General features: G+C 29.2%; 1 protein-coding gene across 1 annotated transcript; it reads left to right on the top strand.

Moving 5' to 3' along the window:
- The first annotated feature begins 72832 nt into the window (after positions 1-72832).
- LOC107446858 (patched domain-containing protein 3) lies at positions 72833-133563 on the top strand. Its single transcript, XM_016061632.4, has 3 exons — positions 72833-74169; positions 119624-119956; positions 130663-133563. The coding sequence occupies exons 1-3, from the start codon at positions 73158-73160 to the stop codon at positions 132696-132698; spliced, it is 3381 nt and encodes a 1126-aa protein (XP_015917118.1). The 5' UTR covers positions 72833-73157; the 3' UTR covers positions 132699-133563.
- The last annotated feature ends 864 nt before the right edge of the window (positions 133564-134427 follow it).

Genomic DNA, 134427 nt, shown 5'->3' with positions numbered 1-134427 from the left:
TATCAACTTTAAATCAAAATAAAATGTGCTTGAACAAACTTTGAATAAAATTTTAAACCAAACTCTACTCTTTAAGGTGTCTCTGGTCTCAGGTTTTTAAGGTTAGTTTAATTTTGATGAAATTTAGTTTAATTTAACAGTAAAAAAACATCGCTTCAATATATAGTACTAAAGCTAGATAACTCAATGTTTTCGAAACTAGTGTTTTAGAGTTATCTAATTTTAGAACTACACTCATTACATGGGGCGCTTTGAAATAAATTTTTATTTAAATCAAAACGGATTGTACTTTGTATAACATTTCTATTTATGTGTAAAAACATAATCTCTTAAAACTAACATAATGTTTAAAATTATAAAAAAAAATGTTGGGGGTGAAATGTCATTGTAAAAATCATTGTCTAAACCAACACTGACAAAAATGTTTAAAATTTATACACATGAAATAATTTAAGTGACAAATTTTTAAAAAAAATCGGGGTGATTTGATGTTAAATAAAGTATTCTGAAATACTAAGATGAATTTAAAAAAAAAATTACCGCATTCACATTATTATTAACATTTTTAAAAAAAAAACAAACTATTTTTCGCAATTTTTATTTGAAAAATAGTAATAAAAATTTTTAAAGCATACATTTAATAAACTAAAGGGTCAAGGTTTTTTTTCACTTCTTTTTTTTACTGAAAAATTAAAAACTATCCTCGGATTGCAAAATTTAAGAAAGGATAAAAAAAGTTTTTGGGCCTCTGATTAATCTAGAGCTACATATTTTTACATCTGTACTATATAAATTGATGACTTTTGGCCCCTTTTTTTAAAGAAATTTATCTTTTTGACTAATAATTAACCTGACTTTAAGATTTTCGAACATAAATTAATTGGTAGCAGAGTTAGAGGACGTTCGAAACTTCAATGGTTGAATTCTATTAATGTGAATTTTAAGACAATCGTGAACTAGCAGGGCCTGATGACAAGGAGAATCGCATGTAAAAATCTTCTAGAGAAAGCCAAGGCCCACCCAGAACTGTCGTAATAGTGATGATACTGATGAATCCTTTTGAGAGACTAATCCTAAAATTTAAAATTAAACAACATAAATTTAAAATCATCACCATTATTAATAATTGAAATTATTATTAATAATTAAAATTAATTGCCTAAAGGTTAAAATTAAAATTTACAACTTTGCATTGTATTTTAGACTATAGATGTGGCGGTAATGAACAGTAAAATAAAAAGTTAATTATATTTATAGTGGATTTGAAGATACATCACAATTAAATTGTTTCACTTTAATAAAGTGCAATAAAAAAAACTCAAATTTAAGCAAAATTGCTTTACTGGTTTTAATCCTTTGCCTGCTTTAATCAAGTTCTTAGCGAAAGTGAATGAGTCCAAGTACCCTTCATCTTTTTCTCTTTTTCGCAGCATTGATGTCAGAAATAAATTTAAAGAAAATTATTATTCGAGGTAAAATTTATTATTTAATAAAAAAACTGTTATTTCTTAAAATATAATAAAATATCTGTTGTTATCAAAAGAAAAACTGAGAATGAATTTATACAAAACAGCAAGAGTTAGAGAGAAGAAAATTCCAAAATGAAATATTGCCTCATAAATAAATCTGTAAGTGTTCTATAGCTATGGCCATAGTTCTTTTAAATTTGCTTCAAATGTAAATTTAGGGTATCAATAGTTTTTTGTCTTTTACGAAATTGTTTAAAAAAACACTTTTTGGCTGTTTTTGTTCTAATTATAATAAAATGCATGTTGCTTTTCTAAGAACCGAGAAATTTCTTTAGTGAGATACAGATGAATTTAACAACTAGGGCAAAAATATTCTGAAACGAAACCTTGCATCATAAATGAATCCTTAACTGTTCTGCCTGATTTCACGCTATGCTTCCTAATTCTTAACTCTGACTTAAGCATTCTGAGTTAAGAAATTAACTATAAAAGTAAATTTAAGTTATCAGTATTTTATTTCAAAGGAAAAATATTATTATTATTATTTTAATTTATTTCTTTTAATAAAATGACTGTGTTATTCTTTAAAATTTAATAAAACAAACGTTGTTCTAGGATGAACTGAGGAGAAATCTATCAATGCAACAGGATAATTTAGCAATTAGTGAAAAAAAAGAACATTTTCAAGCAAAATATTGCTTCGTAAATAAATCTATAACTGTTCTGACAGGCGTAAGCGTCTAATTTTATTTATGACAATATGAATAAAAATCTAAGATTAAAAAAAAAAGAACAAAAGAAAAGAATAAAAACATTACTGCATCGTTTTCTTTTTCATAAAAAAGACAAAAACATGCAAAAAAAAAATTTTTTTCTTGCAAACGATAATTAATTTTTCCAATACTTCGTTTTTGGCATCTTTGGTGAGCTTGTTTTTTTCTCCCTTTCAGAAAAAAAACAATGTTTTCCTCCCATTTATTTGTATTAGTTGACACCGAATGTGATAAAGCAATAACTTTCCCTAGGCAGATATGTAGGAAGAATTTAATTATTTATTTTCTTTCCAAAGGAGAAAGGAAAGAATCGTTGCTAATTAAGCCATTTTGTATCTCAATCACTTAAAGTAGATGAACCATTAAGTAATGTTTTCTTTTATCGAAATTTAAGCAGCGCGATGGCAATATATTTGACTTTCACTTTTTTGAAAAAAAGATGGAGTAGTTGTAAAGAATTGTCGTTAAAACGTTATGAGTTTAAGAATATATTTAGCATTTTCTTTTTAACTAAGTATTTTTATAACATTTAATATTAAAGATTAATTATTAAAAAAATTTTTTTTTATTTGTGATTACTTGTTAGATAAATTTTCAAAACTATTAATCAAGTCCAAGTAAAAAGTACTTAAATTTAAATAAAAAAGAATGAAAGCTCAATTGCTGTTAATGTTTAGTTATAGTTAATTACATTAGTCATCAGAATGTTAGTTGCTGAAATTCTGATTGTGTTTATTAGAAATTTGATGTTGTCTTAAGAATATCATAGTCTGTATATGTTGTTTTAAAGTTTTCATAGAGTTTTTATACGTTGTTTTATAGGTATCATAGAAACATAGTAGGAAACATAGATATCAAAGAAACATAGTAGAAAACATAGAAGTGAAATCTAAAGAGAGTGTGCGCTTCACAATAATTTTTGTCCTCAGAATGAAACCACGTGATTAGATGGCGAATCAGGAGAAAAAAAATTTCTACCTATGCTTCTCCTTGTTATTTCAATAGAAGAAAATCGTACAGGAATTCTTAAGTGGCAAAGCTTAAAAAATGATTATTTACTGCTCTGGATTGTATTTGGTTGTGCATGAAAATTTGTTAAAAGAAAACCTTATTCATTTCACAGGTAAGTTAGTTTATCACTTTTATGAAGTATATTTGTTTTATTTATTTTATAAATGAACTTTTAGAATATTGTTCTTTTCCTTAAAACACATGATATTAATATACTAATTATTTCATTTTATCCATTCTAAAATCCAAATTTATAGTTTTCAAATTATCTTGCAAGTAAATATAAATGAATAAGATCACAACTTAACTATAAGGTAATGATTATAAGCAATCGTTTAATATTAATATGTCATTTTTTAACTTTGGCGCCAAAATGTAGTAAGCGAAGTTTTGGTGGCATTGTTGTTTCTTTCTTTCATTGTTTATTTGCGTTGTGTAAAAATACTCTCTATAATGCTTTTGAAAAAATAAATTCTTCAATATTTGCTAACTGTGTCTTCAATATTTTTTGAGACGTGGTGGCCAAGGGGATAGAGTGCTCGCTTCCCAATGTGGGGTCTTGGGTTTGCATCTCAGCAATGGCTGGTCGATACGAATTCCGCACCCGGCTCGCGGCGACCATAGAGATGACTTAAAATATTCAAAGTGGTAGACGGAACATGGGTTAGAGTCAGCTTGCCATCGGACTAACCGTAGGATGTTTTCGCGGTTTTACTCTCCATATAACGTAAATGCGGGTTAGTTCCATCAAAGAGTCCTCCACGGAAGCAAATTTCTCCCATTACTTGATACAGGGGTTCTCTTGTCTTCTGGATTGGGTTCAAAATTACAAGGCTACGGAGTTGAATATTGGTGGTTGTAAACTCAAAAATTGGGTCGACTGTTCAATGAAGGTTATAAAATAAAGTAAAAAAAAAAAAAATTTTTTTTTCATTACAATTTTTTATTTTTCATTTTTTATTTTTCATTTTTTAGTATCTAATTTAGTATACAATTTCTTCGGTGTAAATGTCATTTAATTGATAATCTTTTTTACCCTTTCCTTTCCTTTTCCTTTTTGTTTTTTTAACCTTTATTGTAAGCACTTATTAAATAGTTTATTTTTGCTGATATTCATACAAATTATATGGGATAGAGGGAGGCTAGTGTGGACATTTTTTTACATAATTATCAAAACACCATAATTAATATAATTTTTAAATCATGATGAATTTGATAAACTTGATTATTTATCAAGAGTTGGTTTTTATACATCACAAAAGCCAAAATGAAAATAATTTCAATCTAAGCCTTATTGAAGAATAAGTATGAGATATATTTTCAATAAAATAATAACTTGTTAAGAGCAATTCGTCACTCTAAGAAAGACATTTTGAAAACAAATCAATACATTTTAAAACCTTTATTTAGTTTGGTTTATTTAGAAGCATAGGACCAATTTCATGTTGAATCTATTTTAATAACCGTAGTTCAACTTGTTGACGAGATTGTCCGAATGGGCAGCTCACGAAGCGTATAGTTTGTCTATGTAAAGAACTCCTCTTGCCATTCTTCTAGAGTGGTGGCCGTTACTATGGTTACGAGGTTCAATTATTTCAAGTGAGGATGTCATTATTTAAGACAGGTTTTGACTCAGGTGAGCGAGGGAAAGGGTATAAGGGCTGAAAGAAGCTCCCCTCTTTGAAATGCACTATTTCTTGTTTCCATAGCAACAGACAGTATTACATTTCATGGAGAGGGGAGCTTTCTCTTTCATTCACTGGAGAATTGTAAACAACATCGTAAAAAAAAGGACGAGACTGATTTTAGATGTTTTGTTATAATTTAATGTGATGGCAAAAATTAAATATGTATTAATTTTTTTTCTTCTTCTTTATTCTTCTATATTGAAAATTATTACTTTAACAAACTGTTCAAACAGCTCCTTTAAATCTTCTTAATACCTTTAAAAATAGGATTAATTTAAAAAATTTGTGCAAAACTTTTTACTGGATATTGAAACCATAATTGTATACATACTCTTATAAACAAATACAAACTCTTTCTAATTTAGAAAATAAATAACATCAACTGTGTTACATTTGTAACCGATACCTTTTTCTCTTATTCGAAGTTGAATCGGGTCAGTGCAGGCATGTCCACACTAGCCCAATCGCCATGTGTTTACAGTTGCTCCGCAGTATTGCCATGCAATTGAAAAAATCAAGGTACTCGATAAAAAATTCAAAATTGAGATTTTTATATTATTGGCATCATTTTAAGGTAAACTACTATTGAAAAAAAATTTCAAAACTAAATGTTGTTTCATATGTTTTTTTTTTTTTTAATTCTATTTTAGCGTTTTTAGCATTAGCAATGGAAGGAAAATAGCTGTCGAGCCAATTTCCTCAGAATCATGAAGCCTTTACGTTGTTTTTTGAGTTGCACTACAGAATAAACATCTGTTAGTTTATGCTTAATGCTGGTGGTTAATTTAAACTAAGCAGAACGAATGTTAATATCGAAATAGGTAAAAAGTCATATAATTAATATTTATTTAAGCCATATTTTACGTTATCTCACAGAGGACATTTGTTCAATGAAAAAGCTATTAAATATGTCCAGTCTTGCCCCATGTCCATACTAGCCTACCTCTTCCATATTTGAAGAAAAAAAAGTTAATATCAAATAAACTAATATCCTAAGCAGGCATTAAACTAGCTGCAATCAAGAGTTTTATTTAATTTAACATAAAATGAAATTATATAAAAATCAAAAATTTAAAGCAAAAAAATAAAAATGAAAAAATAAATAAATGAATAATAATAATAGCATTATAGAATTAGAAAAGTTGTTACGCATTTAAATTGTTTCACAGAGAAACACTGCAGGCTAAAAATTTAGAATAGTTTTATTATAAACTTTTCTACTAACATAAAAAACCATTTTATCACTTTTCTGGGAACTGTTTTTTTAATAAGAAATAAAAGCTGAAACAGATAAGTTTCAGTACTAAAAATCTTTTGGATGTTAAGCAATATCGATTTGCAAGCGATAAATCGTTTCGTAAATCAGCTAAAATTATTTTTCTTCGAACTTGGAAAATCATTTTTTACAGACGTTAGTGAATATAAAATGTTATTAAGGGTTTTGTATAGAGGGCAGTAAGAAAACTTAATTTTTAGTGCTTGAACTCATGAAAGTTGGATAAATTGTTACTAATTAACAACTCAAATTAATAAAAGTTAAATATATTTTGTTTAAGTTTAATAGCCAATATTAATTTAATATGAATGTAATTAAAATAATTATTTTTTTAACCTACTTTTTTCCATTTCCGTTATTTTATTAGTCAGCAATATATTCCAAAATTTATTTTATTTCATATTTGTATGAATCATGTATTTTATGAAATCACAGGAATAGCAACTAAACTGATACACTATAAGCCAAAATTGATGATTAGTTTGCAGTCGTAATTAATTCTGCATTAAAAAGAACATTTTAAAATTAAAAAAATTTAAAAGAAAAGACAAGCGTAAAAAGTTTATTGAAAAGTTATTATAAGTTATGTATTTTATGAAATCACAGGAATAGCAACTAAACTGATACACTATAAGCCAAAATTGGTGATTAGTTTGCAGTTGTAATTAATTCTGCATTAAAAAGAACAATTTAAAATTTAAAAAAATTAAAAGAAAAGACAAGCGTAAAAAGTTTATTGAAAAGTTATTATAAGTTTGTTAAATTCTTTCATAACAGTAAAACTATTTTTTAAATATTTAATTTTTTAGAAAAAAACTGTAACTCCATTCTAAACAATTACTTCTTTATTTTTTCTGTGCATTGTTTACTAAAATAAATAATGATTATAACATACATAACAAACACAATAAATACATTTTAGAGCTAAACGTCTAATGAATGAGAAAAGAAATAAATATCTATCTGCAAACGATAATTTGTCTTGTGAATCGTTTCGCAAATTTGTTAAAATATTTTTTTTTTCCGAACTTGAAAATCGTTTTCTACACATGTTAGTAGACATAAAACGTTATTAACGTTATGAGTTTTTGGGAGAGAACACTAAGAAAATTTAATTATAGTGACTGAACTCACGAGAGTTGGATAAATCGTTACTAATTATGCCATTTTGTATCCCAATCACTTAAAGTAAATGAAGCGTTAAGTGATATATTCTTTTAATCTAATTATACCGTTGATGGCAACGGCATTTGAGATTTAATTCAATGTAAGAGAATAGCGCTGTAGATTTGAATTGAGTTTCAAAGATTTAAATCATTTGTTAAAGTTAGAGTTTTCTACAGAAAATTATCATTTATATTCATTAAGGAATTGACAGTAATTATTTTCTCGACGGAGTTTCGTTATTTTGTTTGTTTGGAAATTATTTTTGAAAGTTTGCTCTTTTTCGTTATCAAAGTTTCAGTAAAGAATGATAGGATTGAAAAAATACCCATGAGCATTTTATTTCAAATAATGAATTTGAGGATAAAAATTTTTCCTTTTAGTTTGAGATTTATGAAAAAAGGGCATGCCTGAATTGCTTGTTAAAAATTTAGAGCTATTGAATAAATTTGTAAAATTTAACAATTGCATATATTTAAAAAATATATCTAATAAAGACCGAAAGTTAATGCAATATAATGGCTTAAACTTTAAATAATTGAAATAGAATTAAAGTGTGACTAAAATTTTAAATAAATTGGAACAAATTATTTCCAAAAAATAAATTAAGTTTAAGATTATAAGAGAAGAAATTCTTACAATTTAAATACATTTTACACTAGAAACAAAACACTTGTCATAACAAAATATTGTAATTATTTTTATTGCAATGGAACAGGAAGATACAAGTTTTTAATTAGCCATTTTGAGTTATAATTATTTTTTCGCTAATAGTTTTTTTTTATTTCAATAAGAATTTCAAATTTAAATGGTAGAATGCAATTTTTTAGAGAATATATTGCACACTTTTAGATGTTTCGAATGATAATCAGTAAACACTAGAATGAAAATATCAATCGAAAATGAATGTCGGAGACAATAATGAATGCGAGCTAGGATATGTGAATAAATAAAACTTAAATGCCACGTTACTATCACTCGATTCGCCTTAAATATAAACTCGATCGATATTAAATTTTTTATTATAGATAATGTAAGAAATTCGTTGAATTTAATAAATTAGAATTTATGGTATTAATTGGTTAATGTCATAAATTCAAATTAAGAATATAAATAAAAAATTCATACTATTTTTTTCTTTATATTGTTAATTTTTCATTTTCTCTTCTTTCGCCTTCTAGAAGTTTAAGTAAAATTTCTGATTTTTGTTTGCTTGATGTTTTTTTAGTCCTTCATACATTCTTGATTTTTGATGATAGATTCAGTTGCAGTATACAGGGGATTGCTTTAGTAGGATAAAAAAAAAAAAAAAAAAAAAAAAAAAAAAAAAACGTTAATGTTTTAGAACTTCTGTGGATTTTTTCTCTAAAGTAATAAATTTACAGGTAATAAAAACTGTACAGTTGCGAGTTTTTAATTTTTTTTTTTAAAAAATTACCTTTATTATAATTTAAACTGATGAAAACTGATTTAAATTATACTAAAAAAAATTATTTTATCTTAAGTTATTAAAAATCTAAAAAATTCTAAATGCATAATACTTAACTATTACCTAACTATCTTTAAGAAATAATAAACGCAGAATTGCATCGGTATATTTTTGAGCGAAAATAGTTGTTACAATTCAAGAGCAACGCTACCTATATTTTCTCCATTCTAATTCGACGAAGACCTTGTATTGTACTTGTTTCGAACGATATTACTGAGAAAAGTAAGTACCCAGTATTAAATTATTTGTGAGAATTTGATGAAAATGTCTAGAAGCATATTTAGAACGCGCCCCTCCATTGTCTACTCCACCTTTGAAGGCTCCATTGTAATATGAAATGATGCTTATTTGTAAACAATATGCTATTTTTATAACTGCTGTGAGTTTAAAACTGTTACTCACGACTGTTGGGTCAAGTTTAGCCTATCTAAAGCAAGCACTGTCTCTGCTTATTTTGAAAATGATGCAAAACGTCAATATGGAGATAAGCTACAGTTTTGTGAAAATGAAAAGCGTTAGCGGTTTAATTTTTTCATGTTTAAAACTTACTCCTATGCTGCATTACTTGGAATCAAAAAAATTTGCAAAAATTGAGAGTGAGGCAGTGATTTTGATAATTTTTACCCAAATGGAAAAAATGTCGCTAAATTTGCGATTTTTTTAAAATTTTTATCTTTTTTTATAACTTTTAAAATATTCAAGTTATTTATCCGTTCTAGACCCCGGTAAATTTTTCACGGCAAGATTATATGTATAGTTTAAAATTCTAGCATTGCTTCAAGTGTAAGGCATTTAAACTACGGCTTTTTTTATTTTTCTTGGCTACAGAGCTTCGAAAAACAACAGCACAACTGTTGAATTTGGTTAGGAGGAAAAAGGCCTCTTAATAAATTTGACTTTAACTTTGTGTGGATAAAATTCACATAAGTATAAAATTTGAAATGCTTTTGTTTATAACTCATTTCTAACTTAACTTCTACATCTTCATTTAAAATCTCTACTTAAATAAATAACAATTAATCGAAATTAATAACTCAAGCAATAAAACCATGAGAATACAGAATGTCTTGAAATGATATTCGAACTGGTTTCATGTTTTTGCCAGTTTATGATATCTGTTAGAGATGGCACTTGTGTTTTATATTTCTTTTTAAAATCAATCTGTATAAGTCACTACTTAATTTCAAGCATATTGGATTATATTTGCTGTTTGGTTATTGATTTGCTTTAAATCTTTACATTAACTTTTTATAATCGATTCGGTAGAATTCGTTTTATTTTATTAAATTAACTACTTCGCAAATTTTTTTTTTCATGATTTGTAATTTATTTCGGTTTTCCTCCTTACAGCTCATCGAACTCTTGCGTGCTACCTGATTATGTACCACCTAGTTGCACTTGCACCATGGTTTCGCCATCTCTGATCTAATAATCTGAGGCGCGAGATAGTCAATCCCATTTTATCCAAAATTAGTATAATGCTATTTTTCTCAATCCTTCAATGTCAGCCATAATCATAATTCACCAGTAGGCACATTTAAATGTCAAATCATTCTGTTACCAGAGGCGGTTGATTTTAAATAAAGCAATGAATATTTAAATTCTTACTTAACAAAAACTATCATTTTTCCTTCATTATTTGGCATTAAAAAGTCCAAAAATAGTATTGTAAAACTTTTTGTATTGAAAAATAAATAAAACAATTATTGCTGCATTCATCATGTTTTATAATAACAAAAAAAGGTCTTATTTCTTATTTGATCTTTCTTTTTCTATTTTTTCGTCAGTATTTAGTATTTTGGAAAAATTATTGGAAAAAAAAATTAGTTGTGGTCTATCGCTTTGCAAATAAAAGATTTTGAATTTGTTACTAATTTTAGTGAACTAGAACATTTCGTTTTGCGATTAATATCTTAACCTAAAACATCAGCTTACGTTTAATAATTATTTGATATAATCTTCTCTTAATTCATATAAGCTCTGTGTAAAAGAAATAATCCAAACTAGTAAATTAAACCTTAAATTATTTAACAAAAACAACAAATTATTTAGGGTGATTATTTTTTAAAAAATTAGATAATATTTTTTTTAATTATTTTTAAAATGAGAATTAATAATAATAATTTGATCCAGTAATCTAATTTTGACATTTTGTTTATTGCATAGTAATTTGGTTGGATGCCTGTTTTACATAAATTGCAGACTCAGCATGAATTACGGGTCTTCGTGCTGTCACATTTAAATGCATCATACTAATTACTAAGATTTTCTGCATTTTCTATTTACGCCGATATTTTTCCGTTTTACAATTCATTTATAGTCCTTTAAGCTAAGAGCTATAAGAAAATTCACGAAAAAAAAATTATTAAATCAACCTGAAATTACTTAGGAATTACTGTGAAATTACTTTCACAGTTCATCCATTTATTTGTTTTCCACATGTTGAATTTTGTTTCCTGCTTAGTTGATAGATGGCGCCATAAACCTAGTTTTTGATTCGTTTCTAAGTTTTGACAAGGCTGACTTTGTTTAGGGCATGAAAAAGGAAAGAAATGCTAAATTTCCTTATCGTTCAAATTATTAATTAAAAGTAACTAATATAATGGATTTCTGTAAAAATTTACTCTAAGTGTTTGATGATAGAATCATTTATGAATTTACAAATACGAATTCGTTTTTTAAATTAATAACAACCAATGTATATTCAGAAATTAGATAGAAACGGATTTTCATTTAACTTCGAAAAAGAATGGAGAAAAAATGTATTTAAAACTTTATTCCAACTTTTAAATTATGCATTGGAATATATATTGGTATATTTATATGATTTGCATAGATATAACATATTGATGAAGAAAAGAGAAATAAATTTCATCGTTTTAAAAAGTTTAAAAGAAAAATTTCATTAATTTTCGCTGGTTTCATTAATTAAATATAAAAAAAATAAATGAATGAAAAAACTTTATTCCAGTAACTTCAAATTATTTTCAACGTGGCTTTTTTAACACCACTTGATAAAGAAAGATAAAGAAAAAATAAATTTTATTGCTTTTTCTTCTGCTTTTTTAAGATTAAATATGATTTTTAGTTTTTGTTGGTTGATATATTTTTTATATGTTTATTACATAGAACAAAATAGTTCTACGTTTCATCAGACATATTTTATTTAAATTGAGGCAGTATTATAAAGTTTCACTAATTTTCGTTAATTTCAATTATTTTAACGAAGACAAGGGGAAAATTTACAATAATTTGAACATACAAAACCACGTTTATTCAAATGTTTTTTATCATGTCTATTTTGACACCATTTGATTAAAAAGTAAAATTAAGATAAATTTAATTTTCTACCTTTTATGATAAAATATGATTTTGATTATAGAATGTTGGTGAAAAAATTCAATAGATGACAGCACCAAAGCCTTACATATTCGTAGACGCATTTTATAAAATTTTGGCCCTAATTTTTACTAATGTTATTTATATGAATGTAAATGATTTAACAGCATAAAATCACGTTTATCCTTTGCCATAGCGAATACATTATACCAAATTTGTTAAACAATGCCTCACTTTAGGGGTGCAATCCACTCAATTTAAAAAAAATATATTTTCATTCCTGTAATTCCTATCATAGAAGTTATAGCAAGAAGCAGAAGTATGTATATTGAATATTTTTTTTATGTTATAATATTTAATGTGACTTGCATGTTCACCGAAATGGAAACAATGAAACTTAAAAACCAAGGAAATTCTGTACCAAAGCGAATTTTAATGTTCCATAATGAGCTCTGGTGCTGCCATCTATACTCATTTTTGTAAAAGAATCTAGATAATTTTTATAGCAAATTTACTTTTTCGTTTTTTACCAAATACTGAAAATAAATGAATATATGAATAAATGATGCAATACTTTTAGTCAAGAATCCTTTTCAGATTACAAATTACTCATTCTTTTTTTGAGTATTTTGTTTGTGTTAATTTTTTTTCTTTATTATTTCAAAATTTAAATGTTATTTCTTCCTAGTCCATTTCAAATTTATTTCCAATCAATTAATTCTTCCTTTTTAATTTTTAACTTAAGTAAATGGTTTTTATTTTCAGTCATGACAATCTCTCACTGTTGTCATCAAAAATTAAAAAAAAGAAAAACTCATATACCTAACACTAAGCCCTCTCTGAACGACATTTGTCCGGAAAATGATATATTAACTCATAAATGCAAAAACTATAATGAAATCCATAGCTTAAAATGAATTTGTCTCCATGTTTTGAAAAAAACTAAAGAAATTTCTATAGAATTAAACTTTGACTAAGTTTTTTTTTCTCATAGATAAATTTAGCACTAAATCTTTTTAATACATAAATAATAAATTCAAAGTACCGAAACCTCTCGTACTATATTCCCGAATGAACAGTTCTTAAATTATAAATTATTATTATTTTTCTTTCCCCCCTTTTTTCATATGTCTGTAATTTTCCTTTGTTTTATCTTCATTTTGAACTTATATATATAGATAAATAGATAGCTGGTCGTTACGAATTCAGCATCCGACTTGCACCGACCACAGTGTTGACGTGAAATATCCTCATTTGTAGACGGATCGTGGATTTGAGTCCCCTTGCCGTCAGGCTAACCGTGGGAGATTCTCGTGATCTTCTTCTCCATGTAACGCAAATGCCGGTTAGTTCCATTAGAAAGTCCTCCACGAATGCTAATTTCTCCCAATACTTGATCCAGGAGTTCCCTTGTCATCTGGATTGGGTTCAAAATTACAAGGCTATGGAATTGAACATTGGTAGTCGAAAACCCAAAAATTGGGTCGGCTGTTCAACGACGGTTATAAAATAAAATAAAACATACACATGCGAGCCATGATGGCCTTCCAATGAGGAGACCAGAGTTCGAATCTCAGCGATGGCTGGTCGATACAAATTCCGCACCCGGCTTGCACCGACTACAGTGCTGACGTAAAATATCCTCAGTGGTAGGTGGATCATGTGTTAAGTCCCCTTGTCGTCGGGATAATCGTGGGAGGTTTTCTTGGTTTTCCTCTCCACGTAATGCAAATGCGGGTTAGTTCCATCAAGAAGTCCTCCACGAAAGCAATTTTCTCCCGAAACTTGATCCAGAAGTATTCTTGTCTTCTGGATTGAGTTCAAAATTACAAGGCTGCAGAGTTGAACATTAGTAGTCGGCTGTTCAACGACGGGTATAAAATAAAATTAAACATACAAACAATAAAAGTAATCATGTTTTGATAACAATAATTGAATGATAACATTAACCGCGAACACATTAAGTGGAGACTAGTATATTCTTTTGTTATCCTTCGAAATTTTTCTTCTTTTTCTGAAAAAAAATAAACTTTTCAAATAAGAAAACATGCTACTATTTTTAATAATAATGATTAAAAAGGTTAATTAATTCGAAATTCGTATTTGACATTCGAAAAAAAAATTTCAGTCCTTTTTCTCAAGTCGAAACAGCCAGATGCAATAAATCATCGGATTGGTATTCTGACACAAGCTTCTTAAAGGAAAATGTGTTTCTGGGACTGGTAGAAATATCATATTCAATAAATTTTTTTTTTTGTCTAAAGATTCGCCAACCTAAAAGAAGACCGTGGGAAAATACCTACTTAGGGTTTTATGAAGGAAAAAAAATGTCTTCTCGATTTTATCAGATTGTTGCATTAAACAGAGTAATTTAATCATCACTCAGCCATTTAAGAGGTTTAAGATAACACAAGACATTAATCCTGAGATCAGCGGTTGTAATGTCTGTTCGTTGTTGATTTTCTACTTGTTTGATTACAAAAATGAATCAAAATGATACTAAGTAAAATTCTAAATTCGATTTTCAATTTGCTCTATTTAAGAAGAAGAAAAAAAAATAATAGAAACACCTGTTTTATTTTACAATCAGCGTTGAACAGTCAACCCATTTTTGGGTTGGTGACTTCCAACGTTCTTTTCCAAAGCTTAGTAATTTTGAGCTTAATCCAAAAGACAAGAGAACTCTTGGATCGAGATTTGGGGCAAACTAGCCCACGTGGAGGATTGAACATTTGTGCTTCATGAAGAGGAAAACCACGAAAACATTAATGTTGAGCGAGATAGCAAAAGGATTCTAATTCAGAATCCGTCTATCACTGAGTATATTTTCAGTCAGTACTGTGGCCAGAGAGAGTAGGGAGCAGAATTCGTATCAACCAGTTGTCACCTGAATTGAAACCAGAGTTATCTCATTGGGAGCCGAGTGCTTTATCCTTTGAGTCATCGTGGTTCCGAAAAACCAATTAAATCTGCCTGTTTTACTGATTCAACATTGCCCCCTCTTTTAAAAAATGAACTGAAACTGTTCTCTCTTGTTCTAAATCTCGTAGTGGACTGATCGTAAAGACATAGCTCGCAGTAAAACACCGACGTCAAATACATATCACTGACTACGGTCAGTAAGCGGGTGGGTGACCACTTTGATCAGACTGCGATCGAGGGTGCGCAATATCGGTCCTCGGTAAACTGTTCTACCCCAAAGTGTTCAACTTCGAGCGCAGGTCGTCGGGATACCAAGGCAGGTGAGCCTCAAGGATATTTCCCAGACCGTCACCAATAGCCCATTGTGCAGCTCTTGCGCGACGTAAATAAAGTACCTACATACCTGTTGTTCTAAAATTCTTGAGCTCTGCCTATTCTTTGCAGACTATGATTGAGCCTGTCCGTTTATAACGCTGTATCGGTCAAAAGAAAACTGAACAACAGTTTGAACAGGGTAAGTTTAGATAAGCACACATCAAAATTATCCATAAAAGTACCAGATTGCGTTATTTAAACGAAAACAATGTATCTTGGCGATAAGTTGAAATGCTGTGCTGGTTTTATTTCATGTAACATGAGAGCTTATTATAGTGAGTTCGAGTACCAGTCAAAAGATCATGGGTTCCAGAGTTTTTGAGTAGCTATCGTTTTGAGCTTGGTTGTTTGTTGGCTTATGGAATGTTCTAACTGGGACAGTGTGCGCTCTTGTCGCAACCAGAGGGTTAAATGTAAATACTTTCGTACTGTTCGGGCAGCTTTGCGGCCCAGATGCCTAATGAAATCAAAACACTAGGACTAGGACTGTAGCTTAGTATTTTTCCTTTGCACACTTTTCCATTGCGCACTTTTCCTGTTTCTTTCATCGTCTAGAGTAGAGACGGCAAACCCTCTTCAATTAGTGTGCCAGTTAAATTACGATTTGTTGTTGTTGTTCATTTACGTCGCACTAGAGCTGCACAATGGGCTATTGGCGACAGTCTGGGAAACATCAAGAGGGATGATCCGAAGACATGCCATCACAATTTTGATCCTCTGCGGAGGGGATGGCACCCCCGCTTCGGTAGCCCGACGACCTGGGCGCGAAGTCGAGCACTTTACGGTAGCACAGTTTAACGAGGACCAACACCGCACACCCTCGGTCCCTACGCAGACTGATCCAAGTGGTCACCCACCCGCACACTGACCGTAGCCAGTGATGCTTGACTTCGGTGATCTGCTGGGAACCGTGTCTTAACAATCAGTCCATCAAAACACTAGGACTAGGACTGTAGCTTACTATTTTTCTTTTGCACACTTTTCCATTGAGCACTTTTCCTGTTTCTTTCATCGTCTAGAGCAGTGACGGCAAAACTTCTTCAATTAGTGTGCCAGTTAAATTACGATTTGCAAATGTCTAATGTGCCACTTCTTTATTTTTTCCTGGAAAATAATTTTTAAACCGCTGTACTGTGATTTTGAACTGCAGAATTATTTTGTACAAGACTGCTTAGTAATTTGCGTACATTAAGTTAAAAAGTAATTAAGTAAGTATTTTAGTAAATTCGTATTAACCACGTTACTTAATATTTTTAAATAAATAAATCTGTATACAAAATCTTTGGATTCATTAATAATTTTTATTTTGTTTCATTTTGTTTCGGAATATTAAAATGAAAACTAGTAAAAATAAAACCTTAATTTTTTTTTTTTTTAAATATTGAAACAAATTTTTTATTTTTTAAGAACCTTATTGTTGTTGTTGTTCATTTACGTCACACTAGAGCTGCACAATGGGCTATTGGCGACGGTCTGGGAAACATCCCGGAGGATGATCCGAAGACATGCCATCGCAATTTTGATCCTCTGCAGAGGGGATGGCACCCCCACTTCGGTAGCCCGACGACCTGCACGCGAAGTCGAGCACTTTACGGTAGAACAGTTTAACGAGGACCCATACCGCCCACCCTCGGTCCCTACGCAGGCTGATCAAAGTGGTCACCCACCCGCACACTGACCGCAGCCAGTGATGCTTGACTTCGGTGATCTGCTGGGAACCGTGTCTTAACGATCAGTCCACTGCGGGACTTAAGAACCTTATAAAAAGATACTTATTACATTCCGATTCTACAAACGTAACATATCCTATTTTATAACCGTCGTTATGCAGCCAATCCAATTCACGACTACTGAGCTCAACTAACTATTTTCCAGGATCAAATTCATTATTTACAACGTTTCGTGAATGTTTAATGGTTAACCGTATGAAATGTGATATTTTACATATCACATTTAATATTACTACTTCACTTTCCATTTGCTGTATTGAATGGCAAACTCACTTCATTAAGAAAAGATGATCACTTATGATTTTTTGTTTTATTTTAATTTTCATATTTTTTTCTCAATATTTCTTTATTTTTTGCTCGAAATATGTTGAGTTCATATATAAGAATTTAAGAAAATACATAAACATTTCTTGTATCTCTGCTCTTAGTACATTTGTTTCGATCAGAAAAAACTATGTCCATCTATACTAGACTTACCATATATATTAATATTTAAGTTTTGGGGAGTTTGGTTAATGTTCGAAATTTGAAGAAATGCACTAAAATAAGTAACCTCTAACTATGTATCTTAATTCTACGACGAAATTATTTAATGGATTGTAAATGATTGCACCTTAGAATTAAGAGTGTTTGAAGCAAGGAGTATCCTAATTCCCTTAGTTTTACAATGTTTAATATCTGAGTCATGGTGGCTCGGATAGTGCACTCGCCTCTCAATGAAGTGACCCCGGTTCAAATCCCATCGATTGGTAATCGATACGAATCTCACACCCGGCTTACTCCGAGCACAGTGTTGACGAAAAATATCCTCAGCGGTAGACAATTCACTGGGGGGATCCTGCGTGGGAGGTTTTCGTGATTTTCTCCTCTATGCAACTCAAATTCGGGTTCGTTCCATCAAAAAGTCCTCCACGAAAGCAAATTTCTTCCAATACTTGATTCAGGAGTTCCCTTGTCTTCTGTATTGGGTTCAAAATTACAAGGTTACGGAGTTGAACATTGGCACTCGTAAGCTTAAAATTGGGTCAACTGTTCAACGACGGCGATAAATAAAATATTTATTATAATAAAAATCATATTATCTTATTAAAAGTCATAAGTGCAAAATTTAAAAATCTTATCATCCTGAGTTCCGAGTTTTAAATAATAGCTGAAAATGAGACGTTTGCTGAAAAATGCGTTGCTTAGAAGAATAATAATGAATTACAAATAATTAAAGTCTTTCTAATTGTTTTCAATAATATTTTTTTACCTTTTCTATATGATGTAGTATATTTTTATCGTGTATTTCTTCTCATTTTGATCATGAAACAAACTCCACGAGACTGAAATAATAAGATATTAATGTGTCACAAAACTTTCTGACTAGTTACTTAAATTAGTTAATTTCTTATAAATATTTATTTCTTATAATTATATCGAGTATATTTTCATATTTTGTTCTTATAATAAAAGACGCAATATAATTAAAAATCTCGAAAAATTTTATTATTTATAGAAATATATCAATTAATTATTGTTCAAATGGTGAAAAAGTTTTGCTTTTATATTAATAGGTAAAGCTTGGTTTCAGTTTTTTTTCATCTTATTGTATCTTTTCTTCATAATCATACTTTTATGTTTTACCAAACTTCCGAACGATTATCCTAAACTTCATAAAGGCAACTGTAAGAAATTTTTTTAAAAAGTTTCTTTACTTTAATCTGTTTTCTGGAAATTCGTAAAACTTTTTTATACTTCATTCCATGCATTTATTTTTTAAAAAAAGGACAAATGTAAAAAAAGAAATACATGAAATTTAATTTTAAGAAAGCTGCAAATTAAAACTTTATATATGTAATAATTATGATCTCTTAAACGTGTAGTAGAAATACGATTCTACAAACCATAGAAATGCAACAAGAGAGTTGAAATTCGTCATGCTGAAAAAGTCATGCTTGTTTATGAACGTCACACGAGTTTTTTAGATGTTGCCAGATATAAATCTTAATATTTATCTAAGTTTTTTTTTTAAATAAATAAATTAATACAGAAATAAAAACCGCCTATAATTCTCGTTAATGAGTAAAATTATTCTCATTTTTTTTTTCTTGTTGAAAACTATATTATGATTTTTTTTTTCAAGTACAGATAATCATTTCTCAAATCCAGGTTATCATTCGTTTCGTTATAATTAATCTACCGAGAATATGCACTTACATAAAATTGTAATAATTGTATATCTCATAAAAAAATGTTCTTTATTTTTGTGGAAATCTCATTGTATATCTCATAAACAAAATGTTGGTTATTTTGTGGACTTTCAGGGGAAACGAATGGTGAATGAGAAATAATTACGCGTGTTGGTTCTTTATACAAATTGGGAACGGAAACTTCCATTTTGTAAAAATAATCAGATCATACTGAAAAATAACACTTCTTTAAAGTTGTAATAAAAAAAATTAAAAGCGTTGTCGGATTTAAAAATTCAGTGATTCGTTTTAATAAAAGTAACAATATGTTTTCGATTTAAAAAAATTCTTACAAACTTGGGCGTAAAGCGTCACTAAATACTGCTAACAAGTGTGATGCATTTGTTATGTCACAATCAATAGTTGCGAAACGTTCATGTCAGTATCTGTCACAGTTTCCTGTAATTCTGTAGTCAAAGAAATATTTGAGTGAAAGTTTTCTGGGAAGTACAATGTAAACAATTATCGCCTATTTAACAGCTTGTCTTATAATAATAGTTCTCATTTGTCATATTTTTTGGAACACTTTCATTTTATTTATTTCTTGATTGTCACAGAAGTCTGTAAGAAAGGATGCCATCAATTAGTCATACTTTATTCCCATTTATGCTCTTCATATTTTTTTCCAGAGAACGTGTTGTTTAGCGAAAATAGAAAAGGATAATCAATCAAATATTTTGGACTCATGGCATCATTCTTTTATGAGCGTAAAATTACAAGAATTCGAAAGTTCATTGTGAAACAGTCATTTAAATAAATTAAAATAAAAAGCAATGGAACACAAAATTAATAATGATATGATTCACAATAATCCCACTAATTGCTAAGTTTAAAAAATTTGTTTAAATTGCATCAGTTGTAAATCAATCTTAATGCGAACGTTTTTTAATCTTCAGTTGCATACCATCTTAATTTTACAAAAAAAGCTCGTCAGTATACTTGAAAAAATTTATTTACTTACTTTTATGTATTAAATTTTGACCGGCATTAATGTGAAAGTACTTGTAAAGTACTCAATAGAGAATTAATTAAATATTATAAAAATAAAAACTAGTTAGTATGCTTAACAAGAAAAAATAACTGAGTAAATTACACCAATGTATTAAAATTATGACCAGTTTTATTACGAGTTTGTATCAATTGGTAAGTAGTGTATCAATTAATTCTTATAAAAGTAAAAGCTATAGTGATTATTCTTCAAAAAAATTGGGTTATTTTTACTAATGTATTAAAGTTTGACCGGCTTTAATGCGAAAATACTAGCAAAGTTTTCAATAACGTATCAATTAATTTTTATAAAAGTAAAAGTTAGTCAGTATGTTTCAAACAAATTTGAGTAAATTTCACCTATGTATTAAATTTTGACCGGATTTAATGAAAAAATACTTGTAAAGTTTTCAATAACGCATCAATTAATTTTTTATAAAAGTAAAAGTTAGTCAGTATGTTTCAAACAAATTTGAGTAAATTTCACCTATGTATTAAATTTTGACCGGATTTAATGAGAAAATACTTGTAAAGTTTTCAATAACGCATCAATTAATTTTTTATAAAAGTAAAAGTTAGTCAGTATGTTTCAAACAAATTTGAGTAAATTTCACCTATGTATTAAATTTTGACCGGATTTAATGAGAAAATACTTGTAAAGTTTTCAATAACGCATCAATTAATTTTTTATAAAAGTAAAAGTTAGTCAGTATGTTTCAAACAAATTTGAGTAAATTTCACCTATGTATTAAATTTTGACCGGATTTAATGAGAAAATACTTGTAAAGTTTTCAATAACGTATCAATTAATTTTTTATAAAAGTAAAAGTTAGTCAGTATGTTTCAAACAAATTTGAGTAAATTTCACCTATGTATTAAATTTTGACCGGATTTAATGAGAAAATGCTTGTAAAGTTTTCAATAACGCATCAATTAATTTTTTATAAAAGTAAAAGTTAGTCAGTATGTTTCAAACAAATTTGAGTAAATTTCACCTATGTATTAAATTTTGACCGGATTTAATGAGAAAATACTTGTAAAGTTTTCAATAACGCATCAATTAATTTTTTATAAAAGTAAAAGTTAGTCAGTATGTTTCAAACAAATTTGAGTAAATTTCACCTATGTATTAAATTTTGACCGGATTTAATGAGAAAATACTTGTAAAGTTTTCAATAACGCATCAATTAATTTTTTATAAAAGTAAAAGTTAGTCAGTATGTTTCAAACAAATTTGAGTAAATTTCACCTATGTATTAAATTTTGACCGGATTTAATGAGAAAATACTTGTAAAGTTTTCAATAACGCATCAATTAATTTTTTATAAAAGTAAAAGTTAGTCAGTATGTTTCAAACAAATTTGAGTAAATTTCACCTATGTATTAAATTTTGACCGGATTTAATGAGAAAATACTTGTAAAGTTTTCAATAACGCATCAATTAATTTTTTATAAAAGTAAAAGTTAGTCAGTATGTTTCAAACAAATTTGAGTAAATTTCACCTATGTATTAAATTTTGACCGGATTTAATGAGAAAATACTTGTAAAGTTTTCAATAACGCATCAATTAATTTTTTATAAAAGTTAAAGTTAGTCAGTATGTTTCAAACAAATTTGAGTAAATTTCACCTATGTATTAAATTTTGACCGGATTTAATGAGAAAATACTTGTAAAGTTTTCAATAACGCATCAATTAATTTTTTATAAAAGTAAAAGTTAGTCAGTATGTTTCAAACAAATTTGAGTAAATTTCACCTATGTATTAAATTTTGACCGGATTTAATGAGAAAATACTAGCAAAGTTTTCAATAACGCATCAATTAATTTTTTATAAAAGTAAAAGTTAGTCAGTATGTTTCAAACGTATTTGAGTAAATTTCACCTATGTATTAAAGTTTGACCGGATTTAATGAGAAAATACTAGCGAAGTTTTCACTAACGTATCAATTAATTTTTATAAAAGTCAAAGCTAGTCAGTATGTTTCAAACAAATTTGAGTAAATTTCACCAATGTATTAAATTTCGACCGGATTTAATGAGAAAATACTTGTAAAGTATTCTATAGCGTATCAATTAATTATTATAAAAATAAAAACTAGTCAGTATGCTTAGGTAAAGAGTGGATTTAAACTGAACATACATGTAAAGTTTTAAATAGAGTACCAATTAATTCCTATAACTGAAAAAGCTACTCAGTATGCTTCACAAAAGAAAGGAAAACTGAAATAATTACACTATTGTATTAAATTTTGATCATTTTTAATACGAACGGACACATTGAGTATTAAGTAGTGTACTATTTCATTTTTTTATAAGAATAGTCAGTATGCTTCAGATATATTACTTACATCACTGTATTAAATTTTGGAAAAAAAGGAGAAAATTTTTCCTAAATTTTTTTTTCCTCTATGGAATAACCGGTAAGCGAATTATATAATTGTGTGTTAACGATTTTCCAATCTTCTTCAAAAATTCTCGTGAAATAGAGGACGATGCAAGTACCAAAATAAAACATTAAAGGGTTCAAATTTCCGACCACTTTTCTGACCTATCTATTGACCATTGTATCGATTGCGCCTTAATATTGCGCCTATTGCGGCTACACCCTTGATTTTGAGGACAAGAAATCCTAATACGCCTTAAAAAAAGTTATGTTTATTCAAAGAAAGTACACTTTTGCGGCGCCTGATCTCGTAATTCAAGATATCGTCTGCACGAATTTATTTAGCATATCTTAGGTCATACCTTCTTGCCATTAAGATTAAGTACCAGTACGTGAAAATCACTAATAGATCAAAATTAACTAAATTTTTCGCTTCTTTTTTTTATACACATAGCACATTTTCTTTAATATTTTTTTTATTGATAGTAAAGACATCGTTTCACAATACTTTATCATTCGATGCAATTTATTTTCATCCTCCATCCTATTTCACAAACACATTTTGCACCACTTTTACCCTTTAGAACATTTACCGGCCTTTATTTAGTCTCAAGTAAATTACATCGTTTTTACTTTTAAAAAAAAGATGCAAAAAAAAAAAAGACTAATCAATTGATCCAATTTTAGGCATTGCAGCAGTTAATAAAAAGCACTTTAGTTAGTTTCCTTATCTAATTCATCATAGTTATTACGAAAGGTCAAATTAGAACTACTCAAAAGAGCTTTTCCTGTAAGCAATCATAGAACTACTTTAAACAATTCCGCGAAATATCTTTTAATAATGTATTATCTTCAATGTTTCTTCTCAGTTTCAAAAGAAAATTGAGCAGCTTACGAGTAATCCAGGACATATATCCATTATTCATTAACGGGCAATCTGTGTATATCAGCAGTTTCCATTTTTTTTGTGTCTTTTTTTAGCTATGGAACCCTAAATAACCTAGCTTCTTTCGGTGGAAATACTAGCACTATTAAAAATAAATCATTAGCAGTTCCAAATATACTAACTAAAAGAAGACTACTAATTTATAAATAATTAAGATAATAATAATTTATAAATAAAAATAAAAATTATAATACATTTTATGAATAACAATAAACATAAAATTATAATTAGCCATAAACATTAAATTATAAATAAAAACAATAATAATTTGTAAATAATTATTTTGAAACTATTTAATAAGTAGAACGAAATAAATAATATTATTAATTTCTTCTTAGTGTATGCAGACATTGAGAGAAAAAATTATAAGGTGAATTTTTTTAAAACTGTTATAGACGATAAGAATAGTTATCAGGTAACGTAATTCTTTAAGCTTGAATTTAGTTATTTTTTTGGCAATGGAACACTAAATAGCCGAACTTCTCTTGGTGGAAACTCTAGCATTACGAAAAATAAATCATTAGCAGTTCCAAATATACTAACTGAAAGAAGACTACTAATTTATAAATTATTAGAATAATATTAGTTTATAAATAAAAATAAAAAAGTATAAGTAATTTTATAAATAACAATAAACATAAAATTATAATTAACTTTAAATATTAGATTATAAATAAAACAATAATAATTTATAAATAATTATTTTGAAACTATTTAATAAGTCGAATGAAATAACTAATATTATGAATTTTTTCTTAGTGTATGCATAAGCTAGAAAAAAAAACTGAATTTCTTTTCAAATGTTATAGACGATAAGAATAGTTATCAGGAAAAGTAATTCTTCATGCTTGAATTTAGTTATTTTATTTTGAATTGAAAAGTTCTATTCGAAAAGCTTTTGAATTGAAAGCATACAGAAATTCATATAAACAAGCGAAATATTTACAATGACTTATTTTTATCTATTAATAATATCTTATATAATAATTAACGAAAAAATTTTGAATTTTTAGGTATACAAGTTTTATATCATTTTAAAAAATATAGTTTCTTAAGGTAAAATACAAAATTTAAGTGAAATTCGTCGAATAGTTCCGGATTTCGTTGAAATTTTAAAGTATTATCAATTTTAATTGTAAATAAGGTACTTTTTAATAAACTAAATTCATTTTTTTGAAGTATTAATTGAATATTACAGTAGGAAGAAAGTACATAAGTTGGGGAGGATAAAAAAAATAGCGGCTTGACTTTTTCGCAATTTTGTAGTGTTACAGATGCTATTTGTGATTTCGCAAGAAAGGTGAATACATATTTCTATTTTTAAACCCATTTCGATGCTTTTTCTCTCATCTTACTTCATGGATGCATGTAACTTATAATTGGAATGATTATTGGAGTCAAACATAATTATGAGTGTTGATTGTAAGAGTTTTAAAATGGTCTCAGATCAAACAACGTTTATTAGAAAACTTTTAGGATATAACTTTTCAAGATATAACTTTTGTTACAAAACCTAATTGTATCCCAAAAACATTCTAAATTAAAATAAAATGTTAAAATAATTGTTAGTTATAATATTTTTGAAATAATGCCGTATCAAACCTTTACGATTTTTAGTTTCGCTTACGTTTTCCCAATAGTAATATAATTATAAATTATAGATAAATGAAAATTTTATTAATTTATAAATAGAATAAACTAATCAGTTAATTAATAAACAGGATTACGAAATGTTTTAAACAATCACAAATTTCGCTTAACATAAGGACACAGGCATTATTTAATAATGAGGTTTGTAAAATGATGCGATTGAACTTGCGATCATAAATGATTTCGACTCAAATATGAAGTTTATTGTTTTGGTATTGAATCTAATATTTCTGGCATAAAGGAAAATAATTATTTAATTCCTAAAGTCATAATTAATGTTCAAATATGAAGTTTACAAAAAAAAACCTTTGCAGTTTATAACATTTATAACATATCTGAAAAAAAAATTAACTAAAGAAAGAAACAAAATAGATATTAACATCCTTAATTCCTTAATTAATACACCAATAGGGAAATCTATTAACTTATAAATAAACGGAAATTTTATTAATTATTAAATAATGTAAACCAATTAGTTAATAAATAAACAGGTTATTACTAATTCAAGCACTTACGGCTGTAGGAAATGTTATAAATAAATAGTAACTAATTTAGACAAACATGACAGAAGCATTAATTATTCTATAGTTCGAACAGAACAGGTCTTCCTTGAGAAGGGGTTCACTTTCAACTCGATGAAAGTGAAGTTGACCTAGTCTGCGGATAGTGAACCCCTTTAAAAACTTTCCAATCGAGACTATTTTTAGAAACAGGCCTATTGCGTAATAGTATTCACTGTCACTACTTACGCTCGATTAATATCCCTTTCCCCCCAACCCCCCTTTTTTTTTCTATAACTTTCTCATTTTGTCCTTCCTTCTGATAAAAGATGTAGAAACAATTTTTTTTTCTTCTTCTGTCGCTCTGGATTCAAAACGTGATAATGCATATGGCGAAACAATAAATGATTATTATGTTTTATATTTCCGGGTTCAGCCACGTCGTTGACGTTTCTATAAAATGCAATTTTAAACGTTTTTTATTTGAAGGTAGAGGGAGAAAATAGATATATTAACGGTTAAAGGAGAAATTTAATTATATAAAGAATTAATGCTGATTAATTAGTAAACTTCAACGTTCAATTATTTTATATTTGAAAGCGTTTAGGATTTTTTTTAATGGTAAATCTAAATCTGTATTCTATTTTTGGCCAGGAAATTGTTAATTAAATAATATTTGCATTTGGTGTCAATTTTTTTTAATATTTTATTTTATCTCAGGGGTTTCCAACTTACATGAGGTCGAAGGCCACAATTAAAAACACAAATCAAATGGCGGGCCGCAACTTTATCAAAATTTCATGTAGGACTCTTTTATGTATGAAGGAACATTAAATATTACTGTCAGATTTTTACCAAGTTGTACAAAACAAGAGCATTGAATTACAGATTAAAATAAGAAGTAGATTTTTAAAAATATTTAATTGCATATTAAAAAATTCGGAATACAATAACTTTAGTGTGCACCTTTGTATTAAACAATTAATGTGCAACAGATATCTAATTGTTAAGATATAAAATTTTAAAAAGGTTGGTATTAAAACTTACATAGTAGCACACAAAATGTTCATTGAGAAAATTGAGGTTTGTCTGCTGCAACCACCAGAGAATAGATATTTACATTTTAAATTTAAAATTTACAAATGTGTGTGTAAATATTTTCGTCTAAAATGAGTGGTTTCAAAAAGTTAAATCGGTGAATTTCTTCGATGAAATTTCTGATACACAGATGCTAAGTTATATTCACAAAAAATAAAAAATAAATAAAAAAGAGCAGCATACGCGATTATTTTTGTATTTGAATAAATATTTTCTTGGATGCAAAACCTGAGAAATAATTTTTTTTGCACCGTTGGTATGATACAATTCACAGAAACGAAGAAATTAGGTTTTTTTTAACGAGAAAAGTATTTTAAACCCATATAGATTTTTTACGAAAATTGTCCGCAAAAAAATGACAACTAATATATTTTAGTTCGCGGGCCGCAAAAAAAGGTTTCGCGGTTCGGATGCGACCCCCGGGCCGCCAGTTGAAAACCACTGTTTTATCTTTTTCAAAGAAGTACTGAACCAGACGTTAGGTGTACGGTTGTGTACAACATTTTCATTCATCATCAGATGTACTTTAAAACCTAACTCAAAGGACCAAGGCATTCATATTTTCATCATATTCTCTTGGAATTATGTTGACTTTTCTGAGAGATTTTTTTATTGCAACTAAATAAAAGATGATTACAGAAGCCTCCATTGTTGTTCCCGAGCACAATGAGATTTTTATTTTATTTTATAACCGCTGACCCAGATTTGGAGTTTAAAACTACCTATATTTAGTCCATAACCTTGTAATTTTGAGCCCAATCCAGAAGACAAGAGGACTCCTGGATCAAGAATTGGGAGAAATTTGCCTTCGTGGAGGACTTTTTGATGGAACTAACCTGTATTTGTGTTACATGGGAACCCCAAAAACTTCTCACGGTTAGCTTGACAACTAGGGGAATCTAATCTATGATCCATCTACCACTGAGGATACTTCACGTCAACATTGTGGTCAGCGCAAACCGGATGCGGATTTCATATCGAACAGCCATCGCTGGGATTCGAACCCGGTTCATCTCTTTGGAAGAAGAACGCTCTATCTTTTTAAACATTTAAAATATTTGTTCGTTTTCTAGTTCATTTTCTTCAGGTAGATGTCATAGATAGTAAAAAAAAAAAAAGAAGAAATTTTTACTTGGTTTACGGGATTCAAAAGCTTTATTATTTTCCTCGGTAAAATAGCCTCAAAAAGTTGCTAAATATATTTTGCGTCAGGTGGTGCGAGCCGGGTGCAAAATTCACATCAACCAGCAATCGCTGGGATTCGAACCCGGCTCACTTCATACAATGGAAGCTTCCGATTACTTTAATCCTAGAACCGTTGACGTCTTCCTTACTAATCAGTATATTTGAGACAATTTTATTCGCATGCAATTATAAAACCAACTCAGAAGACAAAAAAAAAGTTGTGAGTAAAGTTTTGGAGCAAACTTGCTCTTGTATGAAGTAAACATTTAGATTGAACTGATTTGTTTGCTACAGTTAGCATGACTAATTGAGATCATTATGCAAAAAACTCGTCAAACACTATAAATGACCAATGTTAGCACAGTTATCTGATTAAGATGATGGTACCGTGTCCGGGATTTGAACCTGAATTTCTAGTCATGCGTGGGTCACTAAGAACTTACCTGAGGTATTGTGGTTCATCCTCAAAGATTTTATTTCATTTCATTTTCTACTTCAGCCCTAAAAAATTTCAACTTTTGTGAAATTATTGTTTCTGAACTAAAACTTAAAAGTTAATACTACTAATATTTAAAGTTCAGTTAAATATTAGGAGATAATGCATAGAAAGCATGCTACTTTTTTCTTTAAATAAATAAATAAAAATATAGGAAATTTTGATTTTTAAAAAGTCTCGAAAATTAAGTACTATAATGATCAAAGCGAAAACACTAGGGTAACACGGGAAAAAATTCTTCAATAAAATAGCAATAAATAATTAAATAATAGTAAGTTTCTGATTTCGAAATAAGACTAAAAAGTTCCAATTTTGAAACATACCCAAATGAAATAAAAATTGAGTGACAATGCAAACGTTGATGTTCGGGAACAAACCATTTAAATCCAGTTCTGAATCATTAAATCAAGTGAATTAAGCCTTTGCGTGAATAGATGGACATTAAGCACCATAAGATATTTGTTTTGGTTCAGAAACATATGAATAACCGTTCAGTTAAGGATAAACATGTGAGCTTGAATTTACGTAATTGCGCTACCTAGCTGCCCGGTACCGGAATTCACGAAGTCAATCTGCAACAATCTGCGACCTCAAAGCAGTGAGACACTATTATTGTTAAAATTCAGCTTAATCTAACATACAGGTAGCGAAATTTGCAAATATTACGTCCTTTAAAAATAAAATATGTTGTTTAAATTTAAGTTATATTTAATACAATGATACTAAAAAGATGGAAAAAGTTAAACCGTAATGCAGTTAAAAGTTAAGTCTGCCATCAAACATCAGAAAAAAAAAAGAATTTTTTTTTTCGCTGTAAATAATCTGCTAATGCTGTAATAATCTGCGGGGCCCATTGCCGTGCTGGAGGGTTTCTGTTACCGGTCTTAGCTGAAGCATTTATTGTCCAAATACTTATCTTTGTCATAGTTGATAAACGGCCAATTTGTGTGGCCGATTTGAGACGTCATTATTTATTTTTGTATCATAGTAATATAGAAGGCAAGCAAACTAATATATGAAACAATGTCCCGTAATGATTTAATGAGTAAAAAAACAACGCTTAAACGAGGAGATTCGATGAAATACGAAGATGGTTAATACATGGTTATCTTGATTATGGTTTCAAGATACATGGTTAACTCGAAAACTATGGGTCTCTCCAATGATTCATTTACTACGCAGGTCAATACTTTATGTGAGTAATGCAATCAGAACAAGTCGGTAGCAATATACGATCTAATCAATCATAAGCTAGTCTTCGAAAATCCATATTTTTTGTCAGAAACAAGCGGTAGATTCCATGCTGCTGTTTTACCCCATTTTTACTCTCAACAAAATCTGTATGCCGTGAATCAAATGACTTTCCACTGGGGTGGTTTTTGCTTCTGAATTTATATACGTACTTTTACGTCTGACAAGAAAACTTTCTATGCTGCTTACGGAAAATTATACTAAATAAACCACTGCTCAAGAAATATGTCATTAAATAATACAATGTTCACGGAAAAATTTACAAAATTCTTCTTCTCTTCATTGCAATAGAGGAGAGTTGGATAAAATTCTTTTGGGTTTTTCTTGTCAATGTCAGATTTTCCCATATGGCTGTTAAATATAAGACTTGATAGACAAAACCTGCGATATTTAGGAGAAATTTTATAAAATAATTCATTATTTAAGGGAAATTTAATTAAATTTCCCTTGTTGCTTTGCAACCGAGAAAAAAAATGAAACTCTTCGATTCACCCGAAGAAATCTTATTTTCTCCAGTACTTGTTAAGCAACAGACTCGATTGACAAGAGGGCAATCTACAGTGTTTAAGAGAAATTTCATCAATTTATCCTCCTTTTTTTTTTTAAAGAAATTTAATTAAAATCCTCTTCGTCTCTTAATTACTGTTAAAATTTTGAAAAAATTCTTTGATTCAGGCGAGGTGATCTTATTTAACTCCGTACTAAATCAGACATTCAACAAATTTTACTCAGAATTTCATCAATCCACTATTTATGAGAAATTTAATGAAATTCCTCTTTTTTGCTAGGCTACAGGGAAAAGTTTGATAAAATTCTTAAATTCTCCCAAGACGATCTAGTTTCGCCTCCGTATTTGCTAGGCAACGGACTTCATCGAAAAGAAGACACTCAGCAATGTTTAGGAGGAATTTCGTCAAATAATCCATTATTTAACAATACTTTTCTCAAATTTATTAAATTCCTCTTTTTTGCTAAACTATCGAAAAAAATTTAATGAAGATCTTCATTTCCCCAATGCAGATTGTATTTACTTTCATAATTTTTAGCTTCGAAGAAAAAGAAAGAGAGAGAAAAAATTATCCTTAAACATCTTAGAGAGTTTATTTGTGAGACGGGCAATCATTAATTATTAAGATAATTATCATTCAAAATTATTTGGCTAAGCTTTAAATGATAAGAGCAGATAGTTTCCACTGTAAATGATAAATGAAAAAAAGGAAACTTTTGGATAAATATTAATCAAGATGAAAACAAGATTCTCAATAATATTTAACGATGCACCGTTTTCCCTTTCATACCTCATTATAGCTTTTTTATCTTCTTTTTTTTTCGGTTTAAAAAATTACTATAATGGACCCAAAACGTTTGGATGTGAAAGTGATGAAGAAAAGTCTCATCACTTTCCAAATAATAAGTTCGTTGCCCCACGAGCTGCAGGCTAAATTTCCTTCTTCTAAAGTCACTTTCCTTAACCCCAATTTTCTTGGCAACCGGGACGCTCCAAATTCAACAATCGCATCGGCCTGTTCACCTCTTTCTACATTAAAAGCACTCCTCGAGCACCTGCATGGCGAAAGTATTGGGGAGATTCCTACAAGTTTGCTCAAGACAAAAATATCTGGACATGTGCTCCCCTGCCACCTTACGCAATCGAACGTTTTTTTTGGTTAACCTAGTTTTGGCGATGAAATTTCATATTTTTGCAACACTCACTCTTTTGTCGCCTGATTTGAAGGAATTTCTTTATTGATTTAATGTGAGAAACGTGAGATATTCGGGGAATAAAAAAAATGAAAGCTTTGAATGAAAGGTGTACAGCGAAAATAATTTAAGTTGACAACTGAACGAGAAAGAGAAAGTTTCTGTTTTGTTAACCCTTTGACGGATAATTTTCATTAAACATATTTTTCATATTTGTTTTCATTACTTTGTATTAATTTGTGTTGAAATAAGTGAAAAATATTATATTTGGTACTCTAAAAATATACCGTTATGAAATACAGCATGGAAACACCGGTATTCCTAAGTTTTAAAGCCTTGTTTTCGAACGTATTTGCACCAAATTTGGCGTGAATCGGTTCAGAATTGCGGATTTATATAAGGTACATACATGCACATAAATATAAATATTTATATAGTGATGTAAGTAAAAAAAAGTTACTGTTTTATTAAAGCAAATAAAAATGCTTTTGTAAATTAAGTATTTTTATTGCAGAGATAATTACGCGAGGTAGAGAAAGTTTCTGTCTCAAAAAGAAGTAATTATTTATTATAAATAAAGTATTTTTGGTTGCTAAGATAAGTATACGAAGAAGTGTATATTACTTGGTTTTAAGATAACTTTACAAGGAGGTTGGTGGTTTTACCTTTATTGGTCGAACTTTTTAATTGCAATTAAAAAGAATAAAAAGAGTTAAGTAATTTGATTCACGTAACATTTTGGATAATTTTATGGCGTACATATTTATCTAGTGGCTTACATATTTATCTTATTATTTAGTCTAGTGGATCTGGTTTCATTACCAAAATCTGACGAAGTACTCCATAAAAATATCCTTCAATATACAAAAGTCGCCAAACATTAAACTGTATCCTTTTTTAAGAAAGGATTAAAAATAACTAAAAAACTGAATTAAATTTAATTAATAGAATTTTATTTTTAAAAGTCACTTTAATGAGTTTACTTTTTTCTGAACTACATATTGCCAGGTTAAAATCTCCGTTTTTGCTATAGAGATATCCAAGTCAGTGGCTGAACTAGATCAGTGTTCCACTATCATTGAATCAATTTCCGTTTGCACTATTTCCATTAGGCGATTCGTATTCTTATCCCAAAAGAAGCGTATATTCCTATTGGCTGCATCTGTAACCAATTGATGATTGATGGATTTCCAGCGGACAGGAAAGTGAAGTAACGTCAACTTAGACATCTCTATTATTTAAAGTTCTTATCAGAGGAAATATAAAGATGTCCAAACAAGTGAAACAAATAAATCATTTGCCTTAATTTTGTGGTTGGGAATGGCAACTAGCTGTTTGCACTATTCCTATAGGATGATGCATATTCCCATCCCAATAGAAACGTATTCCTATTGGTTTCTATCTAACGAATTGATCATTGATGGATTTCCAATGGACAGGTAAATGAAATGACGTCAGCTTAGATACTTTTATTCAAGTAATGCAAGCACATCATGCATAATGTAAAACGAATAATAGGAAAAACATGATCATAAACATGTGTTCCAAATTTGCTCAATAGTTTAACACCCCACGCAAAGATTTTCTTTTTCGCCGATTGAATTTGTAAAAGCGGCAATTACTCGGTAATTATTAATTTTTTTTTTGTCAAAATTTAAATTTTTAGAAAATTTATATAAGCTATAGTTTATTAACAAGAAAAAAAATGTACAGAGCTAACTTCATATATGAATTGCTATCTTGAAATGTATTCTGTACATAATTTCACATCAAATAATTCAGTAGTCGGAAGTAGCGAGCTACAAGTAGCGGAACTACTGCAGACATTTCTTTTTTTGGGTGTCTGTAGCCTGTGTAGTGAGCTCTGTTTCTTTTTCTTTTTTTTTTAAAGAAAAGTATTGTAATAAGTAGTGAATGTGATGACATTATGGGCACTACATATTTCCTAGTTTTTAAATTTTCTGTAATTTCATAAATTTAATTTTTAAATCATTCTTTATCCTATAAAAAAAGCAAATATAAACACTATTATTCTTTCCTTACCATCCCATACAGCACATTGACTTCGTTATGACATCCTAAAGTTGTCATCTTTAGGATTCTGTGACTTCCAGAGGAAGTCTTATATTTACCGCTAAATGTCCTACGGATGTCATCTGCGTGTTTGAATGTCCCACCTGCAGATATCTTAATGATGTCATAACTAGGACAGTTTCAGGATACCTTTAGAACGCTTTAGGATGGCATTAGGACATAATAAGACCTGTTTAGTAAGGATTTAGGTAACTTGTGGGATGCATGTTGGAAATGGTATGATAGTAATAGGAGGGTGTCTTATTTTGGAAATAAATTTCATCTTTGAAATTTTTATTAATTTTAGCAACTTAAATAAGGTTTTTCTTTTAAATTTACTGAATTAGAGGTCAGAAAAATGTTTTCTAAATGAAAAAAAGGTGATAGTTTTTAATTTGTATACCACTCTATTTTTCCAGAAAAATGGGCTATTCCTCTACTATTTTTTTTAGGAAAATTAGTAAAGGAAAAGGGAGTAAAACAGTTAATAAACAAACGTATCTAAGGAAAAGAATAATGTATCATTTTAATACAAAAATATGCAAGATAATTGGATTTCACATTTCTATTGCTTGGAATAAAAACTTGGCCATTATTAAAAAGTCTAATTGAATGTACCCTTTGAACACCGAGGAAGGTTACAAGTCTCCTAATTAGCGTTAGTTTTCTGTAAAGAATATTTCTTATTAAATTAAATTATGAGACTTATTGAATCTTTTATGTACATTGTAATTTATGATTGCTTCATTATTGCTCATATTGTTTAATGTAGTAGATATATTAAATATCTTATAATAAAATAATGAATAATTTTTATTTTAATGTTGCTCTAATACTGAGAACTTCGCATTAATATTTAAATTTCTCGTATGATCAGTTGAAACTAGTTAATTGGCAAAATAATTCTCATTACATTCTTCTGCAAAATTTACTAAAAAACATTTTATATTATAAATAGTTTAAATGAAGTTGTGACTGTTTTATCAAAAACTCAAAATAGATGTTTATGGATCACATACTTTATTGTTTAGTTATTGTGTCAATGATGCAATTTAAAAAAACAAATAAAATTAGAAAATTATCTGTTTTTATATACAAACTAAAACAGCTGTTGCCATGTTTTGCTGAAGAATTGTTAGCTGAAGGCATACTTAAATCAGTATCTTGAAAATATTAAAAATAACTTGTTTTAAGGATTTATCTATTTTTTGCAGCATAAATTTAGTGTATGCAAATAAATATGAGAATAGAAAAAAATAAACAATATTAGAATTACATAAGTGAAACTTTTATTTACACTATTATTTCCTTAATTTTTTTACAGAATAAACTCTTCTTTCTTTAGCATGGCGCAACCAGCCTCTAATAATGCTTCCAACTTCATTTACTTTAGTGTATATGAAAACACTGCAAACAGCTTCTAAAACATAACAAAAAGAAAATATAAACAAACCAGTAGGTATTTTCATGAATAAACATAAAATTATTTCAGAACCTATTTAAAAGGTACCTCAAACTAAATTAGTAGAAGCCCAGATTTCTGTTACTCTCAGGGAAAATATTGTGGGGTAACCTTGTTAAGCTGCTTTTTCAATTGCCCATCATACGTAACTTAATACTAGTTCACAAAAAATAAAATGATTTGATACATGTTTGATTCATTGTTATAAGAATAATCTAGTAACAACAACTGTAATAATGATAAAGCTATTAGTACACACAAGTGCAAGTCAAAAAAAGTGTTGCATAACTGAAGTATCGTATGATTACCATTCTACTATGACTGGAAAAGAAGATGGTGATACTAATAACAATATTATTTCAAACAACACACTCATAAATTATTCCAATGTTTGAAATTTATAAACTCATTGAAAATTCATGGAATACTAAATTTATAGTGCAACACAAATTTTAACTATATACTGTCAAACTACAAATGGAATAATATATATATATATATATAAACAGGGATTAAATATTACCAATAATTGCACCTGACACTCTGTAACCAAAAAAACTTTTTTTTTCATTACTGCCCATCCAGCTTTAGAGTTCAACAACATCATCAGGCATGATGTGACGAATAGCTTGTCTTGTACGTTCTTTAAAATCAGTTCCATCAAGACTTTGCAATCTATCAGACTATGAGAAAGAAAAAAAATTATACAAATAAAAATATTTTAAAAAAGCAAATTGACATGTAAATGATATAATTACTAAAAATTTATTTTAAAGAAAACAAAATTTCATTCTGAAAATAGTTTATCGTAAATCTGTCCTTGTAAAAGAACGAGCTGTTGGAGAATCAAGAAAAAGACAATAAAAATTATAATACAATTTTTTTTTGTAAAAATACAAATATGTAAATACTAATTAAATGTTTCAACCACAATTATCAGTTAAAAATGTTAACAAAAATTTAATAATTGAGAAAATATGCAGATCAACTACAAGTAAGTTTTATATGCCTTTTAAAGCACTAAATATTTTATCTTAAGAGATCATTGAATATTTTTTAACCCCGTCAAAAAATACATATTATGAAACACAAGATACCTACCTAAAATATATCTATAAAAGTAAACTAAGAATTAAAATGAAAACACATATATTTAAACCAGCTTCACAATGCAAGAGGTGAATAATGACAAATATATTTACAAGAACTTTTTAAAAGAAAATAAACTCCTTACAGATTCAATAACTTTTTTCAATACTTTTATTAACTTTTCAATATTTTTTTTAAAAAAAGTATTTCTTGAAATACTAAGTAGTGAGCATGAAACTAAGCATTAAGCAGGAGAAATTCTAATAACTGCTTTTGAAACAATGACATTAAAATGAGAAAATGTAGACACTATTCTGTATAAAATTAGTTACACATATAGACATTTTGATCGCGTCCATATGATTCTTTTTTAAATAATAAACTTAACTAATATTAATATAAATATAATTTAAGAACTATTTTTAAAAAGATATGAATTACTGAGATAGTGAAAATAATGTAATTATCTTCAGCAGTTAAAATTGATAGCCTGATTAAATTTAATATAATAGTTAGATAACTTTGCAACTTTTTATTAATTTTAAGACAGATTGATTATGAACAATCATATAAGGAGAAAAATTGAATTCATTGCAGCAAATGCTGCAATTTACTCAGACTAGGACGGAAAAAAAAACCTGCAGCCCTTTTGCCTGGTTATTTACTTGGCTAAGTATCTCTAATTTTAAAAATCCCTATGGACCGTATTTTTTACACAAGGGAACGCTGCAAGCTCTATACGCCTATACTTCCAGGTTACTGTTTCGGGTGTATTTTAAAGCCATTTGGCTCACAACGCGATCATTGTGTTTTGAGAACTTGCAAGAGAACATTGTGATTCTTGTAAACGTGGTATTTGATTACTTATTACTTGTGTTTACAATGCTAAAGGTGCTAACACTAACGTAAGATGATGCACAGCTTGCAACAAGAACAAACAATAATAAACAAATTGAAAGAGGCCAAATCAGGATTGCCAAAAAAGGGAGTTATTCAAAATCTAGCAACCATGTCACCTTTTTCGCAATGCATCTCTAAAGAAATAAAACAAATTTTCACTTCTTACTCACCAGAATTACTTATCGTTACTATCTTATGAAATACAACAGATTTGAGCTTAAAAATTATATAATTTATTTCTTTTGTTAAAAACAAAATTATCAGTTTGAAAATATAGCCTAGCAGAATAAGCAGTAGCAAGTATTGAGTTGGAGATTGTTATTGTTTACATTTATATTGAAAACACCATTCATAGACAATTTATTGACAAAACTTTGTAAAAAATGGTAAAATAACAATATACTAAATAATGAAGATGAATAGCAACATTGAAATAATTTAAATGTCATTTCATTTGTAATTAGAAGAAATGATTAATTTAGGGTTACCAAAAAAACATGCCAAATAACAAGTTGAACTTAAAGGAAGAAAACAAAAATAATAGAAAGAATGAGTTATCAGAACAGATAAAAATTTGCCTCACGAAATAATAAAAGTAAAACTTCCTCAATAATTATGAAAAAATTAAATAAACCACGCATTTAAACATTTAGTAATGTATGTAAACATTGCAAACATGCATGTAAACATTGCAATTGAGATATTAAAGATAATGACGGGGTTCAAGTACACTTATAAATCAAATATATAAATAGATTATAAAAAAAAGAAAGATAAACAAAAAAGAAACTAATAAGATATTTGAGCTTATAAATACCTTATTGTTTAGATTTCACTAGCAGAATTGCTCTTGTCACTGGATAAAAGAAATAACATTAACGGCGAAGTTGAAGTTAACACGCATGCGCTGAATGATGATCCTACAAGACTCCTAAAACACTCCTTTGAAAGGCCTGTCATATTGCTGTCTATTTGTGACATCCTACGAAATTCTTTCTTCTGACACTTTACGGATATGACTGTTCCAGGAGTGTTCGGAATGTTTTAGGATGTCTTTAGGACGAAATTTGCTGTATGGGATTGTAAGAGATAACTTTTTTATTTAAAACAAATGTATGACTGATTAATTCAGTGACTCGGCTAATTGAATATCATAATCTATTTCTAGTTTTATTTTTCCTTAAGCCCGTGGTCCTCAACCCCCGATCCGCGGACCGGTCCATGGATCAAATGGTACCAGGCCGCCCACAGAACATTCAATTATTTCAATTTTATTTACTGTGGTGTATTTCTCTAGGATTGGTACGACTTTCCAAAGACGAGAGGTTAACCTTAAACTGAGAGACGTCACCTAAAGCTGCACCAATATGTCTATGAAAGGAACTCCCCTCGCCATTTGTCTGAAGCAGTGGCGGTGATTGTGGATTCGAGGCTTAACTATTTCGAGTAAGTGTGTTGAGTTATTATTTGAAACAGCTTTAGCTCGAGACAGCTTTAGCGAGAGAAAGAGAAGGGGGAATGAGACAAAAGCTCCCTCTTTGAAATGTGATATTTCTCGTTTCCAGAGCAGCAAACTGCCTTAGACTTTGTGGCGAGGTAAGTTCTATCTATAGACAAACTATAATTGCATTTTATTTAGAAGGCACGTTTAAATAAAATTAAATTAAAATTATTAAATCAAAACAATTTAAAATATAAGCAATCAACGTTTCGTTCTCCCCTTAGCGAGCGCAGTGTAACGCAACAATCTAAAATATAAGCAATCAACGTCTCTTTCTCCCCTTAGCGAGCGCAGTGTAGCGCAACAATCTAAAATATAAGCAATCAACGTCTCTTTCTCCCCTTAGCGAGCGCAGTGTAACGCAGCAATCTAACATATAAGCAATCAACGTCTCTTTCTCCCCTTATCGAGCGCAGTGTAACGCAACAATTTAAAATATAAGCAATCAACGTCTCTTTCTCCCCTTAGCGAGCGCAGTGTAACGCACAAGTTTGTTATAATATAAGATAGATTGCGTAATTTTTGTAATCTAAATGTAATTAAAAAAGAGTCAATCAGGGTCAAATAAATAGCTGGCTCATGTCATAATGACGAAGCTTTGCTATGATCTCCAAATTTGGTCAGGTACCCAGCTGATAAACAATATACCCAACTAATCGATAATAAGTACTAATATTTTTCTATAATTTCCACTTTTTTAAGAAATATTAAATTTATTTATTATTATATACAAAAATATTAATATAAGAGCCAGGATAGTCTGGTCGGCAGGGCGCTGGGCCCATGTCCGAGAGTTCGTGGGTTCGAACCCCTCCTGCCGAAGACTCCCCGTGTAGTAGAGTGACTGATGCACGTTAAGTCTGTCGAGTCGCAAAAGTCCTCCATGTTCCCGTAACAAATCAATACCTCTGGAGGTACTGGATTGGAGATCGATCGTTCTCTGATTCAGATCAAAATTACAATCTGTGGATGAATGAATGGGTCCGCCCTAAAAACGGGTATGACGTATGGTGTGGCAGAAGTCGAATTCTTGGCAATAGATGCCGCCGCTGAAAAACAAGAACCAATCGCACCCCCTCTGTCTAAACAGGCATACGTCAATAACAACAGCAACATGTTAATATGAAACTCGATGAAGGCTTTTTCTCTCTCGCAGATAATGTGGTTTTTTTAGTTTTGTTCCTCACCTTTATTTTTCTATTTAAATGGCAACTTAGCGTTTTATGTTTCAAATCACATTTGTTTCTTCGCATTCACTTCTGGCAAGTCTTGAAAATGGGCGTCTATTTTTGAACGCCTGGAACATGTGAACTGCTATTTAAAATTTATATAATTTTGAAGCAAGGGAAGTTTTAAATCAAATTATAATTAAAACGATAAATCTGGAAATATTAGTTGTTATTACGTGTTAAAATAATAAAATAAAATAAGAAACTAAAATGAAAAACTAATTAAAATACTTTCATAGCAGAAGAGTTTATCAACTTTGTATTTGCTCTCGTTAGATTTAGTTCTTCTGTTAGCCTATTAACTTATGAAGTTTCTCGTGAGTAAAATTTCTTTTAGATACAATTATTTCATTAAATAAAGAGCTTTAAGTTAAATCCAGAAGCAAAAACAAATTAAACCATTTAAACTTGTCCATTAGTCATTGAATTATAGTTTATTAAATTCTGACAAGTCTGTTTGCGTGATTAAGTTTTAATTTTAATTGGCTGCACTTAAGTTTAAACAATGGGAAAAATCAATTATTTCCGTTATTTCATTAAAACTTGAAATTCCTGTCGAAGACTAAACGGAATTCTTCCTTTTTGCACGAGAAAATAATAATAAAAATTAAAGAAAAGAATACTTTTACGATAAAATACTGCATGAGTAAACCAAATAATTACTTAAACTGGCAGGATTTCCAAAAGAAAAACGCGAGAGGGAAAAAAACGCTTTAAGTCCTATTGATTTAAAAACTAAACAATAATGTGAAATATTGTTTTTTTTCTCAAACTTGAAACTAAGTGATCGTGCATATTTTTCCTGCCTAAAATCAGATTGTTTCCTTACGCGCATTTTCTGGCAATAGTTCCTCTAGCAGTTGAAGGGTGGTCGGGAGTTGTAATCGTCTGCGTTGAATCCAAGATCCCAAGTCTTAACCTCCATGTGGAATGAAGCATACGCTAATTCTGATTTTGTACTTTTTTTATACCTTTCAGAACTTTCTCCATCGATGATGCTAATTTAGGAAGAAAACCGTTCGTAAACTTAGATTCATATAGCCCGGGGACGCAATATAATTTTAATTCAATTAATGTAAATTTTTAACATTTTGAGTTATTTTAGTTTCTTTTTTTATTTTCTGGTCGTAGACCTCGCTTTTTAAAACAACTTGGTTATGAAAGTTCGATAAGTGAATAGATTGCTATTGATTGCTTTATGGTTGAAGACGTTAACATTTGGAAAATTAAATTTTCTGCAGACAGTCATAACTCGTTAAAATTGTTTCATTTTCGTTAAAGTATGGTACCTGATTTAATACATTATAATGTTTTTTTTTCTTACGGTCATTCATCTGCTTTTTACTTCAGGTCAAAGACCCAAACACTTTTATCATTAAGTCAAAAGCAATTTTGATTGAATGATATTTGGTTTACTGAAATTTTATCAAATATTTTTATAAGATTTGAGCAGGAAAAACATTTCCGGATGTAATCGATAACAATAGTTTCTATGTAGACTTATTATATTATTTGAACTACCGAAATAAAGGAAGCAAAACAATAACGTTCCTAATAACTTTTAATCTAATGATCGTATTTTCCACGGACAGAGATCAATTTTGATGATTTGTGCGATCTGTCTTAAAGCTAATTGATTTGTGCAGATGATATATTATACTGATTTTGATCTTTATATACTGAATTTCAATTTATTGATGCTTGATATATTGAAATTTTATCAAATATTTTTACAGGATTTGAGCAGGAAAACCATTTCCGGGTGCAATCGATAATAATAGTTTCTATGTAGGCTTATTATATTATTTGAACTACCGAAATAAAGAAAGCAAAACAATAACGCTCCTAATAACTTTTAATCCAATGATAGTATTTTCCACGGACAGAGATCAATTTTGATGATTTGTGCGATGTATCTTAAAGCTAATTGATTTATGCAGATGATATATTATACTGATTTTGATCTTTATATACTGAATTTCAATTGATTGATGCTTGATATATTGAAATTTTATCAAATATTTTTACAGGATTTGAGCAGGAAAATCATTTCCGGGTGCAATCGATAATAATAGTTTCTATGTAGGCTTATTATATAATTTGAACTACCGAAATAAAGAAAGCAAAACAATAACGCTCCTAATAACTTTTAATCCAATGATCGTATTTTCCACGGACAGAGATCAATTTTGATGATTTGTGCGATGTATCTTAAAGCTAATTGATTTGTGCAGATGATATATTATACTGATTTTGATCTTTATATACTGAATTTCAATTGATTGATGCTTGATATATTGAAATTTTATCAAATATTTTTACAGGATTTGAGCAGGAAAAACATTTCCGGATGAAATCGATAATAATAGTTTCTATGTAGACTTATTATATTATTTGAACTACCGAAATAAAGGAAGCAAAACAATAACGTTCCTAATAACTTTTAATCTAATGATCGTATTTTCCACGGACAGAGATCAATTTTGATGATTTGTGCGATCTGTCTTAAAGCTAATTGATTTGTGCAGATGATATATTATACTGATTTTAATCTTTATATACTGAATTTCAATTGATTGATGTTTGATATATTGAAATTTTATCAAATATTTTTACAGGATTTGAGCAGGAAAACCATTTCCGGGTGTAATCGATAATAATAGTTTCTATGTAGACTTATTATATTATTTGAACTACCGAAATAAAGGAAGCAAAACAATAACGCTCCTAATAATTTTTAATCTAATCATCGTATTTTCCACGGACAGAGATCAATTTTGATGATTTGTGCGATCTGTCTTAAAGCTAATTAATTTGTACAGATGATATTTTATACTGATTTTGATCTCTATATACGGAATTTCGATTGATTGATGTTTGATATATTGAAATTTTATCAAATGTTTTTATAAGATTCGAGCAGGAAAACTATTTCCACATTTAACCTTCAAACATGGGAGGGTGTACCTGCAAATTTAAAAAGTATGTTAGTAATAATTCAGGCACGAGAGCGGTTGAAAGTTAGAACACATAGCGTTTTTTACGTCATTTTAAGTTTTATGCGCTTCGTCATTCTTCTTTAACTAGTTATGCGAATCCTAATAATTCATATTTGCTGTTATAAAATTAATATATAAAATATGTTCTTGCGAAAAGAATTTTTAATATTTATTTATGATTTATTATTTAATTTAGTAATGTTCGATCAAATTTTAAATTTTAAAGTATAAAATTTTTATATAGTCTTAATTAAATTTTAAGTTCTGAAATCCAAAATTTATATGTATTTTTTTATAAATATAAATTTTTAATTTATATTGAAAAATCTGCCATTTAAAAAGCAAAACTAATTTAAAACTTGAAAACCCCATTTCGAAAGATCAAGTATTTGAATAAATGCAACGAAAAATGTGTTTTCAGTGTAATTTAGTATAAATTATTTTTCACGTAAATCGTCTTTGGATAAATAAATTTTTTAATCACTTGTAAATTGTTATCATTAATGTAAATAGTTTCACGGATACGGTACAATTCGCAACAATAAAAAAGAAAAGCAAAAAAACGTAGGGTACACACATTTGACAACTGCTTGGAAATAATATTGGGACCATATTGTCTAGATTCAAACCTTACCAACGGAAGAATATTTCAACCTTGGCAAATTTAACATGCATTTTGCTGCATATTTACTTTGGTTCTTTTCGAGACGTTAGCTGCCCACAAATTGACTATGGCACATTTATCCCTGTTATTGGAAAGCCACGAACCTGGCGTGTGCGCAACGAAAAACAATTTTAAATCTTGTAAAAGAGTCTTGAAAAAGTTTGAGAAATCTTGTAAGAGTACCGTAACTTGAAAAAGTTTAGGAAATCTTGTAAGAACACCATAACTTGAAAAAGTTTGAGAAATCTTGTAAGAGTACCGTAACTTGAAAAAGTTGAGGAAATCTTGTAAGAGTACAGTAACCTGAAAAAGTTTGGGGAATCTCGTAAGAGTACCGTAAGTTGAAAAAATTTGGGAAATCTTGCAAGAGTACCGTAACTTGAAAAGTTCGGGAAATCTTGCAAGAGTACCGTAACTTGAAAAAGTTGAGGAAATCTTGTAAGAGTACAGTAATCTGAAAAAGTTTGGGAAATCTCGTAAGAGTACCGTAAGTTGAAAAAATTTGGGAAATCTTGCAAGAGTACCGAACCTTGAAAAGTTCGGGAAATCTTGCAAGAGTACCGTAACTTGAAAAAGTTTGGGAAATCATGTAAGAGAACCGTAACTTGTAAAAGTTAAGAAATCTTGTAAGAGTACCGTAACTTGAAAAATTTTGGGAAATCGTGTAAGAGTACCGTAGCTTGTAAAAGTATGGGAAATCTTATAAGAGAACCGTAACTTGATAAAGTTTGGGAAATCTTGTAAGAGTACCCCGTAGCTTGAAAAAGTTTGGGAAATCTTGTAAGAGTACCGTAACTTGTAAAAATTTGGGATATCGTGAAAAAGTACCGTAACTTGAAAAGTTTGGAAACCCACATTATTGTTGACTCTTCTACGTGGGTGTGATGATCATCTAAATGAATAACCACGTGAGACATTTTTGTTTTTCTTTTCTGTTGCAGGAGATTTATTTCAGTCAGATATTTTCGTGTCGCTGATTTCAAATCTGCAATCGGTTTCTTTCTCCAAGCAAAATTTTTTTAATGATAGTCTTAGTCCATTTCTTGTCGAAATGTACAAGTTTAAAAACGTTATATCTCATCTGATCAAACGGATCACATAAATATTGCAAAAAATGTTTTGGGGAGATCCAGATACGCGACGTCATACGTCTCTAGGGGAGCTTTCTTAATATAAAGTGTTCGTGTACTCGATGTGCTTCTGTTTCTTTGTGTGCTTCTGAACAGATCATAATAGGGAAGAGCCCCTAGACACGTACGACGACATTTGCAGACATGTGCTTTTATGCAATTTTAGTCCTGATGTGTCTTAACACCCTGTTGCAACATTTAAGCGACCCTTTATTAATTATAACATTTTTAAGCTTGTACATTTCGGTAAAAAATTGAGTAAAATTATCTTTTTTAATAAAAATCTAATCTGTAGCTTGAGGAGAAAAACTAATTTCAGATTTGAAATTCCCTCACCCGAATCAGGCAAAATCAAGTATTCGCATAAATGTAACTAAAATTTTGTTCTCCAGTGAATTTTCAAAGTTGTACTTATTAAGGCCGACAGAATATATCAAACGATTAGGCACGACAGAATCAAAACGAGAAATAGAAAGAAAAAAGAAACTAATTATCAAAACATAAATTTCTATAGGACTTTCAGTTTTTTTTTAAAAAAAAACATTCTCGTTCAGTAAGCCTTAGGCTTTAAACATACTAAGAACAAAAATAGCTATTTGAAGATACGACACATAAATAATAATACTAAAAAAAAAAACGTTACTTCCTCAAACGATTAATTGTAGAACGTTTTCGCAACGTAAACCCAGGTGGGTGCACATGTGCGCTGAATTTAACAGGAAACCGATACTCAAGTATTTATTGTTTGAATCCAAAAACAAACGAGTTGTTTCATCGTTGAGTTTAATTTTGGTAACTATTTCATTACGATGGCAACGAGACTGGAATTGATAATGTGTTAATGACTTTCCCTTTCCTGCAATTTCACTTTTACTCAATCGTTGTTACTAATATGCTTTTAACCTCATTTGAGGGAGTGGAAAAAATTTCTTTAATGAAAGGCTATCTCTTTTTTGATGTTTCAGAACTATTATTAATAACATCGATGGAGCTGAAATTATGAAACTTCATGTTACCCCTTTAGGAAAAATACCACCCCACTTAAATTAATTGTACAAAACCGTTCCGTTCTAAATTTTATGTACCATTAGAAATCGAGTACATATTGTCGACTTCAGATCAATTATGTTAGATCCGAATTATTATATTAAATACTCGGCGTCTTTTTTATATGAATGGTTCCATTACTGAGTTTGATGTGATTCGCGGATCTTCATTTAAATAAACTAGTTCAAATAAATTGAAAGTGAAGTCTTTATTGTATTAGTTTTTTTGGAACTATTATTAACGGAGATGATGTTGAAATTATAAAGCTTCATATAGTTTCTTAAAAAAAATATAGCATAAATGAATTGTATGAAGCAGTTCATTTCTGAGATTTATGTTCTATTAGAAACTGAGCTTTGATTGAGTGCTTCAGATAATGCTTTTATCTGAATATCCTATTGAAACTGCTCAGTATTTTGTTAATTTGAATGATGAATGATTTTAACGGGTGCTTTTAGAGCAAATTAGTTCGAATTAATAGTTATGAATATAGGTCCTTAAATGTGTAGAAGTATATATATATATATATATATATATATATATATATATATATATATATATATATATATATATATATATATATATATATATATATATATATATATATATATATATATATATATATATATATATATATATATATATATGAACAAAATGAAGAATAAAAACAAAGAAAAATTATAGACATATTAAAAAAAGGGGGTGGGAAATAATAAGTAAAAAAAATAAACAACATTTTATTAAAAAAAAAAAAAAAAAAAAAAATTAAATGTTAATTAAAAAACCGGAAGAAAAAAAAGATATAATCTTTTCTTCAGCCCACACGATTATATCCGCAAAACAGAGTGCTTTCTGATATTGTATCAATAAAGCCAGAGCAAAATATATTAATATAATAGTGTGAGGAGCACTCAAAAAATTTTTTTTATAAAATAACTACATAAAAATAGATCATAAAAAGTAAAAATAACATGTAAAAACAGATGTTATTATATAGATGAAAGATTATATGTTTTATTTTCCGGACTTTTATGATATTTTCCCTTCTTTCGGAATTTTTTTTCCGGATTTTTATTATATTTATTATTTTTTTCCATTTTTTCATTCTTCTGTAATGTTTCCATGTTTTCTCTGCATTTTGAATTGGTCGCTATATCTTACAACCTACATTTACCAATTTTGTTGTAAAACTTTTAAAATTGTTGATTCAATTAGAGATTAGATACACCTATAAACACGTTCCAATTTATAAATATTAAATATATCTGTTATAAAAATAATACATGCATTAATCATATCATGCTATTTTGTACATCATGTATTTCAATAAGTCATGGTTTTCGTTTGACCGATCACGGATCAAATATTCAACCGTGATCCTACGGACACAACGTATTATAACATGCTTTTTTTAAATCATGCTTCTTAACATACCTATTATAATAAGTACATTTGAACAACTGCGATGATTTTTTCGTCAAGTGAATACACATCGAAGCGTGATTAGTTATTCAGTCAACTCCGACCTACACCTGGAGAATGAGGACAGCCATTTTCTTTTCTCTAAAGCAAGTTTTTCCGTCATAAAAACGGACTTGCGTAATGATTACCTACTAAAACGTCATATCTGCCAAGAATTTTTTTTGAAGTCATGAAGAGGCAGTGATAGAGCTCGTGCTGGGAGGACTATACTTCTGTACTCAGACTAGCATTTGATAGTTCTCTTTATTCCACTGCACAAACATTAAACATTCCATAATACTCCGGTCGAATTTGGAATAATCACCATGACAGCTCATCTTGTTACCCCCACCTTTTTCGTGAACTATTTCCAGGCCAAGATATTTACCCTTCTTCAGTCGTCCTACAGTTCTGACGCAGCTTCCCCAGCAAGATTTCTACCTGTTCCTGCAACTGACAGTTCCAAAGAAAGGAACAATTCCATCATCTCGGTACAACAGACAATGTCAACGACGTTTACACAAAGACTTTAAAAAAAAAATCCAATATCCCAGAGATATCTTAACTACGACTCAAAAGAATATACTAGAGAAAGGCTTATTAAAACTCTAAAGGCATTTCGGAGAGGGCACACCATGACTCAAAAGTATATTCCGAAGAAGACTTACCGTGATTTTAAGAAACATTCTAGAGAAGGCTTAACCATGACTCTAAAAGATACTATGGTGAGTGGTTTACCATGACTGTAAAGGATAATATAGAGGTGGCTAACTATGACTCCACAGGATATTCCAGAGGTGGTTTACAATTACTCTAAAGAATATTCCGGAGATGGCTTCAACACGACACCTTCGATGTCCAGAAACCCTGTGAAAAGTGATGTATTGACGTAGCAAGATCATATTTTAAAACTTTTATATTGAACCGATCTATAAATGTTTCTATATCGCATTGGTTCAATTTATTGAACCAATCCGAATAATAAATTTTTTCTAATCGAGTTACTAAAGTTACTTGTTAAATAAACCCTGTATAACATATATCGATAACAATAACACTCATTCTGTCCTACATAAAGTAACTGAAAGATATATATTTGAAAATTAATGCCCCCAGCCGCTCTCGAACTTTTTACCATCGATAATTGCTCAAATCTCCTCAATTGGTTTGCAAGTAATAGCAAGATAGTGACTCTCCAGTGGATTCTGGCCCACTGTGGAATCCAGAGAAACGCGGCGGCCGATCTCCTGGCAAAAAAGGAGGCCTCTGTCCTACAGAGATCTAATTCCAAGCTCCCTTTAATATCAAAAGTCCCATAAAGATCATTTTCAGGGCCTCTTTTCACAAGGAACTCAAAAATCGTAATTCTAATAAACCATGGCTTAAACAGATTCTCAATATCCCTCAGTGTCTTAGGATGAAATCTGTTGCCATGTTTCATCTGATAACTGGCCACGATTGTCCGAAAAAACATTTATGTCGCACCAACGTGGTTCATAATCCCTTTTGTACTTTGTGTGCCCTCCACGAGGTAATGGGCTTGTCTCACCTGTCTAGGTGCCCTGCTCTCCCTCGGAAATCTATCGGGAAAAAATATTAGATTGCTCGCTCGCATTTATAGATTCATTGTTATCTTTTTGATGTTCAATTGTCTTTTAATGTGCCATTGGAAATAAAAAATATATTTGAAAATATATACTATATATTATACAGTATGTATTACTCATTTGTTTAAGCATATACATTTATCACACTCAAAAATTTATAAATGGAAGCTTGAATTATTTCTTACTTCCTTAATACACAACAGCAAAAGATATCACTAAAAATAGAATATTCTCGACATTGCTTTCACTTTTTAACTTTCATCACTGTTAATCAGCTCTTTTTTATAAAAACTTGTTTTATAATTTTTAAAAAAAATCAGAGCTTGGGAGATATTTGTACTTAATTAGGTTTAGCTTGATTTAGAAGTTGAAGTAGTTGTTTTGGAAGTGCAATATCAATTTCAGGTTATTTACCTTTTCTAAAAAAACAAGTAAGATAAGTAAGTTTGATTTAGCGAGATATAAGGAAAAGAAAAGTCATATTTAGTTACTTCGCGAGAGATTTAAGTAACCTGGCTAGATTGTTTTTAAAAATTTGATGCGTAATATACTTATTAAATGTGTTGTATAAATTAATTTTGAGTTAAATTAAACTTTGTATTTGTAATATAATAATGCTTAAGAATGAAAAAAAATTAGTAATTTTATAAAATGGTAGATTAACAGTTTCTGTAAAACCAAAACTGTGACAATACTATTAAAAGTTTTGAGATTCTTTGAAAGAATAACTGCAAAGGAGTAGCAGGGGTTTTGTGGAAAAAGCGAGGAGGGGTTCAAATACTCAGGTTTATCATAATATATATTAAGAAACATTGCATTTTTAGAGCACATTAATCTACGAGAAAAGGAAAAATATATAAAGTATTAGTTACAATTTATTGTTTAAATATTTGCGTTTTGTCTTTAGGATATCTTTTTTTTATAGTTACAGAAATGTTGGAAATTTGGAGGGGGGGGGGGTAAATAAAAGTAAAAAGTAAAGTTTATCAAAATACAAAAAAAAAATATTTTAAAAATTTATCTTTTATTGTAGAAAATTGTAACTAAATGCAACTATATTTATGTTTGTATTTTTATTTATAGGAGTGGGAGTTTAATTAAGTCTTACTAAGTATACTTTTAAGTTTGCTGGTTCATTATTTTTCTGTGCTTTTCAATTCTTGTAATGATTTTCTCTTATTTGTCTATCCATTATGGGGCCTCCGGGCACTGCAAGTTTTGGTTTTTCCACTGACAATAGAAGGGCTTCTGTGTGTCCCCTGAAGAAGTGCTCTCTTGCCAACACACATATCTTTTATTTTATTGTTTTTTACTTTTTCCTGCTTTTATTGTTTGTTTGAATATCTGAAAATATTTAAAACACATTAATCTTCGTGAAAAAGAAAAATATATAAAGTATTAGTTACAATTTATTGTTTAAATATACACGTTTTGTCTTCAGGTTTTCTTTTAGTTTCAGAAAGTAATAGAAATGTTGGAAATTTGGAGAGAAAAAATAAGAGTAAAGAGTGATGTTTATGAAAATAACAAAAATTTATTTTTTATTGTAGAAAATTAGATTACCTATAAAAGTAAAATTGGATTTAGATGAACAGTTTCCTCCTTAAGTTCTATGTCACACCATATCATTTCGTCGGTAAATTTTATGTTCCATAAATTCCATGTCATAACATAACATTTCTTCTATAAGTTCTATGTCATAGTATTTCTTCTATTAGTTCTATGCTCTATAAGTTCTATGTCATGACATGACATTTCTTTCTTTATTTTTTAAGAAAAGTTGGTGCCCTTTTGTAACGGAAACAAAGAAGAAAAGAAAAAAATTTAATTTTTAGAAAGGAAGTAGGATGTGTTACCTTTTAAGGACTATAGCTCTTATTCAATCAGCTTTCAAAACTATTACTTTTACAAGAATGTTTCATTTTTTTACAGAACCTATTTTTACAGGAAATAATTAAAACGGCGAATTACATTAAAGCATAAGGAAGATGATTATTTGATGGCACATTGTGAGACAGTGAAATTTTTCCTGATAACGCAGTCAAAGTCTCTGGTTCCTAATAACCACCAAATTTTTTCTTTGGCATTTTCATCTTACATCCGCTCCAAATATCTTCTCGCGATGTACATATCAGTTAAGTTTCTGTAGGTTAATTCCTAAAAAATGTAAATACTTCGGATCAAGTTTTTCTTTAGTATAAAAGTTGTCTATTCAGTCGGTTAAGAAACTAAACTATTTCTTCGATCTAGTTTATAAGGAAAGAGAATATCGAGGTTTCAACTTTGAACACCTATTCTCTGAAAAGGTGATAAAAAAATTTCTGGCAATAGGAGGTAATATAAATATAGTCTACACGTCGTGGGTTGATTGGAGCTACGAGAAAATAAATTTTGATTTTCAAACTTTGCAAATCTGGAAAGATGATAAAAATTTCGGAAGTAGTAAGAGGTAGTATAAATATGGTCTGTATGTCTGAATTTAGGTTTAGGGGAAAATATTGGGTTTTAAAATTTACAGACTGAACAGGTGATTAAAAAGTTTGCTGATAGATATAGGTTGTATAAGTATAATTAACATGTCGTAAGATAATTAGAGGCATAGGAGAAAAAATATTGAGGTTTAAACTTTGCAGGCTAATTCACTTAACAGGCAATAACAAATTTTGACGGTTAAAAGAGGTAATATTAAAATGGTTGACATGTCGTCAGGAGAAAAATACTGAAGTTTAAACTTTACAGGCCAATTCAATTGAACAGACGTTAAAAAATTTTGCTGGGGAAAGAGGTACTATTAAAATGGTTTGCGCGTCGTAAGATAATTGGAGACCTAGGAGAAAAAATAGTGAAGTTTCAAATTTACAGGCGAATTCCTTAGACAGTTGATAAAAATTTTGGTCGTTGGAAGAGGAAGTATTATTATGGATTGTTATCATGTCGTAAGAAGGGGTAGGAGAAAAATATTGAGAATCAAGCTTTACAGGCCAATTCTCTAAAAAAAAGATAAAAACATTTGGTAGTTAAATGAGGCAGTATTAATAAAGTTTGCAAGTCACAAGATGGTTGGAGTCATAGGAAAAAAATATTAAGGCTTAAACTTTACACGCCAGTTCCCAAAACAGTCGATAAAAAATTTCGATTGGTGAAAGAGATTGGTGAAGAATCATTATTATGGTTTACAAATCGTTAGATGATTGGAGACGTAAGAGAAAAATATTGAGGTTTAAACTTTTTTTTATCTGAACAGCCGATAAAAATTTTAGTGTTTGAAAGAGGATGTATTATATTGTTTACATGTCGTAATGTAACTGGAGGCGTTGATGAAAAAATATGGAGGTTCAAACTTCATTGGTGGTAGAAAGAGGTGGTAGGAAGAATAGGTACTAAAAAATGACCTACATCTCATAGACAATAGAAGACATAGAAAAAAATATTGAAGTTTAAACTTTAAATTTTGTCAAGTTCAAAATTTCGGTGGTAGAAAGTGGTAGTATAAATATGGTCCATATCTTGTAGGTTGGTTGTCCGTTCTATTCACAAATTATATGAATTGATGGTTAATTGGAAGATCATAACAGGCCATTTTGACTGGGAATTTTCTTAATTTAGGTAAGCATAAAATATTATAAAAAGCCGACTAGAAAATAGCTCAATCGTTTGCTAATAAGGATCGTGATACAATCCCTGCAAAAAATAAGCAACATCAAAAACACTCTCTGCAAGTAAAATTGACATGATAAATTCTACTAATTTATTTGATTTTAAAAGTCTATTAGACTATATTCAAGACTACATTCTATGATGACCACATTCCATAAGTACAAAAGCATTCCGAACCTATCTAACTAGGAAAAAATAAACTGGATCAGATGAAGTAATTCCTGCATTGCATATCTTCCCATTCTCCCTTCGAAACATGGGTAACCCATATGGAACTATTTTGAATATGACAATTATCACAGTTATTCTAACACTGCTTCTGCAAACCCAACAACGTATTACTTAAAAATAACGTTAAAAATAACTTTTGTATACCAAACGACGCCTTTATTTTTAAATGTTGATGTTTAAACTATGCTATTTTTCCACCTATGATTTGGGCGGCCAACTCTTGATTACTTTAAAAAATAAAAAATATTAATTAAGTGATTTGTTTACATAAGTTTGGGTAACAGTAAAGGTTATCGTCGTGTGAAAAAGAGATCCTACTGAGGAGCTATTTTCTCGTCTACGTTATGCGTTGTTCATTTGATCATTTCTCATAGAGTTTATTTGAAATTAAAAACACATTATTTATAAATTTGGTTACTTTTAAGCACATGACATAAAATATGGGGCCAATTCTTTGCAGAGGGATAAATTTTGAAAATTCCAGTCACCTTTCCACAAAAAATGATCCTGAAATCAAATTAATAAAGAAAATGGATTTCTTTTTCTATATTAATCTCAATCCTCAAAAATAATTTAACAAAACATTGATAAAACACATGGCCTTATAAGGGGGTGAATAAAATCTCGATTGTATCCGTGACATCAAAATCCTATTTTATGACACCAACTGTCTCCATAACTTAAAACTAAATGTTTAACATTCCTAAGTGATCATTAATTTTGCGATCTCCATGGGAAAGTAAATTAAATTAATTTTTTCCTTTCAAACTGTTAAGGTTTTAAATCTCCGTAATCCGTCAAGCATATCTGTTGGATTAGAAATTCGAATTCTCAACTAATTTTCAGCCAAACGATTTTTCTGCGTTTACTTTGCAGTTCTAATTGGCAACAGACGGAACTCGCTTATTCATATTTCGATACAATCTTAATCAAACGATAACGATTACAGGTTGACCTAGAAAACTATTTCCTTTACTTTTTTCTGACTCAAAGTATGATTCTAAATTGAAAGCAATGTCTTGTTAACATTTATTATCGTTTGGGCTTTGAACTTGAAACCGAGTTATTCATATCTTTCGTGGCAAATTTCCCTTAACTTTCAAAGAAGCTTTTTAGAATGAGGAAAAATATACTTTTGTTTGGTTACACAATATTTTCTGAGGATTAATATTTTCCCATTAGTTTCATTTGACAAACCTATAAAGCATCGATTGTCTTTATATTTAAAAGGACCCTTCTTCAAAACATGAAAACAAGGTTATGATAATATTATCTCTTCTTGTTTGTTTCAATAATTTCACATAAAATAAAACATGAAGATTATGCAAAAACTTGTTGAATGTCCCCTTACAAGAAAAAATTTTTTTTGTGCAAGAGAAAGAAATTACTTATGTTCTGTAACGTAATTTCCAAGATTAATATTGACTCATCTGGGTCATTTGAAACATTCTACTTGTTTTGTTGTAGAATACGATTGCCACATTTGTATCTTTCAGAAAAATGCTAAAATCACAAGCATACATTTCATTGATCATTCATTAAAACTAAATGAAAAAAAAGAAAAATGATTTTCAGAAAAAAAAATCAAAATTAAAAGGAAATTGATCGGATAGTTTGTAAGCAATGCAATTTCAAAAACCATTATTTTAATATATTTCTTTCCCAAGAACTATTCGGTCAGTATCGTGCAAATTTTGGCAAATTTTATTAAAATTAAATTTTAATTTATTAAATTTTATTAAAAATTTTTTATTATGACAATATAAAAATGTTATGCTTTGGAATTTAAAATTTGTTTGAACATTACTGAATTTATGTAATAAAACATAAATAAATATTAAAAATTCTTGTCGCAAGAACTTGTATTTTATAGATGAATTTTATAATTAAAACATATAAATTAATAGGATTCGTTAAAGGAAAGTTAAAGAAATATGACGAAGTGCACAAAAATTAAAATAAATATTATGTGCTCTAACTTTCAACCACTCTCCTGGCTACACTATTGCGAATATAGTTTTCAAAATTGCAATTATACTCTCTTATTTGTAAACTCAAATATTCACCGAAAATGCTAATTCACCGAAAATGCTAATTAATTGAAAGTACGGGTTTGTATCATATTTTGCATAAAATATCATCTGCACAAATTAATTCACTTTAATATAAGTCGCATGGTAAGCTAACATTCAGATATAATGAGCAGATATAATTTATAATGATTAACATTTGAGTCTTCAAGTTTATTTTATATGCCACAGCGACTAATAAATTTGTTTGTGCAGTAACTTAACGACTATGTTTGGTTATGGGTTAATCAATAATGAGGGCAGTAATAATGACAGAGTGCAAACAAACTGATGTGAAATCTTGCAAAACATTTTATTGATTTAGTAGCATCTCTATTTTGTAAAAGTCCCATCGCCTTAAGCCTTTGATTTAATTTTATATCAAAATATATTTTAAGTACAATGTAATTGTAATTAGCATTTCTTAAGTTGCATTGTTACAAACTCTTTTAAAATAATATAGAATTAAAAGATTTTCTTTGTTAATAATTTCAAGATTGCAACTCAACAGCCTTAAGAGGCCTCTACCCACGCCATCTTGGAGTCTAGGCTAAATTTTTTATTTATGTGGGTTTTTTTTTCCACTTAACTTTTTTTTTATAACCGTCATTGAACAACTGGCCCGATTTTTTGGGTTTACGACTACTAATGTTCAACTCTGTAGCCTCATAATTTTGAACCAAATCCAGAAGACAAAGGATTTCCTGGATCAAATATTGGGTGAAATTTGCCTTTGTGGATGGCTTTTTGATGGAACTAACCCGCATTTGCGTAACAAGGATAGGAAAACTTCGAAACCCTTCTATGGTTAGCCTGAAGGAAAGGAAACTCTAACCCATAATCCGTCTACCGCTGGGGCATTTTTGGTCAGCACTGTGATCAGAGCTAGCCGGGTGCGGAATTCGAATCGAACAGTCATCGCTGGGATTCAAACCAGGCTCCCCTCATTAGAAGGTGAACGCTCTATCCCCTGAGCCACCACGGCTTTTAACTAACTTTTAAAGATATAGTATTATTATACGGCCCAATATTTTTGAAAACGATAGAAAATAAAGGGATCGCTTTATTAGATAAAGAGAAATAGCGCTTGATATTTTTTGGATTTTCTATGGATTTTTCCGCGAAACTTAAAAGCAATAAAAGGATGCGATTTGTGGTTTCGAGTAAGTAATTTAAAGCTACACATTTCCCAACTCTTAGATTTTTAAAAGAAAAATCAAATCTTATTGCAGTTTAAATTTATAAAAAGCGATTCAACTAAAAATTTCTTTAAATTTAGCTGCATAAAAAAAAAAAAAATCAAAAATCTAAAAAACTAATAACTGTTTACTATTTAAATATATTTCAAAAACTGTTGATTCCAAAATTGTATAGGTATAATTTCGTGAGAAAAAATTAAAAGTATCTAAAATACTGCGCGCTTTATATCTCAAAGCCTAATTGGATGACGGTCTTATATTTTACAAGCATAAAAAATTATTGTCAAATAGAGTAAATACCCATCATCAGTTTATAAACGAAAATTAAAATGAAAATGTTTAAAAGCACATTAAGAATTTTTTCCTCTCTGTCCCTACTCCCTCGACAGGTCGAGGGAGGAAGAGCCTCTTAAATATTCATACGTTACTTTTAATTTTAAACAATGCTCTGCACCAAATCCTCTTATCTAATTATATAATCCAGGATACAAATTGAATTCATATTACATTGTTCCTAATGAGAGGTAATTCATTTTAATGATCAACTCAACGAAACAAAACATAAATATAAGAATAACTATAAATGGAAGGGGGGGGGGGTATCGAAAGTGTGAGGAGGAAATCAAATAGGTAGGCCAAACCACTACCGAGAAAGTAGGTCTTAACGTATTTATAGCGCCATCAGTATATGTCGCGTGAGGTTGGTCTGGTCAAACTTCTAACCTGTTGTTCCTGTGGATGCGGCTATTTGCTAAGTTTAGATAGTAGATGGTGTTAAAGAAAGAGTTTGAGTTACGAGTTGGCGTTACACGAGTCCTCATTTATCCAGATAAGAATCGTTTAGTCCTTCCTGCTTGACTAGGCAGGATTATTTTTTTATTATTTGTTTTAGTATTAGCTGTTTATAGCATTTAAAGAATGGACTTTGGCGATGGTGTGGTATTTCCCACAAATCGCCAACGCGGAAATTACTTGGAAGATGTTTGTGTTTGGGTTAATTTTTGGTGTTGTTGTAGTTTAAATTTAATAGAAGAATTGGGTTGTCGAAGAGGGAAACGTGTGAGACTCATTCTTTTTTGTTTTGTCGGGTCAAAAATACAAATAAAAAATTTACTTTTCATTAGACATTCTTTTTTTTTTCTTTCGAAAAAACGAACAAAAAGGAAATTTATCAAACTTACCCAAAATAAATAATTAAAAAAATTACTTTCAGTTTATATCCCTAATCGAATATTAAAATTTTGAAAAATATTTTTGTTCTAATTTTTTTAAAAATGTTTTTTATTGCTTTCACTTGTTTTTAGATATTTTTTTCTTAAATATAATTTTTTTCTAAATTTTTGAGTTAACATTTCAACATCTTTACAGTTCCTTTTTAAAATATTTGAGTTAACATTAAAATTAAGTAAAGCTTTTCCGCAAAACCCCCTTTTGGTGCTGGGAGGTCATGGAAGATGAGGCTCCACACTTTCGTGACTAACTGTGTGATTTTTTTTTAAATTTTATATTATAACCGTCGTTGAACAGTCAGCCCAATTTATGAGCTTACGACTACCAATGTTCAACTCTGTAGCCTTGAAATTTTAAAACCAATCCAAAAGACAAGGGAACTGCTAGATCAAGTATTAGGAAAAATTTACTTTTTTTTTTTTTTTTTTTTTTTTTTTTGGTATTTCAGAGTTTGCGATCACTGTGTTCAAAGATCAATGTTTGAAATGAGATTCCATTCCAGGTTACATTCCTTGATTATTAGTTTATTTGCTGTATCTATGGGGATCATATTTTCCTGAGGGTAAATGCCTATTGCGGAAAGGTACTTTTCTGCAACCCACGTGGGGCCCCATAAGGGCCTAGAGCAGAGGTCGCCAAAGTGGTCTATATAGACCCGCAGGGGTCTATTTAACGAATGCGGGGGTCGATCTGAGACAGGGGGGCGAATGGGGGTCGATCCGAATCGGAAGGGTCGATTGTGGGTTTAAAAAAAAAAACAGTTCTCAATACGCAAATCACACATACCTAATTAAGTATGTAAAATTTGTGAATTTTTTTTATAATTGACTCAATATCAGTTTCTTTATAAAACAGAAATTAATAAACGTATATTTATTGGGGTGAAACAAGTATTTACGTTCCACCGCACAGTGGCACGAACTCAGTGCAGTTTATAAGTCATATGCATATGTGCGCTTGTCCAAATGTCACGCGTGACGAGCATTGACGTAACAAATGCAAATATCATACGCAGTTTCAGCTATCTTTGCAAACTGTGTTGAATATTTGAAGTGTCATTATTAAAACTTTTATAGTTTTGGATAATTAGTTATTGTTTCGATAAAACCATTCGTTATGTTTAGATATCAATTTTAATTATCAATGCACAGAAAAGAAGGCAAGCTTTAATAATATGGATTAGTACAGCCCGCGACACAACTATAGCACACTTTGTATTTTTTTACGAAAATTACAAAATTGACCAATTTTTGTAAATTTTAATATTAATATATTTTTCATAAAACTGTTGTTACTTTAATTAATGTTTAAAATCATAAAACAAATGTACAAACACAGTATCTAATAGAGTTTTATTTTAAATAAGAGAAAATTACGTTTGTATGGGTCGATGGAGATTTCGAAAAATTATACAGGGGTCGATGATCAAATCAGTTTGGCAACCCCTGGCCTAGAGAACGCTATCTCAGCTTCATTCCCCTCCGCGTGCTCTAACTCAAATGTATCTTAAACGCAGATAAATGTAAATCAAGGGAGCCATTGCATACCTACGAGAGGTCGTAAAAACGTTTTAACTCATGCCGTGGATGAAGAGATAGAAAGCTCGCATCCCAATGAGGTCATCTGGGTTCGAATCCCAACGTTGGTTAATCACTACAAATTCTGCTCCCGGCTTGCACCGACCACAGTACTGATATAAAGTATTCACTGTTTTAGACAGATCATGGGTTAGAATCCTCTAGATGAGAGAGATTTTAGTGGTTTTCCTCTCCCTCAACGCAAATGCCTGTTAGGTCTATCACAAAGTCCTCCAGAATGGTTAGTTTGACTCAGTGCTTGAACCATGAGTTCCTATGTCTTTTGCATTGGGTTTAAAATTGAACATTGATAGTCGTTAACAAGGATAGTCTTTTTAACAACGAAAGGGGCACAAGTATCACTAAAATATTCGGAGCATGCGCATAGAGTATCTCTCACCAATACAAGCAGCTGTTAGACATGGATGAATTATGTTAAGCGAAATTTTTAGCAATAAAATAATTTATTACCGATGAATTGAGCCGCGATGGCTCAGGGGATAGAGCGTTAGCCTTCCAATACGGAGAACCGGGTTCGAATTCTAGCTGGTCGATTGGAATTCCTCACCTGGCCCGCACTGATCACAGTGCTATCGTAAAATGTCCCCAGTGGTGCACGGGTTATGGATTAGAGTCCCCTTGCCGTCAGGCTGACCGTGAGAGGTTGTCGTGGTCTTCATATCCATGTAACGCATATGCGGGTTAGCTCCATCAAAAAGTCCTCCACGAAGGCAAATTTCACCCAATACTCAATCCAGGAGTTCCCTTGTCTTCTGGATTGGGTTCAAAATTACATGGCTATGGAATTCAACATTAGTAGGCGTAAGCCCGTAAAATTGGGTCTGCTGTTCAACGACTATTATAAAATAAAAATAATAAAATACTGATAAATTTCGTGAAAATAAAGCTTGATTAAGTGTAACCATAAATTTTTGAATTTAAAAAAAAAAATTAAAGGTAATAATAGATATTTTTTTAAAGAATTGCCATTGCATATCGATATTAATCGTGTATTGCAGATAATAATCGATATAATTTTATTATATTAGAATTCAGAAGCATATCTTTGTTAACATGATAAAACTGATAAATGATCGTTTGGCGATAGGGAATAATTAATAGTTTTTTTAATCAATTTCAACTTTTTACAAGTTGCACTCATAAATAAATAGTTTAAATAATTTTAATTTGACATTTCTTAAAAAATAATTTGATTTCATATAAAGTCATGAAAACAATAGATACCACCTGTAACAAAGTTCATATTGAGAGTTGATGACTTTTCCAAATAACCTATTCATCTTTTTTTCGCAGAAATTGTCAAACAACTGGTATTTTGACAATTACATGGGCTATCGCCCACGCATTTTCGAACGTTTGACATTATATTCATTTTTTTTGTGTCTTATGTTATTGACATGCAGTAAAATATTAGAGTTTTCTCTAATATATCGTGAACACAAATGAACGTATCAACTTTTTTACGGTGTTGTAATGTGTCTCGTGTAGCTGATATGCAGAAAAATATTAAATAACTCTAATGTTTCGTTAGCATGAAAACAAATGGGACATGTGAACTTTTTTGCACTGTAAAAAAATATGAAATTTTGTATGAAGATTAAAACTGGTACTGTCATGGAAACAGTATTTTTACAAGATATTTAAAAAATAGAAGCAGACGAAACGGATAGAAAAAATTCAATGTCCTTAAAGCCCTCTAAACTCATAGTTCAAGTACAGAAGTAAAGCTTGCTCTGAACAAATATGCAGGCTAACATAAGTTATCGAAAATGGAGGAAATATTATATTTCGCTGTCATTTTTAATAAATATGCTTATTCTTATCTGTTCAAATTGTATTTCCATTTCAAGGCTCTTAAATGTATTAAATTTTGAAACTAAAACTTTTTAATACCAACTGTAAACAATAATGATCTATAGTTCATATATTTTTGGATCATGAATTTCAAGTTACTCAAACTTTATATTGTTATCCCTTAAATGTGAAAATACCATAAACTTAAAAGGGTAAAATCCTAAAATAGCCAATCCCTTGGCGACTTTTTTAAATCTCGTTAAGTTGGATTAATACTTGGATCAGCGTTGTTTTTTTTTATTACTAAAAAAACAATTTAAATTATTAGATTGTATTTTGCCATATTTAAATTAAGCGGTCAAATAACTATAAATAAGATCGTATTCAAACTTAACTGTGATGAAAACCGTTTATTAACTGCTTTCACCTGATGCGGTTAAACAACCAGAATTTTATCGCACCAAGTCAACCTAATGAAGCCACTTAGTTCCTTGCAGTTGGGTACATATTATAGCCGAGAGCAAAAATCTGTCTATTTCATGACCGACAAAACGAGGGTTTGAGTCCCTGTGTTGACACCACAATATTTCCTCCATTCCTTCTGCACATGAAGAGTTTCCAGTATACTGCACTTCACAATTTGCGATCCTGGACCATTAGAATGCGATAATCTCATTCACGGCAGCACTATAAAGTTGCTTAACACAAAAAAAGTTTCCCCTCTCTTACAAGAGGCGAAACAACCAGATAAACAAATTAGATCACATTCCATGGTTCATTTCATAAAACACAACTCAACCACAACCTAACTCCATTGCCCATTATCTAACGAAATGCCTAGCTCTAATGTCCAGTAAAATTTCTTTTTCACTGTTTTGAAACAATACTAGCTGAAAATGGCTAAAAAACTTTATAGTTTTGCATTTATGTCTTCTTAATCACGCTAGTTGTAAACGGTTTCAAAACCGTAAAGGTAAAAAATGTTCTTTACCGTAAACTTTATGGTTGTTTGGATGGACAAACTGCTGTCGGATATTTTACCGTAATTTTATAATGAAAATTCTAACAGTGCATAATAGGATTGGTGATTCTAATCATTTGAATCATTAGTTGCATGAATCATGTCATATATTAATATTTATTGAATCGATCATAAAACATTAAAAGTCTGGTTGATACTCTAAAACGTATTTCGAATCAGCTATTTAATATCTATCTAACAAAGAGCATTGACCGATTTTTTATTCACATAAATATGCCTAAATAATTTCTGTTTTTATATAAGGTAAATGAATTTAAATATTTAAAGCAAAAATGCCTGTCTTTTGTGTTGAAAACAAACTCTTTTTAATAGAGCTTGCTATTAAATTAAATGTCGGAATTCCTTGTCAGATGTTAATTCATTTCCATGGAAAAAGGTGACGTGTTCGTCACTTTAATATTTACGAATGACACGAAAACAAAAAGGAAAATTCTTGACCACAAAAAAACCAGGTCATTCAGGAAAATTATTATTTTTTTTTTCACGTGCTCCAAAACAAAAAGTATTTTTCAGTAGACTATATTTGCATCTGATACACTTCCGTTGTAGTTTTAGGGGAAAAAACAAAATTTTTATTCAGAAAAATTTTCCCGTTATTTATGGAGATTTTGCTATTTATTATGAGGATATTTAGGAAACAATAGACCTAATAGCACTTCTCTGTTTTCACAAATTCGGCATCCGAATGAATTATGGGTAGGGTTTTCTGTTGAGCGGAAAAACGGTTAGTTTATTTGTTTTTTATTCATAAAGTTAAAACCGTATTGCTACGAATCAATGTTTTGTTTATTTATGTTTCAAAATTTCTCACTTCAAAGAAAACATGAAATATAGAGAAATCCATCCTTGTAGGTTTGGACAAATAGTACAGGGTTTTCAATAAATTATATTTGTACATTGTAGAAGTTCAACAAGCTTAAAACGTTTGATAAATTGTTAAGGTTTTTCAAAAGTTAGTGAACTGCTTAATAAAAACGGATATTATTTTTTTAATATTTATTTCAAGTAAAAATATTGAAAGAAATTGAGAATGAAGAATGAAAAATTATAATATTTGATATTATAATTTTATATGAAAATATTCATTTGAAGAAATGTTATAATTTAAATTCATGAATGGATTACATTGTCTGATTTTCATAGTAACAACTATGAAGTTGATTGTTAAACCAAGAATAAAATATATGTTAAAAAGTGTATAATTTAAAAACAAAAGTAAAATGCATGTCTTAAAACTGCATAAATAAAGTTATAGTTTAAAATCTAGAATAAACTAAATAATTAAATAATCAAAAATAATTAAATAGTCTTTAATAATTAAATAATCAAAAATAATTTGATAATCAAAGCAACTTTCTATTTTAGCAAATTCGTTATTCAGAGCAATTACGGTTAGAACTTTCTGTATAACGGAAAATGATCAGTTAATTTGTTTTTTATTCACAAAGATAAAATCGTATTGTAACAAATTACTGTTTTGTTTATCTATGTTTCAAAATTTTTCACTTCATAGAATATATGATGTAAAATGAGCAAAACTTCATGAAATCCATCTTTGTGGCTTTGAGTAAATAGTACAGGGTCTTCAATAAATTTTAAAAGTACAGCAAACTTAAAACATTTGATAAATTATTAAAATTTATTTCTCAAAAACAAAGTATAGGGGAGTTAGTAGATTGTAGAATAGGAATAATATTTTGTTTGTAAGATACATATTTTAATGGAAAAATGTCACCGTACAAAATCAAGAACATATATAATTTTGCAGTTTAAATTCTAGAATAAAAACATACTAAAAACGTTTCAATTTTAATTTAAAATAATTCACATTTTGTTAAAATAAATGTCATATTATAAAATAAAGACGAAAATAGATTTTTAATAATGTGTTTATTTTGGTCCCTGTTTTCAGCACGGAAAAAAGAAAGAATAAATCTGAAGGAAATCATTATAATTAAATCGAAAAAAATATTAATTAAAAGAAATATTAATTAAAACTTAATAGGAAGTATAAAGTAATAAAAGAATAAAATATTTTTTTAGAAAAGTATTAATCATCGTGAAATCATTGCTTGTAGCTTTTAGCATATAATAAAGGTTTTTCAGTAAATTATATTTGTACATTTTAAAATTTCAACAAGCTTAAAACAATTGATAACTTGTTACGAGCTAACAAAGACTAAAACTAATTATAAAGACGGGATAGAGTGAGTGGATAGAGGGAAAAAAATTATGAAGAAAATTCCGAAAACATCATAAATAATTGTAGGAATTATCTCTCTTTCTCCCTTTCTCTAAAATCAAAATCTTTTTTCCATAAAGCATTTTTGGGATTTTATCGTAAATAATTAATATTGAGTACAAATACACTGGTGGACAAAATTAAGAGATGGAAGACATTTTCCCAAATATCTCAAAAAATACTGAACATAAATAAATGAAATTTGGTATGGATATAGCTTATTCCATGATAGTAAAGTATGCAAAACAAAAATGAAAGTGCCATTCACTGGCAAGACCTATTGCCAATAAATCCAATGTAATCTGAACTTAAGGATAAAAGATGACAATAAAAGTGAGGCTTGTACAGTGTGTGTTGCCTCTAGTATGGTGTATGGTTACCCCTGACAGACAGACAGCATGCACAACGAGTATGCATGCTGTTAATAATGGAGTTATGGAGGACTTGGGGAGGACCCTCCCATTCTTCCATCAGAGCAATTTTTAACTGCAGAATGGTTCTGGGGGGAGGTTGGCGCATCGCAATAGCTCTCCCAAGAGCATCCCAAGCATGTTCAATAGGATTCAGGTCAGGGGATTTGACTCGCCAATCCATTCGTTGAATTCTTCAATCTTTCCAGATACTCATCAACCATGAGAGCTCTATGTGGTCGAGCATTATCGTCCATAAAAATGAACTCAGGGCCAACAGCGCCCCTGAAAAGACGCACATAGGGCTCTAGGACCTCCTGTCTGTACTTCTGGGTATTCACGGAACCATTATCAAACACATGGAGCGGTGTGCGGGTATCTTGCATGTGCGAATGAATGTGCGAAAATGCTTTCCATCTCTTAATTTTGTCCACCAGTGTATGTATTTTTTAAAACTTGATGATTCAAGAACAAAATATTGTGGATAACGCAAGATGGCCGAAGTCAAGGAGTAAGAATCCTAACTAATCAATGAAAATTTTAATCAACGTAGGACAAATGTAACGTAGGACAAATTTCCTTTTCAGTTTCTCAAACAATTTTTTTAAGTCTTTGTTCTTTAACAATTTTTTTTTTATATTTAATGACTAGATAGAGTACAATTTTTTCAACACCATAGTATTCAAAAGACTTCTACAATAATATATTTATTATGAAATATTTTTTATTAATTAATATGATTTTTTAATTAATTATATTTTATTAATTATTTTTTTTAATATGATAATTTTTTTTAATTAATAAATTAATATTTTATTAATTTATTAATAATTAATTTTTAATTAATATGAAATATTTTTAATAGTTGTAGGAATAGATAATAGCAATAAAATTTTTACTGTTAACTGGGAGTACATAGAGCATTTTTACACTAGATATTTTTAAATATTTTAATGCTCTGTGGTTTAGTTATAGTTTTTTTTTTGTTTTTACATACAATTTTTCTACGCTATTATTTCAATAAATAAGAGAAATAATAGCCATATTTAAATGAATCTGAATGCTAGATTTTTCATTCTTAAAACTGTCATACATTTAATTTTTTTTCTTCAGAATATAAGAAAACAAATAAAAATATTTTTTCTAAGTTTTACCACTCCTTCTTTGCATTCTTATTTACTTTGGAATTTAAATCACAGATTGTAAAAGAATGGAATTTAGTTATTCGAATTGTCACTTAAAAGTTTTGTGTCACAATATATTCGCCTACTTAACGTTCTGGTGTGTATACACATATTGAAAATAGGTAATTTTAAGCGGAACAAAGAAATGACATCGTATTCTTAGTCATTTTTTTCCACCCTTTTCTTGAGAAGTTACGATTGGCTGAGAATTTTTCCGCCAAATCTTTTAAACTTAAGAGCTGTGTCTAATCAAACAACACGTAGCTTGAACCATGTTTTTTCTAAGATTTTAGACATTTTAGATAGCTTTTTTTCCCTTTATTTTCTTTTTTGGAACTAACGAAATGAAAGTCTGACGAGTATTTTGGTGTCAAATTCTACTTCTCTAGTCTCCCATGTTAATCTATGGAGAGGTAAAAAATTTCTGAATAAATTACGGTAAAAAGTACCGGCACTCAGGGTGCCGGTATTTTTACAGTAAAATCCATTTTTTTTTAAAGGAAAATGTTCCGAAACAAAAAAAACTGATAAACAGTAATTTTTATAGTAATAATAACCATAAAATCACTGAATTACTCTAATTAAATAAAGAATATTGTGAAATTTACCGTAAAATATTTCAAAAACAAGTAAAAAATTTTATTTGTGATGAATCATGATTCTTTATTCATTTATCATGTATATGTGCATATGTTACAAGCGAAATATGAAACTTCCGAGCATTCTGAGAATGACCTATATGAACAGAATGTCTAGTCTATTAAAGCAAATTATGGAATATGAGAATAGTTATACACTTTACCTAGATATTCTATATATTACTTAGGCATTCTTTAAAATGACAAATGTTCTTTAGACAAAGCTTGAAAAAGGTCACTATAAGTTTATTATTTAAAAGATATAAATTCTTCTTACGTGCAAACTTTATTTTGAAAAAATAACTCAAGACAACACTGTAAAAAATTCCACACCAAATTACTGAAAAAAAAGTATCGGCATTTAGGGTGCCGGTACATTTTAACGTAAAATCCATTCTTACGAACGAAACATGCCACTAAACAAAAAAATCTAATGCGCCATAATTTTTACACTAATAATTACCATCACTGTAATTAAATAAATATTACTGTAACTTTCGCGGTATACTATTTTACAGTAAAAAATGATTTTGAGGTAAATTGGATTATACGGCCGTTACTTTATACCGTAATTTGGTCCGCGATTTTTTTACAATGTACCATGAGTACCAATTCTGTAATAAGTCACTAAATATTATTTTTGGATATTTTTGTTTTCTTTAATTCATTAAAACGTCTTTTAGAGAGCTTAATCACAAAATTACAACTTTTAGCCGTAGTAACTTTTTGCTACAGTAGCTTTGAAACACCTTAGAAAGCTTAGAAATTTAAATGCAAATATCAAGCCCCATAAAATATGTATCAATGAATAAAATTAAGCAAAGATTTTTGCAAAATGTTAGAGACATATAAACAGGGTATTAACATTCATTAATTCTACATGGGTTAACATGGGAGACGAGAAAAATTGAATCTGAGTACATGACACTCTTTTAATGTTATGATTAAGTTGTATAATTATTACACCGTATTCAAGTATAAGTGATTTCGAATGCCGTATTCAAAAATTTGAAACAAATTTCTTAAACATTTACCCAAAAAATAAAAAAACAAACAGAAAAAATTCAAAAATCTAACTCTTTTACTTGATAGAATTCATAATTTAAAATGAAGTAGCTATATAGGATTAAAAATTTGCATACATTTTTTAGGACATGCTTTTTTAAGCAATTCAAAAAATTTAGGTGATTTCTGGAATAAAAAGAAACCAATTTAATAGACAAACCGGAATAATATAATATTTAAATTATATTAAATTAGTTTATTTTGAATGCCTCTTGAAAATTAGTAATAATGAGTTGAAAAGTTCCTGAAAAATCAAAATTCTAAAATAAAACTTTGCAGCATATGTATGCATGTGCAGGCAGTGTTTACTTGGCCTTCCTTCACAATATCGAAGTAGAGGAAGTAGCATGTTCGAGTACAACATTTACCCGCGACACTTTTAAGCGCATCAATTGCGCGACCTCTGATTCGGAGTCAATTTCAACATTTTCGAATGACAGTAGCTTCAAATTTCGAATTTTCGATCAATTGAGCGATATTTTTAAACGAGCTGACAAGTTAGAAGAACGGAATGTTAAAATAAACATGCAAAAACATTTTTCAATAAACATTAATAGCCATGTTGCGAACGTAGTACATAAAACCAAATAAAAGTTTTTCAAATGTTTAAGGCTAAGGTGAAAGAACACAATAGAAACCTTGAGAATAGCTTTATGATATTTTTAACTAATAAGATTCAAAAGATAGATTTATGTTAGAAAAAAATATTCTTATTCTTCTATATATATTTCTTTTTAACTTTCAAGAATGTTTAACCACAAACTTCTTTTGGTTGCTATAAAAAAATTATCTGATTTTCATTTTAATTTTGAGTATTCAAAGGAGTTATGTGAGGTTATTCATTGTTAATTTAAACATCAGAGAGAATGTTTAGAAATATACATTACTTTCCTATTTTTAAAAATTGAGCGCTTATATCTTTTGGCCTCGGAGATACTTCAGTAATATTAGGGCATGTACTTGCGATCTTTAACATTTAAGTTCGAATCCCTAACCGATTCAGAGTTTCAACCTTTTGTATTAAACAAGCTAAAAGTGCTCCTCCCCCCAAAAGAAAAAACAAGGAAAAAAGATACTAATATTTATTATAATCAACTTTTATTTTTTGTAGTCAATGTCGAGCATACTCCACTCATAACACTATATTAATTAATCGATATACCAAACACAATCATGAAATTTTATTTTGGTGAGATTCTCATACTGCCATGCCATTGAATGCCTGAAAGTGGTGTCATTGAAGGCAAATCGTTGCATTTATCGTTTCAGAAGCAAATCGGGTTCAACCCACACTCGTGACGTCACTTACTGGTAACCAATTAAATCTGATTTAAATCACATGGTCGAGCATAATCACTTCACTTCTTCTCGAGTTGCGAGTACTCAATAGAAAAAGTGAAGTAAGTACTTCACGATAGAATTTGATGTTGTTCTTGTTCATTTACGTCGCACTAGAGCTGCACAATGGGCTATTGGCGACGGTCTGGGAAGCATCCCTGAGGATGATCCGAAGACATGCCATCACAATTTTGATCCTCTGCAGAGGGGATGGCACCCCCGCTTCGGTAGCCCGACGACCTGCACGCGAAGTCGAGCACTTTACGGTAGCACAGTTTAACGAGGACCAATACCGCACACCCTCGGTCCCTACGCAAACTGATCCAAGTGGTCACCCACCCGCACACTGACCGCAGCCAAATGATGCTTGACTTCGGTGATCTGCTGGGAACCGTTTCTTAATGATCAGTCCACTGCGGGACATAGAATTTGATACAAAAACTGTAATACGTGGCTTATTATAAAAAAATGATAAATATATAAAATCACATTGTTGAATTTTTTTAAGCTTACGATGATTTAATGTTTTTGGCATGGCAATAGAATAGTTTGCCAGTTGTATTTTCTGCTCACTATTTTCAATAAGCCAATCAATGTAAGTGCTTAATGTCCCACAAAAACAATACTAAGTGCTATTGGCAACGAGGTTGAATATTCTTTCGTAATTATGAGTATAAATCAATACTGGCGCATGCTAGGTGAGTTCTGCGGCATGGAGCACACTTAAAATCATCAAAGCCATTGCCGCAAGTAAAGAGGTGAAAAAATTTTCTTTTTTAAACGCCAGAAAGTATATTATTGATCCCGTTTCCTACTTTTGTGTTTTTTGCTGTTAATATCACACTCGAGCTACACTAAGGAGGTATTGGCAACTACCTGGAGTTGATACTTAATGATAATCTGACGATAATATTGGTGCTTGTATGTCCTACATACCACCACTTAGATCAGATGGTGGGCCACGTGTATGACAAACCGATGGCCACTTTCACCAGGTTCCCACACGTGTATTGATTTTTCCGGATCTTGAACTACCAAGAAATTACATTAGAATTGATTTCGAACCACTAAGACATGATAAGAGACGAAACAACCTTATAAACATATGACCTTTAACACGAGGAATCGAACCACGACCCAAGCCGTAGTCGACGAACACACTGCCAACCACACCGTCTTTGTGAAGTCTTATGTAAACAAGCAATTTAGGTAGGTTGGTAGGTACTTTATTTACGTCGCACTAGAACTGCACATTGGGTTACGGTGACAGTCTGGGGAACATCCCTGAGGATAATCCGAACATATACCATCGCAATTTTAATCCTCAACAGAATAGCTCCGCTTTGGTAGCCCGACAGCCTGCTCGCGAAGTCGAACACTTAAATGTGAAACAGTTCAACGAGGACCGATACTGTGCACCGGGTCCCAACGCAGACTGATTAAAATGGTCAACCATCCGCTTACTGACCGCAGCCAGTGATGCTTGACTTCGGTGTTCTACTGAGCACCGTGTCTTTACGATAAATCCACTGCGGGACACAAATGATTCAGAGATAAATAAAAATTTTCATTAACAAAATTTTATTTGTAATAGAAAATATTGTCCCAGACTGCATTTTTACTTCATCCTTTTAATTGAAATAAAAAAAAAATCATATGAAATCATTTAAAAAAATGGAGAATTCAAAACCAAGTTTTTCGTACCAAATACAAAATAACTGAATCATGGGAGAACTCTGAATTGGATTGTTCGAAAAGTCTGCAATCTAGCGAATATTTGAATTTGAAAGTGGAAGTGATTTTTTTAGTGCGTGCCATTCGATCTTTGTTATAGAACTCGCACATTAATACACGGCACGGCAGTGTTGTTTCCATAATTGGCCACAATTTAGATCGAAGAGCAGATGGTAGTAACAATCCCACCTGGTCGCACCATCACGCTCTACAATCATCCAACTGTGCCTGGAATTTTGCATTGCTTTACTCCGTTAGTATCATACAAACTGTGCATGCAAAATCATTTTTAAAAATCTGTAATTTATATCAAATATAGTTATGTAAAATTTAGAAATTTGCAATCGCTCTCACGGATTTTGTTGTAATCATTAAAAATGTATAACTTGGGCTAAAATGCTAAATGGAGTTTTTTGAATTATACGTTGAAACAGGGTTGCCAGAAGGAATTTTTTTTTAAATGAGTGATTATCTAATATATTAGTACCTTAATTTGTATTCATGGAAATTGACAGTTTTGATGTAAGTGTGATTTACAATTGTTTGCTAAATGCGCAATCATAATTTTGCCAGTATTTCCAACCCAAATTTTCCCCAAAAAATGTTTACATTTAAAACTGAACAAAACGATCTTTGCTGGTCGGTAATAAAAATTTCAATAATTTCTGACAGCAATAGGTTGATCGTTAAGACGTGGTTCCCAGTAGATCACCGAAGTCAAGCATCACTGGCTGGAGTCAGTGTGCGGGTGGGTGATCACTTGGATCAGTCTGCGTAGGGACCGAGTGTGTGCGATATTGGTCTTCGTTAAACTGTTCTACCGTAAAATGCTCGACTTCGGGTGCAGGTCGTCCGACTCCCGAAGCGGAGGGGCCATCCCCTCTGCAGAAGATCAAAATTGTGATGGCATGTCTTCGGATCATCCTCTTTGGAGGACCAATACCGCATGTCTTCGGAGAACCAATACCGCACACCCTCGGTCCCTAAGCAGACTGATCCAAATGGTCTCCCACCCACACACTGACCACAGCCAGTGATGCTTGACTTCGATGATCTACTGAAAACCGTGTCTGAACGATCAGTCCACTGCGGAACGCAATAATAATGCAAGCTTTAATTTATTTTAAAATTTATCACCTAAACTAAAAAAAAAGACAAGAATCATGTTTTTTTTAATTTAAGAAAATGCCAAACAGGTGGGAGGGTCGTAAAAGGTTGTTGGATTGGAAAATCACTACCCGGCCACAATGTTGACGAAAAATATTTTCAGAAGTAGAGGGATAATGGATTAGAATTCTCTAGTCATCGGGCTAAACATACGGGGATGTCCCCTCCTTGAAATGTAAATAAAAATTAGTTTCACTCAAAATGTTCCCCACGAAGAGGATATTTTTCCAATGCTTTATCCAGGAGTTCCCTTGTCTTCTAGGTTAGGTATAAATTCAAAGGATACAGTATTGAACATTATTATAGCTGCGAATCTGAGATGATTCGGTTGATCCTTTCCGTGAATAAACTAATACAACACTCTCTCAGAAAAAAAACGTGAATTTTAATGAGTGCATTGCAATAAACTATAAATAATAAAAAATTATTAATAATTTTTAAGGAAAAATTCAAAAATTATTCCGAAGTTTTTTGGTATGGTGATGTATTTAAATATTCTCGACATAAAAGTATATTATTCTGTAATTTATACTTTAATCTGCAATTTTGTAAACAGATGTTTTTCCTGCAATATTCATAAATTAAATGTATTAGAACTAACAAAGAAAACAAGTTACTGCGTACAGTCATTAATTTTTAGAACAAGTCATCCACCTTTGGATATTCCAAGAAATGAATTAAAGTAGCAAACACGTTTCTGTTAATAATAAATGATTTAATGATTTGATAAGGCTATTTTTGCATCTACAATTCTTATAAATTATGTTTATTAAAACCGAAACAAATAATTCACAGTATTTTATTTTTAGAACAAGTCACCAAGCTTCTAAATAATCAAAGAAATCCGCTAAAATAATAAACGCCTTTTCCTTTTTTTTAAGCAATAATCAAATCGGATTCTTCATTAGTTTGTTTATGTAAAGATAAATTGAAATACGAAAATTTTGAAAATCATATTTGCTAAAACCAAAACAAATAACAATGCAAATTACTGAGAACAGTATTTGAATTTTAGAGTCATTCTTTAATCTTTTAAATAATCAAAGAAATCTGCTATAACAAAAAAAAAAAATATTTTTCTTTTATTTAACAATAATCGATTTGGATTATTCATTATTCTGTTTTTCTTACGATACATTTTGGAAATTAAATTTATCAAAACCAAAATTAGCGTTGATGCAAACAACCCAGCGCAGAATTTGATTTTTAGAACAAGTCATCTTTTAAGTATTCAGAAGAAAAAAAATCCGTTAAAATAATAAACGTGTTTTGTTAATAATAATCCCCGTAATACACTCGAAACAAAAAACCACGCAACCGGAACATATATATTAGAGAGAAAAACAAAACAAAAAAGAAAACGGTAAACTTTTCAAGTAGTCCGGTAATTCATTGGTCGACAGTTAGAGTGACGTCATCGTTCTTACCTGTGGCAGACGATCCGAAATATTCTCCTCTCATTCAGTTTTTCTCTTCGGTTGAAAACCGTAGCACCTATTCTTCAAGATGGATTTGAACTATTTAAGACCCAATTTGAGATGTCCGTAGACACGTGAAAGCGGATATATTATTGTAATTTCAACAACGTTCTATTTTTATAGTAATTACAATTTACTCTGGGATATTTAAGAAGAAAAAAATGGTTTAGTTAATGCAAAAAGAACAATTCTTTATGCTTTAGAATTTTATTGGAATTTTTAAATCGAAATTGGTGAAGAATTCTGGAAAAAAATGTTGTGCAGAGATTTAGCCTGTGTGGACCGTTTTGTGTCTAAATATTTCCGGCACTTGGGTCGAGAAATCGCCAAAAATCCTGGATATTTCGTGATTGTTCCAATCCTTGTGGCTGCTTTGTTTGGATCCGGTTTGCAAAGAATTCGATATGAAGATGATCCCGAATATTTGTTTACACCCACAAACGGACGATCCAAAACTGAAAGGAGAATTGTGGAAACACTTTTTCCAATGAATTCGTCGAAAAACTTCGATTTAGGACGGATAACAAGACCGGGACACTTTGGAAGAGTGATAGTTGTCCCAAGGGACGAAGGTTCTGTTCTAAGAAGCGAAGTATTCGATGAAATAGATGAATTGAACATGATAGTTCAGAACTTGACGATCCATTTTGAAGAACGGTTATGGAGATACGAGGACATATGTGCCAGAAAGCTTGGTGGGCATTGTTTCAAAAATGATATCCTGGATTTTAAATATCTTGTTCGAGAAATGGAAGAAAATCCTGATGTGAAAATGACCTTTCCTTTGATGCAAACCCCCAACAAAGTTTACTTTTTAGGGGGAGCATTAGGTGGGGTTGGTATAGATGAGAATAATGTCATTGTAAATTGTAGTGCTGCGAATCTAATGTATTACCTAGACTGGAGTAACCAAAGGGCTGAAAGTATGGCTAGACTTTGGGAAGCTACTTTTTTAGAAACTGTGGATTCTCTGAATGATCAATTTGAATATATATCGCTTGCTATGTTCGTTTCGAATACGTTGACAAAGGAATTGCAAAAAAACACCCAAAGTGTAGTGCCTTTCTTAAGCCTGACACTAGTCATAATGTTGGTTTTTTCGATTGTTACCTGTATGATGGCCGACTGGGTGAAAAGTAAACCTTGGCTTGGAGTAATAGGGTGCATTTCATCCATTATGGGTGTAGGAGCTGCTTTTGGTCTGATAATGTACTTTAATCTGGAATTCATTGGAATCAATTTGGCCGCTCCTTTTCTTATGTTGGGTAAGTGAAATTTTCTCTATATAATTGTTGATTTTAATATGAAAGTAAAGTTCAACTTTTATGTGAAGTTAATGTTAAGTTCAACTTTTTCCCTTTATTTTTTCATAATTGGGAAAATCGCAAGCATGTGTTATATGCGTTTTATATACTTTAGATTATATGCATCTGGTATATATGTTTAGTTCATTATATAAAGGCCTAATTGGATCATTCCCGTTTTTTGAGATTGCAGAAACTTTTACGGAATCTAGCAATTAATAGATTTTTTACAAATTGTATACCCTATTCATAACGAAAAATATCTAAAAAATTATTTATAGCCACTCAAAATGAGAAAAAAAGATACTTCCAGAATTCGTGAACTTTAGAATAACATTTTATTAAAACTACGCTTTTGGTACTAGTTGATTCGAAGTATTATACTTTTTAATTAGCATGCTTATTTTTACGTTACATGTAGGATTAATAATAAATCCATTTTTTTAACATAATGGAATAACTAACTCATACTTTTCGAGTATTTCTCGTTGAAAATGCCAATTTATGATATAAGAATCGTAGTATTTTGATCAGATTCCTCTTCCTTTAGTCCTGATTCCTGTTTAAGGAGAAATCAGGTACAGACATGTTTGAAAAGAAAGCAAAACACATGTCTAGTGAGGAATCAGTTACAGAATTTCGGCCTGATTTATCTTTTCCCTTTGGTCTGATTCTTGTTTAAAAAGGAATCAGTCTCAGAAAAGTATCTCCAAGCAAAAGACATGTTTAAAAAGGAATCAGTCACAGAATTTTGGTCTTTAATGTTCAAGCATTATCAATAAGTGCAAGAAAGAGAGGACATTGTCACAGTAGGGCATTGTTTCTACATTTGCTTGTTTATTTTCGAGAGTCTGTCTTGTAAATTGTGTTACTAACGAAAACTACTTAAATAATTTGAAGGGACCAGTGTTTTTCAAACAGTACTCTATGCATAAAAGAATTAGAGCAGAAAAAAACACGCGTTTCTTATTAAACAAAGTGACTAATAATATACTGATTTGCTGTATTTTTTTAATAATTGAAATACTATTAATTTTGTTTGAATAATTTGTAAATAAAGAAGTTTCATTTTCTTATTCATTAAGCTATAAAGCATTGGTATATCGAAATGTTCTATGCTTTTGCTGTTTAATTTTAAGATGTGCTGAAGTTTGAGAAGTGAATTTTAAATTTTCTGTAGAGAAAAATTAGCTTTTATCAGTGATGAAAAGAGAAAATAGGTTAAAATAGGTTGAGAACCAATGGATTAGTCAATTTCTAAGAAAATAGAAAATTTTAATAATAAAAAAAAATAAAAAATATTAGTAAAAAGAAAAGCTTTAATTCCTCACCACGTAATCATTAAAAACGCATCGTTTGTTATGTAGGTTGATTATTATTTTACGAAGATTTATTTTCCTTCAATAGTAAATTTGAGATTAGAAAAATAGTATAATCTCGGTTCAAAATACTAAGTAGTTGAATATTACGTTGTAGCAACAAATTTTTTTTTTTTTTATTTAAATAAACTTATCATCAAATGTTGATTGTTTCGTAATTGATGCAAGCGAACGCAATATGTCTTGTAAGAAGTTTAGTTAACCTCTTCACGTATTAAATTATGTCAGCGAGGTTAAATGGATTACCTAGAGCCATTTAGATGGATTGTTTTGAAATTTGGAACATTCATAATGTTCCAAGTTGTTTTCGGTTGAAATTATCTATTAATAAATCAATATAAAGTTTTAACGTTTTTTTAAAAAAAACTATGAAAGAAATACTTATTTAAAATCACGAAAAATATGAAAAATTAAAAATTTATTTAAAAAAGAAAATTTTTTGGAATTTCAATATTCCCACATCATTGTAAATTCTTTGAAAATCACAAAATACTTTCATAAAAACGTAAATTTTTTGAAATCTTAAAATATTTTCACTAAATTCTTCAAAATAATTAAATATTTAAGCAAGATTGCAATTTCTTTTAAAATCATTATAGATTCCTACAATATTATAAAATTCCCAAATATATCTACAGTACCGTCAACTTTATTAATATAGCAAAGTATTTTCTGATAATTTATTAAAGTTTTTAAATATTTCTACTCTACTGAAGAATAAGATTCCTCAAAATCACAATATTTGTACAAGACAAAAAAAGTAAATTACAAGAAGTAAAAAGTAATGTACAAGTAATACTTTTTAAACACTTCTGCAGTATCAATTCCTTAAGGATCACAAAATATATTTTTAAGGCCGTAATATTTACTACTTGACTTAATTTTTACTTTTAATAATACCACTTGATTCTTAAAAACACAAAATATTCTTACAATAATTCCCAATGTTATTCTTAAAATCCCAATGTTTTTTCAAGATTGTAAACTTAGCATAAAATTTGCAATTTTGTAACTTATGCTTGATTATTGTGAGATTATTTTAGACAATAACTTAGCAGATAAATTAGAAAATGAGAAACACATTTATTTTCAATTTGCCATAAATTTAAAAAATAACCTTTCAAGGTAATTTTGCTTAAACAGCAATAAACTGTGTTTGACTTGCGATCGAATTGAAAAAAGTTGTCCTTTTAAATTTTATTTGCATATCTATAATTTATTTGCATACTTAAATAATTTTATCTTTCCTTTAGTTTCTATATATTTAAAAATATTTCAATCATGCTTATACTGCATACTGACTTCCATAAATAGTTAATTATTAAATTCCATTTTTTTCAACATAGTTAACAAAAAATTATTCCAACTTGTCGTAACTTTATTTTATTTAAACTTATTATTTTGTCGAAAAATAATTACGATTCAATTGCTGTTTTTTATAATGTACTAATCTATTTTTTGATTACATTATTATTTGATTGCGAACATTTTGATTAATTTACAAGAATTGCAAGGAAATGTTCAATTTTCATAAAGAATTTTTTTAATTATCGTGAATTTGGAAAAGTTGATTTAATATTTTCAAAAAGAACATCGTTATTAAAATATTTTTTTGCCTATTATGTACAAATTAACGTAATTTTTAAATTTTAGTTTATTGCAGAAAATAATTTACTATTGAATATTTAAGAAGGTTAGATGCTTTCTTGATTATATATCAAAAATAAGCAAAATTTGCCAGATTAATATTAAAAACCATGGTTATATCAGTAGCTAACTTAGAAAGATCCGACTTATGCAGATATAAATTTACTATTAATCTTCATATTATTTTTTACAAATTTACTCAACCAATTTATAGGCAATGCATATTTTTGTATTAACAGATTGATAATCAAGAAATTTTAACTTTTTGAAATATATTGTATTTTTTCATGGTTAAAATAGTAATCTTGCACAAAATGTAATAAATTTTTCTTTTTGATTTTTAAATTTTCTTTTGATCATTAATGTAGTTCAATTGCGAAGTTAACAATCAAACCAAATTATTTCCCCCCATTTTTCTGAGATTTTCCTGTACATTGATTTCTTTGCTAAAAAGTCGCCCTTCACAAAATTTAATATTTCTTTTCGAGATCATCGACAACAGTCAATTTGCGTGACTCAATTGTGAAGTCAACAATTAAACCAAATTATTTTTTCCCTTATTTAAATACATGTAAGAGGAAATCGTGGCATATGCAGTGGTCAGTTTAATATTGTTCATGCTAATAGGAAATGAGATATAATTTTATTTATGCAACATAAATATGCTAATTTAGTTAACTTATAGCTAACGTATTAATAATAGAAATACAACAGTCAATTTTTCCTATAAATAGGAAAAACTATTTCTTGTCATTTTATTGGTATAGCTATTGTTGCTATTGTATTATTATTATTAGTAGTAGTATTTTTAGTTGGTTATTATCAATTTTTTATTACTTCTGTGTTAAATTATATAAATTTTTAGTTGGAGAGTATTTCAGTGTTGTACATAAAGAAAAACTTTCATTAAATTTATAAATTTTTTTTAATCATTGACGCTCTATTTATTCGATTAATCATTTAATGTTAGCTATTGAAAAAAATTATGAATTCTACTACAGAATTTAGCATGTGAGTAATATTAATTTTCTAATCAGTTACTTATAATTTAGATTAAATCTGAACTTTTATTCAAAACTTTTTATAATTTTTTTATTGAATGCAGTGTGAAGTTTATAAAATGTTTAATTTTCTGAGATATTAAATGATCCTAAATGGAAAAAAAATCCTATAAAAATGTTTGGAGATACAAATTTTTTACTTGCTTTCAAAAAAGTACTACTTTTCAATCCAAAATTATCTTTAGGATGTTTAATTATAATAAGGTAGCTATTAAATTAATTAACTGCCTTATACGTATTGTAAATGATTTACATTGTAAATGATTGATTATGAGATACCATGCGTATTATTTTAAATATGCTTCCTTCATAAATATATAATTTAAAAATATATATATGCATTTTTATTCAATGCAATAAAGATGCATTGCAATTTGTTTAAAAAAATTTTCCAAAAATATATATATATATCACATTTAGCAACTTTAAGAAAACTGTTTGTTACTTTTTGTAAGTGGAAATTTCTGTCAAGAAACCAGTTCTGAGGGTGACTTTAAACCTGATCATATCTTAGGTCATCATTACATTGTATGTATATATACAAAAAATCTTTTTCAGCAATTTATGAGGCTCAAATAGGGTAACACTTATGTGCCCTTAAGAATATTTTGCTATTCGTGACAAACCTAAGAATATTTTGCTATTCGTGACAAACCTAAGAGGAACAAAAAAAGAACAAAAAAGATACACACACGTTAAATTATTTTCCTTATTATATATCAGTTATTGAAGGTAGTTTTATACTAATACTTTATAAATGATGGTATATTATAAGTGCAATTTTTATATTAAAAAAAATTCCTTCATTATTACAGAAAGCCACTTCAATAATACAAAATCAATTTCGGCATAACAAAATCGATTTCGGTAAGGCAAAATCAATTTCGGTGTGGCAAAATCAATTTCGGTGTGGCAAAATCAATTTCGGTGTGGCAAAATCAATTTCGGTATGTCAAAATCAATTTCGGTATGTCAAAATCAATTTCGGTATGTCAAAATCAATTTCGGTGTGACAAAATCAATTTCGGTGTGACAAAATCAATTTCGGTGTGACAAAATCAATTTCGGTGTGACAAAATCAATTTCGGTGTGACAAAATCAATTTCGGTGTGACAAAATCAATTTCGGTGTGACAAAATCAATTTCGGTGTGACAAAATCAATTTCGGTGTGACAAAATCAATTTCGGTGTGACAAAATCAATTTCGGTGTGACAAAATCAATTTCGGTGTGACAAAATCAATTTCGGTGTGACAAAATCAATTTCGGTGTGACAAAATCAATTTCGGTGTGACAAAATCTATTTCAAATATAATAAGTGTTTTAATAGGGAACAAGTGTTGTTTTAATAGGGAACAAGTGTTGTTTTAGTAGGAAACAAGTGTTGTTTTAATAGGGAACAAGTGTTGTTTTAATAGGGAACAAGTGTTGTTTTAATAGGGAACAAGTGTTGTTTTAATAGGGAACAAGTGTTGTTTTAATAGGGAACAAGAGTTGTTTTAATAGGGAACAAGTGTTGTTTTAGTAGGAAACAAGTGTTGTTTTAATAGGGAACAAGTGTTGTTTTAATAGGGAACAAGTGTTGTTTTAGTAGGAAACAAGTGTTGTTTTAGTAGGAAACAAGTGTTGTTTTAATGCGGAACAAGTCATGTTTTAATAGGGAACAAGTTATTTTTGTTACAAGCTAATAATTTCATCGCACTTTAAATTTATTTAAGGATGTGCTAATAATTTTTAAATGCTTGGTATTTCGCTTTGACCATGATCTCAATAGTCCCCAAGAGGAACACACAGGGTTCACGCAGGACCAAAGGACCTAGCAAATGCTACTACCCATGCATGCAATCGAAATTAAGATTACAATACATAAGAGTGTATGGCAACAGACCAAAAATAAATACAACTAAGAATTTTAAACAAAACTCGTAAAACACAAGCGGAAAATAGCAAATAACAATTTATGGTAATAGATTGTAAATAGATAGGAAAATAAATAAAAAAATGAACAAAAATTAATTAAAAACTAATTAAAAACTAATTAAAAACTTAAATAAATTTCTTTACGGAAAGAAAAATTATTATATCACAAATAAAATTGAAAAAAGAAATCCTTAAAAAGAAACAATTCATAAGTCGCTGAGAGAAATGCAGTCTCGTTAGATGTGAAGGGTAAAAGCGATAATTGAAACCAAGACCTACAGTAAAAGCTAAAACCTATAGTATAATCACACAATGAATGAAAAATAATACTTTACAGAAAGAAAAATTATCACAAGTAAAATTGAGTAAAAAATCCTTAAAAAGGAGCAGTTCGTAAAAATCACGGAGAAAAATGTGGTTTCTTCAAACAGGGAAGGTAAAAATGATAAATGAAACTAAAACTTACAGTAAAAGCCAAAGCCTACAGTCAAATTATATAGTAAAAATTATAATTTAAATCAAAACCTATTATAATAAGCATCAAATATTAAATTTTAAAAAAAAAGGTAAATAGTTTATAAATGTATAAATAATTTTGTCTCCGCATAAATAGGATTGATTTCATGACTTGTGAACACAAAGTTGTTCCCTTGATTAATTTTTCATAGGATAAGGATTTAATTTGCATAATTCATATTTTATGCTAATATTTAAAGATTAGAATGCTCTTCGCACGATTTTGGAAATTGATTGAATTTTCTCAAAACAGCCCACATTCTTAAGTTCTCTAAAAAGTGGCTAATGCATATAAAAATTTAATAAATCATATTTTTGACTGCATTTATCGTTCTAATTTGTAAACAACATTAGAGATTTATCATAATCAATAACAAACTATATATATTCAAATGATTCTGAAGATTTTGAATTTCCTCAAATACATTCATTTATTCAAAAATACATCGTCGCTAAGGCTGTGCTAGACACGAAAAACGGATAATATGAAATGCTATTGACAACCCGATAAGTCAAATTTAAAGTAAAGTTATTTTAGCAATAAATTTAACTGTAGGAAAATTGAGTGAGTAATTATGGTCAGTGAATATAGATGCCTCTACTATAAAATTCGGGAGGGGCAGCACTAATATCTGCATAATATGGAACATAAATTAATTGCACAAATTGAAATTTTGAATTCTTCAAAAATTCAAATTTTACGTGATTTGTTTAAATAAGCGCTACCTTAACATGGTGTAAAAAATTTGAATTTTAACTAAAGCTAAAAAATAAATTCATCAAAATTTTAAAGCAAACCTATTCGGTAAAGATATTCTATTTAAGCTTCAAAGGATATTCTGCCTCATTTTAATTTAACAAAGAAAAAGAAAAAAATCGGCAGTTGGAGATTGAGAAATTTTTCACTGCTCAATTCGTGATTTTTAAGAGAAATGTGTTTTCAGAGTCCATTTAAATCGAAATTTTATTGCTTGGTTTACGAAGTGATGTCCCCTACTCCTTCTATATAATTCTACAGATTTCGAGTCACTATGACAACCAGTTATAAAAGTGCAATTTCATAAGAAAATGAACAATAACAAGAATTAAAAATACTTCATAACTTTTGTTTCTCAAAAGTTACTTTTTTTCTCTTTTAAATTCCACATTTAATACGATTAACCTTTTATATCTCCAAGAGAAAGAACCTTTTTTTAATTTAAAATTTAAAAAAATTCACAGTAATAAAATTTTATTCTCAGCTTTAATATTTTCTTTAAAATGCAGTTACGATTTCACAGAAATTTTTGTTCAAATTTCCTTTAAGAATCTCTTGATATAATTTTTTTAATAAATGAGTGCAAAAAATTCAATACTTATGACTAACGGGAAGTATTTTTTAACGTCTATTTAGTACATATAGTTTCATACAAAAATATTAACTTTCGACTTTTTCCCGTTACATTTGAGAAGTTTTGTCTCAAACTGGAAAACAAAATTTGTAAAAATGCATAGCTTCAATCCCGTCAACGCAGATGGCACTCCGGTGTCCCTTTTATATATTTATATTTTATTATTTTCTATATTTTTTTCTGGTGCTCTAATTACAAGCAAAATTATATTTTGGTATTTTTTTATTATAAAAAAACAGTTGAATTGTTTCTAAAAAAATCTGATAGATTATTCGAATTATATTTGTATTAAAATTTAAAATCCAAAAGTAGTAAGAATTTTTTTTTTCATTCATATTCAAAAATTTATCAATTGGAGAAATTTATAAATTGTAAATTGGAAAAATTTCAATAATGAATAACTCTTAGATCTAAATAACTGTGAGCAAATTAGAAAAATTATTGTTTGGAAGATTTTATACTTAACGCAGAAAATAACAGCTTCATGTTGTATTTCACACTCATAAACTATTAAAATGCTTAACATAATAATTTTTACCTATTTTGACCTTTGGCAGTATCTGTTGGTACATGTAAAATGCAAGGCACACAATTGAGATCATCCAATCACAATTTGAGATATAAAGCACGTGATATTTTACATTCTTTACTACATTTTTAAGACATAATTATGCCACTACAATTCTGTAATCAACGGTTCATGATAAGTAGCTAAGAGTATAAAATTGCCTGTTTTCAGATATTTGATTAGCATCCCTGTTATTATGCAATTAACGTAAAAATAATTCGGGTTTTATTAGTTTAAACTAGATTTTAAAACATTTAAAAAGTTAGAAACGTGCACTTTTAAATTACTTAAAACTAAAAATTGCGCATTTTATTGCTTTTTGAGAACGAAATCATTAAGCTCTGAATAGCTAGTGCTATTTATTTCTCTTAATCTAAAAAAGCAACATCTCTATTTTTTTTGTCTTTTTCTGAAAGAAATTATGCTCTCTAGTAGTACTATAGCATCAAAAGTTTGATAAATACAAAAAATCAAGAAACTCAAATCAAAAATTTAACCTAAAATCCAAAACAGCTGGGATATAACAGGTCTCCTGTTATATAAGGTTCTGAATAATAATACAGGGTTATTCATAATTCCCTCCGCCTGTAAACGCCATTTTTCGTAATACAACTGGCTTCAGTGGTACATGTTACTGCCATCTACCGGCAACTGCTTAAATTAAAACTTGAATACTTTCCGAATAATTTCATATGTTCTTTTTTGCCATATTCGTTTTCGTTTTTTTACTATAACGCTTCGAAACCCCGGATGGAATTATGAATAACCCTGTACTTTTCAATATAATTTTATAATAAAGAGTAAGAAAAAATCAAAAAATCAAAATTATTGTTAAATGGTTTTTAAAAATTTTATTTTATAAAAGCGTTTAATGGCCACATTTGGCCAGACATCTGGCCGTATTCGGCTTGCGATCCGCCTTTCACATGCTTTTATAATGTGACGAGTGCAGAGAAATAAACATTTCGTAACCTTAAGTTATCCTCAATAAGTCATGCTCATTGACTGCATCATTTATTGCTATGTTAAACACTTCCTGTTTATAAACAACATTCAATATCGATCATAAAACTTGTATAAATATTTGAAGTCAATTCTCTTTGCGTCTGTCAATAACTTACACAATACAATAGAAACGACCATGTAGCGAAAACTCATAATTTTGACTCAAAATTTCGTTTCCCTTTAGTGGTTATAGACCTCTGGAAACAATAAGATCACGATTTCTTCGCCAATTTTTTGTTTTCTTCAAAAATTTGCGGAAACATTAAGAAACAGAAGGCAATCTCCGAGCGGTTGTTTGTCTACATAACAAATCATCTTCTGCTGTGATATGGTGTCCATGGACACTGAGTGAAACAACCTTTTGTCTTCAGTTCTAGCCCATCGCCAATAAATGGTTCGTGATCGCTTTTATCGCATCATCCTAAAGATTTTTTTTATACTTTCAAGTTCGTAATGTTGCAAAAGTACTGCTGGAAGGTTACATTAATTGCGATTGCATTTTTATTGAAGATAATAACGCGGCGACGTAAGACAGTTTTTTACGTAATTTTTGTTAAGAATTGTGAGTTTTTTGTCTTCTTTTGTAACTGTTACGATCTTAGAAACCTTCGGGTTTTATTTGAGTATCTTAGCAAAGTGTTATTTGTTAGAGTGGTCGTAATTATCAAGGTTTTTGTTTTCATTTATGATTTTAGACTTGCAGCCAGAATTTCGATTACGAAAGTTATGTTTTATTGGTTTAATTTCGACATGTGTTTATAAAACATGAGTTTCATAGTTGTTTTTATTCATAACTAAAGCTTATTTGATTTTCAAATTTTGAAAAATAAAATCTCGTAAGGTTTTACCTTGAATTTTAGCTCTCAATATTAAAATATATTAGCGTCATTTCAAATTATTTTGGCCGTATTCATTTGATGTATGCATACAAACAATGTTAAATTTAACTTCGTAGAATTTTTTTAAATGAAGAATGATGAGCAAAATCTGAATTGCTTTTTGATATTTTTATGAAAAGCAACTATTGAAAACAAACTATTAGAGAAAGAATAATCGAGCTGATTGATATTTAAATTAATATTTTTATTAAAATAAAAACTAGCAGTTCATTCAGTTCAACGCAATTTAATCAAAGTTTTACAATTATGACTTATAGATTAAATAAATACAACTTTAAATAAAATAATGATCTTAACACTGATTGTATTTCAATTTTAAAAAAAAGGTTTTTTTTATGGTATGCTCGTTTTATATTTTTTCAAATTTTCTTTTGAAAATTTTTTATATATATTCCTTTTAAAATAAACTAGCTCAGTATATTTTAATCTTCGTTGTTTAAATTTTTTTTTAAATTATTCAATGTGAAACTACGTTTTAACATTTAATTGCGACTATAAATCTTTTTTAAACTAAGTATGCTTCGACAAAATCCTTTTTTTTCTTAGTTCACCCTAATGCTAATACCACTCAAATATGTAAATTTCCCGAAGTAAATCCATATTAAGTAGCAAAATATCAAAATTTTACTTGGCTCGCAGTGCCTTTAAATTAATCAATTACCTTTGAAATAAGTAACAAACAATAACCATACAAATTGGTTCGGTAAATCTGTCACTATCGATTTTACCATACATGAAGTTATCTGATACATTATAAAAATATTTTTCAAGAATAAAATTTTATAATTTTGCTCGGCGCTCAAAATGCTGAAATCAATCTATAGCTATTAAAACAAGTTTCAAGTCATGACAAGACATGATTTGATTAAACCAACGGACGGGTAATTTAAATGCAGTCAGTATCGATTTTACCATACGCCGAATCATCGGATACATTAGAATAAAAAGTAGGACAGCTCCACAGGGGAAAATGAAATGCTTGAGTAACTCTGCATCTCTTCTTAACAGCCTATATTTCAAGTTTTGCCTACTTAATCTTAGTTCCGGAACTCGGCATTCAAGAAATTCTATTTTACTTATTACGTGGGAAATAAAACTTTCCAAGTTTCTCAAAACTGTACCCTTAATATAATTTTTTTTTCTTCATATCAAGAAAGTATTTTGTAGATAGCATATATTTCTAAAACTTTCTAATTATTTTTGAAGCAAAATTGTCTGGTTTTTTATTTAATATGAGTAAGATGATATTGCATGTTTTCGCTTACAAGAACATTTTATTTGTGCTTGCGCCAGATCTGTTTTGATTGCATCAAAATAGGGGAGAGGTGACAGAAAAGATTTAATTATGAGATTTGCTGGCTTTTTGAGCACTGGATAGATATCAAATTCCAATATTGACCATTGCTTGTGTTCGTGAGATTTCTTTTTAGTCTTCATTAGCGTGCTCTGAATGTATCATATTTTGTGTGATACTTATCTTTTCAATTACTGAAACTACTTTATAACCGCTGTTGAACAACTGACCCATTTTTGGGTTTACGACTAACACTGCACAACTCCGTAGCCTTGATAGTTTGAACCCAACCCAAATGACAAAAGAACTCCTTAATCAAGCATTGAAACAAATTAGCTTTCGCTAAGAACTTTTTGATGGAACTAACCTGTATTTGCGTTACATCGTGATGAAAACCTCCAACCATTTTAACTCATAATCCGTCTACCACTGAGGATATTTTACATCAGCACTGGTCAGTGCTAACAGGGAGCAGAATTTGTATCAACCAGTTGTCTCAAGAATTCGAACTTGCGTCACCTATTCGGGAGACGAGCAAGCTATACCCTGAATCAACGCGACTCAATTGAAACTATTTTATATAACCGAAGTTGAACATGCGAATAACAAAATTATAATTGACGCTAATGATGCTAAATTACCATATCACTACTGGTACTTCTAATATTGTAGTAATAGGTACCTATTATACTAATATAGGTATTCGGGTAAAGTAGTAAAAAGTTATTTCTATGGGTTTTTTACGGCTTACTCGTATTGGAATTATGACAAAAATTTTGTTTCCCAAAATTGTTTTCAATTTAATGTAATTGATATTCTAATTGACTTCTCATTTAAGATGTACATTTTATGTATGATTTTACAATTTCGTGTGAATAAAAAGAAAAATGTCAAATAAGTGAAAAATAATTTTTGAGTTTTTGTTCTTCACAGTAGGTCAGTGTTTCCCAAACTTATGACTTTTGTGTACCTCTTCTAAATTTTTCGTAGCACTGTGTACCACTAATAAAAAAATGAATGCATTTTTTACTACAAAAAAATTGCACAAAAATTAAAAATCACAATTGACTGTTGACACCACTAATTATTAACTGTTAACTCTGCAAAAAAATAGTCAATAGGAAAATACGTCATAGTAAATTTTCATGGCTAACTTTTTTTAAATAAAATTTCTTGATAATTTCGTTTGTTACAAGATATTTCGCATAAGAACGCGTACCCCCTCTTAAATGTTCCCATACGGTGGTACGCGTACCACACTTTGGGAAACTCTGGAGTAGGTTAATCGACGGAAAAGAATTATTTCAAGGGCAGCAGGTTTTTCACGAGTACTGTAGGCTTATTATATATCAAAGGTATTTATCTTGTACTCCTTAATGTTAAGTTAGTACCCATAGTGGTAGTATCTTTTAGTATTATTATTCATTAAGTATCTTGTAGTCAAAACAATTTAAAAAAAATTATTTTTGGTTCATAGAACAATTAAATTTAAAAAACTATGATTTACACCGTCATTTCAGCGCTTTCACATCAAATTGTTTATTAATACTGTTTTCAGGTGGCACTTTACAAGTTTTTGCAATTTTCTTTTGAATAAAAGTCCATTATACAGAAACACATTGCTGCCTCTTAGGAAATATTCTTATTTTTCACAATATCGATCTTCAGAACAATTTAAAAATGAGGCTTAAGCAGTTAAATAATTAAATTTGGTTAATTTAGAAGAAAATTTTATTACGTTTTATTTTACAAGTTATATTATGTCTCCTACTGTCTAATAAATTATTCTTACCAGCAAGCATGCACGCACAATTGCGTGTATTTTGTACATTGGGAAATGTTTTCAAAGATTTAATATTTCATTTCGGTCATTTAGATATTAATATATAAGTATTTACGACACAACTAAATTATCTATTCATATCTTATTAATAAAAATTAAAATTAAAACCTATTCGGATCTTTATTTTTTGATATTTTACGGTATAGTAAAACCAGGTTTCTCTCCGTTCACCCACTTAAGGTTATTTTTTGATCAGCTTTTCATAAAACTTTTAAAGTGAAAGTTTCGTCCAATGACTTAAATGTAAGATTTCCTGTTGATTATATTTGTGATACATAACTCAGAATAAAATGTATTCTTAAACTGCAATCACATGAAAAAAATATATTGTTCAAATTAACTAAAATAATACATCGCTAGAAAATAAACTGAGTTAAAAACAATTATTCTATCGTGATTCAAATTCTCTGGTGATAGTAAGTAATCAATTATCTGTGCAGTACATAGTTACTACCATAATTAGTATCAATGCAAGATATTGGGTTGTTTCTGAAAATAATTTAATTCTTTTAATAAAAAGGGATGACTATTTTATTTAAATGAATAAATATATTTAATCAAGTACTATCCATTCTGGTTCAATATCTATTGTGAAAAGGAATGACTATTTTATTTAAATGAATAAATATATTTAATCAAGTACTATCCATTCTGGTTCAATATCTTTTGTGAAATGGGATGACTATTTTATTTAAATGAATAAATATATTTAATCAAGCACTATCCATTCTGGTTCAATATCTTTTGTGATAGAATTATATTGCTACCAATAACACTCGCAAGACTATTACGTTCGATGTCGATAGTGATAGTGTTATATCGTTCCCAATAACACTCGCAATATTATCGTTGATATCGATGGTGATATAGTATTATCGCTACCTATAATTTCTTATACTATCGTGTTTGCTGTCGATAGAGGTAGAGTATTATCGTATTCGGTAATCGTAATATTCCTCGTGTCGTCCTAATGGTAACGTTGCTGTCGTGCATTCAATATTTATTGCAAGGGAAGGTATTCACGATATATCGTAAGAGTAATTTTTAAAAAACTTAGTATTAAATATTTCACGAATTATCGACAAGTAGAATATTCATATATTTAAAAATATAGAATATGAGTGATTGAGTGATTAATATTGATTATTGAATATGAACATATAAAATATAAATTCGCCTTATTCAAAATTGTTTTAAAAAAAAACTTCATCCGATTTTCCATTTCGAAAAAGAATGAAATTTTTTATTAAAAAAAACAGTAATTTCATCAGATTTTTCATTTGAAAATCGAATGAATTTTTTTTAGAGATATGAATATTTTAAAATTTTATTTTCAAATTGTTAAATACTTCCTAATTTTTCGTGAAAAGAAAAGAAACATTGACCCGTTGGCAGTTTCGTTCCGTAGGACGAATAGTAATAAGTGGTTACCATAGTAACATGTTTAAGTGTTAGATGATGCATACGTGCGTTAATATTGTATGTAAATTTGTACTATATCCTGGAATTGTCTTTTTCAAGAAAGTCTCTCTATATTTCATAAGTAATGAATACTATTCTATATTCAAGGCTGCTGAGTAAGGAAGTTGCTCTTCTCATGTTCTTATTTATAACTATAGCTGTTCTGTCATGTTTTCCACCTAGAATCAATGAACTCTAAGATAGGTTTGTTTCTGTAGAATATTAAAAAATGTGTATGAAATGCGCTTTATTATTCTTCTAAAAACTAAATTTTATTATCTTTGTAAAGATAATTTTAAGAGAAATTTTAAAAAAAAATTGACTGTACTTTCACAAAATATTTTATTGTAAAAACTGACTTTGGAAACGAAATATTATTGTAAAACTGACTTTTTACAAAATATTTATTTCAAATTTCAAATTCAAAATATTTATTTTAAAATCACTTCTCAATTTTCTTTTTAAAAAAAGATCCAATTAAAAAATACCTAATAATTGATTTACAGCAGGTTATTTTCAATTAACAACGTAAAAAGTTTTTATACTTGCAATAAATTTGGCATTATTTTTTTTACTTAGAATTTTCCTTTTTTTAAATTTGTGAAAGATTTGTTTGATTTCAACATTTTCTTAAAATTAATCTCCAATTAAATGTGGTTAGTAAATGACATTAAAATTGGACACACAACTCGATGAATCGATGATATGTAAATTTTTAGTTTAATTGCTCTCTGGATTAATTTATTTTTTAACAGAGGCTGATAAGAAAAATAGCTTTTGTTCCCTTTCTGGATTCTACAATTAATTTTTTCTGAAATTGTATTTGAAGTGTTTATAATTAAGCTAGGTATATAAAGATATCCACGGTTTCAAATTTAAAGTTTTCAACTATCATATAATCATAGTAATTGCTGGTAATCTTAGTTTTTTCCATATATTTAAAGGTCATAGTTAAAGGTTAAGAACATATTAAATAAAATAAAACAACAATACATCCTGTTTTCATGCATAAATTAACATTTGCGATTTCACGGCAAAATGTTATCGCATTTTTTAAATAACTGTTGTGTAAACCGAATCTGAATTCTAATTTCAGCTTTAATAAGATAACACAATTTTCTATGTAAACTGCAATTGAAAAATAACATTTAGTGTTTTATGTATAAATTAAGACATTTTTAATTTCACGGCAAAAATTTAATCGTATTTTTAAACAATAAAACTGTTGCGTAAAGTTTATCTAAATACAAACTTCAACTTGAGTTAAATTGAAAAATTTTCCACTCATTCTCTAAGCAAGAATTAACCTTCTGAGTTATATGAATAAGTTAACATTTTTAATTTCACGGCCAAAATTTATTCATCTTTAAAGAAAAAAAAATTAATAAAATTCTGCTTGAAGCAAAACTGAATTCAAATTTCAGTTTTAATTAGGTTATAAAAAGAAATCATATTAAAGAAAATACAATTAGAATCTGTAGGCAACAATTACCGCGTTTAGTTCTTCCGCGCGTTAGGTAAAGAAACCAGTTTGCAAAAACAAAAAGAAAAACAATCTGACCCAACAGCCCGACTGACCCAGCGACACATGTTTCGGAAGTAAACTAAGCAGAAAGTAAACTTCCCAATCAGCCCACCCCTAAGTCTAGGGTGTTCCTCCCGAACACTGAAACGCTGCAGGGAAAATAAGGTTACGGCTGATTCGAATTCTTGCAATGTTAGAAAATAATTTGATTGCTATTTGCTTCAGGATATGTATTGTTTACTATGATCATACTCATCGTTTTCCCTAGTTGTATTTTATGCATATGTATAATTTCAAATTGGAGGCACCACCCCTGCTCGCTCCGCTCTCCATTCTTCTCATTCATTGAGTGATTCTAATTCATTATTGTTTTTATTGAAGTCGGTATTGTCATTAATTAGTTAATAAAATATTTCAAGTAAGCGCATTTTGCTAATATGCTATTCGTATTGAAATGAATTGTTGACCTGGATTTTTCAAATAATCAACAGCACTCTAAGTATAAACAAAATGTGTTACGTAATAAGAAAAGATAAAAGTATTTTCACTCGTTAGCTATTTATGATAACCTTAATGTCATTAAAAAAATTTCTGTCATTTTTTAACTTTTAAATTCAGTTTTTTCAGATTTTTAAGAATTTTAATATAAATACTAAGATACTAAATCCGACAATATCTAATCTCTCTTTTATTACTTTTGACATTATCTCAAGTGGGAAAGTATAAAATGTATAAAATAAAGATCACGAAAGAGAGAAATAAAAAAAATTACAACATGCATAAATAATCATTATACAAAAAACGTAGGGAAACGTTTAAAAAAAAAGCATTTAAAATAGCAATATTTTTCAAACAGATGGAGTTTTGAGAAGAAAAAAAAAGTAAGTTTCACAAAATAATCATTTTAACACGTTAAATTTCAAACCTTTAGGTGCGCTTTTGAGGGCTGAAGAGTGGCCTGTTGGGTATTTTTTACTACAAGCTTAAATAAATAGTAAGAAGAAATTAAGGAAAATTGTGAAAATAAAAGCATTTAAAATTTAAATACCTTTCAAAAAGGAGGAGGTTTGAAAAAAAAACTTATTGATAAATTTCATAAAATGATCATTAGCATGTCAATTTTTCGTTTCATTTTTGGGGGCTGCTGAGTGTCCTGCAGGGTATTTTTTAGTTAGTTTAACAGTTGCTAATTTCAAATGCCTAAATCTTCAGTTTCTGCGCAAAAAAAAAAAAAGAATTTTCGAAACTTTTCATTATTTTTGCATAAAATATATTTAAAATAATGTTCAACGCTGGAATTTAATGCACGGCAAGTTCCCTGCAATCTTAATAAATTTTTATATTGAACTATAGTATCGAGTAATTAAATTTAAGAAATACTAGAATGTTTATTTTGCCAATATATTAAAAGTTACAGCAAATTTGAACCACATTATGGATCAATACGAACCCAGATTTCGAACAGTATATCCAACTAAAAAATATTTTGTTGATTGAAAATCATTTCTTGTAATACTATAAAAAATTTTGTTCTTAAATATACTTTAGAAAGATATTTTTATTCAAAAATATATGCATGAATATTAATTTTTTAACCTAAACTTCACAAAAGGTACTGTTCAAATATTTAATGCCTATTCGTATCGAAGTAAAATAAAGACGATATTATATGCGATCGTCTAGAAAGGAAATTATCTTAAGACATAAGCATCAGTTCATTAGATCCAAAGTTATTTACTTGTCTCAATTTCTGAAATGAAGGAACTATGATTATATTCAGTTTCCTCATGCTACATCTCTATACTTACAAGATTCTTTCAGTCCTAATATTTCAAACATGCAGTAGTTTAACTTCCTGAAGAAATTCCAGTGAGAGTTGACCCACAAAATAAATTGATGCAACAAGTTCCGGAGAAAATCGTTTGCACTTTATTGTTGTTGTATATTTATTATTTTGAAGCATTGCGCTTTGGATGAAAGGATTATAGGATTTTGAAATTTCAAAAATGGTTAATAAAAGAAATGTTAAATTTTTCATTTTTGTCTTGTTTTAACAAATAATTGAACTTAACGTCTAACTGGTAAACAGTTATAAGAAACAAACACTTCTATTTACCTTCTAAATTTATTAGAAATAATCTAAAATTTAACTGCAAAAAAAATTAATTTAGGTGTTCACTAAATTTCATTAATATTTAAATCTAATATTTTTCCAATTTCTTCACATAAATAATTATAACATTAAATTGTTGAAAAAAAAGATTTATAGCAAATTGGAAATTTTTAGAAAAATAGTAAATGTAAGCGAAAAACTTCTCGAAAATTCATATTAAAAATTTATTTTAATTATTACTATTAATGTTTAAAATTAAAATTAAAAAAGTTCTTCTTTAACTCACAACAAAAAAATTTTTTGTCATGGTTATTTTTCCTATCCCGAGAACATTAATGTGAACAATAAATAGTGTTAAAAACATAATTAAATATTTTCCTATAATTAAAAATTTCAAACTAATGTGAATAATGATATAAAATTTTTAAAATTCGGAATGATTCAGAATTTTGAACTATAAGTTCTGTACATTAAAATGTATCTAGTTTACTTCAACATAAAAAATGGTGGCAGATTTGTTTACAATTTTGTTACTTTTTATATTATCTTTAACTCGTGTTATTGCAACTTAACTTAAATTAGATTTTTTATTAGTATCTAAATTTGTTTTATTTTAATATTTTTAACAGAAAATACAGAAATTAAAATCATTCTTAGTATACAACAATTCTTTGATTAATGGAATTTTGAAACTTATAATTGTCAGCTATATTTGTGCGCCTTTATTTCTCTACATTTTTATGGACGCAGTCACTGAAGAGCCCAATTTGAATATAAAAATAATTGAACTTAAAAAGTTCTTAAAGTTTAAAAAGTTTATTTTATAATCTTCCTTTTTTTTAGCTACAAATTTCAAATGTTTTTTTTTCTGACATGATATTTAAATCATTGAATAATGGGGTCCTTTCAAGTATTACATAAGCAAATTATAGAGAAAGGGAAATATTGAAATTTATTGGGGTGAAATCAAGTTTTAAAGTTAAACAACATCTTAAGTAAATTACAATCTTGAGGTAATAATTATCTTTAAAAATAAGATTACGCATTATTTAAACAGCCCTAACAATTTTTACTTCAAATTTTAGAAGAATTTTATAAACATTCCTATAATGAAAATTTGTTTACAAAAATATTTGATATAATTTTTCAGACTTTTGGAACGAAGTATAATTTGTTCGAAATTCGAATTACGATGTTCGACTAACATTCGTCGTCGTCGTCGTCACTGGATTAAGACAAATGTTATCAGGCAATCGCTAAAGTAGGAAGTAAAAAAAAAAAAAAGTATAGCATTCACCAAGTGACCTTGAATTCCATGATTCGTAGCAGGTCAATGAATCGTTAGCAAGCCGGTATTCTTTTTCTTTACTTTTTTATTTACGGAAAAACACCTTTCACCTTTTATTTCCTGAAAGAATTTCACTTGAATGATTTCTTTCTTGGGATGCCCTATAAAATATCACATTATTCGGTAGAATATCTATCTCTATTGAGCAGAATATCACTATTGGGCAGAATATCTGTATTATATAAAGACAATTTTATTTAGGGAAGGAAATGTGAATAATGTGAAGCCTTTGCAATAAATAAATAGTTCTTAATCATTGTAAAAAAAGGAAATGTTTGATAGATTGAATGAAATAATTTCGTCCTTTTTATTATTACTATTTCACTAATTACGCTAATTATGCGTTTCAGTATTATTAAAAGTGTAATTAAGCTTTTTTTATTGAATTGATTGAAACTTCGCTAATGATTCAAACGTTATATCGTGTTACACGAATACCATAGAGAGGTTAATATTGCACTAAAACTAGTTACTTTGGAATGGTACATGGGTTTGGAATCGTGTACACTGGTATTCTGAAGTTAGGTTTTGACAAAATTAGTTCAAATAATATCTCGTAACTGAAGTTTAAGCGGAATACATGTAAATGAAACATTTCAAATTTCGTCTTCTGAAACTTAAAGAGTACATATACAAAATAAACATTTCAAATTTTCTTTTGAGGCTTAAAATGAATACATTTAGATAAATCAGATGTATTTCAGATAAACGGGAATGTAGCTAAAAGGTAATCTGAATGAAGTGAAAAACTTAGAATAATTAGATTTGAAAATTAACCGACAGTTAAGTTTTGCTAGAGTTGATCTTTTTCTAGTATTAGTTACGTCAGTAATATTTGATTTTCATTTAAGTTGATATTCTAAAAATTTCGGAGGGCAATTGACATCTTAATTAAGTTTAATTTTCAACAATTGATTTTACTTAAAATTGCAGCACTTCTATGAGAGGATAGAATAACGAGCATATAATTATGTTACTCACTTTTCGTGGTCTTTGTTACTCACTCTTTGTGGTCTATGTTACTCACTCTTCGTGGTCTATGATACTCACTCTTCGTGGTCTATGTTACTCACTCTTCGTGGTCTATGTTACTCACTCTTCGTGTTCTATGTTACTCACTCTTCGTGGTCTATGTTACTCACTCTTCGTGGTCTATGTTACTCACTCTTCGTGGTCTATGTTACTCACTCTTCGTGGTCTATGTTACTCACTCTTCGTGGTCTATGTTACTCACTCTTCGTGGTCTATGTTACTCACTCTTCGTGGTCTATGTTACTCACTCTTCGTGGTCTATGTTACTCACTCTTCGTGGTCTATGCTACTCACTCTTCGTGGTCTATGCTACTCACTCTTCGTGGTCTATGCTACTCACTCTTCGTGGTCTATGCTACTCACTCTTCGTGGTTTATGCTACTCACTTTGTGTGGTTTATGCTACTCACTTTGTGTGGTTTATGCTACTCACTTTGTGTGGTTTATGCTACTCACTTTGTGTGGTTTATGCTACTCACTTTGTGTGGTTTATGCTACTCACTTTGTGTGGTTTATGCTACTCACTTTGTGTGGTCAATGTTACTTCTATAGTTATCCCCTCAGAAGGTTTATCTTTGGATAAATATGGGTTCAAAGATTCTCTAGCGTTTGTCTCCCTCTCCTTTTTTGTCTATTTTTCTTCTTTTTAATACCGTAAGAGTTTGTTACATTTCTATCGTAGGTACAATTTGGCCCAGCATAGTCGCATTCGACTGCTGTACCATTAAACCATACATTTAATTCTTAACACATAGTATTAATCCCCATTTTACTTTGTAGATTAAAACTGCTGTTTAAGCAATTTGATCTTATTTTTTGCATAAAAATCTTCACTATCAATCGTGTTTTAAAAAAAAATGTTTTATTGTAGTCTGAAAGTACTGCAAGGATGTAGAAGTATTTTGAAAACAAATTAAAATAGAAAAAATTCTCAGGTTTCTTTTCAAAAATTTTAGAATAATGTTCTAAGACTTGATATTCTAAAATGAACTTGTATTGAAAACACCGCAAAGCAATGAGCCGTTTTTAATAGCCACTGAAGCCACGAGACCGTAATCCCGAACGAAATTAACGCACGACTCATTTTGAAAGCCACGCACGAATGAAAATCAGTCGGGAAGCAGATTTATAAAACAATTGTCTAATTGAGAACATCTAATGAGTTCTTCCGCATTTTTTTCTAATTCTTTTAACAAATCGATTCTTAATCTTTCTCAAAGATCAGAAGATGATTATTTGTTTCTTGAACAATGCTTTTCTTTAGTATAAATTGAATACGGGGTTTTTTTTTGCGCACTGTTCATGAAACAAAATATAAATGAAGAAAAAATGATATGGAATATCTTAAAGCAAATCAGTAAAGGTAACTAAGATATAAGTAATGTGCATTTTTTAAGATACATAGAACAACTATGTTGTTAATAGTCTTGATCCAATAAATTTGTATTTATATGTTTATAAGGGAATTGTATTTTTGAGGTACCTGCCAGGGGTCTGTCCAGGCCGAATTTGCTACCGTTTAGCGGTACCTTCACAAATTCAATTTTATTTAAAATGGTAGTTTCACAAATTCAACTATACGAAAAACGGTAGCTTCACAAAATACTTTTCCTTAAAATTTTGTATCCGTTAAGAAACATTAAATCTATATTTTTACCATGTTTTTGTGTTGATATTTTAATATAATTTTTAATTTTTTACAAATTATGTCTAAATTTTCACAAAATAGGTAACTTTCATAAAAACCTAGACAGACCCCTGCCTGCACTGAGCCATCAATTTATTGTAATTACATGAGTTTTATGTGACGGAGTAGTATTGCCACTAGGAGACAATTTAATACAGGTTCGTTAGGTACTACACATTATATGGGCAGATCTGTAAAACCTACAACTTTTGATAATAAAAAAAAATAATAATAGGCACACTATTTTTACACCTCCAGAATTGTTTGAAAATGTATAAAATATCAGAAAATAATCGTGAACATCGAAAATTCTGATGCCCTTATAAGTATAAACGAAAAATAAAAATTTTTGAACTGATTTTTCTAGGTCTATAATCACAAATTGTCATTCGGTGAGGTTACAGTTACGATGTCGTACCGTAATCAGAAGCAGATCTAAAAAGTAAATGTTAAAATCAATCAAAATTTCGATCACGCGTTTGTCATTGCCTAATTTATTTTCTGTGTTGTGTGCATCGCATTGCGTTGCATCTGAGTAAAGTTTTCGATCTATTCTCTAGGACAGGGGGCGCCAAACTTTTTTGATCATCGACCCCTATATAATTTTTCGAAATCTCCATCGACCCCCGCGAAAGTAATTTTCTGTTAATTAAAATAAAACTATATTAGATACTGTGTTTGTACATTTATTTTATGATTTTAAACATTTATTAAAGTAATAGTACATTGTGTAACAATAATTTTATGAAAAATATATTAATATTGAAATTTAAATACCTTATTATTAAATAATACGTAATTATCCATAAGTAGATATAATAAGTAAAGTAACTAAAGATTTACTGCTTCTTGATTAATGAGATGGGTGTGCCTAGTGTTTTTTTGCAAGGTTCGCTATATTGGGTTCAAAATTGGTCAATTTTAATTTTCGTCAAAATTGGTCAATTTTGTAATTTTCGTAAAAAAATACAAAGTGTGCTATAGTTTTGTCGCGGGCTGTACTAATCCATAGTACTAATGCTTACATTTTTTTGTGCATTGATAATTAAAATTGATATCTAAACCAAACGAATGGTTTTGTCGAAACAATAACTAATTATCCAAAACTGTAAAAGTTTTAATAATGACACTGCAAATATTCAACACAGTTTGCAAAGATAGCTGAAACTGCGTATGATATTTGCATTTGTAACGTCAATGCTCGTCACACGTGACATTTGGACAAACGCACATATGCATATGACTTATAAACTGCGCTGAGTTCGTGCCACTGCGCGGTGGTACGTAAATACTTGTTTCACCCCAATAAATATACGTTTATTAATTTATGTTTTATAAAGAAACTGATATTGAGTCAATTATAAAAAAAAAAAATCGCAAATTTCACATACTTAATTAGGTATGTGTGATTTGCGTATTGAGAAATGTTTTTTTTTTCGATCCACAATCGACCCTTCCGATTCGGATCGACCCCCATTCGCCCCCCTGTCTCAGATCGACCCCCGCTTTTGTTAAATAGACCCCTGGGGGTCTATATAGACCACTTTGGCGACCTCTGCTCTAGGATGTCCAGACCGTGACCCTGACAAACCGTATCCTCAGGATTAATTAATTGAATTTAACATATCAGAACTTAATTTTTTCCCTATGTTTTACTAATTGAAGATATTTTTTGACTGAAAATAATTAAAGTAAGCCTTTTTATACATTTTATAACAATTTAAACTTTTTCAATTGGTTTATGATACTAATAATTTTTGATGAAAAATAAAGGGTAAATATGGATGAAATTATTAGAAAGAAAAAATTACTGAATAGAAGAAAAATTGGTTCAATAAGTTTATATGTTTATTAAATAAATGATACTTTTGTCTTTTTTTTATTTTTAAGGAAATGTATATAAACCTAGAAAAATTAGTTCAAAAATTTTAGTTTTTTGTTTATACTTATAAGGGTATCAAAAGTTTCGATGTTCACGATTATTTTGATATTTTATACATTTTCAAACAATTCTGGAGGTGTAAAAATAGTGTGCCTATTATTTTTTAATATAAAAAGTTAAAGGTTTTAGAGATCTGCCCATATACAATGTGCAAGGATTATTTTAAATGAGAATTTAGCACAAGACAATTCTATAATTGTGTTCAAAAATTTTCGATTCGTTTAAAAAATTCTCTGGATTAAGTGACATTGGCCAAAATTAAAATGGACATTAAAGGAACTTCATTAAAACGCGAATACAAAAGTTTCAGATGAAAAAGAAGAATCTTAATTCAAAGTAATAATAAAACTTCTATATAAATAAAACTTGATGATATTCAAAATGAATATTGTAATATTTGATAACTTATAACTTAAGACTTACTTTGAAATCGACAATAAACTTTAAATATATATTTTTTAAACTGAAAAAACTATCGGCAAATCCGATTCATTTTTAAATTTAATTTTATATAACAAAGAACGTTTATAAATTTTTTTACTTTTGATTTCATGATGCATTTTCAACTTCGCTCTCCCATTGTGAGCTGGCTGCTCAGAAGCATTCGAGCTGATGGTTTTATGCTAATTTTATCTTTCCAATGATTATTGTCGAAGATTCCATTGAAAAAGATGCATGGATAGCTTTTTTTTATTTAATGATTTATTAACAAATTTGTTGGTCTGTAAATCATCAGGTTAGCTCGTTACTAAAATATTTTCCCCTAAAAGCCGCCGAGTTATGTATAAAGTTTTTTTTAGCATTTTTTAAAAGTTTTTTGTAATAGTTAAAACTTATTTTTATTTTTAAAAAATTCTTTTATTTTATGTACACTAAGAATTTTCAATGGAATTATTTTAATTTTATTTTCTTGTATAGATAAGATGTATAAAGCAGGTTTATTACGAACTTCGGGCTCTTATATTTTTGTATATCTTGCTTTCAAACCATTAATTAAAAGCGCGTTCCTAATTGTTTTATATTTTTAAATCACTTTCAAAAAAATTAATATTTCCGGTAAAATATTTTTCCGAATTTTGAATTTAACTTATAGTGTGTGCTTTAATGCGATGCCTTTAATTTAAATATTCCTTATAGTATAAATTTGACTCCGTCGAGCTGCGTTAGCTTTCAATACCATAGTGTTGAAGATAAAAAAAATGACTTACAAAGAATATATTACAAAGAAAAGCTTTTTTTTAATACTAAATTCTAAAACTTACTGAAAAAAATTAAGATTTTTCTATAAAATCACGCAATTCTCCTTAAACTTTGAATGTTTTTAAATTAAAAAAAGTAAATAAAAGAAATACTAAATCTAATTTTTTTTGCATTTTAAGTCTGATACATAAAAACAGTCTTTGCACATGCAGTTTTAGTTACGATGATGAATAGAACTCCAGTGGACATCTTATTTAAATGTTCTTACTAGTGGAAAAAATTCAGAAAGGGAGATATTCATTTTATAGCGGAAAATAATAATACAAATGATACTTCTTTCGGTAGCATAAGTTATATTTTTCATAGTTAGGTAAATTTTATTGTGTAATGTTTTACATGCAATTACTTTGAGAATGATTTTTTATATCGGAGTGAAAATTATTCAAACAATTAAGTGAAAATATTTTTCATGTAGTTTATAATTATTTATAAAATGTGTTATATGGTACCTTAATGAAAATCTAAGACATGAAGAAATTAACCAAAATAACTACGATTGTGATTAGAACACTAGGGTGAAAAATTGTTAGAACACTTGGGCAAGAAATTGTTAGAACACTTGGGCGAGAAATTGTGCGTACGACACTGGGTTGACAAATTGTGCGTACGACACTGGGGTGAGAAATTATGCGTACGACACTGGGGTGAGAAATTGTGCGTACGACACTGGGGTGAGAAATTGTGCGTACGACACTGGGGTGAGGAATTGTGCGTACGACACTGGGGTGAGGAATTGTGCGTACGACACTGGGGTGAGAAATTGTGCGTACGACACTGAGGTGAGAAATTGTGCGTACGACACTGGGGTGAGAAATTGTGCGTACGACACTGGGGTGAGAAATTGTGCGTACGACACTGGGGTGAGAAATTGTGCGTACGACACTGGGGTGAGAAATTGTGCGTACGACACTGGGGTGAGAAATTGTGCGTACGACACTGGGGTGAGAAATTCTGCGTACGACACTGGGGTGAGAAATTGTGCGTACGACACTGGGGTGAGAAATTGTGCGTACGACACTGGGGTGAGAAATTGTGCGTACGACACTGGGGTGAGAAATTGTGCGTACGACACTGGGGTGAGAAATTGTGCGTACGACACTGGGGTGAGAAATTGTGCGTACGACACTGGGCTGAAGAAATTCTGCGTACGACACTGGGCTGAGAAATTCTGCGTACGACACTGGGGTGAGAAATTGTTCGAACACTGGAGGGAAAGTTATTCTCAATTTAAAGTGAAAATTGTGCGAGAATTAAAGCTAAAATAATTTCTGCCAAATGAGTTTATGTTTATATAAATGTTATGCTCTATAAAAAAAATTAAAGAATGGATAATAACTTCGATTTTTGTGATTAAAACACTAATGGGAAAATCTTAATCACTTACCTGAAACTCATTCTAGCACTAAAATGAAAATTATTTCAACCTAATAAGTTTACAAATAATCTAAAGAAAAAGTTACATTTGCTTCTCGAATGAGCACCAAAAAAACTGAAGAAATTAATGAAAATGGCTTCGACTCCAGCTATCAAAGAAACAAAGGACAGAAAGTTGTCATGAAAAAAAAAACATTTACAACGTCGACAGGATTTTTTTTAAAACAAAGATGAAAACATCATTAATATAGTTTGTGACTGGATCGTAAAAGCGTATTTTGCAACTACTTGATTTCATTGTTTCAGAAGAGTGGTAGAGACTATTTTTTCGAAAGATTAATCGGATAAAAGTTCAAGATTATCAATTCTGTCCTGCGTGTCTGTATCTCATAAAAGTGGACACGTCAGATATTTTTATTAGCTAATCTGAATAATAATTTTTGAAAATAAAAACTTTTATTTTGTGTCATGATACTTAGTAGCATTGCTTTAAAGTGGGCTAATGAAGTTCACGGAATGAGATTAGTATTTAGGTTTGAATATTCAAAAGAGGATTACAGTGAAGAATACGTTTACGGTTCTGTTTTTATCAAGAAATGATATTATATTTTAATGAATGCATTAAATAAAATAAAATATTAAAAATATGCTACCGTTGAAATATTTTAGGGTAAACATACTTTTGATGAAGTATTCGTTTTAACATTTTATTGCAACGTTTTAACGAAAATATTGCTACTCTCAAAACATTTTAACGAAAATTACTCTGAACCATTTTAAGAAAAATATTTAAGAAAAATGTGCTACTGTTGAAATATACTATTGAATCAGTTTGGTGAAAAATTATTGTCAATATTTAAATACAAAAATATGTTTTTGAAAACATTTTAACGAAAATATTAATTTCCTGGCATCTTAGAAAAAAATATTTTATTGTAGGAACACTTAAAAAAATTTACTATTGTTGAAACATTAAGACGAATATATAATAAATTATTATTTTTTTTTGAAATATATTGTTAAAATGGAAGAGAAGATGACATTGTCGAAATATTTTAAATATAAAGGTATTGTTTTGAAGCAGCTTTACAAAATACATTGTTGATACATTTTAACAAATATATGCTATTGTTCAAATTTTATCAAACATATACTGCAATCGAAGCATTTCATCTAAAACATTTCAATACGATTGTTGAAACACTTTAACGACAATATAATATTGTTAAAATACTTCAACGAGAATATACTATTGTTAAAACACTTCAATGAGAATATATTATTGTTGAAACAATTATTGTTGTTGAAATATATTATTGTTGTTGATTAACATTCTAACTTATGTAGCGAAATTTAGCTCAACTTTAATGCGCCATTTCGCTGAAAAAGATTATTTTGCACTGAAGTAATAAGTCAGATGTGTGGGTATGAGATGTCTTCTTCTTGAAGTGCAAGTACCCAATTTTATAAAATAAGGCTCCATAAAAATTCTTATTATTAAAAATACTGATAAATTTACAACCGACCCCATCATTGGCTAATGCGATAATATGCAATACTAAGTAATTATTGTGAGAAATTATCAAAAAGCATTTGTGATGATGAAAATCATTATAATGATAAAAATCATTCGTGTCACTTAAATAATTGTTTTTAACTTCCATTAATATTCTGATGTCTAACGTTAATTTTAACGAAGTTAACGACCGCGAGTCTATTCTTACACCCACTACCTCCCCACCACCTCTCACGTGTCGAACTCTCCAGACTTCTTCGAAATAGGTCACGCAGTCAGACGATGGCTGTTTTTCTGCCACTTTAAATCACTTTACCTGTTTTTCCGCGTTCATAATCACAGTTTTAAAAATTCCAGCGTATGTTTTCTTTTAAAGTATTTAAAAAATATGATTTTGAGTGAATTAATATATAAGTGGATTTCTTAAAAGGCAAATTAAACAGTTTAGTTTTAATTTACGAATTCACTTGTCTTAAATAGATAGAAGATTTTCAGAATATAATGGATAAAGAATTAGTAGAATATAATTTATTAAGTTTATTAATCAATAAATAATAAATTGGATTAATATAATAAATAAAAATAAAATGGATTGACGATTTTAAAAAATGAAATGGATTGACGATTTTAAAAAATAAAATGGATTGACGATTTTAGAAAATAAAATGGATTGACGATTTTAGAAAATAAAATGGATTGACGATTTTAGAAAATAAAATGGATTGACGATTTTAGAAAATAAAATGGATTGACGATTTTAGAAAATAAAATGGATTGACGATTTTAGAAAATAAAATGGATTGACGATTTTAGAAAATAAAATGGATTGACGATTTTAGAAAATAAAATGGATTGACGATTTTAGAAAATAAAATGGATTGACGATTTTAGAAAATAAAATGGATTGACGATTTTAGAAAACAAAATGGATTGACGATTTTAGAAAACAAAATGGATTGACGATTTTAAAAAATAATTTTCCATGTAAAAAGGACCTGTTGTGATTTAGTGAAACAAAATATTTTATTGAAATTAAGTTTAATTTTCAGTTTTTGTTAAATTAAATGAATTTAAGATTCAATTACAAAAAATTCTTTACAAAGTATAAATAAACATTTCACTTATATGATCACATATATGATCACATATATGATCACATATATGATGATTCACATATATGATCTCTAATAAACATTTCACATATATGATATCTAATAGTTGATTATGCAGTTTAGTAACAGTAGTAATTGAAATTAGCAAGTAAATATCTTAACTATCAATTAAAATCTAAACTTAATTTGTGATTCTTATTAGTCAAAATTTGAAGGATAAAAATAATTGTGGTTATTAAATTAAAAAAAAATGAGAAAAAAAATTCCTATTTTCTTTTTGAATAATTAATAATTGAATAATTTATTATTTTTCCTATTTTTCAAAAAAAAAAAAAACGAAAAGATTGTTAGAAAAATATGTAAAAATACGTTAAGTTAATTGATAACTGTTTTGTTATATGAAATAAGGCTTTTAAACGAGTTATTTTTTTTTATCAATTGTGAATACGCATAAATATACATATAAATGCCATTGATGGTCTATCTCTAGCTAACGCCCTATGTAAAATTGGAGCAAAAATTCAAAAATGAAACTTTTTTTAAAATTAAAAGCATTAATATTTAATGTTTACCAGTGATTGACACTCATAACACATTTTATCTAATTAAAAATTCGTGTCAAATAGATAATTAAAGATAACTTTTTAAATTTTAAGCGATTAAAATATTAGCCCTTTTTTCTTTATCTATGAAAATAGTTTTTTTTTTATAGTTTTCAGGGGTAAGACATTAGCTTATTTTCCTTATTTTTTAAATATGATAGTTTTCAACTAAAAAATCTTCTTACAGTTTATCAAATTCTCTAAATTGTGGGTTTTTTTAATTCTCTAAACTACTGGTTTTTTTTTAATTCTCTAAATTGTTGATCTTTTTTAAATTCTCTAAATCATTGATTATTTTTTTTCCTTCTCAAAATTGTTTATTTTCTCAAATTCACAGAAATCTCATTTAACTCTTACACTAAACTACTAAACTTATGAATTACGACCTTTGCACGAGTAATTTCTAGTGCATGATCGATTTATTATTTACAATAAAACATACGACCTCTCGTAATTTCAATCAAGTAATTTATAGGTGTAAAAAAGCTTTTATTATGACAGCAATAAAAAAAATCTAGTTTTATTTGTCTGGTGTAACATTTCACGCAAAGGAAATTCGGGAGAAAAAAAATCTACGTTCAACTAGGTGAATAATCAACAAAAAGCGGAGTTCCTAAGATTCCATTAATGCTTATAACATCTAAAACTAGGGAGAAAAAAGTATATTTCACGCCGTCGCGTAACATTGTTTCGAGCTTTGAATGAAATCTTCGTATACTTCGGCACCATTTCTTAGAAATTCGAAATGCGGCCAAGTGAGTTATAATGGAAGAAATAATTGATGTAAAACGGTTTGCTCACTTCTTTGCTTAAAATGGATTTTATTGTAGGAAAATTGTATTTTGATTGTAGCTTTTACCAATTATATGCTACGTAAATGTACAAAAAGGATCTTATTCATAAAGCAAAATATATATCCGGTTTGTGCTTTTACTCTCTCTCAAGTTTAGTTTGTTAGTTTTCCTTTTTGATTTTGAAAGAATTTACGCACTATTTTAACCTTTGACATTAAACCTGATTTTCATAAATGAAAAAATATAACATCGTTTTTTAAAATTAATTTCCTGTATCGAAATTTTTTTTTACTTTTAACAATTATATTCATCCAAGTGTTCACGAACGATTCCTAATTCATAAAGCAAATTATAAATAATCTCATGATTAGAACTGTTCTTAAATTTTTATTATAAAATATTTATTTATGAACTTATGACTACCAATATTCATCTCCGAAGCCTTGTAACTTTGAACCAAACTCTGAAGCCAAAGTAATTCCTGGGTCAACCATTTTGACAAACTAGCATTTATGGAGGACTTTTTATTATAAATAATCTATATTTGCGTTACTTGAGCGAAAAACCACGAAATACATAGAGGAAAGGGAATACATAGCTGAAATCCTTATTTCATCTTTATTTCATAGTACAAAGCCTTTTGCAACTGTGACAAAGTATGAACAATAACAAGCCACTAGACTTGGAATAATGAATAGTTTCAAAGGTTTAAAAAACTTAATTTAATTTATGTATATTTTGGCATTTTTGAGATTACATTCAACATAAATATATATATATATGAGTGAGGAAATGTAGTTCCTTCTATTTCGGATATACTAGCTTACTAAACTGTGTAGAACAAGTTTTACCTTTTCTTTGTAAAGCAGTAAATCCTTAAATAAGCGGTATTGGACACCTTATTGACTATAATCCTTCTATTTCTGATATACTAACCTTCTAAACTGTGTGGAAAAAGTTTTAGCATTTCTTTATAAAGCAGTAAATCCTTAAATGAGCTCTATTGCACTGCTTACTGACTATATCGCTTATAAAAATACGGATCAGAAATGAAAATTTGAATGAACATTTAACAATAGGCAATGTGCTTATCTAAACATAATGTCAAAATGTGTGTGTTCAATGTTAAAAAACATTTTTTTTTCTTGAGTTTAACTTAGTTTCTGTTACCTCTCAGTACAAATTAAACTTACTATGTTACTGATTTAACCGAATAAAAGTACTGAAATTTATAACAGCAAATAATGTAAATCAGAAAAAATTAGCTGAATTTTTTAAAATAGGCCAAGCATTCATGAAAACGTGAAATTAATTTTACGTTCGAAAATTATTTCACGAATTAGCAAGAACACAATACTAATACTTTAAACTTGTACACTATACTAATACTTTATGTAATATCTTTCATTGATTAACTTTATTATTACTCTCATTGAATAAAAAGGCAGAAATGTAATAGTGAAAATAATGAACAAAAAAATATTCTTTGAAAAATATATTTAAAAGTAGACCAAGTGTATACAAATAACACTATCTTCCGTATTAAATATTTTTTTTAATTCTGTAGCATATATTTAAATTTATTACTATTAAACAATGAATTTTATTTAGTAACCCTGTCGTAATTTTAATGAATAAAAATGATTTAATACTGAATACAATTGGATCAGATAGATTCTTTTGAAATATTTAGAGCTTGTTCAAGTGTCCGAAGATGTATAGCAAAATTTGCTTTATAATAATTAAAAAATTGGCGAGTTTTTCTATTAAATTTGTGTTAATAATGCAAAATATTCTGATAATAAAAATCAGAAGAGATTCTCCGTGAATTTTCTCAAAAGTAAGTAAAACTTTTAGACATAAAAAAAATTGTTAAAAAATAATTTATATAATAAAACTTATGGTTTGTGTTTGCTATATAAATAACACATTTTATTTAATAACCTCTTTACTGATTTCAGTAAATGAAATCGCTAAAAATTTCAATAATCAGGAAAAGATTTATCGAATATTTAAAAGTAAACCAAAATCTAATACAAATATAATTTTTTGTTGTAAAGAAAAATACTTTATTCCACGAGTTACGAGTAGATATAAAATTAAATTTGTATTCACAATACAAATTACACTAATTTAATAACCCTGTTCTTAATTCCACTGAATAAAAGTGCTGAAACTGAATACTAAAAATAATTGGGTCAGGAAAAGATTCTTCTAGAATATTTAATAGTTGACCAAGTATTTGAAGGAGTATAACAAAATTTGTGCTTTATAAGGAAGGAAATAGCTGGCGAGTTTTTATGTTAAATTGGTGTTAATAATGCGAGTAACACTCACTTAATAACTTTGTTACAGATTTCGCTTTAAAAAAAGTTTTGAAACTAATAAGAATTAGAGAAAAGTTCTCAAAGAATGTTTTTTAAAGTAAACCAAATCTTCAAAGACATGAAAGAATTTTTTTTTAATGTTTAAAAATAATTTATTCCACATGTTATGTATGTGTGGTTTGTGAACACAATACAAATAACTCATTTAATTTAATAACCTCGTTGCTAGTTTCAGTAAATAAAAGTGCCAAAAAATAATGATCAGAAAAAGATTATTAGAGTATATTTAAAAGTAAACCGAAATGTAATACAAATGTAATTTTTTTGAGTAAAAAAATTACCTTATTCCACGTGTTACGAGTAGAAGTAAAATTAAATTTGTGTTACAATACAAATAACACGCATTTAATAACCTTGTTCCTAATTTCACTGAATAATAGTGCTGAAATTTTTCTCTTATGTCAACATGTGTATTAGTAGGTCTCACGCGAAATTTAGATGATTCAAATGTTTGTAATAGCTAAGTGCATCACAAAAAAAAGTCAAACACAACAAAAATGAACTTTCACATACAAGGCCACCTAGGCCGACCTGAAACGGCCTTGACCATATTAAACTCTATTCTGAAAGTTCAGGAGTATACCGTTGCACTTATGACGAAACTAGTTTGATAACTGGTGCCATCTAAAAAATTTGTTAAGTCAAGGTAAATGACTCCTTTGCGAACGAAAAATGATTGTTTTGAATGAAAAAAATTTATTTGTTTATTTAGCGTGAAACATCGCTTGAAGCCAAAGTGATTTATTTAGGTTTAATTTAAATTCTTTTTAATTTATGCAAATATTTTTAAGCAAATGCCCGGAAACAATTCTTTTTTATGAAGAAATCACTACCTTTTTCTACCTACCTACCATTTAAACAAAATATTAAATTGTTTTTTTTTTTTTTTTTTTTTTTTTTTTCATTTGAAGCTTTGGTTCATCGAGGTTTAAGTTAAAACTTTTACCTGTTGTAAATATATTTTTGAAAAAAATATTCTGAAGCTATTTTTTGAAATATTGAAAATTATGAGACCGTAAAACTTTTATCGTTAAATTTTATACCGCATTTTATGCAGTAATATTACAGTGGTCCAGTGATTTTACAGTAAATTTTACGATACCTCAGATTTTTTGTTCCTCAATATTTTACGGTAAAAAGTTTTGGCACCTGGAGTACCCATACTTTTTACTGTAACTTTTGCAGTGTATATGTTTTGCTTTTAAACTGAGTTTTAATCGTAATTTTATCTGTATACTTTTTATCTAATTTTGACATTTGTTTTTTTTTTAATTTGTTCTTGCCTGGTTTGAAATACATAAATAAATATTCAGTGGAGTTGAGTGTTAAAATCCAAATTCTATCCGGAGAACGCTACATTTCCGATTCAAGTTTTCTGAAATCAAGTAACATATATGTTGGCACGATTAAGATAATTGGAAATAATGGTTTTGAAAGACAAAAAAAAAACGCTCAGAAAGGTCACAATTTCTTCCACAGGACGACTAAAAACGTTTGCGCGATAAGACCTAATACATAAGAAATTTTTTTGGTAAAAAAAACAGCTTATTTTATGTTCGTTATAATGAAAGTTTCCTTTTCGAAAACGTGGACTGCAAAGTAATTCCAACGATTGTTAACCTTTATAACTCTTTTTATAAAGGTTTTTATAAAGGATTGTTAACTCTTTAATTGTATTTAATTTATTGACCGAAAAATGTTTTACTTTTTTATTAAAACTTTCTTTTTAAATTTTAAATAATTATCTATATTTACGATTATCTATAATTAGCTTTATTACTTTTGGAGTCTGAATATTTTGCATAAGGTTTTCGACCTATTTAAGTTTAAAAGTGCCAATGTTTAGGTGTGTATTAGTCTATTTAATTAGAGCAGTAGAATTATTTAGTTTTATTTTCATTAACAAAAATGTTTCTTACTTACCCATATCTAACGCCACGAAAGCTTGTTTAGAACATTATGTGTCCTTGTAACAATATCAACTTTGTCTGAAAAAGCTAAAATTTGAAAAATGTTTTTTCTGATTTACTTACGTTAAAAAGTCAACTTTCCAATGCACCCACCACCAGTGGTTATTCCGAATTTTTTGTGAAAGGTTCGCTTTCGTAAAAAATCTTCAGATTTTGCATTTATATAAAGATAAGGTAATATTTTTATGAATAAAATATGACAAAAAAAAGGCTTTCAAGGGGTTTTAATTTTAGAATTATGCATTAAATACGATCTCGCTATAAGCTATCTTGTCAATGATACGTTTTAATAATATAATATTATTAAAGGGTCCGTTTTACAGATGGAAAATTTTGTGAACCCATATTTCTTCTAATATAACCTATGATCACTGTTTTTTTTTTTTTTTTCAATTTCGGTTTCAGAAAGATCCTTTAGTTATTCCCTGTTGTAAAATATTTATTCGTAATTGTCATGCTTCCTCATCTACTTATGCTTGTAATTTATTGTGTAAAAAGACAATTTTCTCGTTTAATAGAAATAAGTAAATTGACCAGCCAAGTCGACATTTCTTTTTCTGAAATTATAAATCTAAAATGTCAAATATAAATAATTTTTTCCCTCGAAAATTTAAAATATCATGCCAAATCAAAGCTGTCCCGGAAAAAACGAACATTCTTTGTTCTACAAATTCTTCGAAAGTGGTGATAAAAGCCACAATATTCAATATTTTAGTGTCAAGGACACTAAAAACTTTTTGTCTCACTAGGTTGTCTGTTTAACAATTTACGTGTCACAAATGTGACATGTATACACCATTATTCAACTTCATTTTGCAGGTGAGTGGATCTAACTTGACAATTGTTTGTCACATAACACTTTTTTCTCAAATGAGCATACTTTTAATGGAAAAAATAATAGTAGATAAAAGCAAAGACAAATGTTTGGCTCTATTCTTCTTTTAAATTTTTAACTGAATTGAAGTTTAATTTTTGAAACTAAATATTTAAAGAAGCGCAAAACTAACATTGCAACTTATTCTAAGTAGGAAATATGAAGTAGAGTTTAAAGGGGTTTTATGACCCTTAAAGCTGATGAAAGACACTCGTAAACATAAGCATTTCAAACTACTACTTTCCTAAACAAAAAATATGCGTGTAGATTTGAGGTTATGAAAGGATGGGAGTTTCCGAGTTGAGGAAACATTTTCGTCATATACATTTAAGAGTTCGCGTTTCACCACCAATCACGTAATTTCGTGAAAAAATTATTTTCATAATTAACAAAAATATAACTTAAGGATTGCTAAATCGTCAAAAGTAATTTTTATTTCTGAGCGCGTGGACTGAAAGTGATGCTGAATTTTCAATAATTTATGAAATGTCCAGCATTTGAAAATCAATTTTATATTTAAAAAAAATCTCTAGTGCTTATATATTTATTATCATTAGATGTATCCTTTTTCCCTAACTTCAAGTGCAACTATCACGCATTGAACCATGAATACCGATATTTCAATCTCTATCGTAATCGGACAGGTACGCCAAGGTACGCAAACATTACGACTCTTTAGTAACTGAATACGCATACTAACCTGCTCATCCCTTTTGTCGTGATGTCTCAAAGATCTAAAATAACAGCTAAGAAAAGGAAAGTTGATCCAGTTTGTTTATTTTTGCGTGTGCGTTCATCCGTTCATCAAATTAAGTAAGTTCAAGGGCCTAACGGTTTACGCTGTTTCATTGTAGATGAAAGCGAAGCGACGAGGAAGTAATTATTAATGCAAATCTTCTAAGTCTTCATTGCGTTTGAGATAGTAGTTATAATCATATTCTGGGTACACGGGTATATATAGGCGTGCACTTTGCGAAGAAACGGCACGCTAACTCATTGCTGCGATATTTAACTATTATTGTTTTCAAATGTATTAATTGGACGGCGAAGGGAAGATGCTTTGTGTTTTGTTTTTACCAAGTTTATATGTTACACAACTCTATAAAAAAAGTTACAGCCTAACTATCTTCTACTAAACTACTGAAGCATAAAAGCTTCTGAACAGTGAGTAAAAATAGCGCTTATTCCTTGCTTTTGCCTAATAAATTAGCATAAACTCTAATCTCCCATCCATAAATTCCCAGCAATCTTTTTCATAAAATTTCTCTCCAAACTACGATCTCACTAAATTATATCTTTAAACAAGCTTTACTGAGACTTACATTTAGTTACCAATATCTACAAAAATATTTCTATCCTATCTGCAGTATCTACAAAAATATTTCTATCCTATCTGCAATATCTACAAAAATATTTCTATCCTATCTGCAATATCTACAAAAATATTTCTATCCTATCAGCAATATCTGCAAAAATATTTCTATCCTACCTCCAATATCTACAAAAATATTTCTATCCTATCTGCAATATCTGCAAAAATATTTCTATCCTACCTCCAATATCTACAAAAATATTTCTATCCTACCTCCAATATCTACAAAAATATTTCTATCCTATCTGCAATATCTACAAAAATATTTCTATCCTATCTGCAATATCTGCAAAAATATTTCTATCCTATCTGCAATATCTACAAAAATATTTCTATCCTATCAGCAATATCTACAGAAATATTTCTATCCTATCAGCAATATCTACAGAAATATTTCTATACTATCAGCAATATCTAAAGAAATATTTCTATCCTATCTGCAATATCTACAGAAATATTTCTATCCAATCTGCAATATCTACAAAAATATTTCTATCCTATCTGCAATATCTACAGAAATATTTCTATCCTATATGCAATATCTACAGAAATATTTCTATCCTATATGCAATATCTACAGAAATATTTCTATCCTATATGCAATATCTACAGAAATATTTCTATACTATCTGCAATATCTACAGAAATATTTCTATCCTATCTGCAATATCTACAGAAATATTTCTATCCTATCTGCAATATCTACAAAAATATTTCTATCCTATCTGCAATATCTACAGAAATATTTCTATCCTATCAGCGATATCTAAAGAAATATTTCTATCATATCTGCAATATCTACTAAAATATTTCTCCTGTGAGAAGAATGTCTAAACACTTTTTTCGAAATGGCAATTTTAAAAAATATTTTTATGCAGAAAACAATATTAAAATATCTTTATCCGAAAAAAATTTTTGTATAAAATCTCTATCTGAACAGCAAATTTTTAAACGTATCTCTCCAGCAATATCTAGTAATCTCTCCAATAAAATCTGAGCTGAAAATTTCTTGCTAGTTGCTAAAATAGTAGTTGCTAAAATATTTCATAACAAAAATCTCCCCCATAAAAATTATCAAAGAAAAAATTTCTTCTAAAATCTATAACAAAAATCTATTCTAAAACATCTCGCATAAAATTTCTATTCAGTAAACATTTTTTTTCTTATTCAGAAATCACATACAGAGAGCAATTAAAAAAATTAATTCAGAGAACTAGAAACCTTCTGACGCATAATTTTTATTAAACATATTTTTTATGCTTTTTACATTAATTTAAGTCAAAATAATTTAAATTTATTATATTTAGAGCTTTAATAAATTATGGTTATGAAATATAGCATGAAATACAGGTATCTTTTTTCTGTGTTAAATAAAAAATCTTCCCTGCAAAGTTCACTTCCAAGCAATAATTTTTCAAATTTGTACTTATTTGCTGTTATTTAGATCGAAGAGAAAGTTATTCCTGATTGAAATTTCTCTAATTTACCGAATCAATTATTGGTAAATTTTTGAATATGAATGAAAAATTTTTAAACTTTTTTTCTGATTTTATGAATCAGTGCAAACACAATTCCGATATTCTAACAGACTTTTTAAAGTAACGATTAGACTGTTTTCTATTATTAAAAAATACCACAATATAGTTTTGATTTTAATTAGAGCGCCAGAAAAAAATTTATGAAAAGTAGATCGTTGTCCCATCTGCATCAAAAGGTTAACAAGATAATAATCGAAAATATTATTTAAATTTCGCTTCATTTTTAATTTATTATCATGGGAAATTTTGCTTAAATAAAAATTTTAACTAATTTTCTCAAGCTTAATATTTTTTGATAAAATTTTATAAGAACTTTTATAATAATTCCATTAAAATATCAGAAACGTGTGCATTTAAAATTTCAGTTGCTTCGCTATAACTGACTAGAAATAAGTATTAATAAAGTAATAAAGCAATATTAATAAAGTAATAACAATACATATCATTTACTTTTGAATCAATTCTCACAAACTTTATTTACGCGGTCAAGTTTTATTTTTCAACCAATTGACCTAAACAGTAAAATGTATATATTGACTAGATAAACCCGGAAGGAAAGTGCGAAATAAATCAATATGAAGTCTTAGTAACAAATCTACGTGGAAAAAAAAAACCATTAATTTTATCGTTTTACCATTCAAAGTGTGTCAATAATTAATAATAGTCTCGTCATATGGTTTTATTTAATATATTGCAGTTGAACGAACTGCGTTGTTTAATATTCTAAGCCTTTCTCAATGGTATCTACGGTTACCATCCATAAACATTTTCTTGCCAAATTGTGTTTAGTAATATTTTTGATTACAATGATTATTCTGTTTTCATTTCCGGTCTTTCGTTTGTTGACTTTCTGGGAAAATGCAGAAATTTTTAATTGCTTGCAAGGTTATTTTAAATTAGATGAAATAATTATCTATAGTCAATACTGGGGGGGGGGGGGAGTTTAGATATTGTCTGAAAGTTTTCTATAGAATCCAATTTAGTTATGTTTTTCAAAAGAGTAATTCAGATTTCATTTCGCTATAGTATCTGTATTATATTGATGCGTTTAATGATATATTCACATAAATTTAGTGTTTTATTATAATGGATTTTTTTTTTTTGAAAAAATATTGATAAAGATTATTTCGTAACTAAGGCAAAGCTAATTATTAAGATTGCTTTCTGAGTTTTTAAAAAGATCCAAAGTCTTTTTTTTTTAAATAGCTATTTTTAACATCTTAATTTTACACTTTTACTGTTATTTACAACTAAATAGTGCTACCTGCTAGGGATGAACCGGGTACGTATAAGTTGATTTACGTTTATGCTATAAAGAACAAATGAATAAAATTGACCATCGGCTGCTTTAAATTAAGTTTTTACTAGAGGATTTGTTTCTTCCTCTGTAGCTCAATAAATTCAATATCAAACAGTATGGATAAATTTCTCTTACCGTCGGGCTAACCATCTGAAGTTTTCAAAGGAGTTTTCTCCGTTTAGAGCAAATACGCATTATTTTATCAGAAAGATTTTTTTATGAAAGCAAATTTGCCCCTTGTTTGTTGTTTGATCTAGGAGTAACTTTAATCCTTTGGAGTTTCGAAATTAATATACGTAGATACTCATAAGACAAGGATAATGTCTGCTCCGGTGAATAAAGGTTCAGAAAAAAAACGCGACTTATTCTTTAAATCCCATTTATTCAGCAAAAGATAAAGAACGAATAAAGATGGTGTACGTATGATACCATTGATAAAAGCTACGATTTAAATTAATTACGAAGTCCACTATTAGCAACTGTTTACATTACGCAGTGAAGTTTCGCTTTAATCATTGTTCGTCCGAACAATCATTCCAAAATTTTTGTAGAAACATTTTAAAGTCAGTTTAAAAAAAAATCTGATTAAAAACAAACTTTTTAATTTTTAATAGGCGTGCAATGAATTCCATTTAAGCGATATCTCTTGCAAAATATTTGTTCAATAGAAAAGTATACGTTTCTTATATTGTTTTGCATAAATGTTATAATGCGTCCCGCAATGGCTCAGAGGATAGAGCGTTCGCCATCCAATGAGGCGAACCGGGTTCGAATCCTGGTCGATACGAATTCCGCATCCGGCTTGCACCGACCACAGTGCTGACGCGAAATATCCTCAGTGGTAGACGGATCATGGGTTAGAGTCCCCTTGCCGTCAGGCTAACCGTGGGAGTTCTCGTGATCTTACTCTCCATGTAAAGCAAATGCGGGTTAGCTCCACTAAAAAGTCCTCCGCGAAGGTAAATTTCTCCCAATACTCGATCCAGGAGTTCCATTGTCTTCTGGATTGGGTTCAAAGTTACAAGGCTACGGACTTGAACATTAATAGTCGTAAGCCCATAAAATTGGGACGGCTGTTCAACGACGATTATAAAAAAAAAAAAATTTAAAAAATTTGATACCCTGGGTTCCCGGAACTGGCCGAGTACTATTCACAAATTTTACTGGGTTCACGGAATAGACCGGGTAACATATGAAACTTTTGCCGGGTACCCGGGACCGGCTTGCATCCAGACCTACCACTTTTTATTAGAAGTGCATTTTAACGCCGGAAAACGCCATAATAAGCTATTTTGGATATGTTCTTATACCCCGGATGCCCCCGCTAGGGGGCGGGACGGGGCTGAGCTTTGAAATATGTTCTTATACCATAAAAATCATTACGTCAAACTTTTTATGCTATTTTATATCATAAAAATATTAAACTCCGTACTGCTTCTCATAAAAATAATCAAATTTTTTAAACAAAATTTAATAATTTCATATGAGCATTTAAATGTAGCTCGTTGTAGTCAAAAGCAAGATAAATTTTTTTTTAATTCTTACTGTAAGGTGTCCATATGGTGGTATGTTTCCTTTTAAATTTGAATTTTAAGATTTGACATGTTTTTGGCTGATAAATGATTAACTATTTAAAGTCAATAAATAGGCTGTGTACTGAAAACTAGCATTTTTATTTACAAAAATTATAAAATATACATTGTAACATTTTCATTGTACCTGATGTTTAAAACATCTCCAGATGTTTAATTTGGAAAACGTTGAATTTTGCAAAAATAATTATTTATAGATATAAAAATAATAATTATTACGAAGGAATTCATTTTTTTCCTTCTATTTATAGTAATATCTATAAGAAGATAGAGTAAAAAGAGTTCATGATAGAAGAAGCTCTAAAAAAGAATTATTTTAATGAATTCTAGGGTTACTATTTTTGAGAAGTGGGGGTATCCACCATAGAGTATCCACTATTTCAACTCTATGGTATCCACATCTGAAAATTGTTGTTTTGAGAAAAACTCGTCTAAACTTTTTAGTTACGTGGTTATGTAAAGCAAGCTTACATAACCACGTTAATAGTACTGAGTTAAAAATTTGATAAGTGCTTAGATGTTGCTTGGATAAAAGTTTCAAATTATTCTTAAATCATTCAAAATTTTTAGTTCCTCTATGTAAAGTTCTCATGTATTCAATTAATATATATGTATTGAATAAATTTATTTTTTTAGCATGAAAAATTAGCTTATTAAAATTGCCTTAAGAGGTTTAATTTTTCTCTCGAAACTTTATAAAAGCATACTTGATTTGTTTTCAGCACAGAATGCTATCAAACTATACTTTCATAATTCTTGTGATGATTGAAAAATATCAATAATTACGACAAAAATGCTGAAACTAACCGATAGGTCACGAATAATTGGTTTCATCGAAAACTAAATGATTTAGATACTTTAACAAAGCAATCAAGAATTGAACATAATTCCAACCTATTACAAGAGCTCAACTCATTAATAAAAACGAAATAAACCACCAATTTGTTATAACGTATTGTTCGAGAATGTTCATAATCAGAAATAACAATGAGTAAGGAAACTTTTCTCATTTAAATTGTCTATTAATCTGCTTTTTATTTTACACAACAATGACTTTACAGGTGTAGTATGTTAAACAAATCAATATTTGAAACGTAATAGAATATTTTTTTAATTAAAATATTTATTTCTCAATTACATAAAATGTTTTTAAGACAAATTACATCTTTGTGCCATATTTTAAAAGGTAGTAATTTAAATCGATTGTTTTCGCTTTGGCCACGAATAAGTGTTTAATATTTACTTAGTTCGAAGAACAATTGAATCAATTTAAAAAGATATATATTTTAATACTTTCATTTTCCATATTGAGTCAGTTCCCCAACACGGAGATTTTGGAGCCCGGTGCAGTTCGGAAACTGAATAGTTTAGATAGCTGAGATATTCTATCCTTCTCTTTATGTTATAAATAAACGATATTGTATAGAATTCAAATGTTTTGCAAACAAACTTTTCATTTCAAAACAAAATATTTTTCAAAACTGCACAGACAATATTTTCGTCACTTTTCATCAAAATAAAAGTTTATATAAAATATATATTTAGAAATTGAGAATTTTATTGGTGCATTTAAAGTAGAGTATAAAGTTGGTTCAATAAGAATTTTCCCCAAGTTTGTAAAAATCTTGAATTGTATTTTATTATTCTTTAGGATTTAAACTTTTTTTATTATAGTTTAATATTATGAAATAAATATTTAAAATATTGATAATAGAATTAAAGGAAATTTAAAATTCATATAGATTGAAAAATAGTTACGACTCACAACTGTCAGATAATAAACTTCTCAAAAGTTGAAGAAATTTGGAGCGGGTACCAAAAGCTCCGTTTCGCGGAAGTGACCCAATATTTTAACGAAAAATTATATTTAATTGGTAATTTTGACTTTTTAAATTTAGAAGATTATAATTTTTTTTGTAATACTCCGTTTAAAGGAGAGCCGGATATAATTTAAAAATCAGACATTTTTTTACTTAAAAAGAATAACATTGTTCTCTTTAAAATGGTACAAAAATTACCGATTTTAATCTAAAAATGCAAATAAAACCTAGTTTTGTTTTTTCTACTCCTTGAACTTGAATTGATGATGAAACTGATAATGCTTTTTTTTTCCTTCATAACCAGTTTTTTCAATTTTACAACTAAAGATAAATGATTAGATGACTCCTAAAAAAATATAACACAATGAAATTTAGAATGTTTTACATACTTTATTTAAATTTCAATAAATGAAAAAATTTAATTTTTGATACATAACTTTTTTTAATATATTAAATATGCACTTTTAACTTTTTTTTTAAATGCACATCGAAGAAACCCTATCGATATGGAGGATTTTTATTAAAATTAAATCACAAATACCTAATATTGATATTTTCGGTTGAATCAAAAAATAAAGACTTTTTCTCTTTTTTAAGATTTTAATCTCTTTTAAGATTTTAAATTTTAGATTAAAATATCTAAGATTTTCAAGCAAACTTCGAGAATCATTGATAGGAGCAATAAATTAATTTCATTTTTGAAGCAGTTTGAAAAAGTATCAAGTAGGCTATATTGAAAATTTATAAAATTTCTCTACGTACACAATCGTAAATTTAGGAATTAAGTGACACAGCACCAACAGACTAATAGGATCTCATCACAGAAAGACAGATGAAAAATTTTATTTTTTTAGGCAGTATTTCTGATTGATCTTCGTTAATTCTGATCTTCTGCAATGTCCTTAATATAACACTCTCGCGAATAAAATACCATTAAAACTAAAAAAAAAAAAAAAAAAAAAATTAAAGAAAAAAGAAACTCTAAATTATTGTGTAACCTGCAAAAATAAGACACTGCTCATAAAAAGTTTGCTTTTAATTTTTCATTTCTCCTTCACTTAGAACTCTTTCAGATCTCCGTTGCCAACACGAGAAAAGAAACTTAATCGATTATACCACGTATCGAACCACGTATAAATAGTACAGAGCAATTCGAAAATGTGGTTTGCAATTATAATGCCTCAAGCCTTTCATATAATATAGATATATAATTTATGATAAAAATATAATTTTTATAATATTGCATGATTTATAATTTACAATCTTATTTTACAGGCATCGGTATGGACGACTCATTTGTATTATTGGCATCTTGGCGAAGAACAGATCCAAAGCTGAGCGTGGTTGACCGTCTTGGCGAAACTTATGCCGAAGCTGCAGTATCTGTTACCATCACATCTCTGACGAACTTCATTAGTTTCTGGATTGGTGCTATAACTCCGTTCCCTTCAGTTCGAATCTTTTGCATCTACACCGCTACAGCAGTCCTCTTCACCTACATCTATCAGCTCACCTTTTTTGGAGGATGTATGGCTATATCTGGCATTGCAGAAGAAAGAAGCCTGCATGCCATGTTTTGTGTGCCAACTATGCCAAAATCTCTAGCAAGTAAGTTTAAATGTTTAATTATTGAATTTTAATATCAAATTAAAAATTAAGGGATTGCGATAATTGGATACCTGCAATGGACGTCATGCTTGGGTATATCGTGGTATTTGTTAATGCTACGTTTCAGCAGCTAATCTGGTTCAACACACACGAGTGACGTCACTTGCAGGTATCCAATTAAATCTGATCCGAAAATTGATTCAGTGTGATTAAAAAAAAACTAAGCCTAATAGCTGTAACGTTTACACTTCTCAAGTTGCAAATATCCAATCCATGTCATTCATTAAAAGTAAAGCATGACCACAATAGCCCTTTGGGGCCAGGGGATAATGGTGGTTAATGCTTCATAATTTTGTGACCAGATGCATGATAACAATATGACTAGTATTGCGCACCAACCACCTTAATTTTTCATATGAGCTGCAACCTTTCTATTTGAAGCTTTGTTGGTTTCAAGTCTCAACCGAGGATCGAACCCCAGCACTTTAAAATGGCAGCTTATCGACTTACTCACCATGCGATTGCGGCTCTAATTGCTTCTAATAAAATTTTCATATTTACGGATGAAAAGTTACCTCAGAGACATTTGACAATTGCTTATATCAAACATTCGTATACAAGGTGTTCTGTAATATCCGCCCTTCATACATTTTTTTAGAATTTTGGATTTTTGAATATTTCTGTATTTATAATAGAGATTTTGAAATAGTATTTATGAGGGGAAAATAACGAAAATCTTGAACGAAAAGCGATTATAGAGAACAAGATTTGAGTTTTAATATTTTTAAAAATAACGGATCTAATATTTTTGTACACAATGTTAAAATGAATGAAAAATACTGTTTTACACATCTTATACGCAAAAATAAAGAAATAAAACAGGACAATAACAAAATGAGTAGTAACAAACAACAAAACGAGAACAATAATAAATAGAACGCGAGAGAGGAAGATATAAAATATAAGTTTTGCTAATAAGAACAGTTTTGAATCTTTTGCCCAACTATGTTGCTTGTTTCATTACTTGAAAATGAAGTGGTGACATTTTTCATACCTTTAAACCTTTCAAACCGTAACTTTTTAAAATAAGCAATTAAGATTGTGAAAAATACAAGGGAGGGGGGCAATTAATTTCCCGGACTGCTCTAATAACTCCTGAAAATATGCTAATTACATAACCATTTAATGTCTTTCAAAATAAAGTCCCGAAATACTCTTCTGTATTAAACTTCAAAACTTTCAAGTTCTTATTTCGAAACGCTTTCTAATTCTGACGATCTTAATGACTTCGTCATTCTTAAATCTTCTTTCTTCAGCAAATTGATTAGTTTTGAAGAAGCATATTGCGAAAGGCGAAGGTAATTTTGAAGCAGATTAAATGAATATGCTATTCACATAATATTTTTAAGAGTTATTAAATCAGTCCTTAAAATTAATGGTCACGAATAAAATTTTTGAGCAAATATTTAGCAATACGATTGCTTTAGTTCCCTTCTAATTCAAGCTCTATAATCTTTTATACGGGTTCAGCGCTTGAGTTCAATTTGAAATTTCGAAGCCATTTTCGTTTTCTGAAATCACCTGCCTTGGGAAATGAGGGCATTTGCATTTTTTTTCTCGATCGCTTATCTAGGAATAATCTTTCATAGCATTTTTTATGTTAGAAAAAGAGAAGAAAAAAAACTTATGCATTATTCTTAGGCAGTATAATATATCCTGGATTTATAGAGGTACAGAAAATTTTACCGAATATAGGCAATTTTTTTTTCATTGAAAAAATATACATAGTTCTATGAATGCACATTTACCTCTCATATAACTCGAAAATTTGTAATCTTTTATACTCTGTGGATAACAAATAAAAGATAATAATAAAAAAATTTCGTATCATACTTTGTTTATTTAGTTAGCCCGAATTATGGATATAATGATGCATAAATAAACTCAATATAATTACGTTGTGCACATAATTACTGATAATGATGTAAAATTGTGTGTTAACTATTACAGATAACCTTTGCACGCTTTCTAAAATTTATTCAAATAGAGGTGTTATTAATTGATTCTATATTACTTAAACTCCATTCTTTTGAACCAAAATTTATTTCTAAATTTATCCTTAAACTCTGTCGAACCCATTATTCCTTTACAGTTCAAAACAGTTTTCTATTTCACAATTAAAACTTTTAATTTGCATCTAAAGACTATTTTAATTTGCTTCTAAACAATACTTCAATTTGTTTCTAAAAACTATTTTAATTTGCTTCTAAACAATACTTCAATTTGTTTCTAAAAACTATTTTAATTTGTTTCTAAAGACTATTCTAATTTGTTTCTAAAGACTATTCTAATTTGTTTCTAAAGACTATTCTAATTTGTTTCTAAAGACTATTCTAATTTGTTTCTAAAGACTATTCCAGTTTGTTTCTAAAGACTATTCTAATTTGTTTCTGAAGACTATTCTAATTTGTTTCTGAAGACTATTCTAATTTGTTTCTAAAGACTATTCCAGTTTGTTTCTAAAGACTATTCTAATTTGTTTCTAAAGACTATTCTAATTTGTTTCTAAAGACTATTCTAATTTGTTTCTAAAGACTATTCTAATTTGTTTCTAAAGACTATTCTAATTTGTTTCTAAAGACTATTCTAATTTGTTTCTAGAAACTATTTTAATATGTTTCTAAAGACTATTCTAATTTGTTTCTAGAAACTATTTTAATTTGTTTCAAAAGACTATTCTAGTTTGTTTCTAAAGACTATTCTAATTTGTTCCTAAAGACTATTTTAATTTTCTTCTAAAGACTATTTTAAATTTGCTTATAAAAACTATTTTAATTTGTTTCTAAACACTACTTCAATTTGTTTCTAGAAACTATTTTAATTTGTTTCTTAAGACTATTCTAGTTTGTTTCTTAAGACTATTCTAGTTTGTTTCTTAAGACTATTCTAGTTTGTTTCTAAAGACTATTCTAATTTGTTTCTAAAGACTATTCTAATTTGTTTCTAAAGACTAGTCTAATTTGTTTCTAAAGACTATTCTAATTTGTTTCTAAAGACTATTCTAATTTGTTTCTAAAGACTGTTCTAATTTGTTTCTAAAGACTAGTCTAATTTGTTTCTAAATAATTTGTTTCTAAAGACTAGTCTAATTTGTTTCTAAAGACTAGTCTAATTTGTTTCTAAAGACTATTCTAATTTGTTTCTAAAGACTATTCTAATTTGTTTCTAAAGACTATTCTAATTTGCTGCTAAAGACTATTCTAATTTGCTGCTAAAGACTATTCTAATTTGCTGCTAAAGACTATTCTAATTTGCTGCTAAAGACTATTCTAATTTGCTTCTAAAGACTATTCTAATTTGTTTCTAAAGACTATTTTAATTTGTTTCTTTCTATTGATCGATACCTAAATTTAATTACAATGGTTCAATTTTTAAATGAATCTGTTTTTATGATACTTTGATGATACCCGATCTTTAACTAAACAGAGACTTGTTTCTGTTGTTTCAAATCATATTGAGATCATATAAATTTATAAATGGATTACAAGCTACTTGGATCAAAAAAGGTAAGAAATGTTCCTTTATTTTTTTTTTAAACCTAAAACTTTTGTATACTTTTAAAAATTTTGACATAAGAAATTATTTAAACCCTAAATCTTAAAACCTCATGATACCGATGAATTGTTCAAAGTTATGAACAAACAGAATGATCAAATATCTTTTACGAAACAGAACTAATTTTTTGTAAAATTCTTATTTTTATTTTAAATTTTTTACTGTGGTGCTGATGAGATTGTGAACACATTATTATTTAAAAACAGTTTGATTTTAGTTCTCTTATTCGTGGAGCTCCAATCCTATTTGCGTCATAATTTAAAAAAGTGATGCTTTTATTTTCCACTTTAATTTAAATATTTTGGCTTTATTCTAAATCATCCAAAGTTGATTAAGAATTAAAAAAAATAGAGTTAACAGAAATCAAAAATTTGACCAATAATGCAAGATAGCGAAAGTGCACCCTATTTCGATAGTCGATAAATTAGACTCAACCCAAGAACTTCCGGATCCCGCCTTAGCACGGATCAAATTAGTAGTCCAACGTTACAAACATAAACTCCGCAGTGGAGGAAAAATAAGAAAGATGTCACTGCGTTCGGGTTACTAAGCTGCGCAGAGGGGGAAATTACGAAAGATTGCATTATGCTTGGGCTACTAAAGGGCCAAATTTCGTGTCTATGATAACCCGTGCTGAGGCTTTCTCTCTTCTAGGTGTATTGCTCGACGCCGCTTAAGGTTTTAAACAAGGAAAACCGCGGCTCGTCATGGCACACGTTTGCCCCAGGAGATTAGGGTTAATTAGGGTAAAATAATTTAAAATTTGTTTGTAAATTTTTTAAATAAATTACAAAATTGATAGAACAATAAGCAGTGATTAAAACATTTTTCATTAAAAGAAAAAATGTCCAACTATCGAAATATCCAGTTTTTATGGAAAAACTGGATATCTGGTGTAAAATTAAAATTTAAGCAAATTTCAAAAATTTTTGTTCCTAGAGCTATTGTTTCGATTTTTACTGCATCCGAATTGATAGCGAACAAAATCTGTGTTCCTAATTTCTTTAATTTAAAAATTAGATTAAAAATTATTTTTTTCAAATACATCGCGTAACATTAATTCCCTCTGATCAAATAATAAAACCAGGTTAAATGTCTAGACAAACAACAAATAATCACGTCTTTTCTTTTAAATATTAGTTTGACATGTTTATTATCATTGAAAAAATTAAATGCTGTTTTTCCGTGATAATGTGCAAGCTATTGGATATTCTAACACAAAATATCACGCACAGTACTTTTAATCATAATAAGCTGAACCTGATTTTTTTTTTTTTTTGAACAAACAAATTGAAATGTTTTTGGGTGGATTAATTTTTTTTCTTTTCTGGATGTTAATGTTGGGAGATAATGGACTATTAAAGTCCATTTTATTTAAAGTCTTAATACATTCAGAATCACACAAAACTCCCATAAACACATTTCTTTACTTTTCTAAGAGTGCTAATTATTAAGTTATCGAAAAACGCTTCCTTACGTTTTCATCTCAAACGGGTAGTCACGTGATTATTTACAAACTGACGTCACCTGTGCTCATCTGCCGTTTGCTTACAATCCGTTTGCTTACAATTACTGTCATGAAAGCCATCGTGTTCTATCTTTTGTTTGAATTTTCGTAATTTAATCCAACTGTTATAGATTGCAAATAAGCATATCAGAATTAAGGTATGAATAACCAATTATGCTCTTGTGCAGCCTAATGATATAACGTATTTTTAAATTATCATTAAATTTCAATGGTATCCACTGAAACATTGTTAATAGACGAAATTCTTTAGCTATGAGTATTTGAGAATTTTTAGCTCTATAAAAAGGCGTAAAATGAATTATGGATATTACTTATTTATATGACACTTTATAAATAAAAAGTAATTTTCTTTCTTTTTCTAACAATATTAATTTTAAAGATTTCAGTTTCTTTTCTCGATGATTTATTTTTGTTATAAAATTCCTGTTTTGAGTTAGAAATGCTGAATTAGTTTTTTTATTTTATTTAGCATAGTTTAAAATTTTAAAAATGCATAAGAACTAAAATTGTTTTTCTTTTATATATATATATTTATTCCTGCTTTAATTTCATGCAGAAGATTATTTTCAGCATAATAGAAACCTTTTAAAAAAGTTGTGATCTCAGCAAAACTTTTAATAACTCGGGTAGAAAATAAAATTTATTAATAATAAATTTTGTTTCAAGTTAAAAGAAGTAAAAGAAATTAATATATTCTAGTAAATTTTTTTATTTCATTTTTATTGCATTAATCTGCATTATAATAGAATTGAAATCAAGCACATAGATTTATTTAGTTCCATATTAAAAAATCAAGAATTAAATTTTATAAACAATTTTGAGCCGTAGCAAAGTTCTACTTGCCCAAAAAATAATAAAAAATGTTGAGAATAGAAATAAACATTACTGTTTATTTAATTTATTAAATAATATAAAAAAAGTATAAAATTATTTTCCTTTGGCATGAGAATTTTTCAAATTCTCCAGTTCTAGAGAAACAGAAACGTCAATCTTAATAATTTGCTGAAATTGTAAGTCTAAATTAAATAATGAGGGAAATTTGGAGCATAATCCCATGATTATGACGATGATGATAAACAGTTACGTTTTAACTAGATTCTGGAAAGCGCTGATTTTTTTTCTCGGTGATACCAAATGCCTAATCTGTTATTCCCCCCCCCCCATTTATTTTATTTTATTTCATTTAAAATGTAATACATTTATTTTACTATTTTAGAATTCCAATTTGCAACCATTAACATACAATTTACAGAAATAAGCAGATAAATTAACAATAATCATATTTTGTAAGTGGTATATTTCAGAAAGAAGAATTAAACGTTATAAATAAAAATAATTTCTAAGCATAGCAAAATTTCTATTCACGAGAATAATAATTTTGAGATTAGATGTGAGCAGTATTGTTTATTTAAATATTTCATGCATGTTTAAAAAAAAGAAAGGGAAAAGAAAGTGTGTTAGTAAGTATTTACATTAAAAAAATTCTTCAGCTGTTACTTAGCAATTTGCTGAAATTATATGGCAAAATTAAATTACATCTCATGAATTTTTGAACATTTGCAAATAAATTGTATCGATGATGGATAAATATTTTTCAAAAGACTCTATTTAAGAAAACACTGATTCGTTTTAATGCAATTCCCAATACTTAAATCGAAAACCCTAAATGTATAATCTACCACTGATTTTAATTTATTAGGTTGCAATTAAACATTATTTTAACTTAAAAATTCGTTTAAAAAGTCTTTTGTACAATCACACCTCTGATTTCAATCGAAAAAAATTGTTGATTCGTTGCGAAAATCTGTATTATTTCTCCCGCCTATTTTAAGTGATAAACTGGCTAAAGTTTTAAAAATCGGTTTTCCATTCTCAAAAGCGTACATTTAATTCACAAAGTTTAATAAATAGTACTCATGGAACTATCATACGATATAAGTAATATAGAAACTAAAAGAGCATTGAACATATGGATGAGTTGTTTCCATTCAGTTTTAGAACTTTTTATCTCTTCAGACCCTCATGAAATGGTTTGACTGAAGAAATACTTTTCCTTTCTTCAAATTAAATTTATTAAGTTAATTAACAACAATTAAAAGTTAATTAAATTTATTAACAACATTTATTTTGGGTTTTAAAATTGACTGGAATGTCGCCGGGCCTTTTTTCAAACAGCGCAGTATAATTTGGATCTGAAAGTTGCCAAACTCCTATATATTCAGACAATCTCTGTTCATTGTGTGTAGTTTTTCTTACAGGCAATTCAAATTTGAATTCTTTATAAGGAGAATAAAAAAAAAGTTATGAAGGCTATTTTTAATGCATTATTTTAAAATATGAGATTTTAAATTTAAAACGAAACACTGAATGTTTGTACCCGTTTAGATTAGTTGTTTAATTATGGTTACAGGGAGTTATTTAGTTCTGGTACATTTCTATTTGGAACAGTTTAATTCTGGTATTGGTTACTGTTTTTGGTAATTTGATTTTAGCAATTATCTAATTTGTGTTTGGAGCAGTTTTTTTAATTTTCGTACATTGTTAATTGCTTAAATATTGCATTTTTAGAAATTGTTTGACTGTGGAACATTTGTGTTAGAACTTGTGACGCTAAATTTTACATTAAATCAATCCACCATCGTTACGGAGCAAGCAAAATTCATTTTCTAATTGCATCTGTAACATTTTTTTTATCAGTTCAATTTTCTGCATTCTTTTGAGCAATAAATCTATTTTTAAACACACGTCCTGTCAAAAAGTGTCCAAAGCGTTGAGAAAAATTAGGAGTTAAAAAAAGAAAAAGAAAAGGATCAAAATGATCACAATGAATTCTTCAGCTAAACGCTCCACTTTAAAACTAATCACGAGGAAAAAGGAAAGTGTTTTCGTTGCTCGAAGCGGTCCACTTCAACTAAAAGATTTTTTTTTTCTGGGTCACAGGGTCTGGGAGAAAGTGGAATTATTTAATGTCTAACTACTCCGTACCCTCAAGCTGGACTCCCCGTTTCTAAATACCATCTCCTCATCCCCCATCACTTCATTTCGTTTCTACTTCCTCCAATGCCAGATTCCAAAACCAAATGAGGAAGTTATTTGATTTGAAGAATACGCTTTGGAAAAAAGCCATATGGATGCAGGTTAATCAAGTTGGAATTCAAGATAGATATTTTTATCTGCAATTGCAATCTTCTTTCGCTTCTTTTTAAAATTAAAATTTTAAAATGCTTATTGAATGCGATGGCATAGTTTACTTTCAATTAGTATTTACTTCCGTTAAAAAAAAATTTAGTACTTAGTAATTTTGATTCAAAACCAGAAATTTTAAGTCTCCCATTGCTTTCATCCATGAGCTTTAGTTTAAGTAAATATTTTCAAAATAACCAAGACTTTGTTTTAGATCATTTTTGTTAAAAAAGTTATTTTAGTTTACTTGTAAAAAAAAATTTAAAAACTTTTTTTGGTAAGCTAGTTTTTAACTGTTTTTTTTTGGCAAAAAAAGTAGATATACTGCTTTATTTGTTTCTTCAAACATGTAAAAAAATGCATTTAAAATAATAAAACAATACATGAGACAAGAAACTAATTTGGAACTAAATGGTATTTCACAACTATAATTAATTAACAATCAAAGTTTTAAGTTTATGTTTGCATGCGTTGTTTATAAGAAAAAAAGAGGAATACTAGGTTTGTTATTCAAATGGTGAAAAATATTTATTAGGGGCAAAAACTTCATTGATAAAGCATCGATGACGAACTTTTTTTTTACTTTCTATAATTTATCTAAAATTTCTTAAAGTTCTGAATTTTTTATAGTCGTTTAACATAAGCACTGCCATTATATATATGCAAACAATTCTGTGAAATATCGCAAAAATTAGTATAATTTAATTTTCTTTAGAGTAACATTTTAAGAAATGGATACTATAATACTTTGCGTGCAGGATTACAATCATAATAATCATAGTAATGACTTGGAATAACTTTTATTAGTCAATCAAATATACTTTTTTTAAAACCATACCGGCTCAAAAGAGATTAAAAAATAAAAAGCTCTTTTTAAATTACAAAAATAAATTTTTTGAATTTTTATATAAAAAAAATTACATATTCATTAGAGTAATTCATTATTTTAAGAGCTAGATTGAATCAAAGCATCATGCTGGACTCAAACTAGATCTCATTTTTAACAATTCATATTTCAAGTTGCATAGCGTAAATATAATTTGCCTCTCCAAATAATTTTACATAAAGTTCTTCAGTACGTCAGTATGCTTGACTGAATTTTGTCATATATTTAAATTATTTTCATAGTTGAATTAACTTTTAATAAGCGTAGATTGTTTCTAATATAAATTTTTCAAAAATATAATTTAATCCAAGCTAAGAGTTTGCAAAAATTGGCTATTAAATGAAAAGGACCTATCGATATTAATCCACCCACCCATTAGGTTTGGGGGAAAAAGTGGCTAATAAGTCATAAATTTACCGCCCACTGCCAACTAACTGAAAATTTAAAATTTTCTCTACTCTAGACTCATTAAAGCTTATGTTTTAAAAGTGAAACTAAATTTTCCCCTCAAGTTTATTATTATCTATAGAGGATTAATACTTTAGATTCTGTAGTAAGTTTTATAATTATTTTAATGAATAAAGCACATTTGTTTAGTTATGTATTAAGTACCTAATTTACGAAAACTTAGATCCTGTTCGGATTTTGAGGAAATTGGCTCCCCCAAGTTATTAGTTACTTTTAAAAAATTTCATGAAAAGAACTAAAATAGTTTTCAGTGGGCTCAAATACCTTGATTCCTATTAACTTAAGATTAGAATGTTTTTCTAGTCATTTGCTTCTATAACACAAAATTGCATTAGTTTTATATAAAAAATCCTCTAAATAGTGCCCCCCCCCCCAGAAAAAAAAGACTTAGAATATTTCTTACCTTATGACTCGGATTATATGCATAATTTGTACAATCCAAGTTATAACTTGTTTATAGCTTTAACTTCACTGTTTGGATGAATAGGTTGTTTTAACGATCGATCACAGCGAGCAAATGAGGGAACTGTTAACAAAATCTATTTTTTCTAAGTACAATGCAGAAAAAAAAAACTCCACTCTGAATACCTTTCGATCTAATGAGGGGATCTTAACGTTACTTTCTTTGAATAAACATAACTTTTTCTACGAATTTGGATTTTTGACCTCCAAAATATAGAGGGTAGCCGCAATTTGGAAAATATGATCAAAATAGTCTGGTCAGAGAGGGTGAAAAGATATGTTTATATAGAGGTAAGTTTTTTGTGTCTGATTTTGTAACTTAAAATATCGTTCACATTAATTAGCATATGGTTACCTCCTCAAACCATTAAGATTGAGTCCTAAAACATAAAGATCTGATTATTAGGTCAAAAATTATTCAGAGTGGTCTGTTGTACTGCACGTTGTATTGTACGCGTGTACCTCATTGCATGTGTAAAGCTATATATTTCATGTATGTATGTTGAGCTATGATTCAAATTCAAAATTCCTATAAGATAAATGACATAAAATTTTTATTTTCAGAGGGCAAGAGCTGGTGCTACAGAGTTTTTTGTACTGGAGGAAAAAACGACGATGATCCTGACAATCCTATGGACAACCAGGAGCACAGCTTAATGGTTTTCTTCAGAGACTACATGGGAGTCTTCCTCAGTAAACCATGGGTAAAAGCTTCAGTGGTCCTGTGTTTCATGATGTACCTTGCTGTTGGAATATGGGGATGCCTTCAAGTACGTGAAGGACTAGAACGATACAAGCTATCCAGGAGCGATTCCTATTCTGTCACCTTCTACGAAAGAGAAGATAAATACTTTAGGAAATATGCTTACAGGATTCAGGTGGTGGTCAACGCAACATTAGATTATTCCAATGAAACAGTACAGACACAGATAGAAAGCATGCTGCAAAAGTTCGAATCCAGTCCCTATGTTTCAGGTCCTGATTTGACAGAATCGTGGCTTAGAGCTTTTAACCGCTTTACAAACGATACTCGCACTTCTTTCATTTTGCAGTCTTACAACAAATCGGATTCAGCTGATTTTATAAAGATTTTAGATGTGTTTTTCAACTACCCCCTATTTCAAAACTTCAGGCACGATGTTCTTTTTAATGAGGATAAAAGTAAAATTGTTGCCACGAGGTATGTAATTCAAGCCTACAATATTATTGATGCCAACAAAGAGAAAGACATGGTATTGGAGCTCAGGAAGATAGCTGATACGCAACCATTTTCTGTTAATGTGTTTCAGCAGTATTTCATCTACTTTGATCAGTTTATTCTAGTTAGAGATACTTCTATACAGTCAATCTGTGTTGCTGTTGCTGTCATGATATTTATATCATTGCTGTTTATTCCAAGTTTGCATTGTGCTGTATTTGTTGCGTTCTCTATAATATCAATTGAAGTTGGAGTTATTGGATATATGACTTTATGGGGCGTCAATCTGGATTCAATATCTATGATAAATCTAATTATGTGCATCGGGTTTTCGGTGGATTATTCAGCTCATATTTCTTATGCTTACTTTTCTTCAGAGAAAAAGACGCCAAATGATGGTATCAGAGCAGCTTTACATTCTCTTGGTGTGCCCATCTTTCAAGGTAGCATTTCGACTATTTTAGGGGTCATCGCATTAATATTTGCTCCATCTTACATATTTCTAACCTTCTTCAAAACTGTGTTTTTAGTCATTTTGTTTGGAGCCCTGCATGGAATTTTACTGCTTCCTGTACTTTTATCCCTTTCCGATTCGTGTTTCAATTCAAAAGTATGTTCCATCTGTCGTCATTTCTCGCACAGCTGTATTTGCAATCCACTACATTCTCCAGAAAAAGCTCCAATCCCAAGCTTGCCGATTGCAGACTTTACTCAGTACGGTGTTGTTCAACCCCCTCGATTAATGTCTGCAAACGGATTTTTAGCACCGGAAACAAGATTTGTTCCCCCTTTGAAAGTGAAAGATGTAGATGACAACAGCAGTAAAGGCTCGAAGCTTGGCGACCTTTGGCAAGAAAATGGTGATAAAGATTTGGGTATAGGCACTAGTGGTGAAAGTAGTGATGGTAGTTGGAAATGCCCCCATGAGGACAGAGAAAGATCCCCCGTTCATTCGCCACACAATTTGCCACCAGTTGTTACCAATTCAGCCAATTTGGCGCGTCGGCCCCAGGAACATGATAATCCTGCTTTTTCTATTGAAGAAGAGGTTCATCCTGCTCATCCTCATCACAACCGTCGCCAACAAGAAAGGCAACCAAGCAAAACCAGAAGTTCTTCGTGTTCTTTTCCACGTGATCGAATGCGCAGTTACATTGATGACGTGGCAATAAATAGATCAGCAGTGCCTTGTCCTGCGCACGAGCATTCCGCGCAGGGAAGAACTTCCAGAGAAAACCCAAATTATTTTTTTCACGGTCCTCCAAGACGACCCATCAGCGGAGGACATTTAAATAGAATCGAAGACTGGGTTCAAGATCCAAGGGAACGGCCCAGACGATCACGTGACAGAACCACCGGACGCGATGGTGAGCCAGACAAAATGTTTACCGTTAGATTATGACAATCGGACAACGTAGGACAATTTTCTACATTGACAAAACACAAATAAGGCATGGTAAATTATTTGTAATGTACAAAAGGGAAATTCCCGGCCATGTTTTCAATGACGAGAGCTTTCATGGGACCAGCTAATATTTCTGGTAGTTTATGAAACAGAAGAAAAGTCTACCTCCATAAGCTCAAAATTTGCTTGAATTTTCTTCTTTTGATTGATTGGTTACTTTGAAAACAAAGTTTTTAATCACGTTATCGAAGCGTAACCTTTCAACCATGTTCGGCCCGTGAGAAAAAGCTGATTTTAAAGATCAAAATGTTCTTTAACTTTCTAACACATAAAATAATGATATACATTGGAAATTGGAGTGAATTTCAAGGGCAAATATCTCTCAGAAGGATATCTGAATAGGTGCTACGTTAACAAATCTTTATGCAAATAATCATTCCAAGAAAGACACTACATCTGAAGAGTGCCTTTCGGCAAGTCATGTTGGTGTTGAAGTCGATTGAATGCACTAATTTTATGCTTTAATCCAATTTCCGAAACAAAGTATAAAATTTTTTCCTTGTAAAGCTTTTATTGCAGCTCAAATTTCTTTAGTAATAGTTTTTTTCTACCATTCAATGACTTTTCCAATTTTCGAGTCATATTTGAGTGAACTGCACTGCTTGTAAATAGATCATAAATACTCAATCTTGCCACTTGTAAACTATTTTCAAGTAACATTTTTCGAACTAGATAATCCATTTTTGGAAAAAAGTCAATTATCAACAAAAAAATCAGTATGGTGCAGGATTTTGAGTGAATGTAACGTTTGATGTAAGTACTTTTTGTACAGTTGTGTATTAAAAAAATTTTTTTTAAACAATTTATGACTCCGACTTTTTAATTATTAAGTTTGTTCTATTATTTTAAAAGTATATTACCGCATGTCCGAATAAAAAAAGTGACAATACAGTGACGTTTATAGAGATAAAAGACGTAACAGCATCAACAAAGGAAAACTTTGTGATACTTAGAAAAAAATTTGAAAAATGCTCCGCTGTTCAGGGAAATTTTTACACCAGAAAAATACTAGGTCGAATGAAATCAAATATGGCTACAAAATACAACAAGCTAAAGTAGTTTTGATTATAATCGTAATAATTATCTCGCGCAAAAAAATGGAAAACAAGTGTCATTTTAAAAATATTAAATATAATTTAATTTTTTACATTAATTTGTACAATGCTTTTAAAACATGTTTTCTTTAATTTTTTTCATGAAATTGATTTTTATTTCTGAATCATATTTTCCTTGTTTAAAGTGATTGTGGCAATTTAAGCCACATTTTAAGAGATTGTTCCGGCTTGAAAAGAAGGAAACTAGATGTTAGAGTAGTTTGTAATTATCTAATAAAAATCAAAGTTATCTGAAAACAATATCAAGGAATAGCTTGATATAAATAAGCAGCATTTTGGAAAAAGATGTGGTGTATATATTGCCCCTATTAAGATTATATTACCCTTGAATTTAAGAATTCAAAAGGCTTAGGAATCCAAAATCCGTTGGCTGGGAGGAAAGAAAAACTTTTACCGCTTTTTATGGTTACATAGAAGCTTTTATAACCCCTTTTTTTTCAATCCCTTGAATTTTTACACTTATGGCTATTTAATTGGAATAACTCAAAGTATGAAGATAACATTCTGGCAAACGAAAATTCAATCATTAGATCAGTATCTACAAACGAGGT

The sequence above is a fragment of the Parasteatoda tepidariorum genome, chromosome 9 (assembly GCF_982258835.1).
Source record: "Parasteatoda tepidariorum strain Cologne lab strain chromosome 9, Ptep-v5.0, whole genome shotgun sequence".
Taxonomy (NCBI): Eukaryota; Metazoa; Arthropoda; class Arachnida; order Araneae; family Theridiidae; genus Parasteatoda; species Parasteatoda tepidariorum.
The sequence above is the reverse complement of the archived record's forward strand: the minus strand, read 5'-3'. Positions and strand labels throughout refer to the sequence as shown.

What these genes read in the sequence shown, in the direction of transcription:
- LOC107446858 (XM_016061632.4), top strand. Translation starts at nt 73,158, where the DNA reads ATGTTGTGCAGAGATTTAGCCTGTGTGGACCGTTTTGTGTCTAAATAT. An exon ending in CGCTCCTTTTCTTATGTTGG is followed by an intron (nt 74,170 to 119,623) that starts GTAAGTGAAATT and finishes CTTATTTTACAG; the next exon opens with GCATCGGTATGGACGACTCA. An exon ending in TATGCCAAAATCTCTAGCAA is followed by an intron (nt 119,957 to 130,662) that starts GTAAGTTTAAAT and finishes TTTTATTTTCAG; the next exon opens with AGGGCAAGAGCTGGTGCTAC.